Source organism: Micromys minutus, assembly GCF_963924665.1.
Source record: "Micromys minutus genome assembly, chromosome: 19".
NCBI classification, from domain to species: Eukaryota; Metazoa; Chordata; class Mammalia; order Rodentia; family Muridae; genus Micromys; species Micromys minutus.
Window position 1 is genome coordinate 29,298,249 of NC_137954.1, and position 121,896 is coordinate 29,420,144.

The 121,896-nt window shown below is 43.8% G+C and overlaps 2 protein-coding genes across 2 annotated transcripts; one reads left to right on the forward strand and one right to left on the reverse strand.

The window, feature by feature from the left end:
- Positions 1–43,555: 43,555 nt before the first annotated feature.
- WDFY1 (WD repeat and FYVE domain containing 1) lies at positions 43,556–91,623 on the reverse strand. Its single transcript, XM_080933043.1, has 12 exons — positions 91,478–91,623; positions 72,389–72,456; positions 66,532–66,605; positions 63,320–63,374; positions 60,961–61,111; positions 59,382–59,498; positions 57,202–57,324; positions 56,071–56,176; positions 51,168–51,269; positions 48,847–48,977; positions 47,617–47,725; positions 43,556–46,711 (listed from the first exon to the last, which is right to left on the reverse strand). Exons 1-12 carry the CDS (start codon positions 91,612–91,614, stop codon positions 46,652–46,654), a joined length of 1,233 nt encoding a protein of 410 aa, XP_080789169.1. The 5' UTR covers positions 91,615–91,623; the 3' UTR covers positions 43,556–46,651.
- Positions 91,624–111,077: 19,454 nt separating this feature from the next.
- MRPL44 (mitochondrial ribosomal protein L44) lies at positions 111,078–115,962 on the forward strand. The gene is made up of 4 exons (XM_080932820.1): positions 111,078–111,282; positions 112,818–113,286; positions 114,143–114,321; positions 115,500–115,962. Exons 1-4 carry the CDS (start codon positions 111,107–111,109, stop codon positions 115,669–115,671), a joined length of 996 nt encoding a protein of 331 aa, XP_080788946.1. The 5' UTR covers positions 111,078–111,106; the 3' UTR covers positions 115,672–115,962.
- Positions 115,963–121,896: the final 5,934 nt, after the last annotated feature.

Consider the following 121,896-nt stretch of genomic DNA (forward strand, 5'->3'; position numbering starts at 1 on the left):
GGAAACAAAATAGAAAGGTTGGCCTTCTCCCTCCTTGGACATCATCTAGCTTGGAAACCAGAGGTACTTGAAAGTTAGAATCCAAACCATATCTCCGGGCTCTGTGTCTGAAATGAGTTCACATTTTCACTGTTCATGGGAACACCCACTATTTTTAAGATATTTTCCTCTTCTAAGCTAGTAACCCTTAGTTCTGTTTAATCAAGAAGAGGCTTTTATGTTAAACTGAAGGAGTATCGTGAGGGGTGGAGTCATGGCTCAGTAGATAAAAGTGCTTGGTGCTTCACCATTTATGGACCTGAGTTCAAATCCCCAGCTTCTACATATAAAGCCGGGGTTGACTGAAGGTGAATCTTTAATTATAGTATTTGGGGGCCATAAGAGCACAAATGAGAGGCTTGCTGGGCCGTCCTGCTTACCAGTCTTAATCCAGGTTCAGTGAAAGATCCTCCCGATTCACAAGAATCCTGAAATCCTGAAGCTGTATTGGAGAATTCTGGCTGACAGTCAAAGTAAGAACCTAATCATTTTTCAAATAAACACTGACAATTCTTTAAATATTTCTCGCTACAATACTGAGGACACAGCCATTAGTCCTTGCTTGGTATGTTTTAGTCCAGACTGAGAGGCTGGGAGCACATCTACCAAGAGTCTGGAGGTGCTAATTCCAGAAGGCATCAGTGGTTGACTTTGGAAACAAGCCACGAAAAGCATACAGCCTGAGTTAATTCCAGGCAGACCGAAAGTCATGATTCTTTAGAGTGTGACCCAATTCCCAAGCTAACAGGTCCTCTTCTAACTTTATGAACTGTCTACAGATTCCTGAGGACTGTGGACTGTCGTATATAATGAATGTATGTATATATCTGTGAGACTAATCCAGTCAAGGACCCATGAACCCTTAAGAAACTTGAAGTTGGTGGGTTCTCATTTTCTATAAGATCTAAATGCTTTTAACTCCACAGGCAATAAGTCAAGCCGCTCTTCACACAGTAGCCTGCATTCCATGCAGCATAATACTATCAGGATGACCCTTATCACCCTTGGGCCATTGGTTTAGTGAAGAATGCAAGGAATTGGATGGAACATGCTTGATGACGAGCCTCTGTGACACACAGTAAATGTGTGTTCCATCCAGTCCTGTGTACCTGAAGACCACCAAAACCTACTTTGCATATTTCTCCAAAATAAATGGAGAATCAAGTTTGTTTGTTTTTTAGTAAAACCAGGTTCCAGGCCATGAACATGTAAGACTGCTTATCGAAGAGTCATTTGTCTTCACAGCTGTTACAACCAATAGCAAGGAACAGTCGGGTATGGACAGGTGACTGTAGGCACATTCCCATGTCAAGACTGAGCTAGGAAGTGGCAGAGAGAAGTACACCAGCACATACCCAACTGGGACCCGAGGACTCACCACCCTCCTTGTACTCTACCTGCCAACAGACTAGTGAAGTCTCCATATCTGTGTAGTGTGAAAGGGCCTGCTGATCACCAACACAAGCCTTTGAGTGGTTGTCACACACACACACACACAGACACACACAGATGCACAGAATATTCACGAAAGACTACAAGTAATTTCACATAATTTTACAATTGAATTTTAAAAAGCTGATAGACAATGTGATTAGCTTTCTTAAAAAAAAAAAAAAAAACAAAACAGGTTTCTTTCTTTCTAAGATTTATTTATTTAGTATGTATACAGCAGTCGGCCTGACTATACGCCTGCAGGCCAGAAGAGGGCACCAGATCTCATTACAGATGGTTGTGAGCCACCATGTGGTTGCCGGGAATTCTCTTAAACAATGAGCCATCTCTCCAGTCTGATTGAGACATTTTTTTTTATATATACAGAAAGCTAATCATGGGCTGGAGAGATGGCTCAGAGGTTTAGAGCACTGACTGCTCTTCAGGAGGTCCTGAGTTCAAATCCCAGCAACCACATGATGGCTCACAACCATCTGTAATGAGATCTGATGTCCTCTTCTGGTGTGTCTGAAAACAGCTACAGTGTATATAATAAATCTTTTTAAAAAAGAGAGAGAGAAAGAATGAAAAGGCCCAAACATCAGGACCACGGTGTGATCCCAGTGCAAAAAGACAGGGCTCGGATGATGTCTCTGGGATAGCTCCCGGACAAGTAGTTCTGGGATGGAGTCTACGGAAGCCTGTGTGAAGATGTGTTTGTAGCTGGGAAAGGAGGCTGACTTGGGAGCATCTCTGAACACGTCAAGGGGAAGAGGCGTCATCATAGTCATCGTCCTGTTGCTTGTGAAGAGACATCGTGATGGTTGCCAGTCTTATATAAAAGAAAGCATTTAACTAGCAGCTTGTAGGCATGGAGCTGGAGTACAGAGGTGCATCATGGGGAATGTCTTTATTCTGTCTGCATAAGCTTTTGTCGTGGCTCAATAACTAGCCCTTCCAGAAAAACCTTAAATGCTAGTATGTTTTTGCTCTCAGTGCACCACAAGGCCTAGGCATGTGGATCTACCAATATAACATAAGGGAGTACCCAGCACTACACATGTTGGGTCATTATGAGAGATTACCTTCATACTGTTTTAACTACACTCAGACAATCTCAGGACCGACCACTTGATAGTGCAACAGGCCTCACACCCACATTCCATCATTTGATTCCATCTAGGGTCTTGTTCTGCCCTTAGCACATGACGTTTGTGTTTTAACCAGACATGTTGAATACTCATATTTCATGAAGTGTTTTCTGGAAGACTGCTACAGATGTCGTGAGAAATACTTTCTATGGAGTGATGGGTAGAATGGTATTTCTCACTTCCCTTGCCAAGCACACCAAAGAGCCACTTTAAAATTTAGCAACCTAACCTAATGTTAGCAATGTGTAGTTGCAGAATACACCATAAAGTCATTGGCACACAAAAATTAATTTTAGAAGTTGGCAGTAAAGCTGACATTTAATTATCAAACTTCCAAGGGTGTTAAAAAAAAATCTCAGTTTTCCATAGTTAACAACAACAACAAAAGAACTTTGAGTTCTCTCTCTGCCTGGTTGGGTTACTTTTGCTCAAAGTCCTAAATTATTTGCTTCTATATCCACGACGCTAAAGCAGAACATAAATCTTAAGTTGTCAAGTGTATTATAGCGTAACTCGTGTTACAAACATTTGCTACAAGCACAGCAATTATTACAAAGTCAATCTGTTATGGTCTATCGATTCTTATTAATAAAATACAAGTATTTTCATGAGTTATAATTCATTATTTATTATATATATTAATATTTTTTCACAAGTAACTCAAAAGCTGGGAGAAATAGTTCACTGGGTAAAAACATCTTCTACTAAGCCAGAGAATGTGAACAACACACACACACACACACACACACACACGGAGTAAATAAATAAACAATAAAGTAAATAAGTTCAGGAAAAGTGAAATTTAAACACTGGGGGATTTTTAAATCCTACAGTAACTTTGCTTAGATTTAGTATGATCTTTAAAAGAGCAGAGTTCTGACCTGGAACCTAAGGCAGAAGAGGAGGTACCAGTGTGCATATGCATGCTGTCTGCTAATCTAATCTAATTAGTTCTCTCTCACGATTTAAAAAGCACTTCTGAGATCAGTGTACAAATAGATCAGGCTACCCCACTATTTCATGGTTTAAAAAGGTTCTCATCCCAGACCTAAAGTGACATGTTGCAATTGGTCACATAAATGTCTTTTGCAAATATTTGTGCAAGGCCACAGGATTGGAGTCTTCACATCGGGCCCATAATGCTTCAAAACATCTCATTTGGAGTCCAGCAGGCCAGGACTGACCGACATGTAGCCGTGCAGTTCATATTTATTGCCTGGATTTTCTTCCAAATTGGTTGTAGCAAAGACTAAGTTCAAATTACAGGTGTGACCATCGAGTGTACCTAGTAAAACCCAAAGCAAACACCACACCTTTGGAGGCTCAAATCAGCAACAGCTATGCATCTATGTATAACCCCTCCTTGTCCACATAATTTCTACCACCAAACACTGTGGGACTGTAGGGAAGGACTCTGTTTAGTACTTCACCCACATTGCTTATATCCCACACCTACAAAATGAGAACTCTCGATTTTTTTTAAGTATGCATTAGTCAAATCTTCTGAAATTTTACTTTCATTCACACCTGAATGACTGCACTTTTTTCTCAGGCTCTACAGATATGGAAGATTGTTTGTCTTCAGGGAGAAAACAAACTCAACCCCGATTGCACCCTCGCCAACCTCCTTACAGGCCCCAAGACATTATCTTGCTAGAATCCAGTTTATTACCCAGCTCAGATGTCCCTCTTTATTTCTGAAATGCACTCCTCAGCAGTCCAAATCTGTAACAACTTCCAAGACCCTGACCGCTGCTTTATGTTACATTATTTTTTGATAGCCACAGTTCAGGGTGAGCCCCAAGCTGGTCCATCAGTGGTGCTTGCCCTCCATTGAGAAGATTCGGGTTCACTCTCTCTCTCTCTCTCTCTCTCTCTCTCTCTCTCTCACACACACACACACACACACACCATTACTTGTGGGATTTGTGTATGTGATAATGAGTATCCATGCTTTGGCATGTATGTGAAAGCCAGAGATCAACCTTGGGTGTTGGTCCTCACCTTCTGCTTTGTTTAAAGTAAGGTTTCCTTGCTCTTTTGTTTGCTAAGCTAGTGAGTTTCTTGGTCTCCACCTCCCATCTAACCCTTTAAAAGAGCTGGGATTAGAGATGCTCATGGTACGCGTCCAACTCCTTATACGGGTTCTTCTGGATTTACATTTCCTTAATCAGCATCCCTTCTCTTGTATTCTATTCCCCTCTTGGTCACATAGCAGACACTCTCTAACATGCATTCTCTTATAAAAAACTGAAGGTAGTAGGGTCAGCTCACTCCTCAGGAGTCGGTCCATTGCCTTTCTTTCCCGTCTCTTCCCTGACTCCCTATAATGATTAAACATGAGCTTCAGAGGTTTTTCCCGCCTCTGTACTAGTCAATTTTAGTAATGCCTATGATTTCTCCTGAACATGAGCTTCTGGTAATGAACCATCTGACACTTGTGGGCTAGACACCTGTGGGCTCACCCAAGCAGCCACAGCTGTTGAGAACAGAAGATGGACAAATGAAAAAATCCCCGACTTGGGATAAGCACAGTCTCTGAACACTCACCATTTCCCCTGGACGGAGAGAGCAACTCGGAATATGTTGACACATATTGTTCAATATTTTTTCCTATTCTCTGATTAGGTTTTCCCTGGAGTTCAATGAAAAGCCAGACTTCTTTGTATTTTGTCCTGTTTTTCAAATTATTTAAGAAAAGGGAAGGAAGACACCAGAAATAGGAGTCAAAGGTTCAAAGAAATTATCGGGACAATTTGAATCGTGAAAAAAATGAATGATTTGAGACCCCTTTCCTATTTCCTAGGAAAGCTTATTTTATTTGGTCCTTCCCTCGTTTGATGGTGCATTATTTGTGTGGGGGGCAGGAGGGTCTCCGTGTGAGGAGGGGATGTGAGTGCTTTGCTGCAGAGGCTGGAGATGGAAATTCCCCGGCAGACATGGAGTCATGAGTGGTTGTGAGCTACTCAATGTGGGTGCTGGGAACTGAACTCAACTCCTCTCCAAGATCTGAGACATCTCTCCATTCCCCAGTTTAATTTTTTTTCTAATTTGGTTATTTTTAATGTGAATTTAAAAAAAAATTTTTTTTGTTCAACAGACCCATGCTTAAAATAGGCTAAACTCACCACTCTACAGTGTATGGTGTATGTCCACTTAAATGTTTATTAAGGGCTTTGACTTCCAGGGCCGGGGAAGTGGCGCAGGAGAACACTCCTGTAGCTGGGAAGGACCCTGGGTTTCATCTTCAGCACAAAGAAACAAAAAAGAATTAATTTTATTTTTTTCCTTCCGCCTACTTGGTGCTCATCAAAAAAAAAAAAAAAAAAAAAAAAAAAAAAAAAAAAAAAAAAGCCTCCACGGAAGTGTTTCAGCTGCAAACCAAAGGTGTGACAGTGGGGAGTGTCACCTCCTTCCCACCCCCAAAGCCCAGCAGCAACAAAGTTCAAGCCAGAGCCTCATTAGAGACATCCTAGACTGCATCTGTTCCTTTACCTTATCTTCTACAAGGACTTGTCAAAGTGGAGGGCATCAAATGTATCCTTCTGTTTCGCTTTTAGAGACATATCCCAGGCTGACCCAGAACTCACCTTCACTCCGGGCTGTACAGCCTTCCCAGCCTCAGTCTTTGAAATGCTTGGATTAGAGGCATGAACCACCAACCACCATGCCTGGCTGCACTCTTAAGGCACTGAAACCATGGGTTTCTAAAGCCAGGGTTTACACATGCTCTACCTGGAGCTGAGGACGTGACTGCATAGTAAAGAAACTGAGCCAGGACAAGTGACTCAGGCCTATCATCCCAATAATTAAGGAGGCAGAGGCGGCTGGATCAAATGTGATTCAAAAAAATAAAGTAAAAAGAAGGCTGTGGGACTGGAGAGATAGATGGCTCTGGCTGCTCTTCCAGAGGTCCTCAGTTCAATTCCCAGCAACCACAGGGTGGCTCACAACCATCTGTAATGGGATCTGAGGCCCTCTTTTGTTGCGTATGAAGACAGCTACAGTGTACTCATATACATAAAATAAATAATTTTTAAAAGGAGGAGGGAGAGGAGGAGTGGGCTAGGAATACATCTCAGGGGTAAGGCACATGTCTGCCATGTACAAAGCCCTAATCCCTAGCACAAGAACAAAGAGAGAGAAGGGGGAGGGACAGAAGGATGGAGAGGAAAGAAAGAGTTCTGTCTGCATCATTTTCACTTGAACTGTGATGTTCTTACAACACCTCTCCATCTCTGCAACCTATAACCGTTCGTTTGTTTATTCAACTAACCTTTCTTCCTTCTCTTTTTCATGTCAGGGATTCTCCGTGCGACTTTGGCTGTCCTGGAACGTGTTCTATAGACCAGGATATCCTCAAATTCACAGAGATCCGCCTGCCTCCTCTGCCAGCACTGGGGTTAAAGGCGTGCCCCCATAGCACCTGGCTCTCATCGAAGTTTCTTAGGAGCTACTATAAAGTGTTTTCCCATTTCTCTTCACAGTAACCCTTTATGACCCTTGTGGAATGCATTGCTGGTGCCAGGAAGTGTCCTAACAGAAATGGATAATCTCCCCCAATGCTGAGGTAACCCTGAGCAGAGTGAACAAGGACCCTGGGATCTGGGGTTACACACGGGGACGGGACTACCTACCTCACGGCAACTCCCTCTCTACCACACGGGGTCCGCACCTTCCTTTAGAAGTGAACAGGTAAGAGTGTCATGAAGGCTCAGACGAGATGCCCCAAGTGTCACTTCCACGGGGAACCACAGCCATGTTCGAACATTCAGAAATGCTTTTCTGACAGCATGCTTTGTCATCAGCTGCAAGTCTGACACTCTTTAACTACATATCCATTTTATTCGCCTCTCACAGCTTCACCTGCAATAAAATTTGCTACCCTGACTGTGGAGGAAAAGAGGGAGAATCACTGGGGAGGCTAAACAGCACAGCAGACATGAAACCTGAAGCAGGGCGATTCAGTGACAATAATCTGAATCTGTGACCTGATTCCGTGTGTACGTATGTACATGCATATGTGTATGTGTTTGCTTGTGCATGTGTGCCTCTGTGTATGTACATATGTCTATGTATGTGTGCACTTGTGTGCCCTTGTGTGTGCATATACACATATGTGTTCATGTGCCTGTATGTATGTGCTTGTGTGTATGTATACATGTGTATAATTTGCTTGTGTGCTTATGTGTGTACATGCTTGTTTGTATGTGCATGTGTGTATGTATGTGTTTGCTTGTGTATATATGCACATGTATACGTGTTTGTGTGCATGCATGCTTGTGTGTGATTGTGAGCTTGTGTGCCACGGCACAAATGTGGAGACCAGAGGACACAAGTAAGGTCTTTGCTGTTTTCCTGCTGTGTTCCCAGGTTGTTGGTCTGCAAGCTTAGGGGGACTGAGCTGTGTCTGCCTCTCATCTCTCCTCTGTGAGCTCGGGAGACCATGTGGCACTGGCTTTTCATGTGTGTTCCGGGAATGAAAACCCAAGTCTTCACCCTTGCCCAGCCAGCTGAGCCATCTTCCCGGCTCAGCAGCTCCTTTCTTCACTTCCTCACAGAATGACTCTTATTTTTTTCTTTTGGGAGTGTCTCCCTATGTAACTCAGGCCGGCCTCCAACTGGCAATCCTCCTGCCTCATCCTCCCCAGTGCTGGGATTATGGACCTGCAGCACCAGTCTTAATCTTGTAGGCATGTTCAGTCTTCTGAACACAAAAGCCAATCCCAGCAGGTCTGACAGCCACCTCTGTGTTTCAGGGTCATTCCTAAGAATTGATGAGAAATAGCATGTCTCCTTACTGAAGGTCTCCAGTCACTAAGAAGGAAAGAGAGATAAGGGTTTTTTTTTTTTTCCACTCTCCTCAGTGTGCATATGTATTTTATGGGCTTCTTCTGCTTACATCTCAACTGTAGACATGCTCAGGCCCAAGAAAGGGAAAAGCATAGGAGGAAAAAAAACCACAGCATTTTCCTAAAAATATCACATTACTTTAAACTCATTCCTGTGTGGTTTTAAATGTATTGTTTACATATAAGAGAAAGGGAAGCATATAGAAGAATACACAATTTTTAAAATGAATATTCTAGAGCTGAGGAGATGGCTCAGTGGTTAAGAGCACTGACTGCTCTTCCAGAGGTTCTGAGTTCAATTCCCAGCAGCCCCATGGTGGCTCACAACCATCTGAAACGGGATCCGATGCCCTCTTCTGGTGTGTCTGAAGACAGCTACAGTGCACTCATATAAAATAAATAAATAAATAAATATTCTAAAATGGCTATAGAAATCATTATGTTAAACAAAACAAGCCAAACTCAGCAAGACAAATACTGCCATGTTTTCTCTCATATTTAAGATTCTATGTGTATTTAGATGTGATGCTTGTAGGTCATAAGATTAAAGAGGTGGGTCATAGCAGTGGAAGAAGTCTTTAGGAAGGTGGGAGTAGAGAGGGGAGTGGAACCCACACAGAGGGAAAGCAGGGCGGGGGCGGGGAGCTGAAGAGCAAAGGGTGCTGCTGAAGAGTCAGAACTGAGGACATGGCATATCCACACACATGTGGAGATGCTGTAATGATGCTACACCACATGGTAGCCTACAAGTTAACAAGATGACAGATTAAGAAAATGTGAGGTATTCAGCTCAAAAAACTGAAAAAAATAAACTTTTTGTAACTACATCAGACATCTGGAGCCAACTGTCAGCAACAAGCACCTTCATGTTTAACCTTCTGGAACATTCCAGTTTCAACCTAGTTCTATTTGTTTCCTTTATTTTATTCCACTTTATGAGACTAGGTCTTACAGTGTAGCTCTGGGTGGCTTAGAACCCACAGAAGTCTGTCTGCCTCCTGAGTGCTGGGTTGAGGGGTGTACAACATCACACCGTGCAGCCTCTTTATTTTACACATGTAGAATATCCAAGCCAACAGATTATGCCAAACAAGGCAGGGCTGGAGAAACCCTGGCACCCAACACCCAGGGCTCACCAAAGAGACTCGATGTGGCAGTCCTTCATCAGAGAGCCAGCAATCCGAAACCAAATGCCAGAAGATGGAAATAGCTTCTGATACCATAATCCAGTCAGAACCAGCTCAAGAAAAGGCCACGAAGTAGCTAAACCAGGTGGAGAAATGGCCCCACCCCTTCGGGCCAAGAAGGAAGTAGCCACAAAAACCCTTCAAGTACTATAGCCGGGTCTTCACACACATTTCTCGGAAACATCAGAATGTCTCTTGTATGTGACAGTAAGATCAACTAGAAAAGGCTCTCATTACCTGACACACAATACTAGACTCCTCTTCTGCATGAAGGACCCAAGTCTTGGCAGAATTTAGTGACCTCCATACCAAGACCCTAAGCTCCATGAGGCTATGGAGTTTTATCTGAGTCACTCTCTGAAGCCTCAATCTGGGACGGCTTCTGTCAACATAGGGTTACTGGGTCAAGGGTCTACACTCAGAAGGTCAAGACACTAGGCTTTAATTCTCAATCACTGTGTTCAAATTCTCAAAATGTTTCGAGAAAGAAACCTTGTGGCTGTGGTCTGTGCCGGGTACCATCAGTTAGGTACCATAAATTGGTCTGCCCTAGAGCTGATAAACACTGTATTCATCCAATATACAAATGAGTGAATGAGCAAAAGCCTTAGAACGGGGTTAAGGGGCTGAGGTGATGATGGCTTAATGGGTAAAGCATGAGCATCTGAGTTCAGATCCCAGAATCCGTGTAAATGCTAAGTACCACAGCATGTGCCAGTAACTCCAAGAAGCTCATTGGCCAGCCCAGACAAACTGGCAAGCTACAGATTCAGTAATGGATGGTCTTTAAACAGAAGGTAGAGAGCTATACAGCAAGATACCTGCTGTTACCCTCTTCCCTCCACGCCTGCACACGGGGCTTGCAGGCAGGTACACATACAACATGTGTACACATGCAGTGAAAAGTGAATACAGGTCAAGAAACTACAACCTACAGCTAAAGGTTTCCCAACACCTTGGCCGGCCTATACAACATTCTATTGGCTGCCTTGATTCGCAAAAAAAGTTGAACTATAGAGATTTTAGGGTCTGCAAAACTTAAATATTACCAACTAGCCTTTCCAGAGAAAGTGTGTTACCCTAGAATACGGCTTTACATCACTGCCTCTCCTAGATTCTTACGGAAAAACAAATGAAAAGGCTGATAACCTTGTGCAGCCAGGTTTAGCTGTATGGAACTAGCCACAAACAGTTTCTGATTTGGGATTTTTTTTTTTTTTCTAAAGTGAAATATGGAGTTGACATCTTGAGCCTAAATATGCATCGTTAGATGTCAAAGAAACTCCGGACAAATGGTTGGCTGAGGTGCCTATTGAAATATCAAAGCAGATGCTGGTTGCCGGGGTCTCCCAGTATCACAAAAACCTGTTACAAAGTGCTCCTCTCTACACCTCTCACCACCCTGCCTAGACATCTCCCGCCTCTGAGCTTCAACTCCCTCCTCCTCCCCCAAAGCTTCTGATTGCTGTAACACCCATTTCAGCTAGTTCAGCCATGTGCTCTCTTGGTCCCTTGCTCTTCTCATCCTCTCTCACCGTCCTCCCCACCGCCTCTCTCCTCTCATGGCCTGGTTCAGTCTGTTGGCCATGTCTAATGGACTTCTTTCTCTCTCTCTGCCCCGGATCCTTCCAGATGGCTCTGGCTGAGTTCTCCTTCCTATCTACAGTAAAAACCTCCTCAACCGTACCGAGGATCAGCCACGCCTCCTTGTCATTCATGCGTGTGTTTTAATATAAACATTTTTCTTCCAAATCTAAACAATGTGCCAAGATGACTCATGGTTATTCCTTGGCATCCACCTTCTGCAACAGCAGTTCTCAACCTGGAGCTGCAAGCCCTTGAAGAAGGGGGTGGGGGTCGAATGACCCTTTTATAGGTGTCACATATCAGATGCCTTACATAGCAAATGTACAGTTATGGAGTAGTAACAAAACTAATCTTATGGTTGGAGGGGTCACCACAACATGAAGAACTTTATTAAAGGGTCCCAGCATTAGGAAGGTTGAGGGCCTCTAATAAGGATAAGTACACAAAGCAAACAAGCATCTCAGTTCTCAACTCAGTCTTAGTTCCTCCTTTATACACTGAGTTTGGAAGTCTCCCATAGCCTTCAAGAGCCCACTGAACTCTGACACAAACCAGTCCTTTCCGCTACAGGAAGCCTGCATGAGAAGATCCAGCAAGGTCACCAACGTGTAGACCTCTTTATGCCCTCCATCTTGCCTGAATGTACTTTAACTCCATGCCTGATTACACTGAATTACTAATGAAGGACCATCTTGTTTCCCCAGGTGGTTCGTAGCAACCATTTGGAGAGAGCAATTTGGGGAGCTAGCTCTACCTGTCAGGAAGCTTCCAGACTGGTGACTTTGGTAGCAGTTTTTTTGGCAGGTCAGCTTCCTAAGGCATTCCATTCCCAAGAGGAACCATCCACAACACTGACCATGCAGTGTTAGCATTCTGACACAGTGCTACCAGCAGTTTTGACTCTGTGTGTGTCTGTGTGTCTGTAAAAGGTGCAGTTTTTGCTGTTCTACCCTAGCTCATAATGTCATAATACATGAGCCCCTAAAACACAGGCACTGACCACGCAAGGTTGGCAGATACACACAGCACACACTGTTTCTGTCCAGTTCCGCTGGTAAACCCCATGCAAAATCTACAAGCAGGTAGCAATACTTAGCACAAAATGGAGAAAAAAGTGATGGGGACCAAGAAGTAGCCATCATGACGGCCAGGGGTGTGACAGTGCTGATGACCTGTGAGACAAACACTTGGGACAACTAGGTTCCACCAAAGGTCATTCTCCCTACTCCTCCCAAGCCCCCCACCCCACATTAACCGCTGGCCAACAGCCCAGACCAAGCCACAGGGAGGTAAGGACTCATTACTCCAATGGATTCCTTTCTCCTTGAGTTAGAATTATAAACTGCCAAAATATCACCAGGCGTATTTCAGTATGTCCAAGTCTCAGACCGTGGTTGCTACACCAAGAAGGGGGCGGGGGTGGGGGTGGAAAGAATCTGCAATTTCGAGAATGCTGTCCTCACCGTCATGCCCTGCACAAACAGGGGCAAGTTCTTTCATAATTGGGAGAAGGGTTGCTTCAAAGGAATGCCGGCCTGACAGAGAAACGGCTTCACAATTCAGTCAGCAAGCTCTCTCTCACACATTTAAAATCACAAGTTGGGCGTGGTGGTACACACCTGGAATTCCAAAACTTAAGAAGCATGAGATCAGTGCACATAAGAAGCCAGCCCTGTGGTCTGCGCACCAAGTTCCAAGCTAATCGCCATTACAGAGTGAACCCCCCCCCCCCACACACACACAGTTGAAAAGTTACAAATGCAGAATTTCTGAATTGGTTCATATAAATTTATCTTACTCCACACCATACCAAAAATTATGAACAGAGTGTACAACAGAACTATTCACATTTCCCAAGGGACCTCCTTTTGGGTTTCTTTAACTGGGACAGTCCCTCTATGATGCTCTCTCTCTCTAGGTGGCTTTAAGAGTTGGAGCAACTTTTTACAAGGACTTTATAAATCAAATCCCATTTGTATTTTTTAAATTAAAGTCGTCCCCAAAGCCTCTCAACTTTCTCTCTACCTGCCCCCATGTTATAAGGAAAAATAAAGCAAATCTTTCAAACATTCAATAGCAGATTCCTATTGATAATAGTTTTTAAAGTTCAGGAGTGGGGTGGGGTATCTTTAAGCACAAAAGATTTGGCATTGTTTTCAAAATCAAGATTTCTAACCAAAGGCAAGACGGAAGGTACAGATGATTAAAAATGCAAACATCATGACCAAGATGCAAACAGGACCTAACCAGCCTGAAGTTCGTATCACACATGATATGAAGCCAGGCGTGGGATGGACCACTGTTCTGAGAGTATCTTCTGAAGGGGCCAGCAAGAGATAGGATCTAGGAATGAGGAAGGAGTCACTGGATGTCAGAAGCAAGGGCTGAGCCTAGGCTCACAAGCAATAGAACCAGATCGTTTTTTGCTCCTGACAGCAAAGCAGAATGAAATGCTGCAGAGCACAGGCGCAGTTCCGTAAAGCACTTGTGTGCGTGCTTGTTCAAGGTCCTTGGACATCTGAGTGACAGTGAGAACACCAAAGATGTTTCTGTTTACTATGCCATTTAATACTGACTGCATTAGAAAACAAAACAGAAAGGAAAAAACTTCGGGTATTTACTAATTCAACTGGAAATAATAAAGAGAGGGGTGAGGAAAGGAGAAACAACATTAGTGAAGTGAGGCATCGTATTAGAGTTTGGCAACGCCCTCCAATCTGGCCCAAGAGAAGACACTATTTCAGAGCACTTGGACTCAAGGAAACGTCACTACAGTCTTGATAGAATGCAGATTAAAAGGGCACAATAGGACCTTGGCATCCTTATGAAAATGGGTTTGATTTTGTGAACCTCTAATAAACTCTCTGGGACCCTTACAGGCCATAAACGAACACCTGTCCCATCACTTAGGAACAGTTGCTATCCCACTAAACAAATGAACAAACCCAGACAGAGGGAGGTCAAACAGCGACAGGTAAAGGTGACCCCACCTGGTTTGGAGGTCGCAAGGGGTGGCATGAGATCACAGACAGGGGTAGCTGGCTTACTAGATGTGCTAATAACAGTATTTCCAGACAAGGGACAGGAAGACACATACACACATGTGGACAGAGACCAGAAGGAAAGCTGGAGAAACTTCCCAGATTTCTGAAGGTCATTTGACACACGGGAGGAGAAAAACAAACTCCCACCGTGTGCTGTTTAGATTTCAGGGTCCTTCCCTCAATTCCTGTCAGTGCCTACACAAGTAAGTAGCTTTGGGCTTCAAAGAAACTTTGGGGGAAGGGGAGGGGGCTCATTCCACCTCCATTAGGCAAATGAGATGTCTTCCCAGTACACTGTCACCGTGTTCCTTGGGAAACCCAAGCAAGCCAAGAGCGCTGCTCCATTATTTACAGGGGCCTTTGTGCACCACCCTGCATTTGCCGAGAACCCTCAACAAACAAAACTGTGCATGCTGAGAACCTCACCGACATCCTCTGGGCTCTCTGTCCTGAGACAGACTATTGGATAGCAATGGACGACTACTACCCAACTCAACGTTTGTTCTAAAGTTCACCTGGTGCAGCTAGCTCTCTGCCGTGTGTACAGAGAGTGCCTTTCAGGAGGTCACTTCTCTGAGAATTTGGGAGGTGTGCGCAACTGGGGAAGTAAGACAAGCTGCCCACCCGGTCACTGTCCCCTCAGAAAGCCAGCTCGAGAGAAACCTCAGGTATTGCTTCTACCCAGAGCTAGATATCCACTTCTGAGTGCAGCAGGTCTCAGGGCTTTCATCTTCATAGGAACCCCACCCCACTCCACGCATCCCAATTCATTCTCCACCATCAATCAAAGGGTCCATTAAGTGTAAAACGGATAAGGTCACTTTATCTGCTAAAATTCGAGCAAAACAAGCAAAACTCTAGCGTATGAGGAACTGCTACCAGGTATCCCTCCCGCCTCTCCAGCCACAAACCGGGGTTTCGTTTCTCCCCTTCACAGATGCTAAGCCCTCCAAATGCTGAGCTCTCTCTCCCCTGACCTCCGGGAGCTCAGATGTCACCTTCTCAAAAAGACGAACAAATCAAAAGTTGCCTCTCAGGCGGGTTTCTTGAGGCTTGGGGAGTTCTCCTCACTCTGGGAAGTTATTTTTATTTCACCATTCCATCACCGTCTCCTTCCCTAGGCATCCTCTCCTACGAGTGTTAAGTATAGAGTCCCCCGCGACATCCCGAGCGCCTGGCTCGGACCAGGTGATCGGCAAAAAGAGACTGAAATGAATGAAACGCGGTGCCCGGTGTCCCGGAGACTAGCAAGAAGGAGGAGACTTGCACTGTCTGGAGCAGCCCGGCCACCCGCGCGTTTGACTCCGCGGTACCCAGAGCCAGGCTCGGCGCGTACCCCCTCCCCGGCCGCGTGTCCGGCCTTGGAGCCGCAGATGTCACCTGGAGCGTACACCGCCCCGGCCAGCTCCACCATGATGCTCAGCCCTACTCACCATGTTGGCCGCAGCCGCCCGGGTCCCGACAGCGGCGATCGCCCGGGATGCGAGGGCCAGAAGAGACTGTAGTAGCCCGGGCGGCTGACAGGTGAGGCGCTAGCCTCAGACCATGGCTACTTCCCACAATGCCCTCGAACTGAAAGTTTGCAGACTCCTCCCCTCACCGGGCCGCTCCTCCCCCTCCGCTCCTCCCACACACCTTCCTCCAGGCTTCCTTCCGCTGGGTCACTCCTTCTCTACCTCTCCAAAGGCCTCCCGCTCCAGTTCCCCATTTTGCCCTTTCACACTCTCCCCTCCGCCCCTGATCCCTCCTTTGCTGGAGAGCACCAGCGGGACCCCGCAGCTCGCCCCGCCCTTCATCACCGCTAGCCCCGCCCAGGGCGGTGCTTTCACCTGCGCGCGCACCTTCTGCGCTGGCCGCGCCCGGTACCCCTGCCTTCCTTCTTGCTCAGGATTCGGCTATCTGTGTTCTGTTGCCACATTCATGAATGGGACCGGCCGCCATCCGAGTGGCAAGAGATGTTTTCCTTTACACCTGAGAAAAGTGTAAAAGGCAGTTTGGCCCTCGGGGAGGGTTCTCAGAGCCGCACACTCCCTTGAGTTTTGCTTTGCTTTTTACCAAAATTGCAATTCAGGAACATGCATAGCCCTCTCCGCTTAAAGTTTACTAGTATGCTATGGTACTGAAACTTGGGGGGGGGGGGGGGCTTTGGCTGGTTGGTTGGTTGGTTTTCTTCAGTTGTTTTTCTTCCCTTTGGTTTTTAGGCCTAGACTGTTTGTGTTGTTTAAATTAAAATATAGCTAAAACATTTCCTCCCTTCAATTCCCCCCATGTATACCCACCCACCCCGCCCCCGCACACTTTCTTTTGAAACCATGGCTTCTTTTTTCTTTAGGTGTGTATATGAGTGCGTTACTGCTCGGTCTTATAGTGTTGCTTTTATGTCTATGGGTTCAGGACAGACTACATGGTATTGGCTAAACGATTGGGGGTGTAAAGAATCTCCAGGTCTCTGAACTCTAGGCAGTTTTTAGCGCAGATTAATTTGGGGGAGAAAGGACTGGTTTTGCCACATACCTAAAGAGAGACAATGACCCTTCAAAGGTTAACCATTGAATGGCTCTCAGATCCACAAGTCAACGGAAGTCCTCCCAGGATCCATTCTGAACCTTCTGCAGGATATAAACACCCCCCACCCCATCTGGGGACCGGAAAGCAAAGAGAACTCCAGCTGGGCTACCGAATTCCTACCACAAACGTTTGTTGTATTTCCCTCACGCCAGGCCCTAAGGGGGAGTTCGGGTGACGGCTGACGGGGCACCGGTTGTCTTTTTGCTGGAGCTCACGGTGCCCAGCGGGACAACAGGTGATATACAAGCTGCAACAAAGCCCAGGAAGTGCTAAGAGACCCCATCAGTTGGGCTAGCTAGGCACAGATTAGCTACAGCAAATTACCCCGCCACCAGGTAGACTGTCCCCTGGTGAGGTGATAAACCATCCAGACAGAGAAGCCAGGGCACTGAAGACAGCCTCAGTGGCTGGAGTGTAGTGCCTGGGAGCTCTGAGGGATGGGGGGAACGTGGAGACCAAGCTAGAGAGGCATTCACGCACCCACAGCCTCCAGTTGCAGGTTCCCACAAACCCCTCTGCCTCCAGGTTCCCAGTTGCTATGTACTCTAAGGATCCTTCTAAGCTGGTGTTGTGACATCTGCGGGGACATAGAAGAGGATTATTTGACCAGAAGTAAAATAAACCCCAGGTTGTGAGATAGTTCTGTCTACTGTAAGACAGAACATCAGAAAGTTTCCTTCCTAAATTCCTGTTCTGGCCAAAGCTTTGGCTTCACCTCCCACAGGTAATCTCCTGCCTCCATCAGGGCTCACTCCCTCTGTGCAGGGCGCAGCTCTGCACCACTTGCTGAGCCAATTGCAAAGCCCTCAAAGCCCTCTGTTTTGAACGTTTTTATCTATAGTGAGAAAGAGGTGGGATTCCTAAAGAGCTTTAAAGCTAAAGGAAATCTCAGTAGTTAAAGACACAGGTCAAATAAATACTAAAACCGGAAAGCTCCCTGAGTGTGTGGCCCATATTGTAGAGGGTGAGATTAGACATTAACTTAAAAGTAAGTAGCATTCTTTGCCTTCCCTTTCACCCTGTTGAGATGGGTAGTGGACACTGTGTTGGGCTTCTGATGTCTAAAGGGTTTCTCTCCAGATTCTCACAGCTTACGCAGTCATGCTTAGAAGAAGGGCTACAATGGGCTGAGCATTTTTACGTAGGTTATCTCACCAGCCATCAAAATGAAAATGTGCCCACTGTACTGTTCAGATGGATGCCGGAGGCTCTAGGTGGCAAAGCCAGATCAGGCTCAGCTAGTAAGGGACAAACACATCCGAATCCAATCTGCATTCTGAGTCGGCATAGTAGCAGTTTCAGTTGGATTTTCCTACACTGTCTTTTTCCCTTCAATCCCTCATACCTTCTCTCCCTCCCTCCTTTCTTTCAAAACTACTTATTGAACCTAGGACCTCACACATGCTAGGCAAGAGCTCACATATTGAACTAAATCCTTAGCCCTCTTCCTACTTTTTACTTTTGAGAAAGGATCTCACTAAGTGTCCTGGTCAGCGTTTTGTTTGGTTTGCTTGACACTGGCTAGGGTCATTTTGGGTAGAGGAAGCTCAGTTGAGTAAATGTCTCATCAAACTGACAAGTCTGTGGGATGTTTTCCTGACTGATGAGTAATGGTCCAGCCCACTGTAGAAGATGCCATCCCTGGTCAGATGGTCTGGGGTGTATAAGAAAGCAAACTGAGCAAGCCCGGAAGAGCAAGCCAGGAAGCAGCACTCCTCCACAGCTTCTCCTTCAGTTCCTGCCTCCAAGTGTCTTCCGAGTTCCTGCCTTGGCTTCCCCTAATTATGGACTGTAACCTATAAGCCAAATGAACCCTTGCCTGTCCAAGTTGCTTTTGATGATGGTATTTATCCCAGCAATAGAAACCTAAGTAGGACACTAAGCTTGCTTGGGTTTACCTTGGTCTCAGACAGACTTGAACTCAGCCTCCAGAGTTCCTGTGCCCTGGCCTATCTTGTTCCCATTTTAAGTTCTGGTTCTACATCAAGACCATCAACCACCATGGGCCAACTGTTACGTTCACCTCAGATAAGACTCAAAGTCCTAGTAGGTAGAGATATTCCACTGCTGAGATAAGCCCCTAGCCCAGCCGTTAAGGGGCTCTGGGGTTCACAATCTGTTGTATAAGCCTGAAGCCATTATGTTAAAAGTTTTGGTTTAGATTATTTCTGGGCATACACATGTGACCTAACACCTTGATGTAGGAGCTTCAATTCTGAGAAAAAGAAATGGAGAGAGTGCAGTGGTAGACTAGCCCTGAGTTCACAGAAGTTAGAAAAAAAAAAAACTTAGAGCATATAATGGCTGGTTTAGTGTCAACTTGACACAAACTGGAGTTATCACAGAAAAAGGAGCCTCAGTTGGGGAAATGCTTCCATGAGATCCAGCTGTAAGGCATTTTCTCAACTAGTGATCAAGGTGGGAGGGCCCAGCCCATTGTGGGTGGTGCCATCCATGGGCTGGTAGACTTGGGTTCTATAAGAAAGCAGGCTGAGCAAGCCAGGGGAAGCAAGCCAGTAAGTAACATCCCTCCATGGCCTCTGCATCAGCTCCTGCTTCCTGACCTGCCTGAATTCCAGTCCTGAGTTCCTCTGGTGATGAACAGCGATTTGGAAGTGTAAGCTGAAGTTCCTCCCCAACTTGCTTCTTGGTCGTGATGTTTGTGCAGGACTAGAAACCTTGACGAAGACAGAGAATGACAACAAAACAAAATAACAAGAGCTGAAACATCAAAGCAGTGACACTTTAGAAAATGAGGGTCATCAAGCTCTGAGTACTAAAAGGGAAGAGAAGCAAAAAAGGCCACCAGGCAAGCCTGCATCAACAGGCATGTGTAATTGGGCCCAGCCCTGCTCTTCTTTCTTCTCTGCCCTCCTATTCATGTCCTGGGCAATCACCACCTATAGAAATCCCTTTGTGATATTAAGGAATTCATCTGGCCATGGTGAAACTTTCAGTTCCTGGCCTTAAGTGCTTTGGGGACTCCCTTGACTTTGTACAACAAGGCAGTCAGAAGTGGAAAACACATTCAGAAACTGCTCATTTATAAGTTATTAGAGGTTCTGTGTCACATTGGAAACTGCAAGCAACTCTTCTGTTAACACATCACCCTTACTCCGTCCACCTCCAAGAAATAGTAGTACCTTTTTCTCCAGGCCTGTGCTCTCCAGCGGAAGACCAGGGGGTAAAAAATGAACTTATTTTTCAAAAGGCTTTGACTTTGAGATAAGGCTTCCCTGTGTAACTCAGGCCATCCCTGACTTGCCAATCCCCCTGCCTCAGCTCCCTAAATACTGGGATTGCAAGCAGCACCCCTATGCCTAGCAAAGAGGTTTCAAAAGTCCAAACCCTGTTCCTGGGTGCAGTAAAGAAATCACTGAACTGGCAAGTGCATGGTTAGGTGGAAGGTTTTTATTGTAAGAGAGAGAAGGGGGGGAGGGAGACACACAGAGAGACACACAGAACAGGCAGAGGCATTTGGAGAAATCTAAAGCAGATAGAAAAAGAAGCAGACTGGACATGGTCAGCACTAGATGAGTAGCAGATGGAAAACCCATGCAGGTTATGAGGAGGATGAGTAGGTGGGGGTAGGAAAGCCTGGAGTTTAGGGTAGAAGAGGAGGTGAGAAGAGCCAGGAGGCTCTTGTGGGCTTTGAAGTGAATAACAGGTACCTGTGACTAGGGACCAGAATTGTCTAGAGGCCAGCATGGACTTTGATTTAGTTACAGGTATGACCAAGGGGAATGGCCCTTTCTGGCAGACAGAAATCGATTTCCTGGGGCCCTATGGAATGCTACAGGTGAGCTTTTCTCTCTCCAACAGCTTGAGCTGAGCCAAGGCTGGCTTTTTCGGTTCCCTTTGGACAAGACACTATGATTTAAATGTGTCCTCCTCCAAGTGTATGTTGAAACTTATCTCCCCTGGTGGGGATATTAAGAGGCAACGTCTTCAGCCAGGCATTATGCTGCATGCCTGCAACCCTAGCACTTAAGAGGCTGAAACATGGGGATGGAAATGACTTTAAGGCCAGCCTGGGCTACGTGTTAAGTATCAGCCCAGCTAGAGCTATAGAGTAAGATCCTGTATCAACAAAACAAAACAAAGGAGCAGGACCTTTGGGATATACTTAAATCATAAGGGCTCAGTCCTTCAGAAAGAGCTAGTGTGGGAAATAGATTAGGCCTTTGACCTTCTGCCCCATCTATTGTATATGTACGTATCAGTCCGTCCACAGTAAAAAGCATCCAAGGCTTAACCTTTGAAAAGATACCGAGCCCTCCCCAGACACTGAAACTACTGTCATCTTGACCCCTGTACTTTGGGCACTGTGAAAAATGCACACCTTTTGGGTTTGTTGTCATTGTTGTTTGTTTGTTTGTAATACCTATTATACGGTCTTGGACCATTTGTTATAGCAACATAAGTGGACTAGAACACCTAACATAGGTGCTTCCTCACACTCTACTGTTTTGTTTTTCAGTATCAAAGTTCTTGAAGAGACATTTATTGGACATGTACTCTAAACTGAGAACTGTGCTGATCAGTGGATTAAAAAAAAAAAAAAAGAGTGGGGAAAAGAGACATGATCTCTCTCAAAGAGAGTGTAGTATGTAAAGACAGTGAGATGGCTCAGTGGCTAAGGAAGCTTCCTGCCAACCCTGATGACCTAAGTTTGATTCCCCAAGACATAGAGAGAGCAAACTGGAAAGTTGTCTTCTGCCTACCACATCTTTCCATGACAAGTGACTGTCTCACCACTAAGATAGATAGATAGACAGACAGACAGATAGATAATAGAATTTTTGGTGAGTGGTCAGCATCACTGTGCAGGAGATACATGAACATCTAGTTATCTCAAGTACTTCCAAAGGAAAGAAAGAGCTATGCAGATGCCTAATTAAAAAAAAATTCTTCCAGATGGTCCTCTCAATGTTTACCTTTCCAAAATGCAGTGCCCCATTGTCCTGTAATTCCTTGTTTGGGTTTGGGGACCCAACACACACATGAACTTTATAGATGACAGCTAAGCCAATCTGTGTCAATCAGTAATTTGATTTCCTACAGTAATAATTATTAATCTTCAAATAAGCACATGCCCCGAAGCCCAAATTAACAAAATTAAAGTCTGGGACACTGAGGTTGAGAGTTCTGCATCTTGATCTTCAGGCTATCTCTCACTAGGTGGAGCCTGAGCATAGGAGGAGACCTTAAAGCCCACCCCACAGTGACTCACTTCCTCCAACAAGGTGACAAGCATTGAAACACATGAGTCTTTAGGAGCCAAACCTATTTAAACCACCACAGGAATGTCTGGGAAGAGCAGAGTTGGGGTGTAGATGATTGAGATACACTATACATATATATCATTAACAAAGGGTGATAAAGTATATTTTATTTTTACAAGACTGGGTTAACTGGTAGAGACATGATCAAGCCCCGTTGACATTTCCTGAGGCCAGGCTCAAATTCTAAACATTTTGGTCACTTGAACAAGCTTGTTATCAAATTGATTCTGAACAAGAACTGATCAGAAAAGATTACCCGGATGGCTGAGATGTGTCATTTACTGCCCAGAATGGAAACTGAGAAAAAGGTGACCATCAAAGGGTCACATAACAGAAAACTTTCAAGAAGGAGTTTTAGAAATTCCACAAAATTATTCTTTAGTAATCACTATGTCCAATGCATCACAGAAAGCTGAACATCGGGAAACAAAAGGAATGAAAAATGGGTGAAAAAAGATATGGGATCCTGGCCAAGAGTTCTAAATGATTTCCAGTAAAAAGTGCTGTGGTAGCTACAGAAAAGAAATTATAATTTTTCATTTACTGATACACTGTGAGAATTACCTATGGTCAATTTCTAGTTTGAAAAATAATATTTAAATTATATAAAACCATCCATTCTTGGTGTTTTCATATCTGTTTCAGAATAATTGAGTAATATAATTTATTATCTCTGTGGCCTTATAACTCAACACAGAGTATTCCCAGTTATATCTTCATAACTAAGGAAAGTGCTTCCAGTGCTGGTGGCACTCCTTTAAGTTCCTGACCATGAAACTCTGGCCTAAGGCTCTCTGGCAATCTCTCCTTTCTCTACTCTGATTCCCTTCCTCCTTCAGCATCTTTTCATCCTTCTTCCTTCCTCTTGGGCGAACAAAAGCAATCAAAAGAGCACTTTCTCATACCTAAAGCATCAAGCACCCCAACCTAGCCCTGCTTCAGACTCTGGCTCTTTCTTGTGACATCCTTATCACAATAATAAACAGCCATCTGCATGGGTCCTCCACTGAGCACAGTATTTCTCCCTCACTCAAAGATTCTAATTCAACAACTTCCACTTTTATCGTCATTTCTGTTCAAACACACAACAATCCCCTTATCTTCTCAGGGTTGAGGTAGGAGGAGAGCTTCTTTAGCCTCATAATTCCTAACAGCCACTATCATTTTCTGCTTCCTTTACATCCTTGTGTTCTGCCCCCAACCCTCTTCCATGAGGCTTCCACACATATGCCCCCTTGATGGTTAGCACCCACTCTTCATATCTTTGCGTATGAACTGCTATGACCAGTAAGCTCTACTCACTAGTAGGCTCTGGGTCCTGCTGCCTTCTTGCTCTGGTCCGTCTGACTTTGTTAAAGTCCCTCTTACCGTCCAAATCTCTAAGCCATATCATGTTCCAGCTGGATCTTTGCTCTACTCCTGCCTTTCCCTTCATGATGTGTGCAGGAATGTGGGTTAGTGGGTGTTCCAAAGCTGCTAACATAAGGGTCTTTAAAAGCCAGTTGAGTAACTGGACAAGCAGGATGTACTGGGTTGAGTCAAGATAAAGATGGAAAGAATGAGGGAATAGGCTAGGGGTCAGTGTGTCTGGAACAAAGCTGTGCTTGAAGGTTAATTTGAGAAGACATAGGCACATAATGGTAAAAGGAATTGTTCAAACTACTAAGTGTCTGTCTGGTGAAAGTTTAAAATGTATCTTTAAGATTTGAGAAGCAGGGCTTTGAGAGAGATGGCTCAGAGGTTAAGAGTTTAACTGCCCTTCCAGAGGTCCTGAGTTCAATAACCACCATCACATGGATCACATGGTGGCTCACAACCATCTGAAATTCAATGCCCTCAGAGCAACAATAGACTTATACATAACATCAATAAATATATCTTTTAAAATCATTTGAGAAGTACCTAGTTTTGGGACCAGAGAGTCAGCATGTTTTTGTGTGTATAAGGTAATGTCTAAGTGTGGATGTTCATGTAGACATCACAAATGCACACACGTGCATATAGCTTTACAGCATCCTTCAGAGGTTTGTTTCAGTTGGATTATACTTGTATTGTCCCTAGAAATCAATCAGCAAAGATGGTAGTACACAAACTCTTGAGTTGTTTTCACTTTTACATGAGTGTATTCACAGCATGCTCTCTTTACCATCAAACCTCAGAGCTAGGGCAATAATGGGGACTAGAATAGGTCCTTGAGGAAGGTGACAGAGTCAGGAAGACAGATGTCACAGGCTGATCATCATCTAGCACGTTCTTCATGGTAGATCCATTTCAGAGAAAACCCAAGACTTAGCCATTCATAAATCAGCTTTGCCCATTGTCTGTAGATAACACCCGCTCTCTTAAGACATAACTTCACACATATCACTGAGAGTGGTCTAACCTCCCATACTTTTAGTATAGATTGCAGACCAGTAAGAATGGGATGTTATTACAGAATAGCAAAATAATCTCATTTCTACCTTTATCTTTACATAAGAGGTTTGGTGGTATCTTAATTTAGTTGATCCCTATATACTGGTGGTCTTTTATCACACTCTAAATGTTTGATTGTCTTTAAAAAAGAAAAAACGGTACACAGCCAAAGGCAGATAGCTATCTCTGCCTTCTGACTATTCCTGAAGCCTGATGAATTCTTACCAATAATCTTTGGAATCTTCAAATGGACTCCTCTGGAGTCATCAAACAAGACTTGTTGGGAAACAAATAGGTCTTTGCTTTAGAACTGAGTCCATTGTGGGAGTCTGGTTAAAGGCTAACTAAACTGAAGACAAGTGGGCCTCCTATTGACTCTCATCTGTTTAGTCTTATTAACTACAAAGTACCTCAAAAATGCATGCTGATGCTATCACTACTACACTGAAGGGAACATACTAAGTGGTATGCAGGTGCACCTTAGGAATGGCTAGTAACAATAGCCTCAGGGGAAATAATGTACCATTCCAGCTGTAGTCATAGGTACAGAAATGTAAAGCCTCCAAAGTCAAGGGGATGCATTCCCCTGTGAGAATCAGCCTTGATTTGATATTGCAGTCAGTGCTGAGAGACTTCCCTTCTCTAGTGGATTTTGGTTTCAGGGGATTAGCCTTGAACCTACCAAGAGGATCCCATTCTGCTCTGACTTCTGCTGACACTCCCCCCCCCCCCCCCCCCCGTGGCCATCCTACTTTAGAGTTCTGAATATTCAAACAGATCCCACCCTCTTAAACACCTAGTATTTCCTGGGTAATTGTAAAGACTACAATTTAAAGTTGTGGGTAATATGGACGAGTCTCCTAAGACATAGAAACGATTGGGACCAGACCAAGGAGTATGTAAGAAAGACAGACTTAGACATACATAAAACCCTTAAGCTTGGCCTCATCCGTGTTGCCACATTGGTGTCTGACATTGTCAGCCTTCTATGGAATACTTTTTATTTTTGTTTGTTTGTTTGTTTCGACATAAGGTTTTGTTAAGCGACTCAGGTTGGCTTCAGATTCACAATCCTCCTGCATCTGCTTCAGTTCAAGTCCCTGAGATTACAGGCATGTGTCAACATGACTGGATGGTAATGTTTAAATTCAACTCAAACAGAACTGTCCGTCCTGGTAACAGCCTATGTTTGGGATCAATTCCCCTTGCAATCTTATGGCCCCATAAAAGCTGGGCACCAAGTACAGAGTCACGGAGTGAAATTCATGCCCTGGAAAATGGACTGAACCTCGGGGCGGTAGTTCAAAATCTAGAGCAGAGTAGGAGGAAGGTCAGAACAAAGTCACTTAGCCTCAGGTGAATTGGGACAGGGGAAAGATTGAGAACAAATGCCTGCCTCAGATAATGCACTTCCACACACCAGTCCTGAGCTGACTTCACAGGAGGCAAGGTAGCCAGATGCCTGCAGTGACCATTTAGCCTCTATCAGCCAACTGCTGACAGTGACGCAAAACTTACCCACCCATCTCTGTCTCTTTACATGTGAAAGAGAGATACTCCTATAAGTCTAAAGACGGCGACAGCGTTATATGGTCTGTACTCCGTAACTACAGCTGCTGTTGTAGTACAAACTAATGTAGACATCAGTTTGAGGCTGATGAAGAAGAGTCCTTGTTTAGCCACAGTCTTTGCCTCTCCCTTGGTTTTCTTTGTATACCACTCACTACAAGGCTGAGATTGTCCCTGGTATTCTGAATATGTCACTATTCTCCTGGTGTCTGAGGGAACCGAGAGTCAGAATGGTGGAATGTGTTATGACCTGTCACTAAACTGAGACTGGAGGCCTGTCTATAATCCCAGCTCTCTGGAAGCTCAAGCAGCCGACTTTGCTATATGACCAGTTCACGGACAGCCTGGGGGCAAAAGTGTCAGACCCTATCTCAAAAAAATGAACAATAGTCTTCTGATAGCTAGCTCACATCTTTAATTCAATGTTCTAGAAGCTGAGGCAGGGGGATGGCAAATTTTAAAAAGCCTAGGTTACACAGTAACCGCTATTTCCAAACAAAACCAAACACACATATACACACACAATGAGGGCAAATAATGTACCTAGGAATGAGGTTTATTGTCTCTTTCTGCCTTCGATGTTTATTTTACGATCTAGCAACCCCACTGCTTTGTGCCTCTGAGGAAAGAGTATACCACAATGGACATAATGTCCCACAGTCCCCTCCAAGGGCCTGCTCCCATTTCCTAGAGATTGTATCATGTCTCAGAAGACCGTAGACCCACCCTGTGTACTATACCTTGAACACATTTGTCTCTGAGGGACATCTACCTCAAAGCATAAATGTTCCATGTTTGTGGGAGAGTTTCTGGGCAGGAGGACTTGGCTTTTCTTGTGGACCGAATCCAGACCTTCACGTGCTAGATATGTGTTCTGGCTCCAAAGTACACTGTCCCTTTTGAGACAGTTCCGAAGAGGCTCACCTACCTGTCCTGCACACTAGATCATATTGGGTTTCTTCACCTTGTGGCATGGAGCTGATATGTCACGCATAGTCACAAGTCTCTCTGACGACAAAGTGGAACTCAAGCATCCTAATAAGGCTTTGGAGATGCCATGAGATGTCAGGCTTCTCTCCACAGAGCCAGTGAGGCTCAAACAACCACTGAGGGGACACCCAACAGCTTCACCACCCAGCCTGACTGGCCCCGTAGAACACAGGTACAGGTCAGTCCAAAGGCGCATGGTGAGGTGGCAGTGGCCTCGGACGACTGCAAAGCTTCAGTTTCGGTTCTGTCTTGCTAGGTGTTGGCTCTGCCCAAGCTCTCTCTCATCTGTACCTGGAGGCTATAGCAGCGGCTGACTCAACATCATTGTGAGAGCTAACCACAATACACGAAGTGCTTGCTAAGATGCTAGTATGTAGACACACTGAGTAAGAGTTAACAGCTCCAAGGACTGAAGAGATGGCTCAGCCATTAAGAGCACCAGCTGCTCTTCCAGAGGACTTAGGTTCAATTCTGGGCACCCACATGGCAGCTCACACCTGTCTGTAACTCCAGGTCCAGAGGATCAGACACCTTCACACAGACAGACATGCAGACAAAACACCAAAGCATATAAAATAAATAAATAAATACTTTTTAAAAGGTTAACAGCTCCGGTTGATACCGGAGTTCATAAAGTTTTCTGTGGCAATAAGATTTAGTTCTCACTTGGACCCTGCCTGCACAGAAGTTCCTTAGCGGAGCTTGGGTTCTGACTTTCCCTTCTCTACTCCAGGCAACGAGCTCCTACGAGAGATATTCCTCGGTTAACTTTGTCCCAACTACCCAGTGATTTGCTTCCAGTCAGTCCCTGATAAGAAGGCCTGAGCTGGCTGACAAGACCAGCTTCAAGGCAGGGGACATAGTTCACTCTGACATGCCAATGAGCATAAAGAACCTGCATTAATTAATATGTTCCATTTTTAAATATCAATGACTTCAGACCTTGGATTATTTATTAATTAATGAACGGGTTAATTATTAGACTGCTAGAGGTGGCCTCCCTGCTCACAGGCATCCACCCAGCATCCTTTATTTCCGTGCTGAACCTGATAAAGTTCTTTCAGGTCCCCTTCTCATGGTGCAGGTCACACACGCATAGGTTTGGGGTAGGGCTGGTCCTTCTGCCGTGCATATGTTTATAATCTAGTTGTGAAGGCAACAGGCATGCAGTCCACAAGAGAGAGAGAGCACGGGTAAGGTCCAGGAGTGATAAAGCCCGGGGCAGGAATGAGGAAGGCTGGGAAACTTTTGACTGGGGAATTCAGGAAGAGGCTCTGAAGGAGGGTCTTTAACTTGAAATCTGAAGGGGGGCAGTGAGGTGGGGTGTTGGGAGGGAGGGTCTGATAAAGATAGGCGGGGCTGGAGCACAGAGCGGGCAGATGGGAGATCTTGGTCTTAGGTGAGGCTGGCCTCGTGGATGCTGGTAATAAGCTGGGGGTTTCGTAGGAAAGCAGCCTCCTTTCCCCTTTCAGAACAGCGTGTATGAAATGATTCCTTGGCCCACCCTCTTTTCCAATTTCCCTTTGAATTCATTGGCATGTGGGATTCTTATGCCCAAGTCCTTGTTGGCAGGGGCCCGTCCCACAGTTCAACAGGCAACATTCGGAATCCCTCTCTCTTGAGCGTGGTTATCTGGAGTGCCTGTCAATTCTCATTGCTGCTATCCAGTCTTCATTCAACATTGACCTACAGGGTCCTGCTTCAAATCTACACTTCCAGACAAAGCACCAACTGGATATCGAGTTGAATGTTTGACCAAATGAAGCTCAGGGTGCAGAAGAATCATGTATTAGTTTTGTCTTCAATACTAAAAACTGGGTTCTAAGAGTCTTGAGAGAGACCAAGTTTTTTTTTTTTTTTTTTTTTTTTTTTTTCCTTTTTTTTAAACCAAAATATGGTGGTGGGGACATCTAGTGTTCATCATAAGTAATAGCTGCTGGTAAGAATCTGCTGTTTTCTTGCCTTTTTTTTTTTTTTTTTTTTTTTTTTAATTCCCTCCATCTCTTTTATTTTAATTTCTAAAGCAAATTAAATGTTGTATGGGGTAAATATTCTTTATATACTAGGGTTCTCAAGAACATCTTCGCTGACCTTGTGAATATATGGTTGGTGCCTTTCCAAATCGGAGGAACAGGATTTAGTGATCTCCAGGAGCTTCTGATACAATTTATGTTTGCAAATTTAATTGTTTTTTTTTTTTCAAGACCTCACCACTGCAGTTTCTCCAAGCCTGTGATCCTGTGCAGCCCTGGCTGTGAGGCTGGGTTCACTTCCATCACAGTCCTCAAACGAAAGACCAGCAGGGAACCGGAGAAGAGTCAGTCGTGGAGCTTGAGATGTGGGCTTCTCAAACCCCGTCTCTCAGGACTGAAAACTGAGTCTGGGCTCCACTCAGCACTACCCTTGCCTTGATTAGCCGACAAAGAGCAAAGTCCCTGACCCCATTACAATAATACCTATTAGGCTGTACATGGCTGATCTGACCCAGTCTGGCGTGTGAGAATAGATTTCATTAGAGGGTTACAGATGGCAGGCGGTGCTGAAAACATCCCATAGGCAATAGGGCCTTCCATCTTTGCTACAGCATTCTCTAGAGGTAAGCGTTCTCCCCATCTGATAGATGCATGGTCAGAAGACACAATGCTGTGGAAAATCAACCAGAAACCCAGTCTTTGTGCCCTCCAACTCCTTCCCCAAGCCCTACACACGCCACAGCACTTGGGTGTTGTTTTTGTTGTTGTTGTTTGGCTTGTTTGTTTGTTTTTTACATTCCATTTTACCAATGAAGATCAGGAGCCAGATACTCAAGTGAAAACTTACTAGCTCAGAGAGTTAGAGAAAGTACCCAGATGACCTCTCTCCTCAGCTGACCCACCAGGAATGCCCCCTCTCTGGCCTCAAAAACCCCTCAAACTGAATGTCACTCCCTTCTACGTCCTGCGCATCTCTTTATCTGCACTCCTGACTCCCTCTTATTCTCTATGGCTTTATTCTTAGTAATCCTGTGTTCACTTCCTGTCAACTGGTTGCTTGCTCTGCCTCTTAATCCACAGCTGACTTTATTTAATCCTTTTTACAATATTGAAGTAGGAAGCTCTTGGATTAAAGGTGTGTGCTAAGATTGAGCCACACCATAACTAAAAGCAAGTTTTTCCAGCCCAATCTTGGGGCTCACAGTTTGATCAAATATCCTGCAACATTTGTGTTCAGTGAGTATTTTCTGACTGAACCAAGGTGAAACTCACATCAAGACCCCACTCAGGAGAGCCTTCAGATGGACACAGTACCTTGCAACGCTTTCTGGGTTCTGGAAGTTCTCAGTCTTACAGCTCCATCTGTGGAGGGTTTCTCTCCCTCAGCACGCACTCTTGGCTATCCGTGGGAACAATGTCCTCCAAACCCTAGCCTTGCTCAGTCTTCTTGGGTCCCTTCTTCAAGAAACTAGATAACAAGACTCTCAAGGATTGAGTCTGACAATTTGTGCGTGGCATTGCCCAGGATAGACCTTCTGTGAAAGCACAATATGGTCTTTCAAGGTAGTGAACAAAGGACTCAGGATGAGGCCAGACCGCAGGCCTCAACCCTCCCCCACAAAGTGAGCTTGGCCTTCCAGCCTCCCAACCCAGGCTCTGCTTTCTTCCATATCTTCTCACCAAAACAACTTCAGATCTGAAGTCATCTCTGTCACTTCCAAGAGAAAGAAGGAAGACGGGGAAAATAATAGACATTTTCCATAACATTCCAGCACAGCCACCGCTATACAGGCTGTAGCCTTCCTTATGTACACATCCTGCAGGTGAGGAGAACAGCCAGTGTCCACGGTGGATGCATAACCTGTAACTATGGTAACATAGCCAGGGATACCTACAGATAGAGTTTAAAGAGCATTGAATATGGGTCCAAAGCCCAGGATCAAGTTATTTCTACCCTATGCCAACCTGAAGGTGCACCTTAATGCTTCTTCTTGGATAATTCTGCATTCCAGAATCCCTGGGAAGAGTATGATGACATATTTTGGAGTCAGAAAAAAATAGTAGAGTTTGAGAAATCTTCTGCTATCTATGAAACATAAATAGAAATAATTGCTAACTTGGAGCTTTTGTGAAAGGGTTAGTTCAACTCCAGGCAACCTCATGGTGGCTCACAACCATGTGTAATGAGATCTGATGCCCTCTTCTGCTGTGTCTGGAGACAGCTATGGTGTACTGGTATATAATAAATAAATAAACCTTTTTTAAAGGGAAAGATTAAATAAAATAGCCCAGGCGATTAGTACTGGAATTGGGCAAAAATGACATGGCATATTAGCAATCCCTGTCCCCATCCTCTTCAACTCTGGACTCAGGTGACCCAACACTGGGCCTCACACAAAAGAAGCAGTAATAGCAAGCCATTTGAAAACTGCCGGGCAGGATCGGTTGGGGGAAATGGTGAGTCCCTCTAGACATCTGCAAAGGTTTGCCCTCAAATACGCGGTCTCAATTCATATGCTGACAGCAAATATTTGTACAGCCTTGTATCTAGACGAGCCTGGATTCACATTAATAAAATCTAAAATCTAGGCTGATGGCAAATATTTATTTTGAAAAGAGAGATTAGTTCATCCCTGGTTGGAATTCTAAGTGAACAGCCTAAAATCAAATAAAAGAATTGCAAAAGGCACACAAGTAGGAAGCTGGTAGAACATTGAACACCTTGTGTATCCAGGTGAATGCCCTAATTCTCCCCATCCCCGAAAAGGCAACTGTTGAAAAAGCAGTGTACAAGAAGATATGTATCATGTGCTTCCTTATTCTTTGGATATAAAAAGCAATCCTAACAAGGCACACAATCTCAACTTTATTTTTATGTAAACACAGTAAGCTGGAACGGAACATTCTTCTTCAAGGTTTTTGTCTTGTTTTGTTTTTTTAAAGATCTATTTATTTTACTTATATGAGCACACTGTATCTGTCTTCAGACACACCAGAAGAAGACACTGGATGGGATTACAGATGGTTGTGAGCCGCCATGTGGTTGCTGGGATTTGAACTCAGGGCCTCTGGATGAGCAGTCAGTGCTCTTAACCACTGAGCCATCTCTCCAGCCCCTCAAGTTTTTTTTAAAAAGATGGTATTTATAATGAACCAATATAAGAAGAGATATATATTAAAAATGAAAAACAGACTGTTGCTTACATGGGCACTTCTAGAGGATCTTTCGCCACAGTGTGGCTTGCCTAGTTTCCAGGTCATATTCTTCCATCTTTAATAGGTATGGTGTGTGAGTAAGCACAGAAGCAGAGCCGTCAACATACTCACTTGGCATCACATACCTTCTCTTAAAATTTTTCTAAAATTTTAAAAAGGATCACAATAATAATAATGATAATAATAAACAATAACAATATTAGGGTCTGGAGAGATGGTTAAGAGCATGTACTGTTCTTCCAGAGGTCCTGAGTTCAATTCCCAGCAACCACAAGGCGGCTCCACAACCATCTGTGATGGGATCCGATGCCCTCTCCTGGTGTCTGGGGAAAGTGACAGTGCACTCTGCTGTACTCAGTGGCATACCAACTGCTATGTATGTATCTCCCTACTTTCTAAAAACATATTATTTTTTATATTTATTTATTCTTTTATGTTATGATTACACTGTTGCTGTCTTCAAACACATCAGATCCCACTTCAGATGGTTGTGAGCCACCACGAAGTTGGTGGGAGTTGAACTCGGGATCTTTAGAAGGGCAGTGCTCTTAACCACTGAGCCATTTCTCTGGCCCTACTTCTTTGTTCCAGAACACAAGAACATGGCTACTCTCCTATAACCCTAACATTAGCCGGTGTCTGGGATGAGCAAAGGAGGTGGATGAGAAGTAATTGGCCCTACAAACTCTCTTTTTTGTCTTAGGACTCAGAAGACAGGGGTCGTGTACATTTGAATGCCTGGAAACGTGAGGTGCCACCTTCTTAACTCATTCATTAACTCGGCCTCCAGAGACCTGGGTTTCATAAGTCCCAGACGCAGACTGGGAAACTTCAGATCCATTGACCAGGACCACCGGGTATTCCCCAGACAGATGTCTGTACAAAGTGTGGTGATGTTGGCTTCTTTGTGCTGTTTTGAAATATGAGCTGCTAGCCAGTGGTCTTGAGACACTTTAGAAAAGCACTTTCTGTGAATGACAGGCAGAAACAGGCAGGGATGTTGAGAGGGCAGATGAGAACAAAACCAAAGAAAAGACAAAGGGAAGCTGTTCTCTGAATCTGCAGGAAGACAGCAGGGCTTTTGCATTTGTGGACAGAGGATGAGTGGATGAAGCTGTCCTGAAAATTCTGGGAATACTGAGGAGTTCTTGGAAACTGAGTATCTAAAAGCAAACGAAAGAAAAAAAAAAAAAAAAGAAAACCAAAATGTTCCCATAGAGAATTGTAACATGCAAGCAGAAGAAATCATTTGGAAAATAGAGCTGATGACAAAGAGATGGAAATCAGAAAATGAGGGGAAAATTGGAAGACCTATCAGAGATAAAAGCACAGAGAGAACAAAGAAAAGGCCCTGGAGACAGCGTGAATGGAAGTAATCCAGGGACATTGCCCAGAATGCAAAGACACAGACTGTCGGATTCTGGGAATCTACTGAATGCATACTGAGGGAAAGACAAGTCATCTGAACAGTCCTGTCGGTTTCAGAATGCTAAGGATAAGGAGAAAATCCTAATTTTTGTTCCTTGTGGTTGTCTTAGGGGTTTATTGATGTGAGCAGACACCATGACCAAAAGCAACTCTTCTAAAGAAAAAACATTTCATTGGTGCTGGCTTACACTTTCAGAGGTTTATTCCATTATCGTCATGGTAGGAAGCATGGCAGCGTGCAGGTGGACATGGTGCTGGAGAAGGATCTGAGAGTTCTACATCCTGGTTTCCATGCAGCAGCAGGAGACTGTGCATCACACTGGGTGTAGCTTTGGCATATATAACCTCAAAGCCCACCTCCAGGGAGACATACTTCTTCCAACAAGGCCACACTTCCTATCAGTGCCACTCCCTATAGCCAAGCATTCAAACACAGGAGTCTGTGGGGGCCACACCTATCAAACCACCAAAGTGGTCATAGTAGTGTTTTAAGAAAAATGTACACACATATGCGCGCGCGCGCGAGCACACACACACACACACACACACACAAAGAAAGAAATGAATCAGAATGGATTAAGTTCTTCATTTCAATATGAGAACCCAAAATTCAATGTTGAGTTAAAAAAAAATCCATTTGACAACAGAAACTACCATTCTAATGTTTGTGAAAAAAAAACCTTTATCTCTTCTTCCCCTCATAGGATTCCAGGACTCCCCAAGTAGCAGGCAACAATTCCTTGATTTCAGGAGTATGAATAAAGTTGAGGTTTTGTTTGCATGCATGCTTGCTTGCTTGCTTGCTTGAAGATAGTGTCTCACTTTGGATCCCTGGCTGGCCTGCCATTCACTACAGAGCCTAGGCTTGACCTGAGCTCAGAGTTCCACTTCCCTCTGTCTCCAAGTACGAGAATTACTGTCTTGAGCCACCATATCTGGTTTTGGAATGATGATATATCAAAGGAATGTTTAAAACCCTTTCATTGGGTAGCAGACTATTAAACAAGTACCCTAAAATGCTGGAATTTCTCTAGGTATTTCATGCTGGAGAAAGGAAAAGCCTTTAGAATGGTGCCGGCCAGAGGAGAGCTTGTTTCTCAAAGAAGCTTCACACACTTCTGAGAACTTGTCAGATTATCTTTTTCAAAAAATTATTTTATTGTATATTCTCTGTATTTACATTTCAGATGTTATCCCCTTTCTCCCCACTCCCATCCCCTCTCCCCCTTCACTTGCTTCCATGAAGGTACTTCCTCTCCCAACCACCCTCTTCATGGCAGTGCCTTGGCATTCCCCTACACTGTGAAAATGTGCCTTCACTGGACCAAAGGCCTCTTCTCCCATTGATGCCTGACAATGCCATCCTCTGCCACATATGCAACTGGCGCCATGGGCCTCTCCATGGGTGCTCAGTGATTGGTGTTTTAGTCCCTAGAAGTTCTGGAGGGTTTGGTTGTTGATAATGTTGTTCTTCCCATGAGGTTGCAGACCCTTTCAGCTCCTTCAGTCCTTCCTCTAGCTCTTTCATTGGGGTTTGTCAGATTATTTTACACGAGAGATTGGAGCCTGGACAATGACAAAGCAGTGATGGGCAGGACCACCCCCTCAACCAAGTCTATGTAAATCTAAACCTCGTGTCAGGACCCTGAAGATGGACTTAGGAGAGGGGGCGTTACTAGACCTCTGAATTTGTTCTTTTTCTCAATACGCTCAACTATGATTGGTGCTATTTAGCCTGTTGCAGCTTGTAGAGGAATTTTAAGCCTGCAATATTGCTGCTTTGGCAAAAGATCACATCTGAAGACCTACATCTGTGTCATCCTGCTGGAATGCAGATGTGGCACACACCTTTAATCCCTCTGGCTAGAACAGAGACACACCCTTAGTACACACCTGTAATCTCAAACGATGTAGGCAAGGTTAGTTTGTAGTAGGAAGCAGCCATGTTTGAGAGTGATATTTAACTGAAGGGCAGACAAAATGATGGATCAGAGAAAGATTTGATAGAATGAGTGAGAGACAATGATATGCCCAACTATCACAAGGACAGGAAACAGAGGCAACTTAGAGAAAAGGAGCAGTTATACAGCGACAGGTTTCAAGTGAAGACAGAAGAAGCCAGAGAATGAGAAGGAGCCAGAAGATTAAAACAGATTGTCAGAGTTAATTTGGGGCTAAGCAGAACAATCAGTGAGAAGCGAGAGAAGCCAGATTGAATCAGTCAGTTTGAAGAGGAGTTTTAGCCAGAACAGCCGAGTTGAACTAGCCAGGCAGAGTTCAGAAAGAGCTAGAAAGGGTAGTGAGTTATTCAGCAGTAAGCTTCCAAGACAGCAATTACATTTGGCAAATAAAAGTTACATTTACAGAGGCTAGACATACCTTTCTTGTATGAAAAAAAAAAAAATCCAGGAAAAAGCTACACCTCCTAGGTGATTCCTCTACAAGGCTGATTAACCAAATACAACTCAAACTGTGGAGAATTTAGAATGTTGCAAAGCCAGGACCAAATTATCTTGGTCCATCTTTAGTTCTTACTGCTCTCCTTTGTACTAACAGCTTTGTGACCACTAAATCCCTTGGAATGTACAAAGGCAGGTCTGTCTTTCCTCCAGACTGTATATTAACTTAGTCCACCACTAGGATTGACCCATCGAAAGCTGAATGTCCTGGAATGACATGGAATTTTAACTTCTTCAGGAATCTCCTGCTGTTGGAGGGGAAAAGTTGAAGGCCTGATGCCAGCCGGAGGAGAAACTGGTCTCCCAGGAGGGTATCTCAGACAGTGCTGACCAGTTGTAGACCACCTTGGAGAGGCTTTGATGAGGATGGCTCAGATGGACAGAACCGCACTGGACTTTGACTGCTTATTATAAATCGTCTTGCCCTCTACCTAAAACCAAACATTGTGTCAGGACCCTATGATGGACATGATGGGGTCACTAGTTGTTTTTCTTCCTAACATGACAACTTTGAATACACCCCTTTTCTGTGCTTTTCACCATTATGCATCTCTTCAATTGGCCTGTTGATGATGGATGGCCAAGCTTAGCTTGTTGGGGCTGAGAGAGCCCAGGCTTTGGTCCTACAACCTCTAGTAACAAGATTTATCAACCAGTTTATCTAACACCCAATTTTCTTTCACTCCACCAGAAATGCCTATGAAGACTATGTATTTTTTGTCGAATTAATTCTCATAAGGGCCCTTGATACTAGAAGAAAGTAGCTAGGCTTCAAGACTTATTAGACATAAGGTGAACTGCCTATTACATTCAGCTTCCGAATATCAGGAGCAAGCACCAGGTAACATCTTTAATGGTATTTGCCTTCTGAATGCCACCCACCTCTGGATGGGGCTGTGCCTTGGGTTTTGAGATATTGGCAAGTGTTACCTGATTCCTAACTCTATAAATTACTAAGGTAGACTGGCACCATAAGAACACTTAGTTTTATTAAAACTTTATTAGGAAAAGCCAGACCCAACAAATGATCAAACACACCTGTCTGAGGGAGGTTCAAACACACTTGTCTGAGAGAGGTTCGATACCCACATAAAGAGGACACCTAACATTGGGATGGCACTGTGTGTGCATCAAGGCATCAGAAACAGAAGATTCTAAATGCCTCTAGGACATAAGCATAAGCCCCATTTCCTGAAGAGATCCACTGAATCATCAGTAGTTTCTGCCCACCTAGCCTCCCACCTTGGCCTGGTCCTAAGCCAGTCTTTATGCTCCTGCTTTGTGGATTGGCTGGAAGCTACAGTTCCACTTGGTCTCCAGTAGCTCTCCAACTTACTTCACTGATTGTCAGGCCAAATCTTGTGGTTGTCTTTGTCTTTCTTACGTTTTATCCGTTGCATCAGGAGGCCATGCGCAGGTTTCCACCAAAATACACCCAACACATGATTCTCTCATGCTTCCTTGGCCATCCCATCCCTAACTCCCCAGGGCTGCACCTCAGCTTCTTCAGCACCCTCCATTTGTACCTTACCCCTTGCAAACTGGGTAGAGCAGTTGCCAGAGTGACATGCTCACAATACACAAGAAAAGCCACATCAGCCTTGCACCCAAGACCTTCAGACACACCCCAGGCTTTCCTATGCTTGGGAAAAGCCATGGGCTTTGCAGCATCCCTGAATGGACACTGCCCCCCCCCCCAAACATACACAGACACACACTGCCACCCTTGACTTTCACAGGGTCTAGAGAGGCTCCCCATCTCTTCTTTGGCTGTACACTCTAGATCATTGCTTTTCACCAGACACACGAATCTTGCTGTGAGGGCCTGGACCCCTTGCTCTACCAGATGGGTCTGGCCATCTGACATTACATCATAACACTGTCGTAACCAAGTTCATGCATGAGAAGTTTGCAACCAAGTATTTTAAATTAAAACAAAATAAAGTTCAGTGTTTTAAGTACATTTACAACTTTGTGCTAGGCTTCATAGCTAGTTGGCACATGCAGTCTGGGGACAGGCTTAAGGCACATTTGAGCTGTTTTCCCTTCCCTGGACCGATTTCCTTGTTTCTTGCTTTGCTCTCTCCTCCTTTAAAAATCTCTGTACATGTGTCACTCTGACCACAGTTTAGCTTGGCAAGCTGCCTCCTACCACACCCCCATCTGCCTACCATCTCTAGAAACCTGCTCCTTCTGTTCATTTCCTCCCACTTATTACTTTCTGGCACACCATACATGTTACCTATCTGTTGGGTCACTGTTTCCCTGTGCAAGAACGTAAGCTCCCCACAGCAGGAACTTTGCTTTGTGCTCAAGGCTTTTTCAACCAGCTAGCTACGTGTCAACAAAAATACACGCTTAAAAGACAAAAGTCACATGTGGTAGACAGTTTCACTGTGGAGAACTCAGTAACTCAAAATTTTTCTGACTGCTCTCACCACCACGCATAATTTACAAAACACTGAAGAACTCCAGGACTACAATATTGTTAATATAATGTTTGGTTATCCCAGGCATGTTGCTTCAAAACCGGAATCATTATGGTTAAAAGAAAAACCTTTAAATCTTGGGGTAGGAGAGGGAAGGAGTGGAAGAAGAAATTGGCTTCAGCTGGCCCTGGTGGAAAAGCAGCTGGCTTTCTGCAGCGGCCCCTCACCCATGTTCTACCACTGTGGGGCCGCAGCTCTTCTTTGCAGACAGCTTTGCATGCTGGGAATCTGGTGAGGAGCTCGGAGACTGGGGCTTCATGTGTCAGACACTGCTGTATAGCAAAGCACTCTAACACTCAGACTTCAAAAGCTGTTTTACTGTCCACAACTTTGTGGGTCAGGAATCTGAGAGCAGGGCCCCACAGCAGCGCATGTTTTTAGTGTCTCTTGATGTCCCAGATGCCGTTGGCTGTGCTGGATGTCCAGGATGGGACACTCACAAGGCCGGGATGCTTGTGCCACCCACCAGCTGAAGCTGTTTTCCTACAGACAGATGTGAACCTCGTGCCACTTTCTCACTTGGCCTCAGAATCACAGTTTTACCTTTTACCAGTTTCCTGGTGAGTCACTGAAGTTGGGCTCAGCTTTAAGAAGACGAGATATCACCACTTCATAGGAGGAATGTCTGAAATTCTGTGAAAATAGCTTACGAAATACCACAGCAGCCACAAGAGCATAAAACTGAGGGCGGGTTCTCAGTCTCATGAGAAGACGCCTTCCGCAGTGGACTCTGCTGTTTTAGGAAGACCAAGACCTTATCATGGCCTCTGTGGCTCACCAACTTCATAGTCTGTCTTGTACCCCTATCTTACACCACTTCCAGCCTTTGGCCAGGGAAGGGTGGAGGTGGGGAGATGGCTGTGAGGACACTCTGTGAGCGAATTCACATCACTTGCTTTTCACTTACATACAGAGCAGCTGATTGGCACAAAGTGGACCAGCACGGTTGAAGATATTGTCTGCGTGTAGCACGTGTTTCTTTCTTCCCACTCTGCACCCTGGGGGCTGAACTGCGCTCTACACTTGCCCAGCAGTGCTCTACTGCTGAACCACATCCCCAGAGCATCAGCCAAATACCCTGGCTGCGCCTGACAGGGTGCTCATCAAGTTATCCACAAATTCCCTAATAACAGAGGCTGGAGGGGCTGACAAGATGGCTCAGTGGGTGAAAGCAGTCTGAGGACCAGTGCGCGTTTTCAGCACATGATTGCAGTTTGGGATTCAGTTGGGACTGGAGCAGGTCTCCCGGAGAAAAGGTTATTAGATGCTCTGCATGGCCCTAAAAGGAAGACATTGGACAGCATGGGAGGAGCTTACAAGAAGCAGCACTGGGGGGATCCCAAGGTAAAGGTCACTATTGGCTACATAGTCTGTAAACTGGATCAGATGAAGCACTGCTTCAACAAGTGTGTGTGTGTGTGTGTGTGTGTGTGTGTGTGTGTGTGTGTGGTGGTGGTGGTGGTGGTGGCAGCAATTTCATAGCAGTAAGTCTAGAAACGCATGTCTGCTTGAGCATGCGCCTTGCCTTCTCCCTTCCTTCCTCTTCAGTGCCCTGTGTTTTGCTGAGACAACCCACCTTGTAGGAGCTGCTCTCCAGTTCCTCACTCCAACAGCTTGAAGAAAACTTTGCAACATAATTTTCTGCAGATTGTTTTCATTAACAGTGACTTGATTACTGGAAATACCAGCAACTACTTTGGCTACCTGACATGTGACATGTAAGGGGAGCCTGGCATGCACATTTTGAAAGACGTGACACAGGCTCAAGTGAGGAGCCAAGTGTATTCAGACAGTCTGCACTTTGTTCTAAGGTCTCTTCCCCTGATTCTTCCTTAAATATACACGTTCCCTTGATTTCTATTAGCCTCTTTGAAGGCTCAATCCAACCTCATGCTCTCTATGAGTAGCTTGAAGGGGGTGCTGAGAACCAAACTCAGGTCTTCCGCAAGAGCAGAGGACCTCTGTTCTTAACAGCAGAGCATCTCTCCAGCTCCAATTCTTTCTCTAATCTAGTTATCAGAAACGAGAAACTATAATTTCACAATGCAAAAATGAAACAGTGCTATATAAGTTAGATTATGCTGCAGCTGATGAAACACACACTCCTCCAACCGCACCCCTCCCCCGCACCCCAAATCACAAACATCTCTTGCCTTGCTGAGTGCAAACAATGGAGTTATATTTTTTGTTTATGGTGTGTCTACCTCAGGTCCAGAGCAGATGTGATCTATGGGGTGGTGTCACACTATTTTCTCCACATGCTTCCATGACTACTGTGGGAAAAGTGGTTGTGACAGGAGTCCCTCACCTACAATGAGACATTCCTTTCCTACTGCTAGACAGATCTCAGGGAGTTACAGACACACGAACCCAGCAAGAGCCAAGAAAATACAGGGCCTAGCATGCACAGCAATGAAATTTGGCCATGTATTGAAAACACTGGAAAGATATACAATGTAAGTTTAATGGTGCTTTCTCTGCATGGTAGATTAGACTGTTTTAAAAGCGCCGTATTTCCACATTTTCCCAATGTAGGGGAATGACAAGGCAATGAGGTAGAGAGGGGGATGAGAAGGGAGTGCACCTTTGTGAAGGCAACTGGAAGGGGAGGGGGAGGGGAGTGGGGCAGAGTAAAGGGATAACATCTCAAATGTAAATAAAGAATATCTAATAAAATAAGAAAAAAATATTCGTAACTCAATGCTCCTGCAAATGCTATGAAGCATAAATCACTGTCACGAGGAAGAAGAATCTCAGAAGGCAGACAAGGGGGTAGACCAAGAACTTGAATGCTTCAAGAAGAAAAGTGGCTCTCAACTTTCCTAATGCTGCCACCCTTTAATACAGTTCCTCATGTTGTGGTGACCCCCAGCCATAACATTATTTTTGCAGCTACTGCATAACTGTAATTTTACTAGTATGAACTGTAATGTAAATATCTGTTTTCCAATGGTCTTAGGCAAACCTGTGAAATGGTAGTTTGACCCCCCAAAAGGGTCTTGTAGAATTAATATTGCTCCCATGCAAGCTCATATTCGAATGTTTGTGTATTATTGTCAAAGACAGATGGACAATTCAGAATCAATATGCATCTTTTTCTCTTTACTGGTTTTGATATTTCTCATCTTCTATAATCAGTACTTTAGTATTTATGATCTCAGTTATGACTTTAGTGTTAAAAAAATGGTTACCTTTCCAGAATCTATGTGTGAAATTCTGAATGAAAATGGCCTCCATAAGCTCATATATTTGAGCGCTTAGTTCCCAACTGGTAGACCGTTTGGGAGGTATTAGAAGGAATGGTCTTGTTGAATGAAGTGTCTCACTAGGGGTGGGGCTTTGAGGTTCCAAAAATCCACAACACTCTCCACCTCTCCCCCACTTTGTCCTGACGTTGTTGTTTCAAAATGTAAGCTCTGTTACTGCTTCAGAGCCCTGCCTGCCTGCTGCCATGCTTTCGGGCATGGTGGTCTCAACAACTGTAAGTATTCCCCCAATGACACGTTTTCTTTTATAAGTTGCATTGGTCATGGTGTTTCTTCACAGCAATAGAAAAGTAACTAAGACACCACGCACACTTCTTAGCTCTTCTTTCAGTTATAGAACCCATCGGTTTTAGTGAGGTTTCACCTAGACCTCATAGTCTCAGGGATTATTTGGAGAAATAATGGACATGGAGAAAACATGTCCAAGCCATGAGCATTATGTATCGCTCAGGGCACAGGCACAGGTTCAGACTGATTCATTTTGCCAAGTGCAAGTCTTTGATAATCAGCTGGGAAAGAGAACACCTCTTCTTTCTTTCTCTTTCCATTGCCCTCTGCCTTCGATCTGTAATGCTATCAAATCTTCTCTTCTCTGACCTTACCTCTCCAAAGAACCAATCACAGAAGGTGGAATACATGTTTACTGGACAGTGAAAACAATGGAGATATGTGCATGTTACCTGGAACTATGAAGCACGGCATGAAGCATTAGCCTGCTGTTCCATATCTACATCGTGGCCATAGTCTGGCCTTTCCTCCTGTCACCGGTTCCCACCATGATGTGCATGTCAATTCCTCTGACACCAATTTTTTACATATTCTTGGGCTTCTCATCCTTATCTCCTCTAGCTTTTTTGCTAAATAAAAACATTATTTTACTTGTGGAAAAATAAAAACATAAAAAATTTTAAAATTCCATATTTCATTGGTAGAACTTTTTTTTTTTTTTTTTAAACTGTTTGCTTTTTGAGACAGGATCTCATGCAGCCTAGTTTGGCTTCAGGTTTCTGTATAGGTAAAATCCTTCTGCCTGAATCCTTCAAATGTTGGAATTACTGGTGTGTGCCATCCCACCCAGTTCCTTTTTTACCATAAAAATATTCTGATGCTGAGAGAAACGAGTCATATCTAGTTTTGAGAAACACACAGTAACCTGACTGGTTAGAATCACCTACTTGTAACCTTACAAGGCTGAGTAGTGAACACAGAAAACAAGCTGGGACCAGGATGTCTCTTTTCTACGCAGCTCTGTGCAGTCATCCTGAGCTACACTAACTGGTGACTCCAAGAAGTTTCCCAAACTTCAGTAGAGACCACACCCATTCTCCCATGTCACAGCATGACATGCTAGCACTGTAAGACAGGGTACACGGAGAAGGTGCCCACTCGTAAGTCAGACACATGGACAGACAGACATAGACTCTTCATTCTGTCATCTGTACAATGCAAATGGATATGAACTTGAAGGGTGATGCTAGAATTCAAAAAGAGAATGCAGGTAACTTGCACAGAGCACACAGGATGCCAAAAAACTGTGACACAAACACAGACATGTCCTGAGCTCTGTCCACAGCAAACAAAACAACACAAACGAAGGGACAAGCAAGGGATATTTTATTATATGTGTATTCTCAAAACAAAAACCAAAAGAAAAGACAGCCCCACAAAAATGGAACCCACAAGTAGAAAAATCAAAACTTTGCAGTGTCTCTAGGATACACAGGGTACCCTACTCTATGGAAACACAGCTGTATAAGGACAAATTGAATTACTTGATGTTACCTTTTGCTTCCCAAGTTAAAAAAAAAAAAAAGGCTACAGAGTAAAACATTTTAAATTGTTCTCTGATAGAAATTTACTGCACAATTAAACTTCAACTTACTCAAAGAGTTATTGTGTACTAAACTGCAGAAAATAGACGAGGCATTCAATAATCTGCTCACAATTAACAATTAAGCAACAGACACTTACAGAAATTAGCATGTATTACTTATTTGTTAAGCCTCCCATTTACAATGAGCAGATCATTTTCACTAACAGTAACTTGATTCTTGTCATTTAGGAGATATTAGAAAGTATTTTTAATGAAACCCTGATTTTCAAAAATATCTTCTTGGGTCTGAGCCACTATCCTATTTATCAATTTTGACAGTTTAATAAATACAGATGTTAACAGACCAAATCACTGTGCGGGAGAACAAAGCAATAGTCTACAGCAACAGTGGCTATTGCTGTCCACTGGGCAGCAGGTTAAGCCTGGGACACAGTAAACATTACAGTCTGGTGAACAAAAGTGGTTTCTACCAATGTACAGACCTATTGCTATCACTAGTACCAACTAATAAAGGACCGTTAAAGACCTTGTTGAAAATGAAGACTTGGGATCATTTTATTACATACTAGATCTAAGTCCAAGACTCTTGTCTAACATCCTCTACTTTTTGTTTCTTGTCTGTACAAATTTGCTTGAGAATTCTGGAAGGAGCTGACAGTAGCTGTTATGTGAGGAACTCTCTTAAGTGATCTGTTTAGTAACAGAGTCCAAATAAGGCAAAAAGCTTTGTCTCTTCAGTCAGTAAACTTGAGAATAAGTCTTTACTCTCTATAAAAAGTATGACCCCCTTTGCTATCTGACATGTGACACGTAAGGGGAGCCTGGCATGCACGTTTTGAAAAGACATGTGACACAGGCTCAAGTGAGGAGCCAAGTGCATTCAGACAGCTCTTCCCCTAATTCTTCCTTAAATAGAATGTCCCCACTGATTTCTACCAGCCCCTTAGAAGGCTCAAACCAACTACATGCTCTCTATGAGGCATGGGCTTTTACATCAGGAGGCGAGAGGGAGAGGGAGGGAGGGAGGGATGGAGAGAGAGAGAGAGAGAGAGAGAGAGAGAGAGAGAGACAGAGACAGAGACAGAGACAGAGACAGAGAGAGACTTCAGTTTAATCTACCACAGATATCCAAAAGTCACATTTTACAGATGCTTTTAGGAAAATAAAGCCACGCATGGCTCAGCACAAAACCACGTGCAGCTCAGCACTATTCCACAGGGCGATGACTCCGCCATGGTCTATTTCCCTTGCACGGGAAGAACCATAGGCTGAGCTAAAATGAACAGGGTAAGGGGAGGATTCTACCTTGTGGTTGAGAGACATCACCCACTCTCTTGTCCAAAGCACTCCAGCAATACACATCTCGTATAGTGTAAGGAAAATCGGTGAAGGATCATCAGTTCGAGTGGTAAAACAAAACCCTTTGGTCCTATTTCTGAAGACAAGAGCTCTCACAAACATAGAGCCCATTGTGCCTGGCTGCCTTCCTTTCCCCTGGTATTTGTGCCTTGTCCATTGGGGCATCATAGCTTTATTGCCTGTTATGAATTTTTCCCTCCTTGTAAGCCATGCTGAGAAAGTGACAAAACCTTAGTCCTATCTGGCAGAATGGCCCTGACCTTGATGTAATCCAACACAGTGAGATTTTAAACTGATACCCGTTAGCAAGAACCCATGGATGCTGTGGGTATTCACTATGGATCCGTTCCTCCTGGGAAGCAGTAGGCTCCACGGTTCTACTGGATAGTTCACGTGCTACTCTCTTCAACACAAACATACGAAATATCTCCAGGTAATCTGGTCAAAGATTGGACAACACATTTCATACATCTTTTCTAAATGTTATGAAAGTGATCATGAGTTAAGGATTACTGTACAAGACCTGACTGATGGTTTCAGCAATGGGCCACCAATTTATTCCTATGTCACATGAGTAACACTGGTCACAGCTACAACATAATATAAAAGCTCCAGGGTCCCTCTTCTGAGGGGGCATAAATTGCTACCGTATCACAAGGGCAGTCTTGGGACTGCACACAAATGTATCACTTAACAAGACTAGGCTGTGCCAGCCACTCCATGGAGCAGGTGGCTGGCACCCGTAAAAGTCTGCCATGGTCATGACTAGCTCAAAGAAAAAAATGTCAGAAGGCTTGTACAACAGCACCATAAAAGAAAGCTTTGTCCACAGAGCAGGTTTGGGAGAAAGAGATGAATATGTGCTGTCTTGTTATATGACAACTATAAAGGTTCACCCATGGGACACTGGCTGGGACAGAAACAACTGCAGTGAGCCAAACCCAAGAGCAAATTAGGACATGACCTGACAGAACAGGTATCTTGAAGAAGTTTTTCAGCAACTTGGTGTAGAAAACATTGTATGGCAAGCTTAGGCTTCTTACATCTGCCACCTCCCCTGAAGGAAAACAGACTCTTCCCCCAACTCCTGACTGCATACTGGAGTGCTTTCAGGGGCACAGGGGCTCTCCATGTGTGCTCATGGGTTTGCATTTAAGAAGTTCTAAGCACTGACCTTTTTGTTCAAACATTTTCCTTCTAAACCCTTCATTTGCTGGCTGTTCCCTCTTAACCATTGGTTCAATGCTCATGAGGCAGTTTTACTGAGGAAATTCCATGCCTTTGGAGACCATTATGGACAGACCTTTTAGGTGTTTGTCCTTGAAGATAGCTTCTACAAATACCCCAAAACACACCTTTATATATATTTTTTCTTTTTAAAAATATTGATTTGTTTTTGTAGGTGGCTACTGTTCATTTACACGACAGCGGCTGTTGAGCTACATGAAGGGTTTCGGTTCATGGATGTTGCTGTGCCTGACGTGTGACAGACATCATCCAGCTCCAGGATCAGTGTGGAGAAAATCCAGTTGCCAGGCTGCAGCCCACCACAGGAGTCATATCCCATATCTACAAGGAAGGCATACGGAGAAGGAACACTTACCATGGAGTCTAATGTCAACAGTCAGTACTGACAGCTTTTTGCTTTTTTTTTTTTTTTTTTTTTTTTTGGCTAGAAAACCTCCTTAGGACTTATAAATAAAGAAAGCAATGTAGTTTACTGACTACATTGAAAACAAAACACCCCCCTCCTCCCAAAATACAACAACAAACACTTCTAGGTAGCATTTTGAATCCTAAAAACAATGTTTTACTATAATGTATAAGAATACAAACTATGGGCTGGAGAGATGGCTCAGTAGTTAAGAGCACTGACGGCTCTTCCAGAGGTCCTGTGTTCAAATCTCAGCAACCACACGGTGGCTCACAACCATCTGTAATGGGATCCAATGCCCTCTTCTGGTGTGTCTGAAGATAGCTACAGTGTACTTTTATATAGTAAATAAAATAATTTTAAAAAAAAGAATATAAACTATGTGTTTCACAATTCAACTAAGTATAAAACATTTACTTTCAACTTCTGTTTATGATGTAGGGATTTAACTAAAAAATGTGATTATTTCTCACAAATAGGATAGGATGTAAAGGAACATTAGTCAAGAAAAAAAGGAAAGGCTACAGACAAAGACTAACAAAGACTCAAGACAGATGGGAGAGGGAACCCTCAGGCCAGCTCAGAATCCACAGGTTCCAAGAGATACCTGGCCCTCACTATCATGACCAAACCCCCACAGTGAATCCCCATCAGGGCTAGAAAATCACAAACATCTGTTTTGTCATTCAGGACTTTGAACAGGCAATTCATCGATGATAAAAAGCAAAGGCAAATGGCAAAGGTATTAGAAATGGCTTGAAGCCCATTCATAGCGTGAGGATAGCTCTGTCTCAGCTGAGATGCAAACAGGCCAGCTTACCTTTACAACACGATCTGTCCCACAGGTCACCATCAGTCCCCTCGCGATGTCCATGGACATATGGGAAATGTTATGTTTTCCTTCATGAAATGTTGCTAGAGAAGTCCGGCTAACAAAGAGAAAGACAGTTGAGATGTACCGACTGTCCCCAGGTCTAAGAGGGAAGCAATCCTTTAGCAATGCAGGTGGCTTACACACAATAATGGTGTTAACATTATCTTCAAAAAATATAGCAATGGTTTTATAATTAAAAGGGTACAGAAAGCAAGATAACAAAAGATTCTAACAGTAGAGGCTTTGGTCCCAAAGTTAAGACCTCGAAAAAGTGAAGTCACTCAGCATAAAAACAATTTATTATTTTCACTGGAAAGCCTGGAACACAAACATAAAAACACGAACCTACAGCACTAAGGAACCTATGGCTCTGGAGGAGTCTATGAGCAACGACCATTAGTAGACGTCCGTGACTCCAGCGAGCATCTGCCACCATCAGAGCTACGGTGCAGCTCACTACCCATGATGGGTGGGGACAGAGGCCTCTGCTACTGCAGCTATAGCTCGGGAGAAAGGAACAATAATGGTGGTTTTCTCTTAAAGGACGTGCCCACATCAGAAAACGTCTGATGAGGTCATCTAAGACCATCTGAAGCAAAGTTTTCCAGTCTTCCCTGTAACTAAGTTGGCATGAGTAACTTAGTGGAAAAAGGTCAGCCAGCTCCGTTACGGCTGCCCACGTACACAGGGATACATCTTTACAGAGCCCCGGGAGATGGGCCTGACAGCTGCTGGACTACTCCTAGCGACACTCATTCCTACTCAGAAAAAAGTCTGTCCCAGCTATGAAGCAACTTGAGAGAAACAGTAGTGGCCCAGAGTGTCACAAAGCTAGGACAGAAATTTCTCTTTAGAAATGGTTTATGTGTCTTGACGAGATGGCTGGACAAGGTAAGGCACTTGTCCACCACTCTGATCCTAAGATCCATATGGTAGAAGGGGAGATTCCACAAGTTCTCTTTGAACCTCCACACCCAAGATGTGACACATACAAGCCCAACCCACCCACAAATAAATGTAATTAAAAACAAACAAATAAACATTCCAAAAGACATTCCAAAGAGATAAGTGTATGGGTAGAAATCTCTCTAGAACCCTCTTGGGCTATCCATATTTAGATGCCCATCAGACAGAAGAGGGCAGTATGCAGTAAGACAAAGACCAGCAAGCACTCACTCCTCATCTTTGATGGAGTCATAACAGGAATCACAAACTCGAACCTGGAACTCAAAGCCCATGACAGGGTAACTGGACCTCTTGCTGCTGCACTTCCCACAGACGGCCTGCCCACACTTCCTGCAGTGATGCTTCCAGGGTGACAGAGAGAGAGACGAGTTAGCCTTGCGTTCATGTAAAGCAGGGAGAATGTGTCTGATATACTCCAAGATCCACTGCATCATCACTGACACTTGGGACACACAGTTTTCCAAATAGGTAAGGGTCTTCAAATAAAGACCCTTGTCCTTGCTTGCTGGACAATAGCTGTGTCTGTTGTTCCATACTGTCTGGTCCACAAAGGGCAACAGTATTCAAGCCAAACTTGAGCTCTCTTAGGAACCTGATCACTAGAGATTCTGGCAAGAAAAATCTATTCCTCCTTCAAAGAAAAAAATTTAAAGTAAGTTTTAAATAGTCCTCATGGAGGTATAATGTTCTTTTGGCTTTTCAAACTCTGATTCATGAAATAAGCTCCAGAACTTTCCAGAACACTCCGATTATTACTACTGAGTATAACAGACTTTAACCACCAACCCTTTAGTGCCTGCCTATCTATCTATCTATCTATCTATCTATCTATCTATCTATCTATCTATCTATCTGTCTATCTATCCATCCATCCATCCATTTCTCTCTCTCCTATTAATTATTAATACAGAAGAGTAAAATTCGCTCTTTGGTGTTTTCTTTAGAAGGAATACTTCACCAACTATAATGTGTGTTCACTGATACGCAAGCATCACTCCAAATCGGCTGTTCCAGAGCATTTCAGGGTAATAAGAAAGAAAAGAAGCCCAGCACTGGCTCTCAGTCTGGATGGGATCTTACTGAGGAGCAGGTCTTTGAGTGAAAGCAGTCAGTAACACACGTGAACCCTAATCCCTCACCAACGGTGAACAATCACTACTCTCTCACTTAGCCCCCCAAATTCATGCTCATCTAGATACATTTCACTGCAAGACTTAGGCATTGAATGAGAACCCAGTGCTATCAGTAACCCAGAAACAGGATAGTGGGAGCAAGTTTCTCAGTTAAAAAACAAGTAAGAGATTTGAGAAAGTGTTAATGAAAATGGTCCAGCTATATTACACAGGCCCAACTCGGAATGAGTTCATAGTCACAGGGGCAGAAAGCATCTTGGGGGGCTGGAGAGATGGCTCAATGGTTAAGAGCACTGACTGTTCTTCCACTGACTTCAAATCCCACCATCCACATAGTGGCTCACAACCATCTGTAATGAGATCTGATGTCCTCTTCTGGTGTGTCTGAAGACAGCTACAGTGTACTCATATACCTTAAATAAATAAATCTTAAAAGAAAGAAAGAAAGGAAGAAAGAAAGAAAGAAAGAAAGAAAGAAAGAAAGAAAGAAAGAAAAAGAAAAAGAAAGAAAGCAACAGGTAGTGTGGAGAGGACTGTCACTTACTTGTTAGTAAAGGCTTAAGGAATATCACTAAATTTCCTCATTTATTTAATTCTTGTCTACTATAAAACACTAACTTTAATAGGTAATAGTCCTAAATGCAAGCAAGTTCTGCAGTTTAACAAGGGATTCTGCAGCTTCTCCAGGCACCCGAGTTGTCCAGTACAGAACAAGCAGTGAGGAGCAGTGAGGAGCAGTGGGGAGCAGTGGGGAGCTGTGAGGAGCAGTGGGGAGCAGTGGAGCTGTGAGGAGCAGTGAGGAGCAGTGGGGAGCAGTGGGGAGCAGTGGGGAGCAGTGGGGAGCAGTGAGGAGCAGTGGGGAGCAGTAGAGCAGTGAGGAGCAGTGGGGAGCAGTGGGGAGCAGTGAGGAGCAGTGGGGAGCAGTGAGGAGCAGTGGGGAACAGTGAGGAGCAGTGGGGAGCAGTAGAGCAGTGGGGAGCAGTGGGGAGCAGTGAGGAACAGTGAGGAGCAGTGGGGAGCAGTGGGGAGCAGTGGGGAGCAGTGAGGAACAGTGAGGAGCAGTGGGGAGCAGTGGGGAGCAGTGGGGAGCAGTGGGGAGCAGTGAGGAACAGTGGGGAGCAGTGGGGAGCAGTGGGGAGCAGTGGGGAGCAGTGAGGAACAGTGAGGAGCAGTGGGGAGCAGTGGGGAGCAGTGGGGAGCAGTGAGGAACAGTGAGGAGCAGTGGGGAGCAGTGAGGAGCAGTGAGGAACGAGGTCACAGGCCCCAGCACAGGCCACACTATCAGTCACATGACAGTGATGTAAAACAACAGAGTAACCACATTTCTAAAATTCGAATTAGCGATAAAAATGGTAAGATACAAAATTCTTCCAGAAGGAATAAACACTGGCTACTTACCTGCCTCAGCCCCAGAGTCTTCGTGTCCCACATCTGTTTTATATTCCAGAAAAAGGGCTGCTCACACTTCTGACAGGAATCGCTTTCTAACCACTGAGGGGCCTGGGGGGCAGCAGGAAGGCAAAGGCAACATCAGTGTGTCTACATTAGCATTTCAGACATTAGCACAGAGTTCTAAAACCTTCTGGAGTTGATGTTTCTTTTAATTTCCACAATGTATCTTAGCTGAGGTTCCCATGATCAATACCATGGTGTTTAGGTTCTCTGTTGTTGTTTTTACACGGTTGGCTGCTTTTAAGAGATGGTCTCACTACATAGTCTGGCTGGCCTGAAACTTGCAGCAACCCTCCTGCCTCAGCCTCTCAAGTGCTACAATTACAGGGATGCACCACCGCCCTCCACTCATGCTTCTGCTTTGGCTGAGATGATTTAAGCAATGCTTATAGGGCTGTACAATTTGTAACCTACAAAGAAGAGAATAATTAGAACCTTTAATATAGCTTATATATTTCTTTTTTTATACTAAAGTTATCATTGCTCTGTTTGGGCATCATGCGGATAGACTCACACCTCCTCCCACTCTGCCCAGTCCTCAGGAGCAGGTCCACTCCTCCTGCCACCGAGCAGTGAGCTTTGCTGTTCTCTTCCCCCACAGTGACCACACTGTTATCTTCACATACCACCACCTGCCACACAGCCCTTCTAAGTGCATTTCTGTTGAAACAGAAATCCAAGTGTCAAAGACACTTATTAGGAATGTAGCAAACACTTCTCTAAACAAACAAACCAAAAGAGAGAGAACTTGGTTGTAAGACAAAATTTTTAAAGTGTTTCAGCATTTGATGATACAGGGGCAAAACAAGAATGATAGGGATGTCTATTTTCTATAAGTGAATCCAGAGATCATGGAATAAAAAAACCATTGTCTTGATCCTAATGTTACCTACCACCCAAGAAAAGGAAGAGAATCACAAGTCCTGAGCCATGTAGCTTCTGGGAGAAAGAGGCAGTGATCAGTGATACTCTAGAGAAAGTTGACCTCAGTCAGGTTGCTTTTTACAGCTTTCTTCCTACTTCTTCAAAACTCTGGGCCTCCCTAGTTCTTATTTTAGACATGCCACTAAAATGTTTCTATGTACAACAGCCTTTAGGAAGGGTAAGGCACACAGAGATACCCAGAGGCAGCTGAGACAGGACGGTCTCTAGATGCTGGGATCAAGAGGGGAAGCCCGAGAATGATGGACAGATGTGTGCATGTCCTCACCCGGACACGGAAGAACGTCTGTCTGCAAGACCAGCAGAGGTGATAGTGGTGTGGGTAAGGTTTGGGGACACGGCCTGGAAACAGTGTTCCTCTGGGAAGCAGAGCAGAACAGGGAAGATATGCAGGTGTTACATCTAATGTAAGCCAAGTGCAGGTCCTGCAGCTGTGGGTGCAGTCAGCATCGGCTTCATCACGACAGCTGTCTCCAAATCCAGTGAGACTTGTGTGTAGAGCCGTTACAGCAGGACAAATGCACATGAAAGCTACAGGAAAGTCAGTGTTCAGTTTTCTTCCTGAGTGTGGAAGGAGCTTTGATGAGAGACTTCAACTGTTCATGGGCTCCAGAAACCTGCTTTAGTTACCATGCTGAACTGTCATTCTCCTTAGCCACAAACTGCCAATTTGTCAATTAACGACAAAAGTGTCTCCCTCCCTCCCTCTCTTTCTAAGATGGGTTTTCTGTGTAGCCCTGGCTGTCCTGTAACTCACTCTCTAGACCAGGTAGCCTCAATCTTAAGAGTTAAGCAGTGGTGTGCAGGCACAAGGAAAGCATGTGCAGTTTGGACATTTTCCTCTAAATGCCATCCCTTAGGAAGGCTGAGCATTTGAAGAGCTGTTTAGTTCCCTGGACATCCCTTTCACATGCAAGTCAAGCAACCTGTCAACTGATTCCCAAGTAACTCAGTTTGAATTCTCCATTTCTTTCTCACAGAGTGGTTCCAATAGCTCAGCCTCGGGGTCAGATCCCAAACATGCTAGCCTAGCTTTCCCACTTTGTAGCTGTGTCCCCCACTTCCTTGTCTGGTACAGTCCCTGTAAGGCCGTGGGACTAAGAGGATATTAATGTGTAAGTGTTCTCAATGGTACCTGATGTACAAAGGTGCCTTAAGTCCCAGCCGCACACAGTGCTTCATGTGCTTAAACAACCGAATCTACGCAGCAAGCACAGGGGTCCAGAGCATCACTACTGCCATTGTTCAGGCAAAGAAACTGTGGCTTACAGCCTGGAGCAACTATCTACAGTAAGACAGAAGCTGAAGACCACAGGAAATCCACAAGGCTGGTCTATCTTTCCCTTTCTTCAAATTACATAATGGTGAACTGTAATTGTGCATGTAAGAAAAGAAATATATAGTCCTGTCTATAAAAGTGCTTCCTGTGTGGCAGAAATGACTTCCTGTTAGTCATCTCTCTAAGGGAGTAGGGAGCAAATTATATCAAAATGAGTAGATACTCACTTTTCCTAGCTGGGGAAATGTGATGCAAAGGTGAGCAGCCCTGTCTATGAGGTCTGACCCTGCCAGAGATCCCACTTTCTGACTGCATTTTCTGAAAGAATGTACGAAGGATAACAAAGGTGTCATGAAAGCACAGTGAATGAAGCCATGAGAGCATCCTCCCGCTCACATCTCTGCTCTCTCAGAGTAAGACTGGGGAACGACAGACCCAGGAAACAGAGCAGCACACCAGCCATTCCTGGTATGTATAGCTAGAGCTGGAGGAACAAAGAACAGTCCTAGCAGACCTCTGCAAGGAAAGTCCCATCATGCAGCAGTACAGAGCTGGAACTAAGTATGAGGGGCAACACACCACTCCAAAAGAGTTTTAGAATGTATAAAACCAAAAGTTAATCAGCAGCCGTGTAACCAGAGTTTCCTGTTCGGCTTGCCATACAAAGCTGCCAGGAAACCAGCTAATTAGTATACCTTTGAATTAGGCAGCACATTTTATCAGTTATGAGGACTTCTGTTTTCTTTATGGAATGGCCAGTTTCTTGTGGGTAAAAAGCTAAAATCTGTTTTCTACAAACTAAACCTCTTGATCAGTACTTATGATACATATTAAAAACTAAAGTTTATTCAGTGAGAAGTGTAGATACTATGATGAAACACAAAGTAGAGCCATGCACAGAAACTTGTAGGTGAGCTTTGGATTAACAGCACCCACTGTGGTGGCACAGAGGGCACACTTAACCACACAATGACTACAGACAGTACAGGGAATACATATGACACCATGTAACACATTCTGTTACAATGCAAGGAAAGGGAAGGGAAGGAAAGGGGAGGAGAGGGAATGGAAGAAGAGGGAAGGGAAGGGAAAGGAAGAAAAACTCATTCACCAGAAGTAGGTAGGAGCCTTACTGTGCGAGCAAGAGAACCTGAATTCAGATCCACAGCTCTCTCATTAATGACAGACACAGTTACACACTACACTCCAGTGAGGGGTGGTCAAGAGAGAGAGACAGGGTTGCTTGGATTTGCTGTCCAGCCAGCCTAGCCAAAATCTGTGAATTCTAGGTTCAGTGAGAGATCATTCTCAAGGGAGAAAGCAAAGAAGATAGGGAAGATAGATCAGGGCACTTGATGTCATCCCTTGGCCTCTACATGTGCATATGAGTGTGTGTGTGTGTGTGTGTGTGTGTGTGTGTGTGCGCGCGCACACGCGTGTGTGTGTGCGTTGTCAGACAGTATGGCCACCCTGTAAGTGTTTCTGGAGTGGACCTGTCTTTACCATCTGTTGTCCTTTGCATCCACTTCTGCTATCACCATTACGAGCCATCGATGTCACTGAGCAAAGACAGACCTCACAGGTGGCAGCAGAGACGAGCAGGAGATCCTTCCTGGAAGCCATCTGATGAGAGCTATAAAAAGCCTATGGATTATGGATGTACACATCCCTCTACCAGATCTATTTTCAGAAATTTGCATGGGATGAATAATTGAAGAACCTCATGATGACAAGGTCAAGCAGAGTCACTGTGGTGTCACTCAAAAGAGCAGACAAACTCTAAAGAAATGGAAGCACCTTAGATATCCTCTTAAGCAATGATTTCACTTTATAGAAAAGGAACTAGATATTCAGAGACTAAAACCCATATGTAGACTTATCCACACTACTTAGTGGCTCAAAGAAATTTAAAAATCAGATTGCCTTTAAAGAAAAATGTATCTGTTTAGACTCAGTGGAAGATAGCCCAGTACAAAATGAAAGCAGAGGACAGAGGTGCATTTTCCCCATGACAACAGCCGCCTGGCTATGTTTGCCCTGTGACATCCTTCTCAGGGCTTCCAAGCTGTAATGCTCTGGAGGTACATGAATACTGTGCAAGACCTCCAGGAGTCCAAATCTGTGGATAAGCTAGAAGGCTGTTAGTTGCAAAGAGTCCTCCAAGCTGATATTCAACCTGAATGCTGCCTATCTGTTCAACAGTACCAGACACTCTCACCTAGGACACAATATGGCACAGCAGAGAAGGCTGGAAAGGCTGAGTCAGCAAAGTGCTTCCCATGAGTCCCTACCTCAGGAGCTCACACAAATAGCCAGATATGGTGGTATATGCCTGTGAGCCCAGTGCTGGAAAGCTGGAGACCAACCAGTCTAGTGAAATCAGTGCCAGACTTGGTGTCTCAAACAGTAAGATGTACATCAGATATACATGTAATTTAATTTTAAAAAGTTTAAAGGACAGACTGAACATTGTTAGCTCATAATCTGTAGGTGGATCAGAGGAAAAGCTGGGGTCTGCTGACATCTCAGCCAGCTTCCAGCCTGCAAGGTGAAAAACTGAAAGTCCAGAGTGGGCTCTCCTCTGACCCGCCCACCCGCCTGCCCGCTCACCAAGACCTTGCTTCTTACCTCTTCTCTGCTGACATCCATGTTCCACACTGCAATCCCTCCATCCGCTGAGCAGGAGACAAGCTGCCTCGTGAGCTGCAGGTAGCACAGTGACTGTACCCTGTCACTGCAAATGGAACCCAAGTCACATGCTAACACAGAAAAACCAGAAGTTCATCCCTGTAGCTCTGCCTTCCTCCTATCACTTTATCTGCTGCTTTATCACTATCTGGTGTGGCCACTAGGACTTCCCCTAGCAAGCTTTAACATATTACCCACACTCTCTACATGGGTAGAGATAAATAGATAAATAATGCCACTCCTTTCGGATCTGGCACTTAAACAGCAAGTTGGAGAGGCTGAGAAAACTACAGATGTGTGTGACCATCACAATCTCTCTTTAGCACACTTTCTTTCCTTACTCAGAACAAAACAGAATGTCACTCTTACTGAGACTCAGCTCATCTAAACAAGTTGTCAGATCAGAAGGACCACGAACAGCCATCTGCACACACACACACACACACACACACACACACACACACACACACACACACACACACGAGTAGGAGGACTCTGCCCTCTTTCTGAAAGCTCTCAGACACGGATACCAGGCAAGTAATCTCCTGACCTGTTAACTTTGGCATCTAGTTTTCTCCTGGCTAAATTTCAACTTGATGCTAATCACAATAAACAGCTATGGTCTGACCGGCAACAAGGAAGACAGTGAGGCGGTATAGAAGGGGGCAGCTTTTCAAAGGCTACAAGACACGCCTCCAGTATTACAGTGTCGCAGATTAAGTAACCATGGCTGCCGATATACACATTTGATGGAATAAATCTTAGGGTTTAATAAAACGCTGATGCCTCCAGTGCAGGAGGAGCCCGGTACTTTAGTACACACAATCTGCCACGGTCAAAGTTCTCAAGTCCAGTTTCTAACCCATGCAGCTACTCACTGGGAGAGAAGAGGGAGACCTCTTCAGACTAAGAGGGAAGAACACCTTACACTCCATTTTCTTTTCACTCAGGATTGACAGAGGCAGTTAAAGTGAATTCAGTCCAATCAGGCTGCTGCTGTCTTACTTGACAGGACAGAGTACCAGTGCCTTCCCCTCCTGCCTCTGACCCCCACCCCAAATGGTGACATACTGGTGGCCCTGAAGGAGAAGTGTCCGGCCTTTCCGACCCCCGATGTCCCACATGATGACGCTGTTGTCAGATGCTCCCGAGAAGAGTAACCGTTGGATAGGGTCCCACCAAAGGCAAGCAATACTACCTAGGGATGGAGAGAGCGGTCAAACACACTCAGTGTCAGGACACAGAGCTGACTGTGGAAACCCAACTATCAGCTGGGCCTTTGAGTCATTCAAACCACATTCTTATTTGTTATGGAGACACCCTGTAAATCTATCATCCAAACTTGGAAGTTGAGGACTTACTTCTAAGCCACACAGCTCTGAATACAAAGGCCTTAAAAGTTTTTCCTTATTCTGCACCAATAATTTATAAAGTACCTAGATATAAAATATCAGTTCACAAAACTCCTGGTGAGAAATATAAATCCCAGTATGTAACGAATAAACACATATAGTTTATCGTGCACATTTTATACAAGACATAAATCTAGGTTACTCCTGACCCCTGAGACTTTATAGACATTTACCTTAAGGTGCTTTTACCTGTAAAAATTAGTGCCTCAAGAAAAAACAGTAGGTTTACCAAGTAAATATGCTAAAAAAAAAATTCAAAAAAAGGAAGGAAGAAAGAAAGAAGAAAGACCAACTGACTCAGCCCTTACATTTCACACACTGCTAAGTTATCAAACTAGATGCCCTTGGGGAAATCTGTTTCTAGAGATTTCTTTTGCAGGGGTGTCTTGGGTTGTTACTACAATCTAGGCAGCTGCTAACAAGCAGTAACTCTGAGCCAGTGGCACAGGCTAATAACTCTCCTGCAGGTATACAAAAGTGAAGAGGCCACATTCACAAGCAAGAAAAGCCAGCTTCTCACATACACTTTCTCAAAACAGATTGAGCGAAGGACAAAACAAAAATAGTTGGCAGAGCGAGCTCAGTGGCCCCATTTTTTTCTGCGAATTCTGTTGAGTTGTGGCCCGCACAGCTCAGTCAGCAGCCTAAACGGCAGACAAGCACGCTGATGCTGAAAACCACTACGCTACAGCACCCATTCTGCCGTCAGAAGCTCAGAGACCTGAAAGGCCCAGAGGTCATGAGAGAATCTGCCGTGCTTGGGAGGGGCGCATTGGGAGCCTTGCTTCTCTGCAACAGTTTCTAAGTTCTTTCCAAAGCACCCTTTATTTCCCTTTCCCCTTTCCCCCAGAGCCCCTGATCTTGGACAGTCTATTTCATCCAAACTATTTATCTAAAGTGTGTGATAGACCCAGCCTGCCGAACTTGAGACCCTAAGTACACATATATCTAAGTGCAAGTACCATCTTAAACAGATCCACATCAATCTTCTCAACAAACCTTCAGCTCTGCAGTCTAAATTACAGGATCCCAACTTCCAACCTATGACTCAAGAGAAATGGGATCCAACAATCTCTATAAAAGCCATACTGCATTTCAGCTCAGCGGTCAATGAAATGAACTCATCACCCACATGGACATAAAAGGTCTTCCCAGCTAGTGGAATTTTACATTCCTCCACAGAGACCCGCAGTCATACAGTGAGTGGATCTAGTCCTGACCCAGAGCACAGTGACCAAGTGTAAGGCTGACCAGCCCATGAAGTTTCTCTAATGGCACCACTCTAGAAACGAACAAAATCACAACAGCAGTAACAAGAATTCTTCCAAAGGTCACTTTAAAAGAAATGGTCTGGGTCTGGAGGTGTAGGTTAAAGTTCTCACTTGGCATGAACCAGGCCCTAGGATCAGAACTGGTACGTCACCCACCCTTCCCACAAAAAGTTCTTATGGAAACATTAATTTAAGGTTGTTGGTTATGGGGGCTCACAACTTGAATCCCAGCACTTAGGAGGCTGAGGGAGGAGGATTATTATGAACTGAGGACAGCCTGAACTGCATATTAAGATCCGGTTTAAAAATCAATCAGTCAATCAATCAATCAATCAATCAATCAATCAGTAAGCAAGTTAAGCAATACAAAGCATTCATTTGAACAATTTAGACAGGATTTCGATGTATGAAATGGACCTGAAATCTGACCCTCAGTTTTCTTTTTAATCCCAGCACACAAAACTCAAACTGAAATATGGCAGCTCACAAGGAATGGAGCACTTTCCAAACCCAGTGCAGAAGACTGAATTTGGATGCCTGAACTAGGTGAAAAACTCGTGACCCAAACCTACCTTCATGTCCCTTGAGGGTCGTGATAACCGAACAGGTGTTCTGTTCCAGCTTCAGCAGGGTGATCTGTCCCGAGTAATCGCCAACGAAGGCATGCTGAGTATCCAGATCATACCTGAAGAGAAGCAGTCAAGGAAAGGTAACGGGTCCCATTTCAACACACTTGCACACAGCGAGCAGAGCCAGCCATGGACCGCAAACCTGGAACCACAACGTGAAAGGCAATGAGGAAATGATAATTAGGTCTAAACCGAAAGAAAAAGTAAGCATCGGATTCTAACAGTTGTTACATCGAGGGCAGCATTACAGGAACCGGCAGTGAAAATGAGGACCAGTAGAGATGTCACACAGGCACTTACGGTCAAGTTGTAAGAAACCATTGAAACTGAGAAATAGTGAACACACACACTCAAAATGATGTCCTATGACATCAAGTCCAGGATATGGACTTATCTTCTTCTGTGCCTAGACAATCCAACTTTAAATGGTGACAGTGGCTTACTTTACAGTGGGAAGTTCCATAAGTTCCATCAGTGATCTGTGTGGCAGCCAGCTTAAAGCATATTAATCACCAGTAGCAATTCATTCCTCTCGCACTGTAACCAACGGCACTTGTACAACACCAGCATTGTACAGAAAACTACAGGAAAACTACAAGCCAGGCTGCGGCTGACAGAAAAGCTCACTTAAAATATAAGGGTACTCCTCCTTTGAGCCTAAACTCTACGATACTATTACATTTTTATTTTAAGTATCTCATGTTGTGCATTCATTTGTAACAAAAAATAAGAAAGTAATTTTACATTTGTTTGTGGGAGAGCTGTACCATGGTACCACCCATGATGCACATGCTGAGGTCAGAGGACTACATTGGGAAGTTGGTTCTCATCCACGTTGGACCCAGAGATCAAACTTGGGTTGTCAGGCTTGGTGGTAAAGGCCTGCTCTGCTGAGCCATCTTGTTGGCTTATAACAAATGTTTTAAATGAAAACTTTTGGTGGGGAATTTCACTCTTCTATTCAACTGTAAGAGAGAACTATCCCAGGGAGCTGTCTGCTGTTGCTCATGACCCCCATCCTGTGAGCGCCGTGCACTCAGCAACCAGAGATCACCTGGAGCAGAGGTGCACCATGGGTAAAGCTAGACCATTAAAACAGGGATTGTTACGGTCTGGGAAATTTGAGGCCTCTGTGAGAGTACTGTAGGGATTAAAGCCCCCTTTCACATTAAAAAAAAAAAAAGCATAAAAAGAAGTTTTATACACTGCCCCCTTGTAAAGCACAGGGTGAGGCACAGTCTTCCATTTTTGGAATGAAAGGCATGAAGGGCAGGCGGTAGCCTGGCTCTACAACTTTGTATAAAAAAAAAAAATTAAGAGCACCCACAGAAATCATGTGTATGTCATTATTTTTCACAGAAACGCTCTATACCAAAGAGGAGGAGACACAGAGGTCCTTGGATTTTAGGATAAATCCATAGGGGTCACTGTGTCTTCAGAACAACTAACAATTCAATTCTAAATTAAGTATGGAGTGAGATGGGGTGGGTAGGCGTGTTCGGGCCCTCGGAAGGATACTGCAAACAGGAAGCCCAGGATGAGAAGAAGTGGCGGCCAAGCATGTTCCCGCTGCGTGTGCACATCCAGCTCACACACTTGTCGTGGCCAGTGCTGATCACCCACTCGGCAGCCAAGCTGAAGATGATAGCAGACACTCGGTTCTGATGGGCTGCAGGGAGACAGAGGGACGTCAGTGCCCTTCAGGACAGGAACACTGAGAGCTGGGACTTCGCTTCCACAGCACGCATGATCCCAGCAAGAGTCCCGACAATCTGCTTCTCCTCACCCCCCCCATGCACTGGCACAGGCTCTCGCCATAGCCCTGGACCACTCCAAATGGAAGACTGTCGGAAGCCAGGAGCCACTGAGAAGCCACTGTGCTCAAGAAGGATTCCAGTAACAGAAAAGAGACTTGTGTTTGTTTGTTAAATTATCTGTCTGCCTAACTATATTGAAGGAACACTTTAATTTTTGTTCTGACAACCTTTATATGCTGTCTATATGGACAATTGTGGGGTTTTCTCAGCAGAGCAAGGGCACATTGTAGTTGCTGACTACATGTGTCTGTGTGACCCTTCCTGCCATGATGGGTGGATAGATGAGCCCTGAATCTTTAAGATAACATAAACCCATTTTTCCCTCTTGTCTTTTGTTAGGTCTTTGGTCACTGCATCCAGTAAAGTTACTTATATACCTGGCTAATATCTCTTGTACTCATCTAATATAAGATATGGCCATTTTAAAACAAATCATCATCAATAAGTTTTTAAAATTGTTTTGTGTGTTTAGCTTTTTATTGTTATTTGTAAAGACAGACCATCTGTATAGTTCTTTGAAGTAGAAGCTGAGAAAGGCGGAAACTTTTCTATAACTCGATTATTTCCAGTTGATTCCAGGCCACCCCCGGGCAGTGGTATGACTGCTTCATCTGGCACAAAACTCTGAACACAGTTAGTGTCTAATAAATGCTCTATCTAATGAATGAAGTTAGAGGCAAGAGAGAGAAAAGACAACCTTTGCCTCAGCTGTGTGAGTGCTTCAGAAGAACTGAGGAACTTAGTACAATTGTCATGCAGACAAACCACATGCTCCTAAAAGACCCCAACCTTCAAGAGAGCACCGGCTCTCTGCTACAGGTTCAGGCAAACCCACCCCTGACTGGTGACTAGGTGGCTGAGTGGCTTTTGTTTCACTTTTTTCTGATTTAATGGTATTTCTAATTTCCACAAACACAGGGTGCTTACCAATCTCAAATACAAAGACTAAGATGTGGCTTTTATTCATAGAATAAATCATGTAAGTAAAAGAAGATGAGTTTGATTTGCCTGACCCCACTTTTCCCCACTAAATCTGTGACTGTCAAACTGGCCTTCAGAAGAGCTGTCTTGTTTACAGGATTAGATTCTTTCTGTTATTGAAGTGTTCTGATGCTTTCTTTTAGGACAGGATGGTGAAAATGGTTAATGCTGACCCTGTTTCACCCACAGTTTCTAAATTCTCCCTCAGGGTAAAATTAAAAATAGACAAACCCTATTCAGTCTTTCTCATGGTTTTTAAGATGTCATAAGTCACCAATGAAATGCAAACTCTGAAAACCACCACAAAACTTATAGTCCACAGAGAACTCTAAAAACCTAAATACAGATTTTATAAAATGTGTATGTCACAGATGTTCCAAAGGATACCTTTTTAACTCAGTTATAGCACATGGCAACTCCCTGGGGACAGAGGTACACATGCAAATAGACATTCACAGAAAACAAATGACAACACTAAATAAAGCTCTGACCATTTTAAAACTTAACTTTTCTATCAATCTGGTACCAAATAATAAAGCAGCAGTGTTGGGGCGATCCTGCAAGAGGGTTCCCCATGGAGCTGCACTTTTGCTTGGGAAGAGTTTGCAAAAACAATTCCATAGCATTAAAATAACTTTTTAGGGTCTGACCTGGCTATTCTGCTTGTAGAAACTTGTCTTAAGTAGAGGTCATCAAAATTAAACATCTAGAGTCATTGTCACAGTCAAGAGCACACAGATTTATACACAACTATTAATTACACTCACAGACATGTCCGTGTACACACAAACACACGAGTGTATTCCGTGCTGTATGTTAATCAAAAACTGGAAACAGTGCACAACTTCTCCCAATAATAGAAGAATAGTAAACATAAATCTTGCACCGAAACCCAATATACAAAAATCTAAATGCCGGGAAGCAGGAAAAGATGATAAATAACTTATTATATCCTCTCATATAACTAGTGCAATAAAATGGAAATGTTACCATGGACACCTACCTTATATAATAGAAGATATTCTAGCTTTATGTGTGTGTATCTAAATGTGTACACGTGCCAGAGTGTGTGTCATTACCTGGATAAGTCTTGATAAAATTCATTTTATTAAAATCTTCAGAAACGTGAAATTCCTAAAAGCAAGCATATGCAATAAAAAGACAAGTTACAGTTCTTACAACGACAGGAGCTCAGTGAAAAGTGAATGGGGGGTGGGGATTGCTCCTCCCAGCAAACCTGTCCCAGGCCCCTTTCCATCAAGGGGGCCTCGAGCAGCTGGAATCTTACAAAGAAGCTGTGGCTGGTCAGTCCAGTGCTTCCCCCATAGCCAGCCACACTCTAACTGCAAAGGTTTGCTAATTTTGCTGCTTTGGCTATACAAAAATAATTAATAAACCCGTCACAATAATGGATAAGGAACGCAGCATCAAAGCCTTGCTCTCAACAGAGCTGATGATGTACAGAATGAACACAGGAACGGCTCAGCAGTTTCATGAGGAAGATATGCATGCTGTGTGGATAAACATGTCCTCTAAAACATCAATTTTAGAGACTGTGGAGGGCCTTTTGCTATTCTTATTTTCCAAATAACCAGGAGAGGAAAAGAGCAAACACTTTGTAATGCAAAGGATAAATGAAAGTCAAAAGAGTATGCACTAACTAGGAATCTTACCGGCTAATGTTAAATTGTTACGGTGCTATGAAACGTATACATTATAAACTGTGGACTGACTGGGTGAGAAAAGCGCACAGAAGGAAAGACAGACTTCCTGTCCTCCATACCAAACTTCATCAGCACTGTAAATGAGAATAAACAAGGTGGTCGGTCCCCAGGGAACAATGGCTGAATTAGATCTGCACTGTGCTGCAGCCACAGGCTTCCATGTGCAGTAACAGCAGCCTGCTCTTCAACCAAAAGCAGGCTCCAAGCATCTCCCAAAACAGAGACTACACACCACCGCCTGCAGAAGGTGCCTGCGGCATACACTTGAGGGCTTCATATCTCACTTAGCATGCACATCACCATGACATCCTTAGAAAGTGTTTGGAATGAGATGGCAGAGCTTTGCCACTAATTGCTACTGTGTGTAGAGCAGTCCTTGCCCCCTGCCTATGCTGTGTGAATGTCAAAGCAGCAGCCTACTTATACTTCCTTTTCGCTCTTTCTTCTTGGTCCATAGACATAATCAAGGCATATTTACATTAAAAGACAAATCAACAAAGCAACAATGAATCTCTTTAACCTACACAAGACTTGTCCCTTCTCAGTAAAGCCTTTTCTTATGATCAGCCCGCACTAACCACTCACAGGCTTTCCTGTGGTCCCTCTCCTATGGCTGTGCTACCGGCTTCTGTCTGCAAGGAGTGTGCTCCCTCCTATCCCTGCCTTACATATTTAGATATCTGTTTTTTAATTTGCATGGAAAGTACTAGATAATCTTTAGGACATTTTCCAACAGTGTGTTCTGAAGGTTCTCCACCATTTTCCACCCCTCTGTTACCTCAGTCCCTTTCCTTCTTTCATGACCTTTTTGTCTTGGTATCCAGTCCCTATCCATCCCCTTTGCCTATCTTGATCTCCCGTCTAGCTTTTTAAGTTGACCTGCTCTTACATCTGTTTATATATAAACACAGACAGCTTTCTAACTACAGCTCGATCTCAGCCTTCTTTGCCTCTTGCGTGTACTTCCCTTCACCAAGTATTGCCCTGGGCCTTCCCCTCCTCTGTAAATGGCCTCCACAGCCCACTTGGTTCAAGCACCAAATCTGCAGTCAGCTGACATCTTCCCAGGAGGCATGTTAAGTACTCCACTTTGTCCACCTCTGATGCCACTGTCCTTGAGCCTAGACTCCTGGTTGTTACAGTATCTCGACTTTCCTTCCATTTTTGTTGCTCTCCAATCCAATCTCCATAGAGTTAGTCCTTTAATATAGCCAGACGGGGGCTGGAGAGATGGCTCAGTGGTTAAGAGCACTGATTGCTCTTCCAGAGGTCCTGAGTTCAGATCCCAGCAACTACATGGTGGCTCATAATAATCTGTATTAAGATCTAATGCGCTCTTCTGGTGTGTCTGAAGACAGCTACAGTGTACTTATATATAATAAATAAATAAATCTTAAAAAAAAAAAATACAGGGGGGCACTTTTGTCCTATCAGTCTGAACGGTAAGGTGGAAGATCACAGGTTTGAGGCGGGTTGGCCTGGGTGATGTAGTAAATCCTATCTGAAAGGGGTAGAAAGGGATGTGAAATACATCATATCATTTGCCCATCTAAAACCTCTAGATAGCATCTCACTATATTTTTACCCACAGGCTGCACGTCTCAGGTCCTTCCTCCACCCTTCAGTGCCACCCAGCTAAGACGCCCCCTCCAGCTCAGACCTGCGCCCGCATGCAAAACTCTCACAAGAAAAGAGAAGCATAAAGCCTCTGCGTGACAGGATTAGGCACATTCAGAGTGATATGGCCACAGACCTATCAGTGGACAAAGTGAAACTGCTCTACCTAGAAGAACATTAGTGCACTAATCCAAATTATTACAGGAACGACCCCTCAAGATACACACAAGAAGCTACACATGCAACATGATTCTATTCACACAAAATGTGTGGGATAAACATTCTGAGAAAGCAGATTAGAGAGAGGGAGCTGGGAAGATGCTCCAGGGAGTAACTGCTGATGGCTGTGAGCAAGTGTTCCTTGGGGGATGTGCAAATGCTCTGCAGTTTGAAAATGGTGGTGCGCTGCTGACTTGACCTGATGAATATACAACATTGCAGACCACTAAAATGTACACATAGAACAATGACCATCGTGATACCTGAGTTACATTTCTCTTATGGAAACAAACAGAAATGTATACATACACAAACTCAAAAAAACACCAGCCAATAACAGACTGAAAATTTAAATAACCCATCCTACACTAAAGGTGGTTTGAGGTACACTGCTTTTCATCCAGAGTCACATGAGCTCCTGGATAAATGGCTGACCCTTTTTCTCAGCTCTGTCTTACACAGAAACACACAGGTACACAGAGGTTCTACACCACCTTGTCAAAGGTAGCAGCATCTACAGGTTTCTAGTGCACTGTAAAAAGGCTGTGTGTACTCTAACCATGAGTGCATTTTGAGATCCATGGAAATTGATTTATAAGCACTAATTAAATTGAACCCATATTCAGTCTAACATCTATAATGATTATACACGGCTCATGACAAACCTGCTCAGTAAAGTAGGCATGGGGGAGTCTTACGAAGGACGTACTAAATACATGGACCCCACTTACCATTACAGCCCCATTATCCTGGCCCACAAATATCCGTCTGCTGTCGTGATGGTAAGCCATAGCAGAGCAAGGAGCTGTAAAAAAGAACAAAACTACACTGTGAGAAAAGCTATGTACTGGAAGCCGTTGCTTAAAAGTACACTATTATTAAGAAGAGTTATATGGGCTGGGTTAAAATAACCAGACAAAAATGCTTTAAGGAAAATAAATTATGCACATTGAAAATATAACTGAAGTGCCCATGATAAACCCTAAGTGTCCTCAGTAACTTTAGGGTTTGGCTGAAGTGAGGCAGCATGAACGCCCCTGGGAACGAGTGCTTCAGCGCATCACACTTCCCCAGAAAAGACCAATGACTAACTGCACCCCAAAAACGAAGGGTACTAGCATTTGAATTCCAATCTTGTGGTATATGTGAGCAAGCCAGGAAACCCACCGCAAGATTACTTTTCCCCAGTAGAAAAGAAAAGAATTACTCCCCTTGTGACAGCACACAGCTGTTGGTGAGCAGAGCTGTGACTGTTATTATTATCAGCACCAACCTCTTTCACAAACACACCCATTATGGCCAACCCATCTCCCTTCCAGAAATCATGGGCGACAAAATATGTTCCTCAAACAATAGAAATTCCAAATTGTCCTCCAAAAATGGAAAGGAATGAGATTCCTAAAACTGAATGTTTGGAGACATAACTGTCTGGTTCACTCAGCATAAATAATTTAAGCTAATAATGAAAGAAGCACACATAAAAACGCATGCCAGGGGGAAATACACCCGATGTGTGTGGCTTGAATGAAAATAAGAGAAAGACGGGCTGGGAGGTACAAGCTGGTAACTGAGCAGTCAGAAGGCGAGGGAAGAAGATCACAAATTCAAGGCCAACCTGCCTACACACACTGCCGGCCGCATGCAGAGCACAGTCTCAAAGCCCACAAAGAAAAGCCAAACAACAACAACAACAACAAAATCTTGAATGGAAGTTGTCACTTGGAAATAACCTAGAGTTTTCTCACTCCAATAGGCCATTCCCCCCTCTCCCTTCCCCCCTTGTATCCATCTATCCATCTATCTATCTGGTAGAGTGGCAGGGGTGGGGTCGAGAGCATTATATACCTCTTAATATACATGTATGCATATGCCAGAGGTAGCATTAGGTATGGTTCCTTGATCACTATCTGTATGTTTAGATCTCTCACTGGACCTGTGGCTGACCAATTCAGCTGGGCTAACTAGGCGATGAGCTTCAGGGACCTGCCTGTCTTCAGCACCTTTCCTACCCCTGCCCTACAATGCTGATGTCACAGGCTACAGCATGCTGCCCAGCTTGTGGGTTCTGGGGCTCTGGACTCAGGTCCTCTTACTTGTGTGGCAGACATTTTATGGACTGAGCAATCTCTCCAGTCCCTGGGTTCATACTCTGCCCGAGAAAATATAACACAAAATTGTACTCAAAGACAACTATAAGATTACACACATAGGACTACCTCAGTTGCATTCTGTAGGGGAAGTTAGACACTGTCATTATACAAAACTTACCATATGTCTACATATGTTTATATTTGTTTGAAATTATAATATATTATCATGTTTAAGAATTATAGTCTCTACCAGGCACAGTGGCACACGACTTTAATCTCAGTACCCAGGAAGCAGAGGTAAGAGAATTTCTGAGAGTTTGAGGCCACCTACATATATTGTTAGGCTGTCTGAATTAAAAGAGAATTATAATTACAAAGATACATTGTTATGCACACAAAAACATACACAACATATCACAATTAAGATAGCAATTGCTATGATGATTTAAGACTCAAGCTTAGCAGTTTTGTTTTCTTATCATCTGATGACACATTTTGATGTTGGCTTTAAGGTTCGGTTCTTCTGCTGCCTGATACTATCATAAAACCACATAGGTATGCAAAATTCCTCATTTCTATAAAAAGTTGCTGTGCTGAGTAATTTTATAGCGCTACATTTGCTGTTGTCTTGTGTGGGTGATGCAGGGAAAACCCATGCAGCAGTGCACATGTGGAGATCAGAAGACAACATTCAGTTTTCTCTTTCCACTGAGAGCTCCAGAGACCAAGCAGGCGGTCTGGCTCCTGTGAGACCTAGTTGTCCACCTGGTCATCTCACAGACCTACGGTTTTTTATTTAAAAAGCTTCCCTGGTTTGGTTTTGATACAGTAATACCATACCTACCTATCTATCCATCTTACCCATCTATCTGTCTATCTATCTACTTATCTACCTACCTATCATCCATCCATCCATCCATCCATCCATCCATCCATCCATCCATCCATCCATCCACCCATCCATCTCCCTGAATAAGAGAAGAGGTTTCTATTGGGGTAAGACAGTTTAGAAACAAGGGTAGGCGGTTAAATACTCACACAACATTACAAAGAGGAAAAACACAAGACCATCTTTCAAATTAATGCCAATATATACACAAAAGGCACCTTTGAGTCTGAGGTCACACATGTAAAACTCAGAGCAGACTGCCAGATGCACCCAGAGGTTCTACCCACAGTGTGAGGTGCTGGAGCCCCACAGAGTCTCTCACTGTTCACTGTCCCTTTCATACTACAGTATAGAGATGACCGAGTGGCTGACATAGACCGGTCCATGATCTGGTCCTGCACCTAAGACCTTAGTGGATCCACCTCATCCTTTTGGTAGGCAGCATGGTTCTATTGTCATAAGCAGGGGCGGGTCAGAATTACAGCCACAAGAAATCAACTTACATCTCTTCAGCCTCAATTTCCTTATCAATAAAATGGCTGTTGTAATGACATCATCAAATTACGTTTGCCAAGGGAAAAAAGCATGGTACGCATAAAGTAAGACAGAAACTGATCATCATCTTTCCTCAGCCACAGCAAATTCTGAAAGTGACTCTTGCTAAGGTTACAGAACAAGACTGGCCACACAAGGCAATACGTAGAGTTATGTTGGTCAAAGGAAAGTTGAACTTGGTAATAGCCACTAAACATCTCAAATCCAATAATCTGCAGATAGTTTATAGAAACAACATTTTTCTTGTATTTTCAACAAATTTATGCAAAAAATGTCATTTGAAAATAGCAGTTACTTTTCATAAATCATTTGCTTTATTTTCTCACTATGTGTTACTGCAGCATAGGCAATTAAGAGGGTCTGAGCTGTGCATGGAAGCTCGTGCCTGGGACCCAAGCAATGGAGAGGAAAAACACAGGACTGCTGTGAGTTCAAGGCCAGGCTAAGCTATAGTGTCATCTGGTCTCAAATAACAACAACAAAATGCATTAGCAGCAGCTGGAAATAAGCTGACAGGAATCGCACTTGGCATGCAGGTGCCAGTCAGCCACTGCAGAGGCTAGGGACTATTCTTTCCAGCCCTTCCTTCTCTAACTGGGAACTACCTCAGGAAGCCCAGTAAAGGATGGATGGGGACAGAGAAAACCATGGTCACATGCTTAAGATCTAACAGTCATGCTTGGGTGTTGGTGCCCTAAGGGGGCAGGGACATCAATCAGAAGAGGAGCCAGCAAGAGGCCCAGTGGCTAAAGGCATTTGTTGTCACATGGTGGAAGGAGAACAGATTCCCACACGCTGTCCTCTAAACCTCCACATAAAATAAATAGATGAAATCTATTACTTTTAATTCACAACTAGAAACATGGCTTCCCAACACTGCAAGAACAGTTGGGGTGGGGTGGGGTGGGGAGGAGACAACTTAAAGAGAGCAACAACCAGTGCAGGGCATGAACCAGTGTTCAGGATCTAAAAGGCTGTTATCACCAAAATATGAACTATGGAGGAAAGCCAGGGTGGGGGTGGGAGTAATAACACCAACAGCATCCGAGAAGGATTCTGCCATGATGACAAAGCGTTGCAGGCACGGGGGTGAGTTCCCAGACCATTGCTTCCTTCCAATTATCAGAAGTGGCCAGGACACTGGGAAGTAAGAAGCTGTCCATCCAGCAGAAGCCTACTGTGTGGCTGTTGTAGCTAAGGAGGCCCAGAGGATATCACCTCCTGTCACCCTGTTGCTTAAACAGGTTCCATAAGCACTTTTAGATACCGGGTGCTTTATATTTCAAGGGGAGAATTTGGTGTAAGAAACCAAAGTTATGCAACCACAATACATGTAGACATAGGTGACGAGAAGGTTCTACTATCCAGTGTGCTGTGAGTAGCCTTTCAGAGCATCTTCTGATATGTTCCGTGTGCCTTTGCAAACTTACCTTTAAGCAGGATTTCATTTTCACTGAGTGATATTATAAACATAATGTTATCATAAACATAATGAGGTTGACCAGCTGTCCAAAGCCCTTGGAAGGCCTATCACTGATAAGCCACTGGCTTTTGGCAGAGATTATTACAAGGTCCAACACTGCACACACAACGAATTCATCAGAGAATGCTAAGAGGAGAGGTGCTTGGAAGGATGACCCCTGTGCAATGGCTGTGCCGAGTGACTGGTGATCCACATTGGCACACATTTTACAGTTTTGGAATGCTTAGAAAAGCTGTGACCAGTGTCACCAAGACTAGGACAAATGTCACAAGCCTTCCTGCAGAGGAACTTCACAATGACCTTCAGTAACAAACCCTGAAGCTCAAAACAAATCCACTTCTGTTCCTTGAGGTGGGGTGGGGTCATCTGATAGTGGAAGCTCTTACTTCAAGGAAATCCCTCATTAAGGAACAGTGCCTCAAGCAGCCCCACAGCTGTGGCTGTTCACTCAGTAGTTACAAAAAGGCCTGTGTGCTCCACAGGCTCCCGTGTGACCAGCCTTTTGCCTGCTCCTTTTACTATCCACCCCCCTGACCCCCCTCCTGGCTGGCATTATGGAGAAGTGAGACTAAAGATTTAACACTTTCTAAATGGAAAATCTCCTCAGACGCTGGACATGTAGTTCCCAGCTAATGGTCTCCTTCGTGGCTCTTTGGGATTTGCCTCCCACTTGGCCTTGGGTGGCATCCAGGCATTTTCTTCAGGGCTTTGACTCTGAGAAAGGCTGAAGAAAAACAGGAGGACAGAAATACAGCAATGTAATGTGAGCAGACTGGCTTGAGGATGAATTCTAAGTTAGGACAGGGTCTCATGGGGCCCACACTGGCCTTGAACCTTGCTATCTAGCCAGGAACTATAGTTTTATGCTGTGCTGAGTACTGAACTCTAAGCATCGAGCATTAGTATGCACTCTACCAACTGAGCTACATGCCTGGTTTCTGAGAAGATGCTCTATTTACAAAGTATCGCTCCTTGGTCCCCATCTTTGTACATGTGGACAGTGAAAAGAGCAGGGAAAAGCTGGTCATAATCACAGGTCAAACCATAGTATATGGAACACGCAGGTCTTTCACAGTGATAGATCAGCCACTAACCACTGAGTAAGTCACCATTGGGGGCCAAAGAGAAGGCTCAGCATTTAGACGTGCATGCTGAAAAACCTGAGTCTGCAATACCCCCATGATGGAAGTAAAGGAATTGATTCAGATTTCCTCCCACCACCACATGTCTACCAAGGCATGAGCGCTTACACACACCAAGAAACTGCAAAAATCATTTTCATAAAGTCACTACTGAGTTTAAGCTGGACAAACTAGGACAAAAGGAAATGAATGGCCCTTTTCCTTTATTTAATTCTTCTTTTTCAATTTTGGTCCTGTTTCAGTTAGGCTGGTAGACCAACTGCCTCTGTGCAAGGAGTTTCCTGTGGTTTATTAGAGCCTGTCAGTGGTCTTGGGCAACAAAGGCACTCATTCTGAAAGCCAGTGGCAATTTTTAGTCAAGCTTTTTGAAATTTAAATCCTCCAAGGTATCAGAAATAAGGTCCTTAAGTGGAAAAGTCCATTACTTACAGGCCATTGTGTGGTAGATGCTGGGCCAGTACTGGCCGCTGTCCCTTTTCAGCCATACTCGGATGGTTCTGTGGAGACAGAGAGAGAAAGAGAGAGAGTTGCTTAGTCATTTTATCTTTATTTAAACCCTTCTGAATGGTAGGCAATAGTGAGCAAGGCATAACTGATCTTCATCTAATATTGTAAGTCAGCACACACAATGGACGAGAAATAACGCCTCTGCCCAGTACACGTGGCATCTTTAAACCTTTCCATCAGTGGCCTCTGACTCCCTGCGCACATCAGTTTTTAGCTCACGCCTGCAGCATTTGAGTCTCTACAGATTCAGTGTGAAGTATGGCAACCTCGGCAGAGAGTTTGTCACAATGCTTTTAGAAAGGCTTATTCTCCAAAATGTGTGTAAAAGACATCCAAGTCATGAGAATGGTCACCTCTGTGGATTCCTTGGCATACAACTGGGTGGTCGGTCTTTGTTTGTGCTTCAGGACAATTTTGTTTTTACTTAAAAAATGTAACATCCTCTAGTTGATCTTACAAAGTTATTCAAAGAGAAATATATACATACAGACAGAAGTTAGCATATTATATATAATTATATTATATATTACACACAGTATGACTATTTTAAGTTACATAATACCTAGAAGTCACAATGTCAAATAATTTTAATAACAGAAAAGTTCATTGTATAATGGCATACAAAGGAAGCTGAGAACTCTCAACTACTTTTCTAGGTAAAGCAAATTGTGTCAACACAGTCACCAGTTGGTCTCACTGAGGAGACACTGAGGAAAGCATCAGGGACACAAAGAAGAAAAGCTGGGTACAGGGACGCACGCTGACAACCCCCATAGAGGGAGGCTAGAGCATAAGAATGCTTACCATGACTTAGAGGCCAGCCTAGGACACATAGCAACACCCTAGCCCACAGAAGCAGGAAAAAAAAAGGGACTATACTTATGGGAGCGTTGGGGAAGAAGCTGGGGTGTAAGTGCCTCAGTCAGTGAGAGGCTTGGCTTATCCACAATTCTCAGTCTCTACCCTGGAGGAAGCTGTCCTGCCCCTGTCTCTGGCTTCTCTTTCATCAGAACACACGGGGCTATGAGGAACGCCTGTGTGCATGCAGCAGAGAGGAAAAGGAAAGCAGAACCAAAGGGCAGTATGTGCGTGTGCTGCAGAGGCGAGCACCAGGGCCAGTCTGGGCCCTGCCTGTTTCTGCAGACCAGCCAGGCTCTTCTCCCCCAGTCCTCCGTGAGCCCTGCATTCTAGATGTGTCTGCTTTGTCCCAAGCCTCCCATCACCCACTGTCATTCTTTGGCTGTCATGTTTCTCTTCCTACTAACAGGCTGACAAGGTGACTCAATGAATAAAGGTGTTTGCCACCAAGAATGAGGTCCTGAATTCAATCCTTGGTATCCAAATAGAAGGAGAAAACTGAATTCATGGGTTCTCCTCTGACCTGCAACCCTATGTAATACCCACACATATATATAAACACAGAGATGTATAAATAAAAGTATATTTCTAATAGCAATGCAACAGTTTGCAAATGTTTAGAGCAAATTTCTAACTATTTTCCTAGTTATTTCTTTCTGAAGTTCTAGACAAGTAAAACAGTTCCACAGAGACAAAACTCAGGAATGGCTGATGGCTTTTATGGGAGGGAGGCAGACTGTAGAGATGTGAGGGAGCTGCCATCCAAGAAAATGATGAGGCTCTGGGGTTGGACAGTAGAGCTGTGCCCACGCAGTAGAGCATGTCCGACTGTTCTAGATGGTGACATGATGACACAGCACATAATCCTATCTTATTCTGTGTTCGTCTTAAGGTCAATGGAATCTGACCAGGTTGCTAGATCTACCTACTGCTTTCAGCATACAGGAAGGACAGAAGGACAGAAGGAACCACTAAACCCCACAATGAAGGTAGTCCAGCAAAAGCAAGACTGTGGCAAAGTCTACACACAAAAGACCCAATTCCTTCTATAATAGTTTGGAAGGGAAAGAACCAAGATGGAACTTAAGAAATACATCAGATATAAAATGTGGGAGTTTTATTTTAATTCTGATTCTTAAAAGCTTGAAAATAAACCATAAAGTGATCAGAAATAAAACAGTAGATATTTGTTGATATTAAAAGTAATTAATAAATAGTTATATCTTTAAGTGTAACAACTGTAATTATGTCACGGTTCGGGTTTTTGTCTGTTTGGAGAGGCTGTTGGTTTTTGGTTTTGTTTTATTTTGACATGGTGTTGTCACTACTATGTTACTCAGATTGGCTCAGGTAGGACTCTTCTACCTCGGCCTGTGGACTATGGGGTTACAGGTGTGTACACCATAACTGGCTACCTATTTTGTCAAGAAACAAAGAGCAATTGCTAAGCATCATGTTGTTCCTCTGCTGACTTCAGCTTGGCCACCCCGGTCAGGTCTGGGCCTGTCACTTACACCCTAGTCTCCTCTCATGCTCTCATGTTGCCTTTTGGTCTCTTTCCCAGCCCCCAGCTCACCTCTAGTACACTCAATGCCAACTACATCTTCCAAGGAGCCACACTTAGCTGCGCCTATTGTGCTCGACATCCAGTACTGGTGATCTCAATCCCAGGGGCCAAGTGACAAACTTAGTTCCTGTGACTCCCCAGGTCAGGCCCTGAAAACTCCCAAGCTGCCACACTTCCAGTGTCCACGTGGTCCTCTCGGATTACACCCCAGCCCTTTTTCTCCTTTTTCTCGCCACTCTACCATGAACTCTCCTCTGCAGACTGGTCCTTCTAGGTAGACGATAGGGTGGATACTATTTCAACACAATCCTTCCTCTCAAAAACACAATGGAGCATACAAGGATTACCCAGAGAGCAGGTTCACCAAAGGGGCCTTACCTGTGCTGACTAGACACTCCATGTCAGCACAACAGCTGAAGCCACAGCAGTGTAATAAATAAAAGGCCAACTCCAAGGTGAGTATTAAGTCCACTCAGCGATCCTTGCTCCTGCCTAAATCCAAGATACAAAGGCCACACTTGGAGATCAAGTGCTGTTCCTTGCAGCCCTCCTTTAATTTCACTGCCTTCAATTGCAACAGGACCACCACAGGGTTAAATCTGGCAACTAACCATGTGAACATTTCTCAGACTAAGGAAAAAGATAGTGCTGGTAATTCACTAAAGCTCCGTTGCCAGGAAGATCATGGGTGTAGTGGAATACACTTTACCTTTTGTGCTCAGAAAGGGCAACATTCAGACATCAGGAAACCCAGGGTTGAGGAAATAATCTTAAAAAACCCAACTCTTCTGTATATCATTGGCCCCAATAACCAAATTCAGCATGATATTTAACCTAACCCAAGGTCAAACTCAGATCCCACCTAGCGAGACTCCAGCATTTGGAAGACAGCATCGTTTGTCTTTGTAGAACAAACAGCATAAACTTGGTTGGCACAAATCTGACCCTGGCTTGGACCCAACCAGCAAGCTAGGAAACAGAAACTTTTACCTTGAAAACCACTTCTCATGTAAGGGCAGAAAAGGACAACCTTGTTGGGAATCAGGCTCCAAGCAGGACTCTGCTTTATGACCTTTACCCAGAGTTCTCTTCTTCAAACCACACCTTTCACTTCCTGTGCTGCTAAGATCTTCCATGTCTATGGCTCAAACTACCATTAAATCTAACCCTGAATACCCTGTCATTCTTCAAGAAGCTACATGTTAAACAAAGTTTTCCAATGTTACAAGTTACCTTGGAATTTGTTTTATATTATGATCAGTGTTTCTCCTTGGCTTAATGGGACTATCAAAAAAAAAAAAAAAAAAAAAAAAAAAAAAAAGCTTCAACCATGCAAGTTATTAAGGGCTTAAAGAAATCCCAGGCTAAAAATAAAGAAACCTAGCCACTCAGCAAATTAGAAGCAAAGCCTACTTGAATGCAATACTAACAGTTGTCTGATATTTTACTAAATTTGAATTTACAGGCTGGAGAAATGACTCAGTGGTTAAGAGCACTGCCTGCCTTCCAGGTCCTGAGTTCTATTCCCAGCAACCACAGGGTGGCTCACAACCATCTGTAATGGGATCTGATAACCTCTTCTGCTGTGTCTGAATAAAGTACCAGTGTATTCACATGCATGAAATAAATAAATGAACCTTTAAAGAAACAAAACAAACAAACAAACAAACACCAAAATCTTACAGCTACATAATAAGCCAGCTGCAGTAAGTACTGAGATCTGGTAGTTCTGTGGCCCGTAAGCCCAGTATTTTCTGGAAGGCCTGTGTTGAAACTGTTTTCTCACCTTCGATGAACTAAACCAATGGAATATTTCCTAGTTGACAACTCTCTGCTCGCACACATAAAGTCAGGTCCTGTTTTCCTCGACAATTTTCTATTCATTTAGTGGCTAAATCGCCTCTGATACTCCCAGACCCTATCAACTTAAAAAAGGAAACTTTCTAAAAGCAGTGCCTTAGAACCATTAGCTTTGTCTTTTTTTCCAATGTCTGTTTTCAAACATTAGTCTGTTTTTCCAAAAGATACTTGGGATGGAAGTGCATCTTTCTAAGCCTACAGAAACGGCTTACAGGCTTGCCCACAGCCCCTCTATCCCTGGGGAGGGCTCCACCACCAATCTAGAAGAGAACAGAGATGGCGCAGAGCTGTGATCCATTCCACTCCCTCGCTGAGAGACTGTGTTGCTGTACTGTAAATCTCCCACACTAGGTGTGTGTGCATGTGTTGTGTGTGTGTGTGTGTTCTCCACTCAAACAGCAGTGACCACCCACTGCAGGGCTCTGAGATCATGTCAGCATTCAAAATTAGAACATTTTGGCAAGAGTTTGGCTTCACGTGAGTGTGCCCGGCCATCAAAGGTGAGAAGAATGGCAGGGTCAGCAGTATGGATCACTGGGTCTAGGAACTGCCTCTGAGCCGGCTGGCCTGAGTTCGGTCCACGGAACTCTCACGGTGGTAGAAGAGAACCAACCTGTACAAATGAGTGTTTACCATTTTTCAAAGATGACAAACATTGTTGGATTTAGGGATTTCAGGCCTGACTGATTCTGAAGAAATAATTAAATGGGAAAAAGAGAACTCATCTAAAGTGCATGTGCACAGCACGGAGGAGGGAGCCAGGTCTCTCCTTCCACCCGTGGGTCTTCAAGACCCAGAGTGATTCCTCAGGCTTGCTCCCAAGTACCCATCAACTGACCCGTCTTTTAGACTAAAAATACTCGGTTTTCCTTAAAAGGGCCATGTTGAAGTTAACTAACAGAAGTGAAATTAATATGACCAAGTTGTAGTTATGCTCTTTAGCTATGCAGTTGTCAGGTTGACTAGTCGGGGTAGGCAGTGAGGAGAGGGGACACTTGTGCAGCAAACACTGACTCTGGTTGGGATCTGAGAACAGCAACAACAAAGCCCATGGCACCTGCTAGCAAACCCACAAGTACACACTTTGGAGTGAGTTCCAGGATCGGATTTTGCTTAGTGTTCAAGTGTGGATATCTAAAATAGCAAACACAAAAATACCCGGGGCCTTAAGGATGTCTGTCAACATCACCATTAAGAGCAAACAAGGCAGAGTGAGGAGCAGAGTGGGCGAAGGATTAAGCTGTTTGTAGCCTCAGGCACAGGAATCAGAGGCAACTCCAAGTAAATGACGGACACTTTCCCTTAACAAGACTTCTATTTCTATGTGTCTGACTCAGAACTCTGCTGGCCACCGAGGTGAACTTGTGCCTGGGACAGGCTTGGGAGTCAGGAACATGCTTGAGGGTCCCATTTCCCTGCAGGGCCACTGCGAAGGGAAGGGACTCTGGCCTCTACAAGGAGACATGAATGGAGGGAACAGTTAGAGGTTTGTGGATGGACTAGACCCAGACAGGATTACTCGCAAAGGAGGACAGCACAGTGCCTGCACAGAAAACCTAAGAAGCCAGATGCATACGGCTGGGCAAGAGATTCTCCCAAAAGTCACAGGCTGCCTGGGTTGAAAGATGTACAATAAGCTTCCACCCTCTACGTTTGTCTCTGCTGAGCTCCTGTGAATTCAAATATTCCTGAAAAGCTCATGATCTGCAAAGAGCAGGCTACCCTGTGGCAAAGATGATGGACATTTTTACCTCCAGTTTATGCTTCAGGGGACAGAAATGAGCAGAAAGCCATCTTTTAAAAATGCAAGCCAATATGGCCACTGCAATACACTGACTCTACCCAGATGCCTTGTCCAACTTCATCCAGCTCTCGTAAAATATTTTGGTACAAAATCTTGTATGATTTTTAAAAAGTAAAGGAGCCTTTCCATAAATTTGCATATATTTTCTGCTAAAGTAGTAGCTCCTAAACAAAGGAAAATGAAGCACTGCCAAAGACCAGCTTTGACACCAAAGTATGGCGGCTGCACTCAGAATTAGTGTTAATGGCAGCTGATGGGTGTCGGTGTCAGTGACATCCAACGATGGCAACCAGTGATCAGGGAGAAGAAAAGGAAGAAAATTCAAACATGTGCATGTAACATGGAGAATGGTTGAGGCAAAGATAAACTCCAGCAACTTCACACATACAAATACACAGATACACACATACAGACAGACAGGCATATACAAATTCACACTTTGGATGGCTGGAGCAAAGCTCCAAGCATTCCACATATACATAAATACACATATATACACACATATTTGGTGGGTAGAAAGAACAAAGTTCCAACAAGCAGGCTTTAAGCATTTCATGCATACACACACACAGTTGGTGGATGGAGAAAGCTCCAACACACACACACAAACACATAATACAAGTTTTACATACATATACATACAGATTTGATAGATGGAACAGAGTTCCAACATATTTTCCCACAGATGTTACACATAGACATATATACACTTAGTTGGTGGGGGCAGAAGAAACAATGTTTCAACAACTGTATTCTTTTTCCATGGCTTATACATCCCAGGAAAATCTTTTAAGCAGTATGAAATTACAATGTGATCACCTTCTAGTTTTCTTCTACTGAACGACTATGAAAAAACAGTAATGTTCCCCAATACCTTTACAAGAAATAACATGATGCAGTACAGGTAAAGAAAACAAGTTATTCCCAAGAACCCATGTACATTCTCAACTAAGCAACTTGTTATAGATTAACAAGTGTAAGCAACCAAGGTAGTTTCTCAGCCAGTTTCTCTTATTGGCAGGCAGCAATCTGCAGTTACAAAGAAAGGATTATTTTATTATTTATCTTTAAAAGTAATCTTGTGGGCTGGAGAGGAGGCTCAGCGGTTAAGAGCACTGACTGTTCTCCCAGAGGTCCTGAGTTCAAATCCCAGCACCTACATGGTGGCTCAGAACCATCTGTAATGGGATCTGATGCCCTCTTCTGGTGTGTCTGAAGACAGCAACAGTGTACTCATATAAAATAAAATAAACAATAAAAAAGTAATCTTGTAAGAATCTTAAAAGAATCACAAATCTATACTTTTATATAAAATCAGTCATATCTACTTTAAATCCTCAGAATACATATCTACTCTTCAGCGATTACATCATATCAGGAAGCCGAGGCAACAATGGGTATAAGAAACCAGTCATCACCTGTCTAGCCTCAGTGAGAGTCACGTCACAGTGCTGCCATTGTTCTGTTCCCTGACCATAAAAGGTCCCTAAGTAACTAATAAGGTGTGCCTTTCTGAACTTCAAATTGTCCCCTAAGATTTTCTACAGCAGAGCCAGGAGCAAAAACATCTTAACCTATCTTCACTAACAATTTATCTACGTGTTTTCGAAGGGAGGTGGTCATTGCTGACAGTCTAAGTTCTTCTCCAGGGTGGTGACTGAATCATCCATGTGCTCCAGCAGCAATGCCCGAAAGAGACCAAGCATTATTATTCTGAGTGCCAGAGACACTGCCCAGGGAGGGACTGGAAGCCCCTTAGAGTTTTCACACAATCCTCAGATTCAGATAATCTAATCCTTAGTTTAAGAGGTATGCAAGGGCAGCAAGCACAGCAGAACTCTGTAAGCCCTCAGGACACATGGTCCTTGGGTCGCACCCATGTGGCTGTGCTAAGTGGTGGGCCACATCCCATGAGTTCTAAAGACAATTGTTGCTCATCTCACATGATCCACGGCAAAACACTAAATAGTGTGTGTGTGGGGGGGGGGGGTTGTCCCCTTTGAAAGAGGTTCCAAGCACAGAAAGATCTAGGTTGAACTAGACTGGAGCTCCAAATCTCAAAGAAAATCTGCCGTTTATGATAAACAGGAATGGTGATTCTAATAAAATCTCTCACTACCTCAAGGTTCAGATCGAGCTGGGCCTAGCATGAAGCATGATGTCAAGCGTCTGTCTCAGATAACTGTGAAGTATGCTAGAGTCTTTGCCCCGTCCTGCTCCATGCCCTTTACAATCCGATTGTACAGCTTTTCCTGTAGGGGCTGAACACCTATCTCTGACTCCTTTTGGAAGGCTGCCTGGGGTCAGTAAAGGCCTAAGGCATGTCTAAAGTGCTGGCGGGGCTCTTCTGAGAAAGGCCTTTCCTGCCTGGGAGGAGCTACCACAGGTAACCGGAAGTGCATGTTGGGGGCGGGGTTAATATCCTGCTGAATTACCCTTGAGAAGCCTGGATGGAACAAGCTACTACTCAGTGGCTGAGGCACAGGGCTGGTCACAAGCATGAGTGAGCCTGAGTCAAAAACCAGGCCACTGACTCATGACAGTGAAACACCTGCTGCTTTAAGCTACTGTTTCCAGGTTGTCTAGATATAGGGAAAACTCACTAATACAGATGGATACAATACATTACAAAAAACTTAGGACTCACACTTCAAAATTGAAAAAGGCTTGAAACATACTCTGTGTGTCAGCATCTCAAGCTAATTCTTCACTGGAATAAAGAATCTCCACTTGGCACTGATCCTCTAAAACCTGAAGAGGTCACAGGAAAGCACTTCATAATACATGTTAGCCATGGGAAGGCTTACATGTGTTTTGTTACTTCCTTGTGAACAGCAGACTTAACACCACAGTCCTGAGTTTAAAAACTAAGCATTCATACCATGGAGATCAATGAATGATCTACAGAAAGGCACACCTGGTGATCAGTCAGGAGGGCTCACTTTTTCCCCCTCCACTCTCCTTGGATGCTCTCAAAGACTCAATCTAACTAAGGTTAAAATACACACCAGGGGATTACGAAGCCCACTGTAAACCACAGTGGAGTAAGAACACGGATGGATGACACAAAGCATGGTTCTCTTCTTCAAGGCACTGGCTCTCACGCCAGCAAGATCTCGGAGAACTAGTCAGTACCATTTTTAACTCAGCAATGCCCGTGAGGACATGCGTTTGGGAGTCACCCATTTTCCAGAACACATCATGGTACTTGAATGACAACCTTGAAGAGCATGTGCCCAGCTGCGATCACCAATGGCACTTAAGTATTTCTGAAGAAGCCTAAGTCGAGCACACCCCACCTCCAACAGCAACATTTACAGTTAGTGCCTTACACCAATTTTTTTGTCCCAAGACAAATGAGATAAAGTGATTTAATCATTTTCTAGTTTTATGCTGGTAACTAGGTAGTGTTCAACCAATTAATTAAAAAGCAATTTTCAGAATATAAAACTTGCTACAAAATTAGTCCGGGGTGCCGATTTGTATTAAATATTGGATAGACTGTAACTGAGCAGAAAGCTGATTTTTGTGAACTCTTGCAGAGATGCTGGTCCCGGGAGACTTGGAAATCTCTAAACACTTCTGCCACCCACAACAAAGGGTATCGTGTCCTAGTCTGACTGTACTTCCGGAGGATATGAATGAAAAGGCTTAATTCTGGCACCCGGGAGGTTTCTAGAGCAGGAAGATGTTAGCCCGAAAGGAAGAGGGAAGGACAGCATCATCGCTTCAGTCTGCCTTTATCAAATAATTGGCAATTTCCTTTCAACCAAGGCGCTACAACTCTGACCTCTTCATTTCCGCTATAGAACAAAGTGTTTGGTAACTGGGAGGCAAAACAGTGAGCAGTTGTTGAGTGGATGTCGAAACCAAAAGTCTAGGAAATGGCCTCATTTTTCAGAGGGCTCGGCCTGGCTGAGTGAAAGAAGAATGCACTAAGGGGCCTGTGGTACAGGAAGGAAGAGTAAGGAACTGAGGGTCTGTGGGAACACAGCCTCAGTCTGAATCCATCAGAGAAGACGGCTCTAGGGGACCCTGGCAACTACATCACCTCAACCAGCAGCATCCCCCATGCCCCAAGAATCCATGATGTGTGGCTGAAATTCATCCTGCGGGTTCTCTGTGTGACTAGAGAAACCAGTCCAGGTGCGATCTTTAAAATGATTTTGTGTGATTCCTGTGCTAAGAAAAATCCCAAACTCCAGAGGGCAAGGATAATCTAGACAGGCTGGGGTCAGCATAGGGTCCACAAAACACTCTTTCTTAAGGTTAAAAAAACAAACAAACACACAAACAACAAAACACTTCAGCTCTCCCACAGCCTAGCAGAGCTGTCCGGAAACCTATGGTTAAGAAACTAACCTAAGCACAGTTTGAGTTACTGTTAAATTCTACTCTCTGGTCCTTTTTTGGTTTGTATGTTATTCAATCAAACCAACAGTGTTTTAAACTGGAAGAACTTAAGAGGCCAGCCCTCAGTGAGTAAAGACAATCATGTCAACTAGGAAGGATATCACGAGGCCAGATCTGTGGAGATGGCGAAAGTTGGGCTGACATCTAGAAGCTCAGGCAGGAGTTTGATAGACGGAAAAAAGCCAGTAACTCTCAAAGCTCAGACTTTCAACTTCCCCAGTGGGTATGAGGAAATCAGTTAAGCACACAAGGTAGGAGGCCCTTTGAGGGTACCCAGGTACCCCAGGAAATCCTTTCTACAACCAACCATAATCTAGTATGCCCAAATGCTCCCCCATCAACAATAACTTCAAGCACCCCCAATTTCACTTTTCAGGTGACTGAATAAGGCAAACAAAGAGAATGAGATAAGAAGAGGAAGCTGCCCTGACAGGTGACATTTCACCAAAGTCTGTACAAACGTCTGCTGGACGTTCACTCTGGTCTTAAAGGGGACTGTTCTGAATAAAGTTGTGTGTGGTCTGTGAAGAAAATGAGTAATCAGAAAGACGGTTTTGAGACCATTGTAGGATGCTTGCCTAGCGTGCAGCAAACCCTGAGTTCCAGTCAAAGCGCCACATATACCGAGCGTGACTGCTCACACGTGTAATACCAATACCAAAGTGGTTGAACCAAGGAAAGTAAAACCTCAAGTCTATACTTGAGGTGAACAGTGAGTCTGAGGCGAGCGCTGTCTAAATGGGAGAACTCCTGCCTCAAAAAATAAAGAGAATATTTCATCTTGAAGTATAGAAAGAAACACTCCATAAAGTGAGTAAGTACACATTCATGCTCTCTTGACTTTCGAAATAATTTGCTAAGTGCATTTTACAGAGGGAACGTAAGATAAACAGCTGGAGTCTAGAAACCAGTATCATTCGTCACAATTTCGCTATGTTTCTACTGCAGATGTTTAAAGTCAATCAGAGGAGGAAAGGCCTACTAAACAGTGATGTGAGTCTCTGTTAACCAGCCCAATGATACTAGTTAATAGCTAGCTAACTGGCGGTACCGGCCATGTGGGGGATCTGATGGCTGAATGCAAACAACAGCAGCTAACACCTGCTAGTGGGGGGGGGGCAGGGCTGGGAAAGGCTGACAGTGGTAGAGCAAGAGTTACTCCATAATGGGAAGAGAAGAAGCAGCAGCCCTAAAAGGCTAGGATGTGGGAGGCAGGGAGGGAAAGTGTCTTGAGGAGGGTGCACATGAGCCACAGCATCTAGGTGAGGAAAGGTGTCAGACTTTAATGGGGCACGGAACACACTGGAAAGAACCACTGAGAAGTGAGGAACAGGCTGAAAGGTCCCCTTCCTTTTACAGACATGATACCTCACAGCATTAATGAAAGGTCATACGCAGGGAAATGACATTGTAAAAAGCCATTTTGAGGACACCAGTTTGGCAAGATTCAAGTAGGGAATCCCAGGGCACAGGAATTCCTCACGGAGGCTGCTGTAGTGATCAAGATTTAGCAGGGTGAAAATGGACAGGTACACATAGCAGTCAGGCCTGAGACAGCTGTCCTGCCTTCAAGGCTGGCCCTCAGCTGGTGTCTGAATTTCTAGAAGGTTCTCAACATTCCCTTACTCAGAAGAGTGGCGTAATCTGTTCAGTGTTTTACAAAATATATGGTTTATGCCTGACACCTGTTTTTCCTTTCAAGACTCCAGCATTTTGGTTCATGATATAGAGAGGGCATGCATGTAACTCGCCCTTGGCAGACTTGGCATACTGTCTCTGCTGGACTCTTGAACACAAGGGAGGCATTTAGCACATCTTGTGCCACTCCACAGAGAGAGGACTCCCAGAAGCCTGGGCTGGTGTCTTCCAGTCTTCCCTGCATGTTTGACATGTGTCCTGTGTCCTGGGACTATAAGGTGCCATGGCTGTGTGTATGGTTGTAAGGTGTGAGTCCTGATCTTGGGGTTCTCTCACTCACAGCAGGGGAAAGATCTACGGGAGACGTGAATATGACCGAAAGGGATTCTACCCGACCAAATAAGGAAATATAGACAAGGCATGACTCAAAGTCAGTTATAAAAGTTTACATGTATAATTGACTCCCAAATGCCTTATTTAGGGCAGGAAAAAAAATCACTTTATTCATACCCACAGGAATACACCCCCTATACACACACACACACACACACACACACACACACACACACACACAGAGCAGGAATGTTTTTAGCTTTTGATGACATAAAGGAAATTAAATGGGCCCTTGTGCCAGGATCGGTTCGAAGTGCTTTCCCCCTACATTATCAACCAGTCAGCTCTTTGTCAGACCCAGTGAGGTTGACACTACATCTGCCTTTGCAGCTGAGGAGACCATGATGTGAAGGTCACATGATTTAGATTCCAACTCTGGCACTCTATCTCTGGAGCCTTCGTTCTTAGCAAGGGTCGCTCCGACACTAGAGAGTCCTGCACTTCTGGTCACCCCTCTCCTCAGTGTATCATACAACACAGACTTTCCAGTCTTGAATGACAACCGCTCTGGATACAGAAACAGCTTCCACCTACAGTAGATTTCCTTTCTAGGCATTTGACCTAAAATCTGGGTTTACAGTCAGTCCCTATAAATAATTGGGAAATACAGAAATTTCCCCACAAACCATCTTAATTTGTTTGTGTTCAAAAACAGTTTGGAGATATAGTTGAATTGGAAGAGTACTTGCCAGACATGCGCAGAAGCCTGGGTTTGACCCCCAGCACCGCAGAAACCTGTCTGGTTAGCACATGCCTGTAATCCCAGAACTCAGAGAGAGGCCAGAGGATCAGTAGTTCCAGACTGGACTGCATGAGGCCGTCTCAAAAAACAAGTTAAACTGTTTAAGAGGCAACAAATACACTAAGAGAGCTGGTAAACTGAAAAAGAAAAATGCTACAAGAATATCTAAAAGCTGGTGTTTCTGTTTTGTTTGTTTGCACCTGAAAACACAGAAATAAAGCTGGCCTTGCAGGGCAGTAGTAAACAATATAGGCTCACCTCTAACCTGGTCAAAATGAAGACAGCAGGTCTGTAGCCTTAAGTAGGAAGTTTTATAGCAAGCACATGCATCTTTGAAAACATCTCTTTTCACCAGCTCACTGTCTAGGCTTTTGTGCAGTCATAGTGGAGTCTAAAAACAGCCATGTGTCTGGGGAATCAGCCCTTCCCACCCCAGACAACTCAGCTCAGCCCTGCAGGCAATCTCGGCCTGTCACTCCCGTCTACTACCCCCAGCCCTCTGCCCGGCCTGCTGTGACTCCAGCTCTTAAATTTACCAGTGAACTTCCTCTGATGTGGGTCTTCCTTCTGTTTCCTCAATAGGAAGACAGTACTATTTTACTGACTCACAGCTGAAAGAGTTCTTAGTTTGAGAGTTTAGGACCCCAATTGAGCCTTATTATCCACACTGACTTAATATTCTTCAGAGGATAGATTATATTTAGCTACAAGGTTGGTCTGACTTATTGGAAAAGGAGGCTGGGTGTGATGCTTTGTGTGTGTGTGTACATGTGAGTGTGCAACACCCACCCACCTGTCTGTGTCCCCCAACCAGGGTTTAGAGGCACATACAATCATGTCCAGCTTTTTATGTCCAGCTTTTTATGTCCAGCTAGAGATTTAAACCCACACCCTTATGTTCACAGAGAAAGTACTTTTAGCCACTAAGCCATCTCCCCAGCTCCATGGTTTATACCTTAAAGGTACTTTCCTGAAAGGTTTAGTCCCTAATTGGCGATGCAACTCGGAGGTGCTGGAAATCTCAGGATGTGGCTGGAGGAAGGGATTGGAGGTGGGGGTGTGCCCTTGAAGAGCATCGTTAGACCTATCCCTGCATCTTCTTTACCTTCCTGTCTGCACTGGAGGTCTCAGTTTCCTGTGTCATGCTTTCCTGAAATGGTCCAAGGTCAACAAGGCTGAGTGACCACAACACGAAACCAAAATAACCTTTACTTCTTTCAAGAAAAGGTATTCTGTCACAGTGGCAGGCAGAGTTCTTGTTAAGGTGTGGATACCTGTAAAATAACTCTAGGGAAATGCATCAAAGATGCTGAAAAGGGGAGGGGAAGGTGGCTCAGCAATTCAGAGCACAGGCTGAGGACTGGAGTTGGGCTCCCATGGATCCAACGCCTTCTCCTGAACTCCAATGGCACCTGTGCTCACAGTGCACACACAATTTAAGAGTAGACAGCGCCAGCTCTCTCAGGGCCCCCACACCTGTAGTTTTCTAATCAGAACCTCCAGGATAATATCCACTGGTTCACAAGAGCTCCAACTCTGACAAACACTCAAGTTTGAGAGCCACTTTCTAAAGAGCAGAAAGATGAGAGACCAGGGCCTGTGCTCCACAGGATGTGGAGCAGTCACCCTGGCACTGAAGGATGCTGAGCTGTATCTTTTGCCCTGCCAATGTGACTGCACATAATTTCAAACATTCCCCAGGGACCACCACTGACAGTGGAACCGCTGGCAGAGACTCTGGAAAAGTAGGCCTCGACTTCAGGAAGCCCCTCGATTCTTTAGCTTTTCCTTTCAGGACATCCTCGTTGCCGTGGCTCTCTCTGTAATAAACTCACTTTAGCTGGGCACTGCTATAAATACAGAAAGTCACTTTCCTAAGCAGACTAGTGGCAGCACAGAACCACAACCCTACCACTCGGGAGGCTGAGGCAGAGTGAGCGTCAGTTCTAGCCTAGCCCTTGTTTCAAAGACAAAAAGTAAGAAATAAATGTGGTGACACAATGGCCAGTGTCCTAGCATTTGGGGGTAGACGCAGGGAAACTAGGAGGTTAAGATCTTCCGTAGCTGCACAGTATATTGAAGGCAGGACTGGAGGTGACAGGAAATCCTGAGTAAAAAGCAAACTGAAGAAAGAGCTGCCGAGGAACTTCAGCCTGCCTGCCCCAGGCATCCACACTCACACACAAAGAAAGGTCTACAGAAGGTTCTTTTGTGACTATGAAAGCACAAGTTGCCAAGTTTCATTAAAAAGGTGCAAACCGTTTATCTCAATCCTGAAAATTAGCCCGAAGGCAGGCTCATTGACGGCAAAAAGTGAACCCTGCCATCCTGTATCAGCTGCTGACTGACGCAGCCTCCTCCAGTTTCTTCTGACTCAGAGCTGTGTGACTAGAAGAACTTAGGCCTGAATGGCAGGACTGGGTTCAAGCCTCAGTCCCACCACTTCATAGCTCTGTGGTCTCGGTAATGACTTCAGTGTAGTTTGTGACTCAGGTTTCTGACCCGTCCAGTGGCCACTAGAATATGGCGTGTTTATTTTATGTTCCACAATGTTCTTGGCGAGACCTGACAGGGCATCCTCAACTGCTGCTACCCTTTCAGTGAAACAAATATTCACAGTGCACGGGATAAATACAGACTATGAACAGTCCATCTACCCAGATCAAGTTTTACCACCAAAAGAACTTTGAGAAAATGTCCACACCTAGGTGCTTCTTTGAAAATGCATTGCGTTTGGGAACTGCCAATCATGGAAATGGACAGCTCTGTTCTCATTTGGGGGGTGGGGGAGGGTGGGAGTATGGCCTTGGATGTAGTAACACACACACACAGATACACACACACACACACACACACACACATTTTGCATTCTAAGGGTTTTAACTACTGCCATTTCTAAAAGATAAATTCTGATCATATCATTTGCTTGAGTTTTTAGAAATTTGTCCCTGACTGCAAAACAAAATGCAGTTCCGACACTGCCCTTTTCAGGCCTCAGCCCTTCACTGCCATGGCCTCCCAGACACCTGCTCGGGTCACTTTAAAGCATATAGAGTTCTTGACCACTTCACTCTGCCTGGAAGGGGTACATGCACCTTCCCTTCTACAAACTAACCCTTCATGTATGAGAGAACCCCCTCCAAAGATGGTTCTTGAATTCAGCCTGGGGAGTTTCTTCTTTCTGTGTCTTCCCAGCATCTGGGGAGCTGAACACACAGGGCCATGCCCTTGGTAAACTGCACATCACTTGCAAAGAGCTATTTTAATGCCAGAAGCCTTGATAGTTATGGTAGAGACAAACGGACAGGTATGTCTGACATATTCTTGACTGGATGAGGAAGACCAGTGTTCTAAGTCTCAGGCAAATATACAGGCTTCCTTAGGTCAAGGGACATAAGGAGCAATAAATCAGAAGTTATATGAGCATGGGCACTGTGGCTTTTGATCCCTCTTTTATCCCCAGGACCTCACACCCTATAGATACAATGTTCCTGAATGAACTAATGAATGAATGAATATGATAAACAGGACAGTTTAGTGAAAAAGACCAAGGAGAACAAAACTCACAGCCCACACTTGCATTAAATCCCACAAATTGTGGTACCTACAAAAAAAAAAAAAAAAAAAAAAAAAGCTTAAAATACACATCAGAAACCTTCAGTAGCAACTCCTTGGTGGTCCGGGCATTTGCCAGAATCCTGCAGGACAGCTAAGCAAGAGTAAAACGTGGGCGGATCCGAGACTCCCCTGAACATCTGTGTGGAAAAGCAGCTTAGTAATCTCTTTCCAAAAAATCTTTATTAGCACTGTTCATACCCAGTACATCTCAGATATTTGGCAATTTACCCAAGATACATGAGTCATAAATAAAATATTTTTACCAAATAAAGCTGGTTGACTCTAATAAACTATTGCCTAAATTCCCATTTGTATCACGAAAACACCACTATTCTGGCTTTTGCTTTGTTTTCATTCCCTTCTCTCTAATCTCAGGTTCCCACTGGGCCCTGACCACTTCTGTTTCCCATAGCCAGACAAAGATCCTACCCGAGGTCAGTTCTGTGTAAACTGGAGAGAAAAATAAGCTCACTACCTGAGAAAAGGGCCCTAATTAAGCTCATTCAAAAGCCAAATACAAAGGTCCAGCTCCTGGGAGCTGGGGGGCTTCAAGTTTCCCATTCAGGGCTGGCTCTCAATTTCACTTACTTCAAAAGGTAACAAGACAAAAGACTGGCCTCTGCCTCCAGCTTAAAGAGAAAAGCAGAATGTACTCGGCAAAGCCCTTCCAGTTTGGACCTATCACTGCTTAAGGAATCTGTTTTCCTCAACTGGATTTTAAACCTTTTAAGATTTCAAACTTGCTACAATTTTTAAAACAAGGGCTATTTCTCCAGTCACTTTATACTGCCTTGAAAATCAGAAGGCAGATTACAAGACCTGGATTCCATTCCTGTCTTCCTCAGTATCTCCTTGACTCAGAGAAACTAGTAACACCTTTGTGGCTTAGGTTCCCTCTTGGGTAAAATGAAATCACTGGACCAAATGAATCTTTTCCAAAGAGACCGGCAGAAAGTAGGAACATAGATAACATGGCTTGTTTCAGTCTTGTGGTAAATGACATTGTGTTTCTTATTTGTGGAGATAAGTTACTTGTAAACAAAATTACTTACTTGTAAGAAAATTTTCCTTTTAAACTAAGTGCATCTGGTCTTTTAAAGAACGAATCGCTTTTATATAAAAAATGAAAACTATTTGGTCAGTAAGAGTTCAGATAGTTCTAGCAGCTGTGGAAGAAACAAACAAAAAACTGATCCTGAGACCAGGAGGAAAGGCTCTGTAAAGTATACACCCTAAACACAACCCCCAAACAAATTAGAAGGAAGAGGTAAATGCCCCCTGGGGTTCCTTGTAAGGAATAAACAGCCGCACCAGGCCCCAAGGTAATCAGCTACTAGTCCTCTGGGACTTGGAACTGACCCAAGAGAATCCAGAAACTCTGGAGCACCAGGTGAACCCCAGCAGGGAAGACATAGGAGGCAAAGGTCTGAGGTTGGAGCAGCACCACGGAACAGGTTTCTGGCGTCAACGGGACAAGAGGCTAGCTAGAAGCGCAGGACTGGAGCACCGAGTTACAGGGGTGTGCACTGTGAACCCTGGACTGCAGGCCATCGGTGGGAACAGAGGATTTGTCAGGATTGGGGAATGGAGGGAGACCTCGGACTAGAGAGGTACTGTGAGATCCAGGGTCCCAGGATGGGTGGGTGCTATACGTCAGCGTCCTGAGTTGGATGAACCCTGTGAGTCAGGGTCCCAAACTGAATGAGCCCTGTGGAATGGGGTCCCGAGACTGGAGGGAGACCATTGGTTTATGGGCACTGAAGGACCTGGTCCAGGGACCTAAGTGTCTGTGGGCCGGGGTCCCGTGATAGATGGGGCGCTGGAGAACCAGGTTCCCAACTGAAAGGACGTAGTGGGACGGTCCGGGGCTGAAGGAGCGTGTTGGGGTTCCCAGGACTAAAGGCGAGCGTTGGGGGATATAGGTCCCAGACTAAAGGAGTAAGACAAATCCGCCTGACAGCACCAGGATCTCGGTGGACTACGGGGACGCGGAAGAGGGGATGGCCGCTCGGTCCGGGTGACAACAAGAGGGGAGGCAGAGCCACGGACCCCACGATCCCCATGCCTCGTGGTCGTCACCACCTCACGTCCTGGCTCCCGCGTGCTCCCAGACCTTACCTGTCCTCGCTAGCGGTGATCACGCCGTCCTCCTTCGGGATGAGCAGCGCCGCGGTGACGGAGTCCTGGTGGCCTTCTATCTTGCTCAGGAGTACCGGGCGGCTGCTCTGCGGCCTGGAGTGGATCTCGGCCGCCATGTTCGAGCCGCGGCCTCCCCCGCGGGCGGCCCATCAGCTGACCGCCGGGCGGGGACGCGCCGGTTGCCTAGGGCAACCCGGCCGCGTGTGCGCCACGCCGCCGTAAGCTCGCGAGTACTGACGCAGTGTCCCGTATTCCATGGTGAAGCCGCACACTTATAATTCTGTGACACACACACACACACACACACCAACGCCCCCCCCCCCCCAGGAACCCCAAGAAAAACTAGGACCTTAGTGAATGTTAAAAAGTCAAATTGTTCTTCCGGAAACGAATTGAGTAGAGCAATAGCCGAACACAACCACCTAGCCCTCAAACAGTACCACACTGCATCCACCCTGAGAAGCCATTGTTTGAAAGACACGCCCCAATTCCAGGCATGTTAAAAGGTGAAAAAAGCCTGGGAGCTGGAACTGGTATCATCATCCGAACGCTCAGAGCCTGTGCATAATTTTACTCTATGATCATTAACACTGTACAAGCTACTCTCCTGTCAGGGAGATTGTGACTACCCCCTCCCCACTCCACCCCCCACACACCACCCCCAGTTATAGCTTTCTCCTTCATTTAGTATGTTAGAACATACAATTTTGTATCTACCTCCCCTCCCTCACTTCCTGCCATCTTCCTATCCAGAGGAAAGCCCTTTTTCCATAAACCTTTTGCAAATCACCTAACAACAGCAACCCACAGCCTACAGTCTGTTACCCAGGGTGCCTCCTTGGTTTTTCTTGGGGTTCCTTCCCCTTTTGCCAAATGGCCACCTCCTCATGTGGCACCCTCTGCTAGCACACAGCCAACTTCACTTATTCAACTGCAGGTGGATTCCTGGTGGGTTTTTGGCTGGATGACAGACACTGATAGTGTGTTTTAAGGGCCATAAGCCAGAGACCCCGTCAGTTTTTCAGACAGCTCCCCTTTCAGCCCTTCCTACACTCACCGTGTGATTCTATTACCCAAACTACAGTACACACAAACCATGGGTTCAAGACCCACAAACCAGGAGCTAAAATAACCCCTCCCTTCCTTCAGCTGCCTTTAGTCTGGTAGTTTGCATCACAGCAGTGAAAACAAGGAACTAATCCAGTGGTAAAATTCTTGCTTAGAATTTACAAGGTCCTAAGTGCTGAGTAGCAGTTTTCTCTGAAGTTAAAAGTGTCCGTCTGAGAGGGAAGCTCAGTATGATGGGAAGTGCTTACAGGGAGGTAGAACAGGGTGCCCTAAGAGAAGGCGAGCTACTTTGCTGCCTTGAGGAAGTTCAACTCAAAATAGCTTGAGGAAGTTCCTGAAACTGACCAGATAATCTAGGCCCTTCCTCCAGAAGCACGTAAAAGTATTTTAAAAATGATCGAGAGACTGTCAGATAAGCCAGGCTGCCTGGGAGGGGCCCAGACCAGCCTAGCTGCCTAGAAGAAATAGAAATCAGACAAAGTGGTACCTAGAAGAAGCAGAGACTGGCTGTGCATCCTGGAGGAGGCTCATAGCAACTAAACTGCCTAAGGAAGGCACTTTCTAGCCTGCGGAGCTGTCTGCAGACTATGCCGTGAGCTCTAGGTTTCTAGCTTTCACGGGCTGTTACCCAGCCTCAAGTGAACTTTGGGGTTATGCAACTGTCTTTCTAGTCATTTCTGCTCCTGAAGATAATCCCTACCTATGTGCTCTTGTAAGTAACCCTGACAAAACTCATTGTTCACCAAACCGGAGTTTAGTGGCATCTCCAGTCTCACTTCCCATTGGGGTTCTTATGGAGATGTGCTGAAGCTGTTTGTATTTTAATGTCAATTTCACTTCCCCAAGAAGGGCTACCCTGTCACGTTCTCAAGAGGTGACTTCATCTGAACCTTCCCATTTTAATTAGTAAAATAAAAGAAAGCCAGAGACTGGCAGGTCGAGGTGGAGAGAGGAGAGGTCTCAGAGGTCAGAGAACATTTTTATAGGTCTAATATCTCATATAGAAGAGCAGTTTGTATCTTTGCCTATTGGATGTACTTTTGTTGTGTAGAGGGTTTGTGGACTGAGAGTTGAATATATAAACCTGTATGAAAAGCTATTGGGCTATAGAGTTGTATTTATGTGAGATTTTGGGGTAGTGAAACACCCTGGGACAGAGGCAGAGACCAGGCGGTAGAAAACTGCCTGGGAAGGGAGTTGAGCGAACAAGTTGAGCTGGTGGTGGCTCGGACCAGGCTCCAGAGGTGCTCCAGGCTCTGAATCAGGGTCGGGCCTGAGGAGTGAGACCTCAGGGTCGGTAAAGAGATGTACCGATTTTTATTTTTTAATATTTACTACAACATACTTAGACATTGGTTTATATGTCATATAACAAACACAGAGCTCCAGCTACAGTAATAACAGAAACAGAGCAGAGAGAGAAAGGGCTGACATTCCACTGAAGGAAAGGAATACTAAGTGAAATAAATTAGATCACATCCTGCATTAAATAAATTCAGGTGCAGTGAACAAAACAGCAAAGAGAATAGCATTGAGAGCACAAATATTTTAAGTTCAGACTCCATTTTAGAGATTCTGACCTGAGTTTGAACTCAGGTAAATTAACAGGTTGTTGCCTAGCATTAGTTTCCAAGTCTCTTCCCCACCCCCAACAAAACCTGAGCCTAGCTCCAGTCTCTAGGCTAATCCCCAACAAGACCAGTTTCCAGGTTACACCCTCAACAAGACCAGGGTCTCCAGATTATTCCCCTAACAAAATTGTACCCCCAGGTTACAAGTCCACCCCTGGCTAAGTACCACCAATGTAGAGGGGAGCAGAAATTAAGTTTATGATATGACTCCCAGCACCAGCCAATTATGTTAAAGGCCACAGTAGCTTTCCAATTAGATGCTCGAACACATACTCCCTGCTTGCTGCTTACTATACTTGCCCTGATAGACATTTGGGGCTCCCCCACCACCAAAAAGACATCCTGTGTGATGGTGGTGCATTGGGGTGGGGGTGTTAGCTCAAATAGACTAAAGACCTTGGTGGCAGAACCTTCCCCTAAAAAATAAAGATTTCAAGGGATCAATCACTGGGCAAAAAGGAGGTAGGATTTCTGGGTTGGAGAGCAAAAGAGGGGAGGCAGGAGAAAGATACTTCCTTTTGGATGGGAGAGAGCATGGAGGTGCACTGTAAGTAGCAAGAGGCCCCTAGTTTAAGCGGCAGATATAGGATCTGCTACCAGAGGATTTATAACATAAAATAGCTTACAAAACTAGGATACTAGTTTCTGCTCCCAGCGATTGTGTTACCTGTTGATTCTAAACTAAGATTGTGTGGTGTTTTCCTTCATGCAGTGACTCAACTGGGTTCCAGAGACAGGTTCAGCAGCAGGGCACCCCAGCCATCCATGGGAATTTGGAACACGGGGCAACAGCCCGCCTTGGGAACTTAGCAGCCGGGTGGAGAGATTTCTGAGTAAGAGAGTCTGCCAGGCCAAGAACAGGCTGGCCTGTCCGCTGGTGCCTTGCTGGTTGTAGCATGAATTACCATTTACTATGGCACACAACAACAACCCCTGCTGTGAGTTGCATCAGATCAGTCTGGTTTTTTTTTTTTTGGGGGGGGGGGTGGGGTGGGGCGTGATCCCTAACATTTCCCTGGGGAAACACGCAGACTGTAAGTGTTAGGATTCGAACTAGGGTAGTACAGAGAGTGCATAGATGACTGGAGAGAACTGCCTTCAGGGAAGAAGCTTGGTCACAGTCTCTAGCCTTCATGGTGCCAACTATGTCCTTTGCAGGGCACCTTGCATTTTACAACTAAGCAAGGGAGGAACATGAAGACCGACTGATCACCAGGATGCATTGCTAGGCAATACTGACTCCTGAGCCTCTCTTGGCCTGAGTGGGGCCTGGTCAGCCCTCTATTACACTAACTAATCTTGTTAGCACCCTTCCCTACACAGGCATTAGGCTCTAACATCCTGGGTGACAACTTCTAGTTTTGGCTTGGAGAGCATACAATCTGAGACAGGTGACCAGGCCTCCTTGCAAAGATGTTAAAGCCAGTAAGAAGTAATGGAAGGTCCAAGAATCTTGAAAGCTTTAGAAATAAAAACTTTCAATTCCTCTGGAAGCATACTGTGCTCCTCAGAGGGAACCACTGGCGATGGATCTTTAGTTGGTGATGACTTTGACTTAGAGAGGCTACGTCTGGAGCTGAGTCAGCTCCTACGAGACCAGCTGGAGGAGATAGCAAGGCCAGAACTGAGCTGGTTTCCAAAGCTCTTCAAGATTTCACCAATTATAATGAAAAGAAATTGTATTAATATCACTGCTTTGTCCCTACCAATCCTATCAGAGGTTACCTAATCCTTCTGGAAAATTCCCCTAGCCTTGCATAAAAGGAGGCCTACAAGCCCCTCCGGTGGTTGCTGTTTTGATGAATGGTTGACTCCTGTGTCCAAGACTAGCTCAGGCAAACAACAGGGGTCCCCCAGAGCCGGAGCAAGGATTGAAAGAAAAAGGAGACATGGTTAGTAAAAGTTGCAGCATGACTTCGGCCTGACTTGAGGCCTAAGCCTCGTGGCCAAAGCGAAGCTTGGTTTAATCTGTCCTCTTTTTAAATCATTTTAATTACATGCAAAAAGGTAACATCAGTTCTGAGACAGGGATCAAGCGAGATAACAACCAAAGATCCGGTAAACATTTTCCTGGAGGTCTGGTGAAAAAGGTCAGAGACAAAAATGGATACTGAAGTGCCTACATTCTGAAATCCCCCCTGCCCTGAGCTGCATTCCTAAGGATTCGGCCTGGAGCTTCAAAAACAAATCTACTTCCCTATGCCACATTCTTAAAAGCCCTGCCCAAACTTCAGATGTGGATGTACTTCCTTATAGCCTTATCCCAAGGGTCTCTGCCTAGAGCTACAGATCACAGTGTGCTTAATACTAGCCCTTACAAGGTGTATCACGGAAGATTCCTGCCTTGGCTAGCTTCAAGGTTCCCTGGAATATTAATATTATTACCCCACCACCAACTGTCTGGAGATGCCAAAAATGCTCTCCACACACCTGCATGCTAGTAATTTCTGCAGAATGAACGCTTTTTGCGGGTGCATATCATTTGAGTCTGGTGTCTTCCTTCAGGATTCTTGGACCCTAACAGTGAGCCCTGTGGAATGTGGGCAGAATGCTAACCTAGACAAGGAGATAGCACACGCTATGGTCCAGAGGTGAGAAGAGCTCTGTGGTAACAGGACAGCAACCTGTGATGCTGGGGAAGGGGGTATAAAAGGGAGAGAGATATGTCAGAATAGATAATGCACAACCAGGAGACCTTGTAAGATTTTTGGGTTTTACTTCATATGTGTCAGGAGGCCAGTGACAGATTTGGGGTAGACTGGACTAATTTACTTTTAGGTTTTGGCTTTGGTTTTGATATACTCTTGCTGTCTAGTCAAGATGGTTTTGAACTCACAATTCTCCTGCCTCAGATTCCCTAGTACACAAGTATAGGTGTGAGCCATCATCATGTACAGCTACTTCTAATTTGATTGATTGATTGACTGATTGACTGATTCTATGTTGTACTGGGGACACGTATACATGTGGAACTAGGGCTTTACACATGTCAATCAAGTGCACTACCACTCAGACCTATTCTTAGCTTCTTTCATTTTACTATGTGGAGACTGGTGCTGCATAAATTGTTCAGGTTGGCCTGAAAGCAACTCCATCTCCGTCACTCAAGAAAGCCTTCAACTTCTTGATCCTCCTGACTCAACAGCTAAAATTATAGGCCTCCACTCCCAAGCCTGACTACTTTAAACATTTAAAAGAAAGAATAGTAGCAAGGCTGTCACCCAGGAAGTTAATGAAATAGATAACTGGGAGGGGATGGTAGCCTGTAAGGATTCCAAAGACGATAGACATATCTAGAATGTGAAGCCAGTGAGATCTCTTAGACACTGTGATGATTAGCATTTTGTCAGCCTGATGCAAGCCAGCATCACCTGAGAACACGGAACATCAACTGAGGAATTGCCTCGGTCTGTCAGATTGGTCTGTAGACAAGTGTGTGTGTGTGTGTGTGTGTGTGTGTGTGTGTGTGTGTGTGTGTGTGTGTGTGTGTGAATAATGACTGATGTGGGAGGGCTCAGCCCACTGTGGGTAGTATCATCCATTGGCTGTGGTTTTGAGTGGTTCAAGAAATATAGCTGAGTGAGCCAGGCGGGAAAATCCAGTATTTCTCCATGGCCTCTGCTTCAGTTTGTGCCTCTGGGTTCCTTCCTTCAGCTCCTACTTTGATGATTTCCCTCAGTGATAGACTGTGATGTGGAAGTGAAAGATAAATCCTTCCTTCTGCAAGTTGTTCTGGTCATGCTGATCATCACAGCATCAGAGAGCAAACTAGGACAGACTGACCATGAAAGAAAGATAAAAACGAAGGCCGCACAATTCGAAGACTGGCTAACGTTATCACTTTTTAAGATGAGAAGACGAGGAAGAAACTGGTGTGGGGTTCACTTTTCAACAGGAAAGTGTCTGAGGATGTCTACTGGGTCTCCAGATGGAGGTAAAAAGTTAATGCATACAGGTTGTTCACACTGTAGGGAAGAGTGGCACTGTTTCCTGCCCCGCTGATGGCACCTCTGAAGGTGAAGGCACACAGATTGTGTCTTGCAGACACCAGCAGGGCCAGAGGTGCTCAGTGGTTGGCAGCGTGAAAGTTCAAAATAAGTAAGAAAGGCTGATAGTCTCTAAGGAGGTGTTTGAAATTCTGCTCTGTGAATGTTGTTTCAGTAGCAGAATTCTTGTGTAGTGTATATGAGGCCCAGAACCTCACAAAATGGCTATGGTGGTACAAACATTTGTAATCCTGGTTGTAGAGATGGGAGGGTTAGAAGTTCAAAATTCCCCTTAGCTACACAATGAGTCTGAACCCTGCTTGGGTTACAGGACACCAGTGTTTTACTTGGGTCTGAGCACTACTGAAGGACACAAAGCCAGTTAAACCTCTTTAGAGACCTTATCCCTTCTCGATTTGCAAACATGAAACTTAACTTGACCCATTTTTTTGTAGTACGTGACTCATACCTGTAGTACAGGAAAACAAAATTTAAGCTCAACCAATCAGAAGCAGCCAACAAGATTGTAATTATATAACTAGAATCTTCCCAAATTAAAATAGATCAAACAAGGCCACATAAGAGTAGAGACTCAACACTTTTAATGATTCTTTGGCATTTATGGTACTTTAGTTGGACTCAAATTATGTTTGGTTCAAAGATTTCTAATTTTTTAAAAGTTGGATATTTATTTATGTTTCAAATGTTATCCCCTGTCTTGGTTTCCCCTCTGGAAACCCCCTATCCCATCCTTGCTCCCCCTGCTTCTATGAGGGTGCTCCCCCACCCACCCACCCACTTACTCCTGCCTCTCTGCCCTTGCATTCCCCTACACTGGGGCATCCAGCCTTCATAGGACCAAGGGCCTATCCTCCTATTGATGTCTGACAATGTCATCCTCTGCTACAGATGCAGCTGGAGTCATAGGTTTCTCCATGTATACTATTCAGTTGGTGTTTTAGTCCCTGAGAGCTCGGTGGGACTGGTCACAAACCCCTTCAGCTCCTAAAGTCCTTTCTCTAACTCCTCCAGTAGGGACCCTGTGCTAGGTCCAATGGTTGGCTGAGAGCATCTGCCTCTGTATTTGTCAGGCTCTGGCAGAGCCTCTCAGGAGACAGCTATATCAGCTCCTGTCAGAATGCCCTTTTTGGCAACCACAATAGTGTCTGGGTTTGATGTCTATACATATAGCAGATGGATCCCTAAGTGAGGTAGTCTCTGGATGGCTTTTCCTTCAGTCTCTGCTCAACACTTTGTCTCTGTATTTCATCCTAAAAATATTTTTGTTCCCCCTTCTAAGAAGGACGGAAGCATCCACACTTTGGTCTTCCTTTGTCTTGAACTTCTTGTGATCTGTGAATTGTATCCTGGGTATTCTGAGCTTTTGGGCTAATATCCACTTAACAGTGAGGGCATGCCATATGTGCTCTTTTGTATCTCAGTTACCTCACTCAGGATGATATTTTCTAGTTCCATCCATTTGCCTAAGAATTTCATGAAGTCATTGTTTTTAATAGCTGAGTAGTACTCCATTGTTTAAATGTACTATATTTTCTGTATCCATTCCTCCTTTGAAAGACATCTGGGTTCTTTCTAGCTTCTGGCTGTTATAAATAAGGCTGCTATGAACATAGTGGAGCATGTGTGCTTGTTATATGTTGGAACATTTTTTGGTTATATTCCCAGGAGCTGTATAGCTGGGTCCTTGGGTAGTACTCTGTCAATTTTTCTGAGGAACCTCCAGACTTATTTTCACAGTGGTTGTATCATCTTACAACCCCACCAACAATGGAGGAGTGTTCCTCTTTCTCCATATTCTCGCCAGCATCTGCTGTCACCTGTGTCACTGGTATAAGATGGAATATGAGAGCTGTTTTGATGACTAATAATGTTGAACATTTCTTTAGGTGCTTCTCAACCATTCAATATTCCTCTGTTGTAAATTTTTTGTTTAGCTCTGCCACCCATATTTTTTTAATAAGGCTATTTGTTTCTCTGGAGTCTAACTTCTTGAGTTCCTTATAGATATTGGATATTAGCCCTCTATCAGATGTAGGATTGGTAAAGATCTTTTCCCCATCTGTTGGTTGCCATTTTGTCCAATTGACAGTGTCCTTTGCCTTACAGAAGCTTGGCAATTTTATGAGGTCCCATTTATCATTTCTCTCTCTCTCTCTCTCTCTCTCTCTCTCTCTCTCTCTCTCTCTCTCTCTCTCTCTCTCTCTCTCTCTCTCTTAAACCTGTTGGCCTGTTAAAATGCTTTTATGCTTTTTTAAAAATCATTTTTATTGGATATTTTCTGTATTTACATTTTAAACATTATCGCCTTCCCCCATTCCCATTTCTCCTCTCCTCCCTCATTTGTCAATTCTTGATCTTAGAGCATAAGCATTGGTATTCTGTTTAGGAAATTTCCCCCTGTGCCATGTGTTCCAGGCTCTTCCCTAATTTTTCTTCTATTAGTGTGAGTGTATCTGGTTTTATGTGGCGGTCCTTGATCCATTTGGATTTGAGCTTTGTACAAGGAGATAAAAATGGATCAATTTGCATTCTTCTATATGCTGACTTCCAGTTGAACTAGCACCATTTGTTGAAAACAACCCCCCCAATGGTTTTAGTTCCTTTGTCAAAGACCAAGTGGCCATAGGTGTGTGGGTTCATTTCTGGGTCTTCAGTTCTATTCTGTTGATCTACCTGCCTGTCTCTGTACCAACACCAGGCAGTTTTTGTCACTATTGCTCTGTAATACAGCTTGAGGTCAGGGATGATGATTCTCCCAGAAGTTCTTTTATTGTTGAGAATAGTTTTTTGCTATCCTGGAATTTTTGTTATTCCAACTGTATTTTCAAAATGCTCTTATAAAGAATTGAGTTAAAATTTTGATGGATATTGTACTGAATCTGTAGATCACTTTTGGCAAGATGACTATTTTTAATCCTGCCAATCCATGAGCATGGGAAATCGTTCAATCTTCTGAGATCTTCCTCAGTTTCTTTCTTCTGAGACTTGAACTTCTTGTCATACAGATCTTTCACGTTCTTGGTTAGAGTCACACCAAGGTGTTTTATATTATTTGTGACTATCTTGAAAGGTGTTGCTTCCCTAATTTGTTTCTCAGCTTGTTTATCCTTTTAGTAGAGGAAGGTTACTGATTTGTTTGAGTTAATTTTATATCTGGTCTTAGTCTGTGGTGATCTGATAGGATTCATGGGATCATTTTAGTCTTCTTGTATCTGTTGAGGTCTGTTTTGTGACCAACTATATCGTAGTCTTGGAGAAAGTACCATAAGGTGCTGAGAAGACGGCACATTCTTTTGTTTTAGGATGAAATGGTCTATAGATATCTGTTACATCCATTTAGTTCATAACTTCTGTTAGTTTCACTGTGTCTCTTTTTAGTTTATGTTTCCATGATCAGTTCATTGATCAGAGTGAGGTGTTAAAGTTTCCCACTATGATTATGTGAGATGCAATGTGTGCTTTGAGCTTTAGTAAAATTTCTTTTATGAATGTGGGTGACTTTGAGAGTTCATCTTGGTAAAATTTTCCTTTGATGAATATAAAGTGTCCTTCCTTATCTCTTTTGATAACGTTTGGTTGAAAGTCGATTTTATTCAATATTAGAATTGCGACTCCAGCTTGTTTTGGAGATCATTTGCTTGGATTAATTTTTTTCTTAGCCTTTTGCTCTGAGATTGTGTTTGTCTTTATCATGGAGGTATGTTTCCTATATGCAGCAAAATGCTGGGTCCTGTTTACATATCCAGTTCATTAGTCTATGTCTTTTTATTGGGGAATTGAGTCCATTGATGTTGAGATATTAAGAAAAAGTGATTGGTGCTTCCTGTTATTTTTGTTGTTAAAGGTAGAATTATTTTTGTGTGGATATCTCCTTTTGGGTTTGTAGTTGAAGGATTACTTTCTTGCTTTTTCTAGGGTGTAGTTTCCCTCCTTGTGTTGGAGTTTCCCATCTATTATTTTTGTATGCTGGATTTGTGTAAAAATATTGTGTAAATTTGATTTTGTCATGGAATATCTTGGTTTTTCCATGTAATGTAAGACCCAAAGAGTCTTATCTATTTGAGGCTCCCATGAATGAGACAAGAGATCATGGATCAATGCAAAAGCAAGAGTTTTATTAGTACAGTGCACTGGGGTGGCCTACAACCAGAGGAGAGGTGACCCTGAAAGACTGTTACAAGCAATTTTTATACTCTTTAGGGGTAGAGATTATATCAGCAAGGTTATGATTTAAATTCATTAGCTAAGCTTATTAGCCTTTTAATCTATTGGCTAGCAAGCATGTGACAGGGCCAAGGGATCAGAGGGTCAGATGAATATCAGTCAGCACATTATGCTTTTTTTTCAAAAATGTTCCTGCTCCTCCCAAGAACTGTGAGTGGAGAATGGAATTTGGCCTAGCCTTGACCTGAGCAGTGGGATTAAGTCTGGTGAAAGCCCCTAGGGTCCTTCAGTATGTTTACTGAGAGTTTTGCTGGGTATAGTAGCCTTGACTGGCATTTCTGTTCTCTACAGTTCATATGCCCAGGATCTTCTGGCTTTTAGAATCTCTGGTGAGAAGTCTGTTGTAATTCTGATAGGTCTGCCTTTATATGTTACTTGACCTTTTTCCCTTCCTGCTTTTGATATTCTTTCTTTGTTCTGTACATTTGATGTTTTGATTATTATGTGACAGGAGGAATTTCTTTTTTGGTCCAATCTATTTGGAGTTCTATAGGCTTCTTGTATGTTTTTATCCCAGAGACAAAAAGAGCCCCATTTTTAGAATCAGATCTGCTGTTAAGTGGCAGAGATGTCTTTGGCAAGCTAGATAACCTTTCAAGAAATTGCCTTCTACAGTGAAAATTGTATTAACTTGTTCTGCTGATTAGAAAGCAGGTATTATGTAACAAAAGTCATGATGGTTAACCCAGGTTCCTGGTCTTGGACCTCACCATAAATCACCCATCTCATCATCATTTTTTCTAAGTCTAAATCTTTGTGTCTTGCACTAGATTCCTTGAGGGAATGTCTTCATAGTCTTATTATAATGGTAATAGAACAAATGGGTGCAATTATTAGGAATTGCTAGTCTTAAAAGATTTCTACATTTAACATTTGGATGACTTAAAAGGGTGTTAGCTTATTAAGTCAGCATGCTCATTCAGATGAATTAGAAGTGTGTTAGCTTAGCAGGTCAGCCTTGGCTTTTCACCTTTGAATCTTTGCTTCATGCTTCATGAATTCCCTGAGATTCATTCTATTTCCTGTCTACCCTTTCCCTGCTCAGTCTGTGCCATAGAAGGCTTAGTTCTGCAAAGTCTTCCTAGATGCTTGTGAACTTGCTGCCTGATATGCTTGTACTGTGGCAAGGAGCTGCAGACTAGAAGATGGGAAGAAAGGGGAAAACAGAATATTTCACCTGCTTTCTCTGCTCACAGAGCAGAGTCGGTCCTTCCCATTGGATATAGATCCCTCTTTTGTCCTAGCTCTTGGCAGGCAGTCTTGGCTAGGATTCTTGGCTTCCTGGTGTGCTTTGATGCCATCTCTCACCTCTCTTTCCAACCCTGTTAATCTCTGGTTTCTCCATGATCTCCTGTAGACCTTTCAGTTCTTCTATTATCTTTTTGAACCCCAACCAAAATAAAGGGAAACTAGTTAACTAGTTGCTTTTATTAACTTTCTGCACGAAGCCATCTGATATGGGTCCTGTTTATTACTGTGATGGAATAGGCATAGTAGTTCACTCTGTACTATTAGCACTGGGAAGCAGAGGCAGGAGGAAAGCCATGAGTTTGAGGCCAGTTGGAGTGACGGAGTAAGACCATCTCAAGAAACAACAACAAAACACACACACACTACACATACATAGTAAACAAGACAAAACAAATCCAACACTGTGATGCTAATGATTACTGATAGCATCTGAGGACTCTATGTTAAAGCCACTGAACTATGAGAGCATATGTTTTCATTATAATATATTAATATTAAAGTATGTATGTATGAACAATACAATTCATATAAATGATGAGCATCTAAAGGAAAGCTCCTTTGCATAAAGCATTGAGGTTGCTTCTAATTTTAGTGGCTATAATCTGGTTAGTTAAGTGGAAATGTTTAGCATTATCAGCATCTCCCTGAATTTGTTTTGTTTTTAAAAAGATTTATTTATTTTATGTCTATAAGTACTCTGTCTTCAGACACACCAGAAGAGGGCATCAGATCTCTTTATAGCTAGTTATAAACTACCATGTGGTTGCTGGGAACTGAACTCAGGACCTCTGGAAGAGCAGACAGTGCTCTTAACCACTGAGTCATCTCTCCAGCCCCCTGAATTTATTATATACACTATTAACTTTTATATGTTCGAAGCACATTAAATCTGTGGCATAAACTGAAAACAGAATCTCAATGTCATCTTGTCCCTAGACTAACTCCTGTTAGTTTAACACAAAGATCTAATATCATGCCTATCCTAGAGGGGAAAGGTGACTTGATTTTTTAAAAAAGATTTATTTATTTATTTCATGTGAGTATACTGTCTTCAGACACACCAGAAGAGGGCATCAGATTTCATCACAAATGGCTGTGAGCTACCATGTGGCTGCTGCGATTTGAACTCAGGACCTCTGGAAGAGCAGTCAGTACTCTTAACCACTGAGTCATTTCTCCAGCCCGGTGACTTGATTTCATCTACCCATTTTGCCTGTTCACAAACTGTTCTCTGCCTCAAACTCAAACCACTTCTACATGTTTATTTACACAAAATAGAAAACAGTACAAATGGAGTTGGGAGCTTTGAGTTTACAACCAACATCGTTTGCCATTTCTATGTTTATCTCCTCAGCTACCTGGTTAGACTTATTTTTTTCAAGATTTATTTATCATATTTAAGTGCACTATAGCTGTTTTCAGACACACCAGAAGAGGGCATCAGATCCCATTACAGATGGTTGTGAGCCACCATGTGGTTGCTGGGATTTGAACTCAGGACCTCTGAAAGAGCAGACAGTGCTCTTAACCATCGAGCCATCTCTCCAGCCCTAGACTTGTTCTTATTATTCCTGTTCCAACCATGGTTGGAACCTCTTACTGAAGTGTAAATCCTGCTCTGTTTAAAGAAGTATTAAGATGGTGGAGACACTGCACCCAACATCCCCCATTTCTCTATTTTTAGAGTTTCTTTCTTAAATGTTTCTAACAATAGGAAATAGAATCTACAACTGTGAGGGTTGAAAGGCAGGACTAATTTCACTGGACGGAGAAAAGTTTACTCTTAATCTACGGACTCTCATCTCAAACTGCACTCTACCCTATGAAGAAAGCAAGAGAGTGTAGCAGTATGTGGTGAGAGAAACGGCTCTAATACTTCCTTGTCTATCTAAAGTCTGAACCTCCAGTGAAATAAATAATTACCTTTGGCCCTCCACTGGATTCCTATCTGTAGGGAAAGGCTGAGGTCTGATAACACACCTGGACTGGCAAATCTCTTAGTCTTTGTCTTCAAGGGCACCACTCATTATTCCAAAGACAGTCATAGTGAAACATACTGGGCTAGTAGGAATTTATGCTCTATGTTTGGCTTCTATGAACAAAATATATTTGCTTGCCCTCTCAACTGTGAATATCTGCTATTAGTTCACTCCAGGGAACTGTCCTGTCAGCTCTGCAAAGTCTTAATAGTTCTTGCCTTTTTGACTTCGTGCAAGCTATAGAATATTTCTTTTCTCATCCCCTTCCCATTTGGCAGATCTGTTTCTATCTGGAACCTGTCTTTCAATATATTCTTGAAATGTGGAATTGTGGGGAAACCCTGCTAATAAAGGTTGAATTCTATGGGGTTCAGGTAACTTGTCTGAGCTAATCACAAAATGGAGGACTCCCTTTACCAGCATGGCTTCCCCTTCTCTGACCTTGTTTAGGGGCTTCATCCCATACACCCTCTACCTGGTAAGGTCATATAGACCTTGGCCAACTCATAAATTCAACTTTCTCCAGGGATTCCTGGAATGCCTCTTCTTGCAAAGGAGACAGTCCCAGTTCTTTAAACTCTAGTCAATAAAACTCCACCCGAAAAGGAACCCCTCTCCACCCTCCAAGGGTCAAATATAGCCCTGGGTCACCCCAAATAAAATGCATGTGTGCAAGCCTACCCTGAATAAAGTTATGCACACAAGCTAAGACTGTCTAAGAGAATTGTTTCTTTTAAGACCATTGGATAAGGCCTTTGTCTAAAAGAACTATAACACTAAGATCCTCCACAAATCCCCACCCCCAGTTCTGTCCCCTGTCCCCTTGTATCTCCTGTCCCCCCAACACTCAGGCACTCCCTCCCAGCTGGACAGGGATCTGGCAGACTCCACCTGTTCCAGATTCTGCTTCATCCTTCCAGTCTGGTGTGCAGTCACATCTGAATACCCCAAGTGGGAGGAAGCTGAGGACTCATAACCACAGCTGGACCCTGACATGAATACCACAGCTGGCACTGAACGTGGGTCATAGCCCCTGATGCATACCACATGGAATATTTGTCATGCTGCCATTTCACCCAATTGATTTGACCCCAAGTAACACATTACTCTAAAGCATATGAGGTAACACCTAGCCTTCAAAAGCCTAGGATGTAAGAGCAGAGTATCTGCTCCTGCAGTTCTACTCAAGTTATTTCCTGGCACTGGTCACCCCACTTCTGTAAGGGTTCCCTCAACACAGCCATTTCATATAGAAGGTCTCTGTAACTGCTACCACATCAAGACTTTTACAGTATAATTGTATATTAAAATGCTTACATCAGATGTATACTGACATTTATAGGTTTCTAAAGACCTTTTTATTTTATCCTTTTATGTGTATTGTGGACTACATTTGTGCCTGCAGAGACCAGAAGAGGGCACCGGATGCCTTAGAAATGGAGTTCCCAGATCACTATGAACCAAGATTGAACTTTCCTGGTTTTCTACTTTGGCTATGGGATCTAGAGCCAACTTTCCTAAAACTAGATTTTACAAATATAATGTAAGTAGAATAGACTTAATTCCTCACCAGGACTTAGTTACTCTGGTTCTTAAGCAGATTTAACTCCAGTCTTTTAATTTTATGGCAATTATATCTACCTGCAGTTTTCTTCATGAGGGAGTTTAAAGAACATTTGGGGTCTGATTCCTTAGATAATCCAAGCGATTTACTGACTTCAAATGGTTGAGGTTGTTAGTTTTCAGGCAAGCCTACTATAGACATCACCATCTTTGCTACTTCCTATCTTCTTTGAGCACCGTGTACCAACTACCCACATCAGCACTGAAGGACCAAGTAAGTAAGTTCCCCCATTATAACGACATCAGAGAGTAAAATACTCACCAATGGTTAAAGTGAACTCTCATTACCTCACTTCCTCTTCTTCCTCAGTATGACTAACCACTGTCCACCTGATGTTGACCAACTGGAAACCAGAATGTTGACACTCATAAAGCTTTGATCAAATTGGGATGGTTCTGCAGGTAAGCACTGGCTACTATTCCAGAGGTCCTACGTTCAATTCCTAGCACCCACATGATGACTCACAAACATCTCTAACTGTAGTTCCTGGGAACCAATGCCCTTTTCTGGTGCACAAATGTTCATACAGACAAAACACCCAAGTACATAAAGCACATAAATATAAATAAACATTTAAGAAATTAGGAACAACAGTAGATTATTATTCTTAATGAAATTCTTAAGAGAAAAATACAACAAAAGTGATTTTTTTTTGTCCCTTCAAGTTTTTGGGACTGGATCATGAATCCAAGTAATTGTCTTCTTACTATGTTCGCTGAAACATAATTGTAAAAACTCAAGTTTTCTATGTTGAAATTTGTAATATCCCTCAAAAGCTTATGTGATAAAGGTTTGGCCACTAGTCCACTGCACTACTAAAAAAAGGTGGAACCTTTATTGGCTGAAGCCTAGTGGGAGATTGAAGGAGATTCTGGGTCCTAAGCCCTTTTCTCTTGATGAACTCTTGCTTATGTTCTAGAAACAAAATGAGCAAGCTTTGTGGCATTATACCGTCTGCCATGTTGTGTTAATGCCTTACCATGGGTTCAAAAGCAATTGTTGTGCCTGACCATGAACTGAAATCTCAAGAAAACAAAAACAAAACAAAAATCTCAGGACAGAGCTTAGAATGAATCTCTCCATAACAAAGGAAGAGGGATATATTAGAATAGTTTATAGGCTGTGGTCCTGCTAATCCAACAATGGCTGCCTACAAACAGAAGGTCCACGAATCCAAAAGTGTTCAATCCACAAGGCTAGATGTTTCAGCTGGTCTTTAGTATATGCTGAAATCCTAAGGAAGTGGGCTCTGATGCCAGTGCAAAGATTGACTTGCTAGCAAGGGCACAGCCTAGCAGACAAAGAAAGCAAGCATCCTTCTTCCGTGTCCTTTATATAGGTTTCCTGCAGAAGGTGTGGCACAGAATAACCGTGGATCTTCTCACCTCAAAACTTTGGGTTTCAAGTGGAATTTCTCATTTCAAATAATTTACGAAAAAAAAAAAATCCCAATGAGTTGTTATGGAGAGACCCATGGCTCCAGGTGCATATGTAGCAGAGGATAGCATTCTCTGGCATCAATGAGAGGAGAGGACTTTAGTCCAGCAAAGGGTCATTTTTCGTGTAGGGGAATGATGAGGTAGGAAAGGGAGGTTGGGAGAAGGAGCACCTTCATGGAGGCAATCGGTGGGGGAGGGGGAGGGGATTGGTGGAAAGGGGATAACACCTGAATTGTAAATACAGAGAATGTCCAATAAAAAAAAAAAAGGAAAGAAAAAAATCTATCACAGATGAGTTCTGCCATTTGGGTTTTAGTTAATTTAATATGTAGACAAGTTGACAATCCAATTTAATTTAATTGATTTCATATGTAAACAAGTTGACAAGAATCACCACCACACCAAATAAGTCTTGTCTAGTCTTAAGTGTTTACACTAATGAAAAGACAGCAAGCTGAATACACACATCAATTCTGAGCTTCGTGTGGGGCATTAGTGGGAGAAACTGCTTGAGACATTACAGGTTATTTTTTATAGTTGTTGAGAGCCTCTGCACAAAGAGACACATCACTTTAACTGAAGGGACTATGGCCAGCCTGGTTCTGGCAGGCCTGGCCTTTCTCCGCCATAACCTCTTTCTTGCTAAAATCCCTTAGACTACATTCCTAAAGCTAGCCACCAAAGTCTATTACCTTATTTATCCACTTCATCCTCCTGAGACTGGCTACCAAGGCCCAGCTACCTAAGTATTGAAGTCCAGCGGTCATAAGCCCCCGTTGGCTCATCTAATTAAAATGCCCAATCAAAAAATATCATCCATCCTCACACAGCTCTCTCTTTCTCTCTTTTTTTTCTTCTAAAAAAATTAAACTAAAACAATTGTTTCTGTTTGTCCGACTGAGTCAGAAAGCAGCAACTTTAATTTTTCTTCTCCACTTAATAAAGGATCGTTCTGTGAAAACAGGTGTTTGGGTGTGGTTTGCTCCTAATCTGGGGTCTGAAGGGGAACCCCCTATGTGTGTGGGTCTCTTTCCTTAACTTTATTAAGCCTGAGATTACTGTTAATCCCACAGATGTGAGGAGAAAGACACCCCCCCCCCAATTCAAATCATTATGGCCAAATTAAATTTAAAAAGCAATTAGTTAAAGCAAATCTTTAAAATTTATGTACACTGGCTGTCTCTCAATAAAGGTGAGGTTCAAGAGATCAGCATTAGATCTAAGGAAGAAAGGGCTTTTTGTAGTCTAGGAGTAGGGGGTTTCCAAATGGGGGATTTGGCGGGCTAACAGGCAGAGTTACATAACGTAACATAATAAGAAGTTGGCTGTTATAATCATATATCCTGAAACAAAGATATGGTTGCAAGGTGGTCATAACAAAGCAGTCATAGCAACAGGTGGTCATAAGACTTTTTTTAAACAAAGGCATGATTGCTAGTTCTTGGAACAGGTGGTACATAACTATCTGTAGTTCAGGTGACTGGGGGGCATAGCCTAGTCTTTGAGAAACAAAGATTTAATCATAAACAGGTACAAAAGTAGTTTGTCTATACTGTAAGATGGCTCTCAAGTCCAAGAAGTAGACAGGCTGATTTATCAGTTACATCAACCGGCTTTCAGATTATTTCTACCAATAAATGAAATATCGCAGAAATGAAAATTCCCTGTAATTTCTTTGAATCCAATTATCTGATGCTCCACGAGTTTTCAGTGCTTTTAATATTACTTTGATCTGTTTTAGAAAATTTGTTTTAACCAGATATCTATTGGGAGCCCTTTTATAGGTTTAAATAAGCCATTCAGATTCTCCGTCTCAGAGAAGCTCAAACTGGGCCGCACAATCCTAGCACTGAACACTCTAACTAGGCAGTAACATGCATGTCTAGGTTTTTATTTCAAAGCAGGTGAAAATACATGTCCTGGGCAGGAAGAGAGATACTAGTCATGTTTGGAAACCAATTACAATAACCAGCAAGAGGAAGAGTGATACCTACCGTGGAAATAAATTTAAAACTAAGTTAGTAACCAGAACAAGCTCTTTGTGAAAGCAGGTACAATTAAAGACCCTGGAGTCTAAACTGGGTGCCTGCAGGAGCATTGTTGCCTTTGTATTAAAACGAAGCTAGTTTTTGTTTTGCTTTAATGAGAAATAAACACGACGGCCTGACAGGGTCAAGCAACTGTCTCCCAGTAATTTCTGCATCCACACATACACGAACAGAAAGAAGCACTAGCGCGTGCGCAGTATACTACAGGAACGCCTTTTTGGGTGTCCTCTAGTGCTCAGGCCTCTTTCTGCTGCTGCACCAGTTTCCGGGGAACCGCGTTCCGGCTACACCGATCCGGCTGTCTTCCTTCCGCTCTCCACTGTCTTGTGTACTAGCCATGGCCTTTGCTGTATTCCGGCTGTTGCAGCAGGGCCCTCGCCACCTCTTGGCTCCGGCCACCGGCACGCTGGTTCCTCCAGTTCGGGGACTGAAGGGATTCCGTGCCGCCTTCCGTTTCCAGAAGGAGCTGGAGCGGTGGCGTCTGATACGCTGCCCTCCGCCGCCCGTGCGACGGTAGGGGTCCGGGAGGGTCGAATGACTGACTGAGGTGGCGGTGAGGACACTGGGCTGCAGCTCCCTGCCTGCAGCTGCAGCGGGGACGTGCCCCCAAGCTGCCTGGTGTAGAGTAACTGGGCGACAGAGGCCAGGCTGTCCCCTGCAAAATTTCAGTAGCCTAAAATAAACAAATGGGGTCTGCCAGAGGGTAACTGCTTGGGATTGGGACTGGTCCCAATTTTGTCACTCCCTCTTCTCACACCACTTATAGGATCATTGGTTATACAGTTTGGAGTATCAGGGCAGAAAAATTTAGTTATGTGTGGAACTGAATTTCGTGTCCAGGGCCTCGACTAAGAGTGTAAAAGTTTAGGGTTTTTTTTTTTTTTTTTTTGAATGTAATTAATCTTATTGCCTGGGGGCGGGAGGGACAAATCAAAACAGTCAACAACAACAACAACAAAACCCACACATTTTTATAAAGTGCATTATGCTCATATATGATCCTGCATCTTGCACTTTCTGTTTACTCTTTGTGGACGAAAGTATACGAAGATCGTTCTCCCCCTCCCCCATACAGTTTTACTGGCATTTGATTTTCGTGTGGTAAGGCAAAGAAGCGGGAACTGTCTCAAGCCAGCTAGTTATTCTTGAGCTGAAATTTTGATTACTACTTTAATGTTGCCCTCCAGGAGAATATTGATCCTGTTTACACTAATACCAGTGAGAACACATCTTCTGTTACAAAGAATTGTGGCTTAATAAGCAAAAGTCAGAATCATGTCTTAATTTACATTTTCTTGCCCAATAGACTGTGGGTATTTTAAGATTCATGAATTAAATTTGGAAAAAAGAAGTATAGAAAACAAATTTAGATTTTCAATTTAGATGTTTCTATTTTTCTCCCCCCCCCCCAACTTTAAATGGTTTTGTTCTGACTATTTTTCTCTAGGAAAAGAAAATTTTAATTCTTGGAGTTGTGTGTGTGACTGTATGGTGTGCCTGCACACAGCAGAACTCTGTGTCTGGTAGTTAGGCATTCTACCAATGAATTACAACAGCCTCAACGCTCACCCGTGATTATGGAATTCCAAAACACTTGTAATACTGATACTAGCTTTGTAACTGGAAACTCAAGTGGATATTTCTGAGATTTAAATAAATAGGATACAAATTAAATACAGTTACTTGTAGTTTGTGGCCTGACCCTGTATAGGTATAATTTGTTCACACTCAGGCGGAAAGCATAATTTCCCTGTTAGAGCAGAAAGAAGGAACTGAAAAGCTACAAGAGCAGGCTAATCTGATGTGAATAATCTCTTTAATATGGCAGTGGAGGCAAAGGGAAAAAAATCAATCCACATCTTATATGTAGACTGTAATAAAGGACTTCCAGTGTTCATCTGTATTGCTCTTTGTACTTAAAACTGTTAGAACCCAACCATAGGAGAAACAAACTTGATTGCATTCCGTTAAGTAATAAAGTGAGCCCGCAGTTGTACATGGTACCATGCCCTTCTCCTTACCATCTCTTACTGTCTTTACCTCCTCAGCTCAGAAAAGCCAAACTGGGATTACCATGCGGAGATACAAGCCTTTGGGTCTCGGTTACAGGAAACCTTTTCGCTGGACCTTCTCAAAACCGCATTTGTCAATAGCTGCTACATCAAAAACGAAGAGGCGAAACGTCAGAACCTTGGCATAGGCAAAGAAGCCGCCCTTCTGAATCTTAAGGACAATCAAGAACTGTTTGAACAAGGGCTGTCTTTTTCACATCGGTGCCTCACACAGTTTCTTGAAGATGAGTTCCCAGACTTGCCCACCGAAGGCATTGAGAGCCTAGTTAACTTTCTTACTGGCGAGACAGTTGTCTGTCACGTGGCCAGCAACTTGGCTGTGGAGCAGTTGACCCTCAGTGCAGAATTTCCTGTCCCCCTGCCCGTATTACGTCAGACTTTCTTTGCAGTGATTGGAGCCCTGCTCCAGAGCAGTGGCCCTGAAAGGGCAGCACTGTTCATCAGGGTAGGTAATGGCTACTTGCACTTGTTCAGACATGCACATGTGGACAGAAAAAAAGGGAAGTGTCTTTTTCTCATGCATTCCTTTGCTAGATCTTGGTAGAACTGAATTTCCTAACCCCCAAAACTTAAAAAGACCCAAACTATTTCTAAGTTAACTTTGTGGTTGTTATTTCAGTTTTTTTTTTTTTTTTTTTTTTTTTTTTTTGCCAGTACCCTGGAAAGCAAATAGTAAATGCTGGGTTGAGAGTTCTGGAGATTTAAGTTATTTTCAGGTTTTAAGCTTTTTTGTTTTGTTTTGGTTTATTTTTAAGGAGAAAATGTTCATTTTAGCTCAGGGTTTAAAAAGGGATATCGTCTGTGTCCTCATGGCTGTGTCCTTAGTAAGTAGACAGACACAAGCTGCTACTTTGAATTTCAGCGATTCAACTCTTAAGGCAGGAGTCTGTCTTCTGAATAATTTTCATAGGTTATAGTGCTTGACATCATTTTCTCTAGGTTTGGAGCTGAACCATGTAAAATCTACTATTATTTTTATTAAAAATACAAACAGCAACCTATAGGATTCTTTAGGTATAACTCTGGCAGAGTGTGTGCTGGCCTTGCGTGTGTGAATCCAGGGGGGAGAAGCCCAAACTGAAATTCCAAAGCCAGAAACTGGAAATACTCTATAATCTCAATTTTGGCAAGCAACGCTTTAGTGCAGAAAGTTTCAAATTTCGAGCATTTTGGATTTTCGGGCTGTACGTGTTTAATAGTACATCTGCCATTTATTGCCTATCAGTTCTTATGGTTAAAATGGGTTTTGAATTCTGGCTGTAATATTATTTGTTCTAATTTAAATGTCATTTTATGCGCAGGACTTTTTAGTTACGCAAATGACGGGGAAAGAGCTCTTTGAGATGTGGACTGTTGTAAATCCCATGGGACTACTCATAGAGGAGCTGAAGAAGAGAAACATTTCAGCTCCTGAGTCTAGACTCACCAGGCAATCTGGAAGCACAACTGCTTTGCCTTTGTATTTTGTTGGCTTATACTGGTTAGTAAAAATTCATTCTTCACTTTTTAACTTTGATTGGAGACTTTAAAGATAGACTTCCAGTTTTTTAAGTGTTACTAATAAAAGCGTAAAAATTGTATCTCTGAGCTAGGCTGCATTCAGGAGGTAGAGGCAAACAGATCTCTGAGTTTGAGGCCAGATTGTCTATAGACCCTGGTGGGGCAGGTGGATAGGGTCATTATCTGTTTTTTTTTTTTTGTTTGTTTTTTGTTTTTTTTGTTTTTTTTTGTTTTGTTTTGTTATTGGTGGTGATGGTGGGTTTTTTGTTTTTCTTTCTGCTATTAATAGAAGACAAGTTACCTGTGTTTTGATAATAGTGACTTCAGAAATTTTTTTGTATGTGAGTGTCGGCCTGCGTGTATGTGTGCATTGCATATATGGAGGCCAGAAGAAGGTATCAGTTCTGGAACTGGAGTTACAGATGTATAGCTGCTGGGTTTGTCCTGGGAACCAAACCTGGGTTCTTTTCGAGAGCAGCCAGTGTTCTTAAGCATGGAGTCTTCCCTCTAGCTCCTGCTAAGTCGCTTTTGAACAGCTGTTTGCTATAGAATTTCATGGTATATAAGCTCATCTTATATTTTCTATATAAAAAATAAAAGTTTTATTTCTATCTTGATCTGTTCTTTGCAGCAGCTTCGCCCGAGCCTCAGCGTGGAAGAAAGGAGCTTTGCTGTCTGTCAGAGAGTCAGCACATTTAGAGCCTTTAGTTTTGTTAGAAATTAACCTGTCTGAAGTTGATTTCAGGTCTTAAGATTAAAGTGGTGTAGAGGTGTAGCCCAGTAGTAGAATGCTTTTCTGAGAGAGAGAGCGCGTTCAGTTAGAGTGGTAGACACCAAGTATCCAAGATAAATACATTACATTTTCTGCAGATATTTTTCCAATCTTTGTATGAAGATTTTCTAATCTAAGGAACTTGCCATGTAGACCTAGTTGTTTCAAACTCAGATCTGTCTGCCTCTGCCTCCCAAATGCTGTCATCAGAGTGTGCCACACCCAGCTCTAGTCCTGGTGAACTCCTGATCCTGTGTCACCTTGTGCTTTGCCTTAGAGGAGTTGGGCCTCATAGGTTACTGTATTTATGGAATGGGATGGAAGGCATAACTGCCTCATGTACTCTGTCTTCCTGGCATTCAGATCACTGTGTGTTTTCTTCTTAGTGACAAAAAGCTGATTGCAGAGGGACCTGGGGAAACTGTACTGGTCGCAGAGGAAGAAGCTGCACGAGTGGCCCTCAGGAAGCTCTATGGCTTCACGGAGAACAGGCGGCCCTGGGACTACTCCAAGCCCAAAGAGAGCCCGAGAGCAGAGAAAACCACCGCTGCCAGCTAGACAGCAAGGGGGGTGTGTGTGACATCATCACCACTGAGCACAGCAGTGCCAGTGCCAGAGGTGAACGGCTCAGAATCTGGGAGCAATATCTCATTGCTCTTACTGTGCCCCTACGATTAAACAGGTGTTTATTGGGTGGTGGGCATTGTTTTCTCTGTTTCTCTTACATACTGGTTTATTACTGTGTATAATTTGTACAGCTAGATGTGTTTTATTCCCTCCAACTTTGAAGTATAAATAACATGTCAGATGTGAAGCTCGTTGTAATATGAATAAAGAGATATTCTTTGATCTGTCTTTCCTTTTCATATCGATGCAGGAAAGGCTGAAGAAGCAACTGGGGTTGTGAGTGTCACAGGTTTGAGAGCAAAGATACAGGATGAGGGCAAGGCCAGGTCTAGCTGAAGGAACTGGAGGACAGTTAAGCGAGTGCAGATGACAGCTCAGGCTACATCCTCATCAGGGGCAAGTTGGGAGTCCTCTGTCTATTAGTCCTTGATACCTACATCTGGTAGTCAGATGCCAGGTATGGGGACCATTGTAGCAAAAAGTGTCTGCCTCTTCATAGTGTCTTTCAAGTGATCTCTTTTGGGTTTGAGGTTTATTTGGGCCACTTTGAGCCCAGAAAAGTAATAGGATGAGATCAGGGTTTTGTTCACCCACTACCCTTCTCGCCTAGGTACCATGGGCTGCCAGCCTCTATAAAAGACTGTAAGTCCTGCTGGCTGGCCGTTTCCCTTTGTCTAGTGTGTGCCAGTAGTCCAGGTTGTTGTCTAGACTGGCTGTTTCTGGGTTTAGTGTTTTGTTCAGTATTGTAAAGCTGCAAGGAGCTTTTATTTAAAACAGTAGAAAAGATCAAACTAGCCTACAGGGAGCAGCAGGCTACATGAGGGAAGGCACTCAGTAGTCATGATTATTGTTTGGGGTTTTCCACTAAGGGGTGCAAGAGAAGCTGAGTTCCTAAGAGGCGTTGTACAGAGAGGGGTGTGTGTGGGGAGAGGAGCTAGACTGCCAAGTGCATTATGAGGAGAGGGAGCTGTTCATAACCAACCCAAGTAGAGTCCCAGGCTGGCTCTCCTGTCTTGAGGTTTTTGGGTCTGGTATCCCTGATATGGTTTTAATATGCCAGTATGCCCCGAGTGTCTTAATTCACTCCTAGGAAATGATGCAGTGGTGACTTCAGGAATAAGCTATCTTATTCTGTGTGCGTGGTGGTGCCAGGCAGATGGTGCCATTCATGTTCGTACAGGTATGCAGCATACTCAGTCCTCAAAATGCAGTGAAATCTGCTTGGACAGTATCCCCTGAAGTCACAGAGAAGTGGAGCTGCAGTTAAGTGTACAGGACCCATTCTGGTTCCCAGCATTTCTGTAGTGGCTCACAACCTTCTGTAACTCCCAATTCCAATTCTGGCTTCTTTGAGTACTACATGCATGTTCATATATATTTAAAAAGTGAGTACATCTTTTAAAATAACGAAGTCTCTCCGGACTAGGTACAGTCTTTGAAACTTTTATGCAAGATAGGCTAATTTACAGAAGGACACAGCCTGCTCTCCCAGGATCTCTGTTTCGCCAGCTTTCAGGCTCACCTGTATCTCCAACAATGTAAATTTTGTGTGGGAAAAACTGAAAGGTGAGGAGGAGGGAAGGAAACACAAGTAAGTTTTCAAGTGCTTTATGAAAGGAAGGAAGTTCCGGTGCATGGATAGGGCCCACAGAGGGAAACCTATTTCCACCCGATAAAGCCCAGCTATTCTAATAGCTTTAAAGCCTTTTCTTTTTCATCTGTCCTGTTATTTGATTTTTGGTTAAAAAAAAAATAGAACCTAAGTCATATATCTGGCATTGAGTGGAGACATGACTCTGCCCTGCCCTAAATGTCCTAAGTTTACTATCCAGCAGAGAACTCTCAAAGGACAGAGACAGCATTCCCTCCCACCCCCCTACATACAGTCAGCGTAAATATAAAAGGGTCTGTTGGTCATGTAAACTGGAAAATACGCCTCAGAAAAACTGTTTCAGACACTAGAAGATACAGTGTACAGCCTCTTAAGCGATATAGTGTCATCATAATGGTCTCGTAAGTCAGTCACCTGTATTTTCTTCCATAGTAGCCACTGTCATGTTATTCTGTGATATCTATAATATTCCCTGTCTGTCTTCTACATGAGGCCTGTGTTTCTTCTGCATTCATTTGATAGAGATCCTAAGGGTGGGGTGATGACTGCACGTCAGAGCGGAACATTCGGTCCCTGACTCAGAACTTGAGCTTGTTTTGTACTGTGTCGTCTCTGTAGGTCTGCCCCACTAGACAATAAGAGCATGAGTCCCCACACCTGTGACAACAGTCTACCCCGCATTCACCCCGAAGCTAGAGAGAAACGCCGTTGAGATGAGAGACAATATATTTTAAAGCTGTGGTCTGTTTTGAGCAAGGAAGACCTCAGGCAGTGAGGTGAAGAAGGCAGCTGACTTAGTAGCCTCATCTGCTCAGTCACATATCAACCCACCAGAAAAAATAATATTCTCTTGCTGAGACTGGCCAGAAGGGTAGAACCTGTGTCTTGTGTAATGGATATAGTGTCATGGCTGACAGGGACTGTTTCCTGAGGGCACTTGAGAAGAATCTAATTGGTTTAGTAAAATGTTGATATTTATTTACTTATTTACTTATTTATTTCCTTTTTTATTGGAATCTTTAAAAATTTACATTTCAAATGTTATCCTTTTTCACAGTTTCCCCTCTGGAAACTCCCTATTCCCCTCCCCCTGCTTCTATGAAGGTGCCCCCACACACACCCACTCCCTCCCCCTTCCCAGCCCTGGCATTCCCCTACACTAGGGCATCAAGCCTTTGATAGGACCCAGGGCTTCTCCTCCCACTGATATCCAATAAGGCCATCCTCTGCTACATATGTGGATGAAGCCATGGGTCTGTCCATGTGTACTCTTTGGTGGTTTAGTCCCTGGGAGCTCCGGAGTCTGGTTGGTTGATACTGTTGTTTTTATGGGGTTGCAAACCCCTTCAGCTCCTTCAGTCCTTTCTCTAACTCCTCTGTTGGGGACCCTGTTCACAGTTTAATGGTTGACTGCGATGAATCCGGTTAATAGCCAAGGCTGGCCTGGAATTCATCTTCCTGGTTCACTCTCTATTTTTCTTTAATTTTAGGTTTTTTTGTTTGTTTGTTTTCCTTCTCTTTTTTGAGCTTTAACCTCAGTTTCAGTTAACCACAAGGATGACGGACCAAACCCAGCAGTGCAGATGTCATTATATTTGACATCTTCGTGAGTAAGCCTCACAAAAGCATCTCTGTAACACCATGGAGTCAGTTATATGATGAAACACATGACGGTAAGCACGTTGAACACCCATCCAGCATGTGCAGAACGCCAGACTCTACCTAGAATCCATTGCAGGTTTCTTTAATAAGTAAGCATTCCTCTTAGTCCTTGGCGACTTCACGGGCAAACTCAGTAGTCCTTTTCTCACTTCCTGTTGAGGATCGTTTGCAGGACTTTAGCCTACAAGGCTGATTGAGAGTTCAGTCCCCAGTAGCACCTGGCGAGTTGTCTGAATTCCCACCCACATTTCACATGCCTATCTTTGGGTACTGGATCCCTGTTCACTTAGGGTGGAATGATTGATCACCCATCTCTAATTTCATTATGATGCCACCTGCATGCGTCCAATGCCATGACCTCTGGTGACAAACCTTCCATTGCCATGACAAGTGATAATGGCTAAGGAAATGACTAGAAAGCATAAGGAATAACTCGTGGCATCCTTTCTCTTAGCCTCCTCCCTGTTCTTTGCTCTATAACAGTGGTTGGTTCTCAGTCTGTGGTTGGAGACCCTCTTTTGACAAACCTCTATCTCCAAGAAATATTTACATTGTGGTTCATAACTATCAAAAGTGCAGTTCTGAGGTAGCAATGGGAATAATTGTATGGTTGGGGTCACTACAACATAAGGATCTATATTAAAGGGTCACAGCGTTAGGAAGGTTTGAGACCACACTGCCCTCTAACCTCCCAGTCTGTCAGGGAATTTCCAGTATACTTCCATTTTCTTGATATTGGCTGAATTCAGAGAGGGAGGCGGAAGAAAGCAGTTCGGGGGTAAAAACTGGCTGGTGACACTTGTCTTCAGTTTTCTGGCTTCTAAGCCCTGTATATGGGTAGATCGACACAAGGAACAAATGGAACTGTAGTACATAAAATAGCCTGCAAGTAAAAAGATGCATATTTTGCATGAGGAATATACTTTCAACACTCTTCTAAGTAAAAATCTTGGAACTCAAATTGTTAGGCTATATTTATTTTAAATCATTTTTTTTTAAACCACTGAAATGAAGCAATGGGCTGGAATGTGGGAAAAATAGCATCTTTCCATAGTTCCATATGAAATGGCTTAAAGCCTTGGCTTCATTTCTGCACAACTTTTCCTGACCCCAGAAGAATAAACTTTATACGTAGGCAAGAGGAAGACGTGGGCTACAAGGATGTTGAGTACAGCACATGACTAAGTGCACCCAGTGCTTACCCGGAGTGCTGGCTCTTTGACCGCTGCCTCAGCCACATTGTACAGACGAGCATAAGAATGGAAGGGAAGCAGGGTGGTGGCATGCGCCTTTGATCCCAGCACTTGGGAGGCAAAGGCAGCCAGACCTCTGAGTGTGAGGCCACCTTGGTTTATGGAACAAGTTTCAGGATAGTGAGGACTTCACAGAGAAACCATGTCTTGATTCCCACACCCTCCCCCCCCAAACCCCACGAGCATAAGGGAATTATCCAGGTATAAAGACAGCGTGGGTTTGGCACTGGTACTTTGACTCTCTTCTGTTTCTTCTCACGTTTTTTAAAAGCACAATAGGACCTACACCAAAAAAAAAAAAAAAAAAAAAAAAAGCTCGAACTTCTAAGAATACATAAGTTATTTTATCTTGCATATTCACATATGCATTTACTATATGCATACATAAAATGGAGAATATTATTCTCAATGTCTTACGCACTATATAGTTCTGGTACAGAACAAGAGCTAGTTTTATAGTCCTGGCCTGATCCTGACCACCAGATGGCGCTCCAATGCTACAGCACATCTTAGGATGCCACAAACCTGGTGGGGACCACCGTCTTCCTCTTTGGAAAGAAAGGATATGTGTTTGTACACAGCACATGATTATGTAACATGACTTTTCCAGGCCCCACACAGCTTTACAATTCTATGGAAGTGTCTGCCCGAGATAGCCCACTTCGGGCTTCCTCTCAGGATGCTGTAGTTAGGGATCTGATATGTGCATGCACATACTTCAGTTTTGTCTCTGATGCTAAGATGTGGGTGTTTGGTTTTTCAGTCCCCTTTTCACTGGGAAAAAGAGAAACCACGCGAATGCTAAAAAAAAAAATTAAAGATTTTTCATTTACTCTTCCACTGGAACATTCACTCAGACACTATACACTCTCTAGACCTGCGTCCTGACGTCTGCTGTTTCCGGTCCCTTTCAGATATCCTGTACTATCTTTCTAATCCTCGGTTTGCAAAGACCTACGACCCTTGTAGCTGAAGACCTGGGATCCATGGCCTTTCACTCTGGGCATGAGAACACACAAATCCACGTCTCTCAGCAGAATACTGGGGACGGCTTGATTTACTCTCATCCTGCAAACTAAGAACACGCCCCACCCACTGCCAACACCAGAAGAAAATTTATACAGTCAAAAGCTTCAGGCCAGGAGTGGTAGTGTAAGACTGTCATCACAGCAGCCAGAAGATGGCAGATCTGAGTTCAAGGCTACCTTTGGCAATACAAGTTGGAGGCCTGCCAACTCTGGAAGACTCCAATTTTCCTCCCTCTTTATTTCTTACCCCTCTTCCCCAAAGTCTTTTATCACAAATTCATTGTGGCGAATCGAATCCAAGCACCCAAAATGAGAAGTGCTGAGGCCAGAAGTCCACAAGTTCAAAGCCAGCCTGGGCTACACCAGTAAGACCCTATATCAAAAGAGCAACAAAAAATGAAATAAACAACCCACAGCCACAGGCACAGCCTTCTGACAAAGGAATGCCCAATTGGTGGTGTTTGCATTTACTACTGATACCTGTGTATTCAGCTGCCTGCCATTCACTAACAACACAAACCCAATGACTGAAGAGAAATGTCCTTGGAGAAAAAATAAATGGAGAAAACTAAAAACTATAGACTTAACTGTCCCTGCTGTT

Coding starts and splice junctions, on each gene's coding strand:
- WDFY1 (XM_080933043.1), bottom strand. CDS start 91,614: ATGGCGGCCGAGATCCACTCCAGGCCGCAGAGCAGCCGCCCGGTACTC. Junction 63,375..66,531: donor AGGATAATGGGGCTGTAATG/GTAAGTGGGGTC, acceptor GCTTGCTTTTAG/GAATTTCACGTTTCTGAAGA. Junction 57,325..59,381: donor CTCAAGGGACATGAAGGTAG/GTTTGGGTCACG, acceptor ATCCCTAGGTAG/TATTGCTTGCCTTTGGTGGG.
- MRPL44 (XM_080932820.1), top strand. CDS start 111,107: ATGGCCTTTGCTGTATTCCGGCTGTTGCAGCAGGGCCCTCGCCACCTC. Junction 113,287..114,142: donor GGGCAGCACTGTTCATCAGG/GTAGGTAATGGC, acceptor TTTTATGCGCAG/GACTTTTTAGTTACGCAAAT. Junction 114,322..115,499: donor TATTTTGTTGGCTTATACTG/GTTAGTAAAAAT, acceptor TTTTCTTCTTAG/TGACAAAAAGCTGATTGCAG.